The sequence below is a fragment of the Puma concolor genome, chromosome B1 (genome assembly GCF_028749965.1).
Source record: "Puma concolor isolate L17-30 chromosome B1, mPumCon1.1.hap2, whole genome shotgun sequence".
Lineage (NCBI taxonomy): Eukaryota > Metazoa > Chordata > Mammalia > Carnivora > Felidae > Puma > Puma concolor.
This window is the reverse complement of record NC_141670.1, coordinates 63,767,105-63,911,283: the sequence shown is the minus strand read 5'-3', so window position 1 is coordinate 63,911,283 and position 144,179 is coordinate 63,767,105. Positions and strand designations below refer to the sequence as shown.

Here is a 144,179-nt window from a genome sequence, read left to right as displayed (position 1 = left end):
TACATATGAGTGAAATCATATATTTATCTTTCTCTGACTGACTTATTTCACTTAGTATAATACACTCTAGTTCCATCCACATTAATTTGTATTTATTTTAGAGAGAAAGAGAGCATGCAAGTGGGGGAGAGGGGCAGAAGGAGAGAGAGAGAATCCCAGTGGAGCCTGATGTGGGGCGTGATCCCACAAACCCAGGATCATGACCTAAGCCAAAAATGAAGAGTCAGACGCTCAACAGACTGAGCCACCCAGGAGCCCCATAACATTGTTTCTTTAAATGGAAATTCTATTTTTGTTGAAAAAGTAATATATATATTGGTTATAAAACAAACAACAGAACATATGGAAAGGACAAAAAGACAAGTCTACCAATACCCCCTAATAATCATTGTTAATGATTTAATTGAAAACTCTTTGTACTATATCTACCATCTACCCACAATATAATTACTAATTATTATTAATAATTATTAGTGTTCATTATTAATTAATTATTAATAATTAACATTGATTAATAATATGTATTTCCATATAAAGCACATGAGAATTGTATAGCAACTAAGTGTCAGGCATTAGTCCCAGTGTTGGGGAAACTACAGGGAATGACAAGAAGTCCCTGCTCCCCTGGAACGGCAAGACAGAAAATAAACATAAAACTCCTACCTATGGGTATTTTAACAAAACGTTTTATTTAGTTTTCATTTTTTAATTAAAAACATTTGTCTAATGTTTTTTATTTTTGAGAGACAGAGTGCTAGCAGGGGAGGGGCACAGAGAGAGGGAGATACAGAATCAGAAGCAGGCTCCGGGCCTTGAGGTGTCAGCACAGACCTCGACACAGGCCTCAGACCCACGAACTGTGAGATCATGACCTGAGCTGAAGTCACTTAACGAACTGAGCCACCCAGGCGCCCCTATTTTAACATTTTTTAAAGCACCTTTTATTTATTAGTTATTTATCTATCTCTCTATTTATTTATTTATTTATTTATTTATTTTTAAGTGTATTTATTTATTTTGAGAGAGACAACGACAGTGCAAGCGTGGGAGGGACAGAGAGGGGGGAGAGAGAGAATCTCAAGCAGGCTTTGCACTGTCAACACAGAGCCTGATATGGGGCTTAAACACACAAAATGTGAGATTATGACCTGAGCCAAAACCAAGAGTGGGACGTTCAACCGGCTGAGCCACCCGTGTACCCCTTTAACAAACCATTTTAACAAGGCTTCTAACATCTGACATTACAACCATAAAGTGTCAGATAGGGTAGCGGAGATAAAGAAGAATAAGAATGGAAATTGGTGCAACTACCTTCAAAACCTGCAGGCCTCGTTCTGCTTGAGGTAAGTGTGCACATTACCTATGACTCAGCAATTCCATTCCTGTTAGTTGCTTTTCAGAATCATGTACATACGTACAAGAATGCTCATAGCAGCACTATTCCTAATAGCTATTGTTTTCCAACAATAGAATTGATTAATACAACCATACTACATTCATAAAAAGAAATAGTATCCACCAGTAAAAAGGTTCTGAAAAATAGGAAAAAGTGGATTTATTTCTCACACATCACATTGAGCTAAAGAGCCTAGAAAGAAAATGAAAGACAATATATGATTTTCTTTTTATGAAGATAAACCATGCACAGTCTGTGGTTTTAGTGGTGGGTAGGGGTTATTTTTGGAGAGTCGAGGTAATGATGGAGAATGGCCAGCAGGGGGCAAAAGGGAGCAAGTAATGTTTTTATTTTGGGATCTGGGTATTGGTTACAAGGCTTTGTTCTCTTTGTAATCTTTCGTCAAACCACGCAAAATGAAGCATGTTTGTGTTTTTATGTATGTGTGGTCTATGTAAATAAAAACTTATTTAGGGGCACCTGGGTGGCTCAGTCGGTTAAGCGTCCGACATCAGCTCAGGTCATCATCTCACGGTTCATGGGTTCAAGACCCGCGTCGGGCTCTGTGCTGACAGCTCAGAGCCTGGAGCCTGTTTCAGATTCTGTGTCTCCCTCTCTCTCTGCCCCTCCCCTGTTCATGCTCTGTCTCTCTCTGTCTCAAAAATAAACGTTAAGAAAAAAAAAAAATTTTTTTAAAGCTTATTTAAAAAAAAAAAACAACAACTGCTTCTTTTTTGTCTCCCTAGATCTGCTAGGGAATCCGTATTTGCAACAAGATTTTGGTGATCGTGATAAAGCCCCTTGGTAAAAAAGGACGGGCCTCAGTGCACAGTAAGACAAAACTGAGTTCAGATGCCTGGTCACTCATCAACTAGCTGCATGACTATTGACCTGCCACAAGGTAGCGCCCTACTAAGCTTTCCTTCCCGCCAAACCATGTGGCAAAACCTCCCTTGCCCTTTCTCTACCTCAGATGACCATAGAGTGTGGTCATCATGAGAGTGGATTCTGGAACAAGACTCTGGGTTTGAATCCTGGCCCTGCCAGATTGGCTGTAAGCTTGGCAGCATGGGTTAGCTAGGTGCCCTGTGCCTCAGTTTCCTCCACTGTGAAATGAGATGATGGTGTAGCCTACTCTCTCAGATCTAAATTGTGTGGTTACCGTGACGGTGGATTCTGAAACTGGCTCCACCATTTGCCAGCTGTGCCCCTACTGTGTGCCAGGCCCACATCCACGCAACTGTGATTAAGCCACGTAAGTGAATAGGCCAGGAATCTGAACTCCAGTTTGCCTTATTGGGGACTATAGTGGTTTCCAGCTGCTGGTGAGAGGTAGGGCTTTCTCATGATCTAATGACACAAAAATATACATTCCTTGTCTTTATCTAAGCAGACAATATGGAGGGGTAACAGGAATCCGATACTGGTGCATGTCTTGTCTCCTGGAGTTCAATATATCTACAGAAAGATGCCAAACTTATCCGTGTACAGATTTTTTCATTTTCAAAGTTTTTTGTTTCTTTCTGGCCCTGAAATCCTATTGACTTGTTGAAGACATTAGGTCACTGTCTTGTAGATTCACATTGATATGTTGTTTTTTCCTAGAGCCGTTAACGTGTTCCTCCTCTACTCCTGATATTTACTGTAAACTGAAAGGTAGCTACAAAGGCTTGTTGAATTCAGAGTCAACTTTTTTGCAGCAGGATACTTTATGGTTGATGCAGGATAGTTCATAAGGCATTAGAATAAAAAAAAGCCTGCACATAATGTCTAGTTGCTCTAGTGACACTAGAATTGCTCAGTGCATTAGGATGGTGCCGAGAGCTCAATCATAAAGTCCTCAGTGGAGGTGCAAGCCAGCTCAGAAAGGTGACACTTTAGACACTATTAGGTGTCCTGGGGCACCTGGGTGTCTCAGTCAATTAAGCATCTGACTCTTGGTTTCAGCTCAGGTCATGATCTCGGTGTTGTGGGATGGAGCCCCGTGTTGGGTCCTGTGCTGACAACAAGGAGCCTGCATGGCATTCTTTCTCTCCCCCTCTGTCTGCCCCTCCCTCACTCACGCTTTCTCACTCTCTCTCAAAATAAATAAATACACATTTTTAAAAAGTGCTAAAAGTTTGAAGTACTGAAAAGAAGAAAGGAAATTGTCATTATTTGCAAATACTATGACTGTCTTTTAGGAAACTTGGAATCTAAAGAGAAATTATAAAGACTTAAGGGGATTTTAATAAAATTACTTTATTAAAAAAAAATCAACCCATTACATATATTTTAAGTAAACCCATATGTGAGCAACAGACAGAAAAATATAATGTTTACATTTTTTTTAACGTTTACTCGTTTTTTGAGAGAGAGACAGAGTGTGAGCGGGGGAGGGGCAGAGAGAGAAGGAGACACAGAATCCGAAGCAGGCTCCAGGCTCTGAACCGACAGCACAGAGCAGCACAGAGCCCAATGCGGGGCTCGAACTCACAAACTGTGAGATCATGACCTAAGCCGAAGTCAGATGTTTAACCGACTGAGACACCCAGGTGCCCCGAAAAATATAATATTTAAAGCAAACCTTTTATGGGGCGCCTGGGTGCTCAGTCGGTTGAGCGTCTGACTTTGGCTCAGGTCATGATCTCGTGGTCTGTGAGTTCAAGCCCTGCCTCGGGCTCTGTGCTGGCAGCTCAGAGCCTGGAGCCTGTTTCTGATTCTCTCTCTCCCTCTCTCTCTCTCTCTGCCCCTCCCCACTCATGCTCTGTCTGTCTCTCTCTCTGTCAAAAATAAACATTTAACAGCAACAAAAAAAAGCAAACCTTTTATAATTGCACCAAAATGTAAAATAACTAGGAATGAATCTACCCACTAAGTGCAAAGGTTTCATGAACAAAATCATTAAGCCATTAAATGCAAAAGTTTTGTGAATAAAATCATAAAACATTTGGTGAAAGAGATTAAAGAAGACCATTATAAATGCAAAAGTATAAACATTCATGATTTGGACGACTTAACATAGTAAAGATGTCAATTCTTTCCAATTTGGATTATAGCCACGGTGAAATCCCCAATAAAACCCACAAGAACGTTATTAAAATAATAATATGATTTTATTTATTTTTTGTTGTTGTTGTTGAACTATGTTCAAGGGAGTAAGCTAGAGGGACAAATCATTGTGGGAAGCATTAATCTAGAGCAGTGGATAGTTCATAGGCTCTTCAGAAAATATCTATTATATTTAAACTATTTCCATACAGTCTTTCCCTTAATGTTGGCAACACATTTAAAAACACTGAGATAAAAAAAACAAAAAACAAACAAACAAACAAAAAAACAAAAAAACAAAAAACACTGAGGTATATGTGCTGATATAGAACAAAAGTAAATGAAAAATAAGCAGTTGTAGAACCCATAGATTGCTCTCATTTGAAGATATAAAAGGGGAATGTTCTATACACCTAATATATAAATTATATACACATTTGCTTTTATATATATAGGCTATTTGGGAAGGTTTATCAAAAAGCCATTAAGTAGGGGTGCCTGGGTGGCGCAGTCAGTTAAGCGTCCGACTTCAGCCAGGTCACGATCTCGCGGTCTGTGAGTTCGAGCCCCGCGTCAGGCTCTGGGCTGATGGCTCAGAGCCTGGAGCCTGTTTCCGATTCTGTGTCTCCCTCTCTCTCTGCCCCTCCCCCGTTCATGCTCTGTCTCTCTCTGTCCCAAAAATAAATAAACATTGAAAAAATAAATAAATAAAATAAAAAAAAAAAAAAGCCACTAAGTAGGATTCCTGTAGAAAGGCGAATAGAGGAGAGGAGTCACTGTGTAACATTTCTACCAGGAGAGACTTTTCTATAAAATACAATGTTATCATTTTACCTTTAAAAACTTTTATGGAAGATAGTTCTGGAGTGCAGGCATTTGTGCTTTTGATTCAAGAAAATCTTTATGTTCTCAGAGTAGATGACTACCTTTTTTTTTTTTAACCTTTTTTGTTTTGTTTATTTAAGAAAATTTGGAAAATAGGGAAATATATAAAGGAAATCTAAATTATTCATAGAACTTCTAAGAATACTACTGCAATTAACTTTGTATATACTTCAGGTAATTCTACACTCATGTGAACATATATATTTTAAGTGGATCAGATACTTCCGGATCATTTTCCCCCAAATTCATCCTTAGAACTTCTCTGTTTTGGGGCTCACTTGTGATTTATATTCTCATCATCACGCAACTCCCTACTCAAGTCTTCCTCATCCCATGTACTGAACATGAAATAAAAGAAGCAAGGCTAAGGAGGACCCTTGTCTCAGATCATTCTTCTATTCGCAAGAATCATGGCAAATGTATCAGATGGAAGGATTAACGCTGGAAATCGATAATTCAGTTTGTTCCATGGTTCCATGTAAAAAGTATCCTCTCCAGGCTGTACTATGTCTTGTGTCTCAAAACAGAACTAGCAAGCAGGTGGTTTGCTTGAGAAATCAGAATGTGTGGGGTCCCAAACTATTCATTTGCATCTAAATCTTCACTAGAAACTTGAGGATTATCAGTGTTGTCTGGTCCCTTTTTGTTCGCTCCATGCTTGCATATGATCTGACTGAATGTGGGCTATAATCCATACGTGTTAGGGGTCCTTAAAGGGGCCCTATCCTCACGTAAGGGCCCAAACCTTCATTCTGTGGCTCATCTTTCTCCAGTCTGCATTGCAGCTGCCGTAGGTGGGAAAAGGGCTATTATCCTTATGTTCCAGGCTGCTAGTCAGAGTCCACGGACAGTGAGCACCCTACAGGTTTGATGGATGAATATATGAATGATGGAGTTGTAAGTGAAGGGGATGTCATGCAGGTGTTATACATATTAACATAAGGATCCTGCAAAAGATCACATCTGGAGGTGGAGATTCGGGGTTACTGCACTCCTAAGAGGTCAGGAGCACCAGGAAGATTTATTTAAGTAGCTTTCAAGGGGCACCTGGGTGGCTCAGTCCATTAAGCACGGACTCTTTCATTTATTTATTGATTTTTTTAAGTTTATTTACTTTTGAAAGAGTGAAGAGAGAGAGACAGAGTGGAAGCAAGGGAGGGGCAGAGAGAAAGGGAGACACAGAATCTGAAGCAGGTTCCGGGGTCTGAGCTGTGAGTGCAGAGCCCGACATGGGGCTTGAACACATGAGGCACGAGATCATGACCTGAGCCGAAGTCAGAGGCTTAACCGACTGAGCCACTCAGGCACCCCAGGCACGGGCTCTTGATTTGGGCTCTGGTCATAACCATTGTGAGAGAGTCCCAGGTAGCTCCGCGCTGCTTGGGATTCTCTCTCTCCCTCTCTCTCTGCCCACCCACCCCCGCCACCACTTGATCTCTCTAAATAAATACATAAACTTTAATTTTTTAAAAATGTTTATTTAGGGGCACCTGGGTGGCGCAGTCGGTTAAGCGTCCAACTTCAGCCAGGTCACGATCTCGAGGTCCGTGAGTTCGAGCCCCGCGTCAGGCTCTGGGCTGATGGCTCGGAGCCTGGAGCCTGTTTCCGATTCTGTGTCTCCCTCTCTCTCTGCCCCTCCCCCGTTCATGCTCTGTCTCTCTCTCTGTCCCAAAAATAAATAAAAAACGTTGAAAAAAAAATTTAAAAATGTTTATTTATTTTTGAAGGAGAGAGAGACAGAGCACGAGCAGGGGAAAGGCAGAGAGAGAGGGAGACACAGAATCCAAAGCAGGCTCCAGGCTCCGAATTGTCAGCACAGAGCTGCACTCGGGGCTGGAACTCATCAACACCAGTTCATGACCTGAGCAGAAGTCAGAGGCTTAACCGACTGAGTCACCCACGTGCCCCAAATACATAAACTTTAAAAATAAATAAATAAATTGCATTCAAAGCCTCCCAAAGCTATAAACAAACCCCAAAGTCCGATTTGTATGCCCCATGACCTGTAAGCCAATCTCTGGGTCACTGGGTTTGAGGCTGAGAAAGCCTTATGACTGGAAGGGCAGCTCAACTAGAAGGCTGGGTAACTGTCCCAAGTCTGCCTTGTTTTATTGCCCCTGGGAACGGTTTATATAAGACCACCAAAGTATGTGGAAGTTAGGGCAGGAACAGAATGCACCTCAAAGCTTCTCGAGGGTGTCTTCAAACTTCTCCGCGTGGTCTTGAAACTTCTCAAGGTTATGTGCTGTCCTCAGTATCCTGGTGCCATGTCGGGGGATGGGGGTAATGTCCTGGTTCCTTATATGTTAACCTCATGTCTGATATCAGTTCTGCAAGATAGACTTTTTCAGCCGGCATCCCACCCTTGGTCTCTGTAATTAACATCAGGATAAAGAATGAAAAGACAAGGTTAAGAATTCTGGGCAGGTGGTGAAGGAATGTGCCTCCTTGCAGCGTGTGAAGTTACCATGCAGGGAGAGCTTAGTTCAGTTGAAATGAATAGAGAACCATACACCCGGACTCAAAGGCAAAATTCTGGGCATTCCCTCCGGGGAAGCTGCCTCCTATACGTGTCCTGGCACTGCCCGGTCACGGCCTTCTCCAACATCCCTTCGAGACCCCACCTCCACAAGGAGCAGGGAAAGGAGAGAAGTTGCATTGTAAAACCAAATCACGTCAGATTCTGAGCGTAACAGTGAAAGAAGAACGTGGACCATGTTGTGTCCCGGTCGGTCGTGCGTCAGGCAAGACTAAGTGCTCTTTGAAGGGAGGAAGGAGCCTGAAGTCCCGGGTGGGTGGAACCGACAGCACCCCCACCCTCCACCCCCCACCTCCCCGAGGCAGCTCCCGACCTAGCACAGAGCCAAGGCCTGAGCGCTTCGCGGGCCACAGGTGAGTGGGCACTCAGGGAAGGGACCAGAAGGAGAGGTGAAGCAGAGCAGGAGCAAGGGCCGGGGCGAGCAAGCTGCAGACCAGGGACTGGGGTGGCCCGCGCGGGAGCCTCACCGAGGTGGATGAGGGCAGTAATGCGGAAACTGACCTAGTTGCAGTGATCTGGGAGGCTTCAGACAGGTCCGGAATGGCTCGGTTGGGGTTATTTGTCAAATATTGTCTAGCCTGGAGAGTGGATAAGTTAGTGGGTTCAGAGAAGGAGTCAGTAGGGGAAGGGGGCAGCTGTGGGTGTGCATGTGACCCAACATCTGCTGCTCACCTGGACCCCACCTGAGCGAGGTGTGGGAAAGGCCCAGGAGCTTCTGCTGAGCACCTGCTGTGTGCCAGGCGCCGTGTTCATGGCTGTTCCATTTTCTTTCTTAAAATAATCCCTATTTAAGGTTTAATATATGTGTATGTGTGATTACTTAATTGAAGATAAATATTTGCTGATATTTTCATATGTGCACACGTTCCCTTTTTACCCTGGAGCAAACTATGGAGTTTATTTTGCTGAAAATCATGAAGTGTTCCAAGAATTGAAAGTGAATTTGTCCAATATGAACCACATTTGACAGTGTTAAGAATGATCAGCAAGTCTACAACTAAACGGTCCAAATAAGGATGATGAAGAATTTTCCAATGCCACCAAGCAATTTTCCAATTCTCAGTGGACACTGTCTGGGTATCCTACATATCTGACTCAGTTCTGACCCTCTCCACCTGGAGATCATATCCAATTCCGTAGGTTAAGCGCTCAATCCACAAGACTGGCCTCACATCAGATGCCATGCACAAGTCTAGTCCTTCTAGGCACGTTGGCTATAAATTTGAGGTTCCTATGACTCCCTCTTCTGGTTCCATTAAGTTGCTAGAGCAGCCTAGAGAACTCAGAAACATGTACTTATTATAAAGGATACAGATGAACGTCCGGATGAAAGGGTATCTAGGGGGAGGTCCCTGAGTGGGTCATTAGTGCCTGTGGAACTGGGGTGTACCACGCTCCCAGCGTGTGGATGTATTCACCAAACCAGAAACTCATCAAGTCTTGTTGAAGATTTTATAATTATAGCCAGCCCCCACCCTTCCTAGAGGTCAAGAGAAAGTTCCAACACTCTAAAATCACTTGATCTTTTTGGTGACTAGACCCACCCTAAGTCGCCTCATTGGCATAAACTCAAGTGTGCCCAATAGGGTGTTGTTGGTTTTTTTTTTCAACTACCCACAGACACACCTATCGCTCAGGACATTCCGAAGATTTAGGAGCTCTGTTCCAGTAATAAGAGACTAAGACCAAATATGTTTCTTATTCCACAGAAGAGAAATGCAAATACTCTAGAAAATCTTAAAATCCCTACCACCAAATTCCTGTTTACAACCAAATTTTCCAAGAGGTGTATCTCTATTTGTGTTTATACTCACATCAAACTAAAAGGGAAGGTGAGTGTAATTGTCCTTGTTCCCTGTGTCCCCGAAAGAGTTGGGGATCAAGGAACCAGTCCCAAATGGTTCAGATTTTCTGAGATCAGAGCTGAAATCCAAGCCACATAGCATACAAGCAGATAGGACCCAAATGCCTGCTTGGTCTTCCCTCAATTTCAGCTTATCTCAGTGTGGGAGATGGAGGAGTTGAGTAGAGAGTGGGGCCAGGGAAGAAGACAAAGGGTTTGAGATGGGGGAGAATGGGGACAGGTTTGGAATAATTGTGAGGAAGAGAGAAGGGACTGAGAGGATGGGAGAGCTTTGAAATGAAAGGAAAAGAAAGGAATGTTAAGGAAGAGAGTAAGAAACTGGCTTGGTTAGCATGCAGCAGAGACGCTGAAACAGAATTTAAAAAGTCTCTTCCCAAATATATGACTTCACTCATGAGAACTTTAAGATACAAACCAGATGAACATAAGGGAAGGGAGGCAAAAATAGTATAAAAACAGGGAGGGGACAAAACATAAAAGATTCTTAAATATAGAGAACAAACAGAGGGTTACTGGACGGGTTGTGGGAGGGGGGATGGGCTAAATGGGTCAGGGGCACTAAGGAATCTACTCCTGAAATCATTGTTGCACTATATGCTAACTAACTTGGATGTAAATTAAACAACAATAAATTTATTAAAAATAAATAAATAAAAGGCTTAGAAGGAAAAAAAGTCTCTTCCAAAAAAATTTAAATTATAAAATATTTTAGCCATAATTATAGAGAGAATATTATAATGACCTGATCTACCAAGCACCCAACCACTGTAATTGCAAACTTTTTGCCGGTCTTTATCTGTGGTGCTGTCATTCTTTTGCCATTATTTTGAAGGAAGTCTTCAGACATGATATGGTTTCCCTTGTAAGCATTTCATTATGCATTTTTTTAAAAAAAGACTCTTGGGGCGCCTGGGTGGCTCAGTCCATTGAGCGACTTCGGCTCAGGTCATGATCTCACCCCACTTAGGGCTCTGTGCTGACAGCTCAGAGCCTGGAGCCTGCTTGGGATTCTGTGTCTCCCTCTCTCTCTGCCCCTCCCCCACTCATGCTCTGTCTCTCTCTGTCTCAGAAATAAACATTAAAAAAAATTAAAAACTAAAAATTAAAAAAAAATACTTCATTTTTATACCTTTAATATCGTTAATTATCTCTAATTAAAATAATTATCACTAATTTTAATAATGTCTATTTTTATTATTTTTCAAATGTATGTTTTATTTCTAGTATAATTTATCATTAATGCTTTTTAAAATTTTTCTTAACATGTATTCATTTTTGAGAGTGAGAGAGACAGAGCATGAGCAGAAGAGGGGCAGAGAGAGAGGGAGACACAGAATTAGAAGCAGGCTCTAGGCTCCAAGCTGTCTGCACAAAGCCCGACTCGGGGCTTGAAATCACAGACGGCAAGATAATGACTTGAGCCGCTCAACCGACTGAACCACCCAGGCGCCCCTATCATTAATGTTTTTTAATCATTAGACATCCAACATCTGAAATTGAATTACAATGTATTTTGAAATAGTACCGAATTAGGTCAATACACAACAATGGTTTAGGATGTCTTTCAAATCTACTTTACATGTTTGTTTATTTTGAGGGGAGGGAAGAGGGGCAGAGAGATCAAGAATCTCAAGCAGCCTCCCTGCTGTGAGCACAGAGCCTAATGCAGGGCTCCACCTCTTGAACCAAACCACAAGGTCATGATCTGAGCGGAAATCAAGAGTCTAATGTTTAACCGATGAACCACCCAGTTGCCTCAAATCTACTTTAATTCCTAAATTCCTCTATGTTTTTTTTTTTCTTTTACTTTTGTGTTAAAGAAACATGGTTGATTTTCTAGTAGAGTTTATGATAATCTGAAAACCCCACTAGTCTTTTCCATGTGAGTTAAAGACAGCTACAGTCTCCCTCTGCAGTATTTATGCCAACCAAAAAAGGTTAACACATTTCAGGCATTTTGACCCTAGATCCTAAAACTGCTCACCACAAACTTACTATGCCAGAAGTAGAAAAAGTGTCATATTTGATATGAGGAAACCAAACTGTCCTCCTTAATTTCAGTCCATTTAATTTTCTTTCTTTTTTTTTTTTTAAGCTTTCTTATTTATTGAGAGAGAGAGAGAGAGAGAGAGAGAGAGAGAGAGAGAGAACCAGCAGGGGAGGGGCAGAGAGAGCCGGGGACAGAGGAACCAAAGCGGGCTCTGTGCTGACAACAGAAAGCCCAATGTGGGGCTTAAAGTCACAAACCTGGAGATCATGACCTGAGCCAAAAAAGTTGGATGCTTAACCCACTGAGCCACCCAGGCACCCCCTTCATTTTATTCTCTGTAAAGTCCTAGGTTCTGAGGGATATGATGCTGGCAGGCATTTTTGGTAGATAGATGTGAGAGGCACAGATGTGTGGACCGTTGGTATATGCAAAGAATCTGCCTGGAAATGCTACTATAGCACTATTTGCAAGGAATGGATGTTGCCAGTTGCATCATCAACTAATTCAGGCGGTATATAGGTATAGGCCAATAGGTATATTGGCCTTTTTCTGGATTATGAGTAGGGAGGGGTTTCATTTTATAACTTGAATGATAGATTATATTTGTTTACACTTACGGATATGTTTACAAGGAAACTTATGCCTTATTTCTGTATTGGAGCTCCTTGAAAGGTCTCTTGCAATCCATGTAGTCAGAGATGAGTCCTATGTTCTTGGAAGATACTTCTAATAAAAAGTATTGCGACTCCAGGGGTGCCTGTGGAGGACAGTCGGTTGAGCATCTGACTCTGATTTTGGCTCAGGTCATGATCTCAAGGTTCATTGGTTCAAGTCCCATGTTGGGCTCTGTGCTGGCAGTGAGGAGCCTGCTTGGGATTCTCTCTCTCTCTCTCTCTCTCTCTCTCTCTCTCTCTCTGCTCCTCCCCTGCTCATGCTCTCTCTCTCTCTCTCAAAATCACTAAGCAAACTTAAAAAAAAAAGTGCAACTCCATTTTTGATATTTCAGTGCTGCTAATTTTAAGCCTCACCCCATTCTCTTCCTCTTCTGACTGACATCTGGGTGAACTGTTTAAGTAACGCCTGGTTCTCCCTCCTTCGGCACAGGTGAGATGTTCAAACCAAACATAATATGTCCTTCTAGAACTGGCACTGCAGCCCCACCCTCTCAACACACAGACCCCAAACTTGTCTTCTTTCCCTGTTTTCTAAAACCATTTTTGAACCTTCAATGGGTAGCCATCTTGCTCCATAAAGTCTTGTGAATAATGAGCCTTTTCAAATCTCCTGGTCTGTGTAACATCATTGGTTTTGACATTTGGACCAAATTTTGAGAGGGATGGTCATATCAATACTTAGGATACTGTACAATCTCTTTTTAAAAACTAAGGAATTTTTGTTATTTGTGTCCTACTACCAGAAGACAGTCTTGTCACTCTGTTTCCAGAAAATTACCTGTAATATGGCATTTACCATGCCTGTTCATGAGGAATATGTGGAAATCAATATAAATTATTTTGCAGTTCTAAACTAATTAATCAGACCTCAAGAAACACCTACCACAAAAAAATCTCATTCAGGCTTTTGATGGAAGAGGCAGTAAAAGCTTAAAAAATGGATGAGATCGATCTACACAGATGGATATTTAAAAACTTCAGATATTGGGGCACCTGCATGGCTCAGTTGGTTGGGCATCAGACTTTGGCTAAGGTCATGATCTTGCGGTTCATGAGTTTGAGCCCCACATCGGGCTCACTGCTGCCAGCCTGTCAGTGCATAGCCTACTTCAAATCCTCTGTCCTCCTCTGTCTGCCCCTTCCCTTGCCTGCACTCTCCCCCACCAAAAAAAAAAAAAAAAAAAAAAAGCCCACAAAATTCCAGATATGGGTGCCTGGGTGGCTCAGTCAGTTAAGCATCTGACTTCAGGTCAGGTCATGATCTTGTGGTTTGTGGGTTGGAGTCCCTCATCCGGCTCTGTGCTGACAATTCAGAGCCTGGAGTCTTCTTCTGATTCTGTGTTTCCCTCTCTCTCTGCCCCTCCCCTACTCACGCTCTGTCTCTCTCTCTCTCTCAAAAATAGACATAAAAAAACATTTTTAAACTCCAGATATATTTCAGTGAAAAAAGCAACATGCAGAAAACTGCACAAACTTGCTCCCATTGATGTAAATACAAACTAAAGAGTGTTTCTTTGTTTGCATATTGGTGTATGCATAAGACATTGGTGGAGGAATACTGAAGAAGCTTTTTAAAATTTATTTACTTATTGTTTAATTTACAACCAAGTTAGTTAGCATATAGTGTAACAATGATTTCAGGAGTAGATTCCTTAGTGCCCCTTACCCATTTAGCCCATCCCCCCTCCCACAACCCGTCCAGTAACCCTCTGTTTGTTCTCTATATTTAAGAATCTTTTATGTTTTGTCCCCTCCCTGTTTTTATACTATTTTTGCTTCCCTTCCCTTATGTTCATCTGGTTTGTATCTTAAAGTCCTCATATGAGTGAAGTCATATGATATTTGTCTTTCTCTGACTGACTAATTTTGCTTAGCATAATACCCTCTGGTTCCATCCACATAGTTGCAGATGGCAAGATTTCATTCTTTTGGATTGCCAAGTAATACTCCACTGTATGTGTGCATATATATATATATATATATATATATATATATACCACTTCTTCTTTATCCATTCATCCCATTCATCTATCAGTGGACATTTGGGCTTTTCCCATACTTTGGCTATTGTTAATAGTACTTCTATAAACATGCATAAACATGCTGCTATAAACATGCATGTGCCCCTTCGAAATAGCATACCTATATCTCTTAGATAAATATCTAGTAGTGCAATTGCTGGGTCGTAGGGTAATTTTATTTTTAATTTTTTGAGGAAACTCCATACTGTTTTCCAGAGTGCCTACACCAGTTTGCATTCCCACCAGCAGTGCAAAAGAGATCCTCTCTCCCCGCATCCTTGCCAACATCTGTTGTTGCCTGAGTTGTTAATGTGAGCCATTCTGACAGGTGTGAGGTCGTATCTCATTGTGGTTTTCATTTGTATTTTCCTGATGATGAGTGATATTGAGCATTTTTTCATGACCATCTGGATGTCTTCTTTGGAGAAGTGTGTATTCATGTCTTTTGCCCATTTCTTCACTGGATTATTTGTTTTTTGAGTGTTGAGTTTGATAAGTTCTTTATGGATTTTGGATATTAACCCTTTGAAGGAATTTCTTAAAAAAATGTAAAAATGTAAAAAAAAAAAAAAAAAATATATATATATATATATATATATATATATATATATATATATATATATAAAGTAAGCTCTACACCCAACATGGGGCTTGAACTCATGACCCTGAAGTCAAGAGTTGCATGTTCCACCAACTGAGCCGGCCAGCTGCCCCTAAAAGACCTGAATTGTAATGCTAGAGAGAAGCCAGAGGGAATAATGTATTTCATGTCTTCTTAGTCTCCTTTGATCTAGAAGAGTTTTGAGTCTTTCTACTTCATTTAAAATCTTTTTTAAATTTTTATTTATTTTTGAGAGAGAGAAAGAGCATGGTGGGGGGGGGGGCAGAAAAGAGGGAGATACAGAATCAGAAGAAGGCTCCAGACTGTGAGCTCTCAGCACAGAGCCCAACGCAGGGCTCAAACCCATGAACCACAAGATCATGACCTAAACCAAAGTCAGACGATTAACCGACTGAGACACCTAGGCACCCCTGTCTGTCTATTTCATGATACTGATATCTTTGAGAAGTGCAGGGTAGTCATTTTGTGAATTGTCCTTCAGATGGGTTTGTCTAATGTTCCCTCCCAATTTGGTTCAGGCGTGCCTCTGAGCAGAACCAGCAGAGAACTGATACTAAACACTCGGTGCATCATATCAGAAGGCACAGGCTGCTGTCACCATCATCACTGGAAATAAAAGCTGAGGTCACTGTGGCTGAGCTGGTGCCTGCCAGAGGATTCTCCACTGAAAAATTACTGTTATTCTTCCAAATTAATCTTGACAAAGTTTTCATTAAACATGGGGATGGACTAAAGCCTCTCATCCATGCAAAAACTCCAAACATTTCTCTCCTGGGCCTTCTTCCTCAGAAAGCTGCAGAAGAATATAATCTTGCAGGACAACGGACTAACCTCCAAAGGAGAAGCACCTGGGAAGCTGGGAAAGGGAAATCGCCTCCAGGGAGCCGCCAAAGGAATCCTCCGGGTGACGGGTGACGTCTGGGAGGCAGCCTGTGACAGTTTCTCTGGATCTGAGCAGGTCAGAGGCTCCCCAAGGGGCTTCCGCAAGATCGACATGCTGGAAAGCCAGGTGCATTGGAATGAATGGAGGGCATATTTAGACAATTTTGAATATAGTTTGGAAATAAAATAAGCACAAGGAAGTGGAGGAAAAAACAAATAAATGAGACAATGGAAAATATGCGAGATTATGGGAAAATACTGTGTGCGTAGAACAGAAAAATAATCAGTACATCTTACATGGCTCACATTTGAATGGTATTGAAATATATTATGGACTGAATTATATGCTCCTCCCCAATTCATATTTTGAAGCCTTGACCCCCTAGTACCTTAGAATGCAACTGTATTTTGGAAAGAGGGCCTTGAAAGAAGTAATTCAGGTAAAATAGGGTCATAACGATGGAAACTTAATCAAGTATGACTTGTGTCCTCAGAAGAAGAGAAGGAGACACTAGGGTGAGAGTACACATACAAGAAAAGGCCAAATGTGGGCACAGTAAGAAGGCAGCCATCTGTAACCTAAGAAGAGAGTTCTTAGGAGAAACCAAACCTGTCATATACCTTGATCTTGGAATTTTAGCCTTGAGAAAAGTAAGAGAAAAAATTTGTTTTTAAGCCACCGTGAGGTGGTTTTTGTTATGTCAGCCCTAGCAACTAATACAAAATATAAAAGTAGTAGAAAGGTAGAAAAATAATTTTTTAAAGAAAAAACTAATTTAGGACTGTCCAAAATCCTCATTTTTCCAAGTAGGATGTTAACAGATAATGCATCAAACTCAATATGCATAGGTAACACTATTAGCATGATATTTGGATTCTAAACTGGAAGGAACAAAGGAAGGAAGGAAGGAAGGAAGGAAGGAAGGAAGGAAGGAAGGAAGGAGGAAAGGGAGGAGCAGAAAAAGGAAGAAAGGATAAGGAAGAAAGGAGAATGAAAAAGAAAGAAAGAAAAAAAGAAAAAGAGAAAGAAAGAAAGAAAGAAAGAAAGAAAGAAAGAAAGAAAGAAAAAGAAGGAAGGGAGGAAGGAAGACAGCTGTGCTGTCAGATCAGAGACATTGACTTTTTCTTATCAGCCAAGTTGCTTTCCTGCCTTCTATATACCTGTATACCTCAGCTTCTTTATCTGTAAAATGTTTTCAATGCTTTTGTTAAAAAACCTTTTTTTAATGTTTATTTTTGAGAGGGAGAGAGACAGAGCATGACCGGGAGAGGGGCAGAGAGATGGAGACACAGAATCCAAGGCAGGCTTCAGGCTCCGCATTGTCAGCACAGAGCGGACACAGGGCTCAAACTCACAAACCGTGAGATCATGACCTAAGGTGAAGTTGGACGCTTAACCGACTGAACCACCCAAGTGCCCCAATCTGTAAAATGCTTTGAAAGCCTACATCACAGAAAAGGGTTTACTGAATGTGTTAACAGATAAGTAGAGCATTCTGAATAAAAATAGTTAATAATTGCCCAAGTATTCTCTTGTAGCTGCTTCTTATATTCTCGTCCTTAAAGTATAAATGTGATACTCATATAATTATTAAGTCCTCTGTGTCCTACTTAAAGCCTGCATAAGGTAGCACCCTAGGGACAAATGACTGTACACTTTAGGGAGGAGGTCAATTCAGGAAAAACTAAAGTGATGTAGATGAAAATGTCTCAAAGAAAACTGAAGGGGTAAATTCCACTGAGGTGTGCCCTCTGGTGATAATTTATTTTATTGCATATATTCTCAAAGTACCTGTAAAATTACACTTTCTCTACTTAATTCCTGTCTCAACCCTTGTAGATGTGCAGAGACTACAACTGAGATTACAATATGCACTTGACTCATAAGACATATTCTCTGGACAGGCAAAATTAACCTTCATCAATCAGTTTGGAGAGCTGGCTGCCCAATTCCCAATATACCTACCTAAATTTGACACTGATAAATATATAAAAATTCATCTTTGGAAATGAGAAAAATGGTTGGTAAGAAAGAAATAATTGTGTTGCCTAAGAATTTTTTCAATTTCTACTTAATTATCATAACACTTTTGTACATTAAGCATTATTAACATTCTTTTTTTTTTTTTTTCAACGTTTATTTATTTTTGGGACAGAGAGAGACAGAGCATGAAGGGGGGAGGGGCAGAGAGAGAGGGAGACACAGAATCGGAAACAGGCTCCAGGCTCTGAGCCATCAGCCCAGAGCCTGACGCGGGGCTCGAACTCACGGACAGTGAGATCGTGACCTGGCTGAAGTCGGACGCTTAACCGACTGCGCCACCCAGGCGCCCCTTAACATTCTTTTATATAAGACAGAGATCAGTTTCTGATTTTTAAGTGATAACATTACAATATCCACCAGAATTCCTGGGCCAGTTTCAATGACTGGATTTTATTTGTTTATTTATTTGTTTATTTGCAATTTGTGTACTTCTTTTTATTTTAGGGAAAAAGAGTGAGGGGGAAAGGGAGGCAGAGAGAGAGAGAAACAGTGAATCCCAGGCAGGCTCCGTGCTCAGTGCAGAGCCTGATGTGGCCTCCATCCCACCACCCTGGGATCATGACCTGAGTCGAAATCAAGGGGTCCGATTCCAAACCCGAGAGACTGGCCTTCTTAGCATTTCTGTTGACATTTTTCCTAGGGGGTTGGTGAAATGAGGATGTGGGGAGGCCAGATGGAGTCTACTGTTGTATTGCAGGTGAAGAATGCTGTAGACCTGATCCAGACTGACACCAGTGGATTACAAAGTGGAGATATATACCCTGGCGACTGATTGCCTGTGGAGAATGAGGGAGTGCAAGGAGGCTCCAGGTTCATGATTTGGACATTTGGGTGATTTGAGTTGCCATCTGGAGGTAGGAAAACACTACAGAAGAGTAGGTTTGGGGAGAAATTGAAGTTAAATATTGGTCACATTGGGCTATTATACTGGATTTCATTGAGAAACCCCAGCAGAGAAGTTCAGTATGCAGTTGGAAATCCTGACATTTATGGGATAGGTCTTAGCTAGAGGTAGTGAGTAGCCATCGCGATACAAAGTAAAGCGATTGGACTAGATGAAATCCCAATAGGATTTTGACAAAGGAACAGAGAAAGGCACATGGCCCTTTTAAATATTCTGACGCTGCACAATTGCCAAAGGGTCTTCCTTTGCTTATCCTTCAACCGGAAAAATAAACCAATGCATTATACGTGAATCTATTCCTGTTGCTTTCCAAAACAGTATAAATACACCCACATGTGGACACCCTCACACAGGCACAGACGCTATTTCTGGTTCACTCTTAAGGGAGTAACAATCAAGAAGCTACATAAGTTGGTGGGAAAAGACCTAAGCTCTTTAACCAGATTGTTGGGGTTAGATCCACCACTTACAAGATTGGGTTCAGGGCTGGCTGTAGAATGGCTATAATATTAATGTGGTGAAAACTAAGTAACTTAATACAAACCAGGTGCTTAAAATACCGCCTGGCACTTGGAATGCACAAATGACATATCAGCTCTTACTATTTTGAGTGGTAAATTCCTTCATCTGTGATACGGTAGAGAAACTAGATGCAATGGTTCTATCTTGATATGCAGAAGGCTGAACATATTACTCATGACACTGTCTTAAAAAATATTATTATTTCCATATCAAATATATTTTCTGGACCAAAAGACTTAAAGAATCATGTTTTTTGGTCTCTTCCTTTCTTTTTAAAAAAATTTTTTTAACGTTTATTTTTGAGAAAGAGAGAGAGACAGAGCATGAGTGGGGGAGAGGCAGAGAGAGAAGGAGACACAGAATCTGAAGCAGGTTCCAGGCTCTGAGCTGTCAGCACAGAGCCTGATGCAAGGCTTGAATTCATGAACCATGAGATCATGACCTGAGCCAAAGTTGGATGCTTAACCAACTAAAGCACCCTGGCGCCCTGTCTCTTCCTTCCTTAACAAGAAGCCATTTGTCATTACCTCTTTCACTGCTCCAAAACTATTTCCAAATGTTATCAGTAATCTGGTGTTCAACAGTGAAGTAGTTTCTATACAAAACTTTAGGGTTTTTTTGATCTTTTGCGAAGTTGATCTTGCCGACTGTTCTCAGAAATCACCTTTCAGTCTGACAGGTTAACTTTTCCCCTCTGAGAAGTGGGTGATTCCCAGATTTCTTTCCCCAGCTCTTTTCTCTGTTGACACTTTTGTTTCCTTATCCCAAGTCTCCTTATCCCAGAACAGGCTCCAACAGACAGTTACAGCCTGTCGCACCGCATGGATATTCTTGGGAGCAACGTGTGAAAGCTTACCCAGACTTCCCAATATGCTTAACAGCAAAACCTCTTGGTTAGGATAGACAGGAAGCTCTGATATGTTCTACCCAGTCACTCTTGGTGACTTTATTCACACAGAAGCTGAAAACGATCAGAGGTGTATTGCTAACCCTGGCTGGTCTTTTTCCTGATCTCATAAACACCAGCTAGGCGTCTCATTTTTAACAACTCATGCATGAGACTTTTTATGGCTCTCACTACATGTAAGGCCCTAAGCCAGAAGCCTGGAGTACAGAGATCGCATTTGGAGCCCCCATCATCAGAGAACTGACAGTCCAGAGAATGGAGAAACATAAGCTATATAATTTAAGGACTTCCTCAATGTGGATGGCTGTCCATTCAAGGAATAAGATAAAGCAAATTGCTTCCTCAACCTAGGTCATCAGGCTCCTAAGCATTATGATTCTTAAGTTTTTTCTTTATCTTCCCAGGAACATACTATTAATATACAAATATGTAAGCCTAGGAATTTTTTGGTTTTTTCATTTATGTTACAATACAAACACGCTATGTCCTTTGCTTTAACACTTAAGTATATCTAGAAATAGTTTTGATATTTGCATATGTAGATCTATTTCTCCTATCATTTCATTAATTTATTTAACTTTTTTAATGTTTATTTTTGAAAGACAGTGGGGGGGGAGGGGCAGAGAGAGAGAGGGAGACACAGAATGTGAAGCAGGCTCCAGGCTCTGAGCTGTCAGCACAGAGCCTGACACTGGACTCGAACTCATGAACAGAGAGATCATGACCTGACTTGAAGTCAGACGCTCAACCAACTGAGCCACCCAGGCACCCCATATTTCTTCTATAATTTTAAAACATTCACTGCCTCCTTGATATAAAGACAAATGGGATGTACTTGTGGTAGCGGTGTTTTGTTTTTTGTTTTTGTTTTTTCGAAGAACCAGTCATGTAATATTGTTATTTATAAATATTAGAAATGCAAAAACAATTACAATACCTTCTGCAACTTTTCCAGGAGAAATGGGGAACGACAAATACAATATTATAATTTTAGAAAACAAGGGTAAATGTCTTATGGTAGTTGGAAAACAAAAATAAATATACCATGGTTCTTGGGATCAGAGTATCCCAAGAACTAACCCAGGATTATATAATATTCTAAATGAAGTTACAGTCACTGCACATAGGCAGAACCCCACTCCATCCGTCAAAACTTAGCTTTGGCTTCAAGACTGCTAATGCCACTAAAGGGAAGCAAGAAATTCTTCTCTACCCTCAAGGTCCTTCAGCTGGACTAAGAATTAAACTTAACATGAGACAGATTAACAGGAGGAAAAAAAAGCGTGCACACAGAGACCCAATATTAAAAATGAAACCTAAAGAAATGGCAAAAGCAGGCACTTTTTATACATTTTAGACAAAGAGGCAGTAAATTTGTGAGGAGTTGGGGGCACCTGGGTGGCTCAGTTGGTTAAGCATCCAACTCCTGATTTCGGCTCAGGTCATGATCTCATAGTTTGTGAGTTTGAGCCCCTCATCGGACTCTATACTGACAGTGAAGCTTGGGATTCTCTCCCTCTCTCTCTCTTCCCTTCCCCTGCTCACTGTCTTTAATTTAAAAAAAAAATTAAGGGAGCGCCTGGGTGGCGCAGTCGGTTAAGCGTCCGACTTCAGCCAGGTCACGATCTCGCGGTCCGTGAGTTCGAGCCCCGCGTCGGGCTCTGGGCTGATGGCTCAGAGCCTGGAGCCTGTTTCCGATTCTGTGTCTCCCTCTCTCTCTGCCCCTCCCCCGTTCATGCTCTGTCTCTCTCTGTCCCAAAAATAAATAAACGTTGAAAAAAAATTAAAAAAAAAAAAATTAAAATTAAAAAAATAAAGGGGCACCTTGGTGGCTCAGTCGGTTGGGCATCCGACTTCTGCTCGTCATGATCTCATGGTTTGCCAGTTCCAGCCCCAAATCAGGCTCTCTGTGGTCAGCACAGAGCCCACTCCCTCTCTCTCTGTCCCTCCCCTGCTTGTGCTCTCTCTCTCTGTCTCAAAAATAAATAAACATTTAAGATAAATAAATAACTTTTTGAGGAGTTGACAGGACAAAGAAAACTTATATTTGAGAATTTCAATTAGTAAGAAATTCTAAACAGAATTTGGGCTAAGGTAGTAAATTAGTGAAAAGTAACAAGGGTACTTTATACAGCCTTTTTGGTTCTAAATTTCCCATCTCTGTGATAAGTATGGCTCTGTATCTCCTGGTACAGTGATGGGAGGGAATCTTTTACATGGGAGATTAATTTCCTGCTTTCAGGGGCACAGGAAGGTGTGAGTGTCCTTCTTGCATGGCTGTGTTTTAATTGGCTATTTCTTTATTTTTGAGAAAGAGAGAGAGAGAGTGTGTGCGTGTGAGCAAGCGAGTGAGGTGCAGAGCCTGGAGTAGGACTTGTGCTCACCCAGAGCAGGGCCTGAGTTTACAAGATGTGAGATCATGACCTGAGCCAAGTCAGATGCTTACTGACTGAGTCACCCAGGTGCCCCCTCTTTTTTTTTTTTTTTTTAATTTTAAAGACAGAATGCGAGTGGGGTTGGGCGGGGAGAGGGGAAAGGGGCAGGGAGAGAGAGAGGGAGGGAGAGGGAGAGAGAGAGACAGAGACAGAGACAGAGAGAGAGAGTGAGATTCTTAAGCAGGCTCCACAATCAGCTCGGAGCCCAACATGGGGCTCAATCCCATGATGGCCCTGGGATCATGACCTGAACCAAAATTGACAGTCCAACTGAGCCACCCAGGCGCCCCTAAGTAGCTTTAATGTGAAATAACTAATATGCCATTTGATATATTTTGGGGTGGCTTGCCCTGGCTCCTATACCACAAACACACCAAGTGAGTATCAAATGGTTTATTACTCACATAGTGAGACTCTTTGTGGAGAGCATTGTGGCTACCAATCCAAAATGGCTTGAGAGAAGGGACAAAGATGACCCACTGGGGGTTCTTTTGGTGGTTGAGGAGAGGCACTGGGGGTAAGAGCCTCTGCAGCAGGGACTTTCTTAATTAGAACCACCTCACCAAGTCCAGTGAAGGAACATCCAGTCTGTCCTAACAGCTTATCCAGGTGCGGGGCAGGGGGTGGAGCCAGAGGGGTAAGGGTTAAAAGACATCAGCTTCAAACATCAAAAATGAACTCAGACTCTTTAATGCAAGCATTTTCCACTAACATGGGGAGAAGATGGAACAGACAGAATGATTTACAAGGTGGTTCAGGATTCATCTTTGACTAGACTTATCGTAAGCGATTTTGAAGAAGGCCCAATGGAAAAATAAGGCATAAGTTTTTCTGAAAAAAATTCACTGAACGTATATAAATGTGAATTATTACTCAAATTGTAAAACGAAATTTCTCCTAACTCATAGTCCAGAAAAATGCCAATGTGCTTGAGGTTTACTGAATCCTCTGTGCCATCTGTACTGGTCCAGAACTGGATTTGCCAGCAGCCATTGTTTGGCACTGGTGCTATAAGAGCCCTTCTGGGGAAAGACTCCTTACACACACCCAAGGACCATTCGCCTAGGCCTCTTATTTCTACCTGCCAAAAATGCCTGCCAGCATCAAATCCCTCACAACTCAGGACAGCTGGGTAAGAAGTGAATGTTTGGGGATTACGAGCACCACTCAGTTTCATCTTTTGAAACGTTGCCGTCTTCCTATCTTGCGAGATAAGAAGGTTGTGATGGGCAGTTTCGGGATCGAGGGTCACATCGACCTGAAATGTGCTGATCATTTTCTGCAGCCCAAAATACTGTGGGGGGAGACTGCAAATCTCCTTCCTTAATTTATATGAAAAGGCTGCTGGGATCTCTAGGTGTTCGTACATGTTGTGGATACTTTCAATGCCGGTCAGTAAATCTAGGTCTGTCTGCAAACACTTCTCGGTTATTGCACTAAGCAGACTCCTGAGTGTGGAATGGTAGTCTGACATCTGGTTTTTGCCTTCAATTACTTTTTCTTGAACATGGTTCTCTTCAATTAATAACCTAATATGAATTGCACCCTGCTCCTTTCCCAAGAAATGCCTAAATTGTTCAAATTCAGAGTGCAGTTTGTATCTTCGGTTTTCGACCTTCCGTCTCAACTGAAATAACTTTGAGACTTGCATTTTTAACCCCTTTTCGGCATCTTCAACCTGCTTCTTCAGGGGCTCAATGTAGCTTTTGAGCTTCTTCCTGTGGCGGGCCGCAGCTTGCTCAATGGGCGTCAGGGGGTGGTCCTGGTGGTCGGAGGAGGCTTTGCACTGGGGACACAGCAGCTCCAGGTCCTTCTCACAGAACAGGGCCAGGACCTGATTGTGCTTCTCACACAGGGGTCTCTCGTCCTGCAGTTTCCTCTTGCCCCTGGCGCCAGGAAGCTGCCGGACAAAACCAGTCACGTGACATAACTGCGTGTTCCTCCTGAAGTTCCTGTCGGGGCAGTGGTGGAGGCAGACAGGACAGGGGAGGATGTGCTGGAGATTTCCCAGCACTGCTGGATGCACTGGAGACAGAAGTTGTGCCTGAAGGCAATGGTCACTGGGTCTCTCAGGTAATCCAGGCAGAGGGGGCAGCTGGCCTCTGCGTGGAGCTCAGCCAGGGAGGCTGCAAAGGCCATTGCGTGGTCAGGGTGTGTGTCTGAGGAAACTCCCTTCAGAAAGGCCTGGATCTCTGGGAGCTAGAAAAGTCAGCAGCCGATGACTCTTCGGCCTTCTCTCTGTTCCTTCAAAAGCTGCCAGGAGGTGCAGGTTTCCCGGATGTGCAACACACTGTAGCCACTGGAGCCTGTTTCCGCTCCTTTCCCTTCAGCTCTGCAGCAGCTGCCAGGAGTTACAGCCCCCAATCAGTCTCTGCTTCTGGCATTTTTGTAACCTTTACTCAATGGCTGGGAATCGAAGCTTGCTACGTAATCCTCTTCTAAGGAAAGAGCCACAACTCCAGGTGGCGATGGAAATCAATGACGTGGGGACACAGTTAGCAAAATCCAGATGTGAGCAAGTCTGTGGGACAATTCACCAGGTTCCTTCAAGAGAATAATGAGGAAAAAAAAGAATATATATTAAAGAGATAAGGAGCACATATATCATTGGCAATGTTTTATGAGGTTTATTTCCAGTACTCGAATATATAAAAATTAAAAAAAGATAATTGTAGTTATTTGCATAACTAATAGTGGATATTCGATGATTTTAAAAAAGGGGAATAATGTGGTTTTGTTAATGAAGAGACTCTACATATACTTGAAAGAGACATAGTTTAATATTTACTTATAAACCCTATGATATCTAGGATTTGTTTGACAATAATGAGGGGTAGGGAAGAGTGGGGGGCATAATTACTGGGTGCATACATGAGATGTTGGCTGAACTGTGCCCTCCCCAATTCATGGTTAAGCCCTAACTCCCAGTACCTCAGACTGTGACCCTATTTTTTAAAATAATGTCTTCTTTTTTTTAAGCTTATTTATTTATAAGTAATCTCTACACCCAACGTGGGGCTTGAACTCATGACCCTGAGATTAAGAATCACACGCTCTTCTTACTAAGCCAGGCAGGCACCCCCGTAACCCTATTTTGTGGTAAGGTCTATAAAGCAACGATTAAGTTAACCATGAGGCTGGTCAGGTGAAGCCTAATACAATATGACTGGTGTCCTTACACAAGGAAGAGATACAGGTATGGGCAGGCGTACAGGAAAAGCCAGGTGAGTAGGAGGCCATCTGTAAGCCAGTGAGGCCTCAGGAGAAACCGAACCCATGCCACTTTGACCTTCAACCTCCAGCCTCTGAATTGTGACAGAACACATTTTTGTTGTTTACGTCAACTGGCGTGTGGTATTTGGCTATGGAGCCCCAGGAAACTGACACATTGGGTTCACTATACTATTTTTCGATTCTATAAGTTTAGCATGTTCTATATAAAAACATTTTTTAAAAGGCTAACCATTGGGGCGCCTGGGTGGCGCAGTCGGTTAAGCGTCCGACTTCAGCCAGGTCACGATCTCGCGGTCCGTGAGTTCGAGCCCCGCGTCAGGCTCTGGGCTGATGGCTCGGAGCCTGGAGCCTGTTTCCGATTCTGTGTCTCCCTCTCTCTCTGCCCCTCCCCCGTTCATGCTCTGTCTCTGTCTGTCCCATAAATAAATAAAAACGTTGAAAAAAAAAATTTAAAAAAAAAAAATAATAAAAAAAATAAAAGGCTAACCATTGTTTTCAGTGTGCACTGCCCCCTCCTAGCCAAGCCAGTCTTTCTCTTCCTTCTTTCAGCTGTAACCCTTATAACTCTCCCCTCCATCCCAAAGTGTCAGATCCCTTCAGCCTGTCTCCCAGGGAAACTTAAGAGATTCAGGCAGACTTAGGGGCGCCCGGGTGGCTCAGTCGGTTAAGCGGCCGACTTCCACTTGGGTCATGATCTCGCGGTCCGTGAGTTCAAGCCCCGCGTCGGGCTCTGTGCTGACAGCTCAGAGCCTGGAGCCTGCTTCAGATTCTGTGTCTCCCTCTCTCTGACCCTCCCCCGTTCATGCTCTGTCTCTCTCTGTCTCAAAAATAAATAAACGTTAAAAAAAATTTTTTTTTTTTTTTTTTTTAAATAAAACACAGGATAAAGGGGCGCCTGGGTGGCTCGGTCGGTTAAGTGTCTGACTTTGACTCAGGTCATGATCTCTCGATTCTTGAATTCAAGCTCAGAGCCTGTAGCCTGCTTCAGATTCTGTGTCTCCCTCTCTTTCTATCCCTCCCCTCTCCCCCCCCCCCGCTTGCTCTCTCTCTGTCTCTCAAAAATAAATATTAAAAAACACAGGATAAAAATAGAATTCAATTTGGCAAGGTGAATATCTCATAAAAACCTGCTAATTATTTTAAGTGGCAATAATGGTATTAGACATCACTTAAAAAAAGATCTTCTAGGTGATATACAAGGAACTGTCTGCAGATGAAATCTGAAGATGCCTAGGGATTTGCCTCAAACTGATAGCACACGAGAATTGCTGGGACTATACATAGATTGGAAATTAATTTATAATTGTACACGGAGGTGTCCTGGTACATGGGAGTTCATTATAATTTTTCCTACTATTATAGGTAAGTGAACTGTTCTGTAATTAAAGCTTTTTTTCCTAAAGGCTAATCTTCCCTTTCTAACCTAGGCAACTTCTACTACCTCCTTTGAGCTTTCTCTCCATCTCAAAGCCCCCTGGTCCCTGCAGTCCTCTCCTCTGTGATCCTAATCCGCCCACGTGCTCTTTCCATCCAACCACCTCAGCCCCACCCCCACCTTCCCTGGCCACACTCCTCTAACCCCACAGAAATCTCCGGATTGAGGCTGAGGGTCTCACTGCCTGGATGTTGTGAGGGTCTGATTTCACCTGTGTCATCTGGGGCTAGTTGCTTGATCCCCAACCCTTTCAGGGACACCTGAAACAAGGGTAACTATCCTCATCTTCCCTTTTTATTTACGTGTAAGTATAAATACAAACCGAGAACAACCTTTCAGATGTGTTGGTTTTAAATAATAGGAACTTGGCGTGACACAGAATTCCACTGTTTGTAACGCTCTTCCCTTAATTGGCTTGCTTCATTATAGATTTCCTGATTATTCTTAACATGGTCCTCAAAATTAGATTAATATTGGATAAAATCATGTTAAAATCCCTGGAACACCTAATAAATCTTGTGATTATCACCCAAAGAAATTCCGTATAGTTGATCACAACATAAAAAAGAAATTGGGTGTATATGTGTCCATATGAAAATATCAGCAAATACTTAATTGATCTTCAGTTAAGTAATCACACACATATATAAACACTTCACCAAAGTTCACCGGTTAAGAAAATGGAACCGCAGGGGCACCTGGGTGGCTCAGACGGTTAGGTGTCTGACTTCAGCTCAGGTCGTGATCTCATGGTCCGTGGGTTCGAGCCCAGCATCAGGCTCTGTGCTGATAGCTCAGAGCCTGGAGACTGCCTCAGATTCTGTGTCTCCCTCTTTCTGCTCCTTTCCTGCTCCCACTCTGTCTGTCTCTTCCTCTCAAAAATAAATAAACATTAAAAAAATTTCAAAAAAAAAAAGAAGAAAATACAACCACAACGAGCACAGCATCTGGCACACAGCAGGTGCTCAGCAGAAGCCCCTGGGACTTTCCCACACCTCCCTCAGGTGGGGTCCAGGTGAGCAGCCAATGTCGAGTCACATGCACACCCACAGCTGCCCCCTTCTGCTACTGACTCCTTCTCTGAACCCACTAAATTATCCACTCTGCCGGTTACAAAATCTCTTGTAAATGAACCCAACCGAGCCCTTCCGGACCTGTCTGAAGCCTTCCAGATCACTGCAACTCGGTCAGTTCCTGCATTCCCACCCTCAACCACTGCGGTGAGGCTCCCGCGAGGGCCACCCTAGTCCCTGGTCTGCAGCTTGCTCATCCCGGCCCTTGCTCCTGCTCTGCTTCTCCTCTCCTTCTGGTCCCTTCCCTGAGTGCCTGCTCACCTGTGGCCCAAGACACGCTTGCGTGCCCACTGCAGGATCAGGTCTTTGCTCTGTGCTGGGTCGGGAGCTGTGCTGAGTTCTTAAGGCCTCAGGGGCCGCTGTAGGCTCCACCCACCCGGGACTGCAGGCTCCTCCCTTCCTGGACTAGCACTTAGTCTTGCCTGCTCTGAGTGGGAGGATGCAACATAGTCCATGTTCTCTGTTAACTGTTGTGTTAAGAATCTGACTCAGCTTAGCTTTATAATCTTGTAGGGAGTTTCCCATCCTTTGTCGGTTTGGAAAGACCCCAGGTGCAATCAACCTCGGGGAAATGACAGGCTCCTGACACTTCCCATCTTCCTCTCCGATTGCATCTTCTGGGCAAAAGCTAGATTTGATTGTCCTTTGTTCCCACCTCCTTCTACTCCTGTACTTAAACTCCCCTCTAATTCCATCAGTGATCAGGTTTCTGAATCCACTGAATGCTTTGAAAAATCCTCGTGTCGTTTCTCTCAATTAGATGCATGATTTGCTGAGCAGATGTGGCTTTTTCTTTGTCAGCCTATTCTAATATCTTCAGCCCTTTAAAGGAGGTGTTTCCAGAAACTGTCCTTTCTCTGTTTTCTAATTCACAAACTCATTCTGTAATTCTCAACCTCCACAGGCTCATAAGCAACAGACAAGCTTTCAGTAGCAACTTCTTTCTTTGTGCTCATTCAGGAGGTAGAGGCTTTTTAAGGAGTTTGATGAATCTTTCCAAATAGTCTATACATAATAAAAGCAAATATTTATATGCTTTATATGTGTTTTTGTATAGAACATTCTTCTTTGTGTATCTCCAAATGAGAGGAACCTATCTATTCAATGGCTATGTTTCATCTGTTTTTGTCCTGTATGAGCACATATATTTCATTTTTAAAAAATATTTATTTAAGTAATCTCTACACCAAACATGGGGCTTGAACTCATGACCCCAAGATCAAGAGTTGCATGCTTTTCTGAGCCATCCAGGCACCCTACTTATACTTCATTTTAAAATGTGTTGGCATTAAAAAAATTTTTTTTTAATTTTTATTATTTTTGAGAGATAGAGAAACAGAGAGCAAGCAGGGGAGGGGCAGTGAGAGAGAGGGAGACACAGAATCAGAAACAGGCTCCAGGCTCTGAGCTCTCAGCACAGAACCTGACATGGGGCTCCAACCCACAGACTGCAAGATCATGACCTGAGCTGAAGTCAGTAACTTAACGGACTGAGCCACCCAGGTACCCTAAAATGTGTTGGCATTTTTAAATAAAAATAAAATAAACTTTTGGGGTCACCTGGGTGGCTCAGTCAGTTGAACGTCTGGCTCTTGATTTCAGATCAGGTCATGATCCCAATGTCATAGGATCAAACCCCAAGTCAGGTTCTGCACTGAGTGTGGAGACTGCTTAAGATTCTCTCCCCCCCCCAAAAAAAAAACCAAACCAGAAAACAAAACAAAAATAATAAATACAAAGAAAATACAAAGAAAATGTGTTGGCATTTTATTATTTTTTTTATTTTTTTATTTATTTTTGACAGAGAGAGAGAGACAGAGCATGAGTGGGGGAGGGGCAGAGAGGGAGACACAGAATCTGAAACAGGCTCCAGGCTCCGAGCTGTCAGCACAGAGCCCGATGCGGGGCTCGAACTCACGAACTGTGAGATCATGACCTGAGCCGAAGTCGGATGCTCAGCCGACTGAGCCACCCAGGCTCCCCAAATGTGTTGGCATTTTAAAGGAAAAGCCTCAATGGGAAATATTATAAATATGATGAATGTTTTCTGAAGAACCCCTTCCCCCCAAAAAAAGAACCCCTTCCTTCCCCATTTTCCTAACATGAAAGAAGCTTGAATTTCATGCTGGGGGTTTGGGGAAGATGGTTCTTTGGAACAGTAGTCTGCATCTCCTTGGTTTGCTTTGCTTTCCTTGCTTCTCGACTTATTGGCCTGTCCCGAGGTGAGCAGGACTAGCTTGGACCCTTTTGCAGACTTAGCAAGCCAGCCAGGTCACAGCCAACTGGCCTGCATCAGGGATTCCCTAGCAACTGTCAGGACAATTTGTTCCAGGAGCTTCCTCTTGGACTTGACTTCTTTGACTTGCCCCTGCACTAGGCTGCTGGGGCTAGTGAATTCAACAAACTGTGAGCTGATGGACCCTAAAGTAGGGTAAGTCATTCCTGCATGTACAACCAGGAACTGCTTTCCCTTCTGTACTGGCTTTTCCTTGGGGAACAAAAGATGTTTGTTTGCATTTGTCCTGGGCACCCTGCTGGAGAGGGGAATCATCGTTGGAGTTTTACCCATGTTAGATTTGTTTCATAAAAGGGAGATATTTGGAAACTGGACTTTAATGATCTCTACAATATTAGTGACTCTTAGCTTTCTTCCTCCCCTTCTGTTTTCTCCAAATAGAGGGGTTTGGTTTGGGTCTCTTAGCTGGTTTAGAGAGCCATTTAGTTCAGTTGGTGAAAATCCGACTTTTGGCGAAGAATGAATACTCACAGAGGTACTCTGGGCTTCATTTTGTTTGTTGATGCAGCTTGTGGTACTTTGGACAAAACCAACCATGTTCTTTTTTTTTTTTTAATATTTATTTATTTATGGGGAGAGAACAATGGGGGAGAGGAAGAGAGAGGGGAACAGAATCTGAAGGGGCTCTGTGCTGATCGGCTGACAGCAGTGAGCCCGGTGTGGGGCTCAAACTCACGAAGAGAGAGATCATGACCCGAGCTGAAGTCAAACCAACTAAGCCACCCAGGTGCCCCTAAAACCAGCTATGTTCTAATTGGAAAATGGGAAATGACTAATTAATGGATCCATAAATTGTAATGCTATCTTGCAATTAGGTTTGTTTTGTAAAAAAGAGATATTTGGAAATTGGGTCTTTAATGTCCTCTCCAAAAATATTAATGAAATAAAGGCTAGATTTGGTTTATATCTTGTTTGTGTATATGTGTCTGTAAGAGTTTTAAATATGAGATATTTTCTCTATTGCTCAAAATTAATTTTGAAAGGAGCTCTATTTAATTGTTTTAAAAGCAAGTGCTTATAAAAATTGGGCATTTTAAAACTCAGAAAGACAGAAACTAACCCAAATGTTTTTCAAGTTCACATAATCTGGGATGATGTTTGGAGAACTAAAATTCAAAGGTGTTGATTTAATTAAAATAGACATGTCTTTAGAGTTATCAGCATTAAATATAAAACTTTCATTTTACCAAAGTTGACTAAATGTCAAATAAACTCATGTTATCTTTGTTGTAATTTGTCAGCAAAAATGACTTCAAATGGTGGTTAATTTTTTCTGCCTCACAAAGTTTTCATGCGTAATTATGTTTTTTCACTGTTTATTTATTTATTTTGAGAGAGAGAGCCCAAGCAGGAGCACAAATGGGAGGAGGGGGGCGGGTTGCAGAGACAGAGAGGGAACAGAGAACCCCAAGTAGGTTCTGCACTGTCAGTGCACAACCTGACTCAAGGCTCCATCTCAGGAACCGTGAGATCATGACCTGAGCTGAAATCAAGAGTCACCTGGGTGGCTCAGTTGGTTAAGCGGCTCAGCTCATGATGTCACAGTTTGTGAGTTAGAGCCCTGAGTCTGTCTCTTTGCAGACAGCTTGGAGGCTGCTAAGGAATCTGTGTCTCCCTCGTTCTTTGCCCCGCCCCCACTTGTGTGTGTGCGCGTGTGCTCTCTCTCTCTCTCAAAAATAAACACTAAAAAAAAAAAAAAAGAGTTGGATGCTTAACCCACTGAGCCACCAAGGTTCCCCTTCATGGATAATTGTTAAGAGCAAATATGTTAAATAAATAAAAAGGTTTATAGGTAGACTTTTTAATAAGGCGAAAGATTTATGCGATCTGAAGAGAAACCAGAGTATAGGTAGACTTTTTAATAGCTTCCAAAATCTTTGGTGACCGGAAACTTTGAAGTTTTGCTAGGTTAAATGGTAAATTCAGTTGAATTCATTGGATATATAAGTCTTTTCCAAATAAAATAAAATACTGAAACATTCATTCCTGAACATAGGTTTATCTGCTTTTTGGCTTCTTATTACAGAGAAACTAAAGATAAATTTAGGTCTGCTGGTGAACATGTTTTGTGCTTTATTGAAAGTTGTACCATGAAAAAACACATTTCTAGAAATCAAGAAATATCTCCATAAATTTTCCAGAGTTCTAAAGAATTCTGGCGTAATGGTTCAAAATTGGTTACTATTTAGTTTTCACTGGAGATTAAGGTTTTAAAAGTTAAAATTCTGTTAAATGTAATTGAGACTGTGAGAAATGATAAGGAAAGCAACTTTGTATGCAGGGAAAATAGGAAGTTTGTAAGAAAGCTATAAGAATGTGAGAATACATTTTTATTGAAGGGGGGAAAAAGTGATTTTGTCCTAAATTGAGACTGATTGTTTAGAGAGGGAAGCCTTATGACAAAATCTAATGAAAAAGAAAGCTGTAGAAAGTTTGTGAAGGAGAATCTTTGGAAAAGAATGGTATGTGTGCATGGTCAGGACTGAATAAAATTGGAGTAAATGAGTATTAACAGTACACTAGTAAGAGATTGGAATTTGGTTTTTCTCTCTGTTAAGATGACAACGTTTTCTTGGACTGTTGGTTTACTCTTAATAAGAAATTATGAACAAAGGGTGATTTTGTTTTTGTTTTTGTTTTTTTATCTACCCCAGAACAAAATGTCTATGTTTTGTCTTCATCAGGTCTTTGATTACTTAAGAAAACTAAATCTTCTCAATATTAAAGGACCTAAGTTTTGCTAACAACTAGATATCCTTCTGTAGAATCTCTTATTGCCACCTGGGCTAAATAGATAATTAAACATTAAGTTTCATAATGAGCTATAATCCTACTTAGGTATGTGTTTTAATCTGATTTTTTAAAAACTTTCTCATAGTTTTTTTTTTTTTTTTTAATGTTTATTTATTTTTGAGGGAGAGAGAAAGAGACCGAGTGCAATGGGGGAGAGGCAGAGAGAGAGGGAGACAGAATCCGAAGCAGGCTCCAGGCTCTGAGCTGTCAGCACAGAGCCTGATGCAGGGCTCGAACCCACAAACTGTGAGATCATGTCCTGAACCAAAGTAGGACATTTAACCGACCCAGGTGCCCCACTTTCTCATAGTTTTTTAATTAAATGTTTATTTATTTATTTTTCGAGAGAGAGAGCACACACACATGCACAAACAGGAGAGGGGGACAGAGAGAGAGAGAAACAGAGAGAGAATCCCAAGCAGGCTCTATGCTGTCAGCATAGAGCCCAACACAGGGCTCGATCTTGTGAACCTTGAGATCATGACTTCAGCCAAAATCTAGAGTCGGACAGTCCCTTAACCAACTGAGCCACCCAAGTGCCCCTAAACTTTCTGATATTTTTAACAAACTTATGAAAAAATTCAAATTCTAAATAAAGTCTTTTTAAGCAATTAGGCTTGTTTATTTTGTATGTTAAGTTACATGGGAAGCATTGTCAAAGAAATGATGATAAATCCTCTTAGCTTATATTGTGTGGGTAAATGCCGTAACTATTCCAAAAATTATATAAAATTCCTCAAGTTTTAATGTGCCCTGATATAAGGTAATCACATGTACTCCTAATTGTTAAAATGCTGTGTGTCACAAAAATAACCAAATTTCCTTATCAACTACAATGTAATGAAATCCCATCAGATTTTTAACCATGGCCATTTTGAAGCTTTTGTCATTTACAATTATTATTTCACGCTGATACACTTACAAATGTGTTTCAGTTTTAAGGAGATTCATGAAAAAGGACTTTTGACAAACACAAGATTCTCATATCTTTAAGATCATAAAACTAAACTAAGAATTTCCAGAACTAATGGAAAAACTGCATTCAAACAGAACAAGAGGGGCACCTGGGTGGCTCAGTCAGTTGAGCATCCGACTTCGGCTCAGGTCATGATCTCACAGTTTGTGGGTTCAAGCCCCGCGTCGGGCTCTGTGCTGACAGCTTGGAGCCTGGAGCCTGCTTTGGATTCTGTGTCTGCCTCTCGCCTGTTCACACCCTCTCTCTCTCAAAAATAAATAAACATAAAAAAAAGTTTTTTTAAAGAAGAACACAAAAGAGTAACATTAGAACAAGAATTAGTAACAAGAATTAGTAACAGGAACAAGAATTGAGAAAGATGATTATGGTTTTTATTACTCTTGTCTGAAACACTGACAGCTCTCTAATGTTTGCTTTTCCAGTTTAGGGAAACTGGAAAGTAAACACATTGACGTGTTGATGATTTCTCCCTACCTGAACCATCCAGAATTCAGAAACACTCAGTGAGTATTCTTTCATGGCAATTATAGTTTTTTGCTTAAGTTCAATGAAAATCTTCTCCTTGTAAAAGAACACCATTGAAAACATTGGTTAGATTACCAAAGCTTTGACTGGAATGTCATATTTGAGAGGCATGCAGAGACTCAGATATGACAAGACACCTTTAAAGAAATAAAGTTGAGTTTGGGAGCCAATAGAACCCCTCGGAAATTTTGGCTTGATACATTGCTTACAGAGCTCCCAGCAGCCTTACCAAGTGAGTAAAGAAGGTAACTCCTTGGCAAATGTAGGAATCTCAGGATATTTTGGAGACCTCTAGAAGGGAGGAGTTCACCCAAAGCTATAGGTATGGCAAGTATTTGGCTTGGCTTCTGGCCTTGGGAGGCTATTAAAAAGTTCAATCTGAAATTCCTTATTCAAATGTTCCGGCAGGGGTGTCTGGGTGGCTCAGTTGATTAAGCATCAGGCTCTTGATTTCAGCTCTGGTCTTGATCTCACAGTCGTGGGATAGGAGCCCTGTGTCTGGCTCCACAATGAATGTGGAGCCTGCTCAGAATTCTCTCTCCCTCTTCCTCTGCCCTTCCCCCAGTGGCACATGTGTGCCCACTTTTTCTCTCAAAAACAAAAAACAAAGCAAAACAAAAAAACAAAAAACATTCCAGCAAAGCAGAATGAAAAGACCTATGTGGTATTCTTGCCGCACTTATGTAAATAATTAGGCCAGGTGTGTTAAAATTAAATTTATTTTACAAATAAATTAGTCTTAATCTGGCTATCTGATAAATATGAGGGTGATTTCAGAGAGAAAAATTATGTTTCGAAAACACACCTTTGTGGATGTTAGAGGATGTTAGATTCTAGTTCTGGTTGTCTTTGAGTGTTGGTTGTTTGCCTATTAAACTGGGTTAGAACCTGAATTCTTCTTCCTACTTATCTAGCTATGACTCTCCAAATTAAGGTTTCCAATTTTCTCCCTTCTCTTGACTTGAAATCACTGAGAACTAAAACTGCTGTCTTTCCTACATCCCTGCAAACTGAAGCTGGACAATGTGAGAGAAATATCAGAGAAATTGTTGCAATAGCTCCCATCACTCTGTGGGCCACTCAGAAGGATCACCAGAGTCATTGGCACTATGAACCAGAAAAATCCATCAGATTATGTCTGCCCTGCACTCACTCCATCTGAGGATGCTTTGAGTGCAGCACCTAAAAATCCTCTTATTGGCAGCATTTAGACTCAGACACTAGATCTATAATTTGCTCCACGCTGTGTTTTTCTATTGTTTCCTTAGAAATGCCTCTTATTAATTACCCAGGTGCTTGCTGAACAAGGCAGAGTCTATACGATAGTTAAACACCACCTGCTCCACTTACATTTTTTCCTCAGAAGAACCCATATTGACAAAATTAGACAACAGACTACTTGCATCCAACAAACCTTGGAACGTGAATCAGAATAGGAAACTGGTTCTCAAGTCCCTTTCCCTGGATTCCTAAAAGAATTTATTTGATTTTAGGGGTGCCTGAGTGGCCCAGTTGGTTAAGCATCTGATTCTTGATTTTGACTCAGGTCATGATCTCATGGTTTGGGAGTTCAAACCATCAGCACAGAGCCTGCTTGGGATTCTCTCTCTCCCTCTCTCTCTGCCCCTCTTCCTTGTGCTCTCTCTCTCTCTCTCTCTCAAAATAAATCAATAAACTTATAAAATTAATAAATGAACTTAAAAAAAGAGAATTCACTCAATTTTAGGGGGACAAATGCCTAGGGTTGCTTCTAAGACCCCAATGGCAAAAAGAGAGTTCCGGAATATTTCATAAGTCTGGTCAAATTGTTCTATTCCACAATTGCCTCTCTTTGACCCTGTCCAACAAGAAGCAGTCAGATGAGAGATGATGTCCCCTTGTCCTGATCCTACAAGATTATGGAACGGAACGTTGATGTTGGGGAATTATAACTTAGCATGACTAACTCCACGTTGCTTCTGTTTCCCTGCTACTGTGCCCTGGAGCTTAGAAACTTCTACTTGGCCCTGCACATAGACATGTTGCAGCTAAGATTTGCAAACTTCTGCTTTTCACCTGAAATATATCTCGCCCAAGGAGATAAGGGAGTACATGTAGAAATGACTATGCTATATTTAAGATTCACAGAAATGATATGACTAAATTCCTCTACAATAAGGTCAATTGACTAGAGACAAAGAACTTACACACCTTCCTCAGATATAATCAGAGGTCAGTCATCTTTTGGCTCCCTCCCCTTCCCACTTTTCCTAACATAAAAGAAGCTCAAATTTCATGCAGGAGGGAGATGGTTCTTTGGGACAATAGTCTGCCATCTCACAGGTTTGCTGGCTTTCCAGATAAAGTCACTTTCTTTGCCCCCAGCATCTTGCCTCTCGACTTATTGGCTTGTCATGTAGTGTGAGCAGAGGAAGCTTGGACTTGCGTGACATAGCTACATTTTACTGACTAACCACGTTGTATGCGCTGTTTCAAGCGTTTGTCTAAAAATCTAATTGAAAAATAAATAAATAAATAAATAAATAAATAAATAAATAAATAACTATCTAATTGAATCTCTGTAGCTAACTTCTGAAGCAGCGACTATTATTATCTTCAATATACAGAACTGAGAAATGAGCTTACAATGGGTAACTTAGGCAAAGTCCAGTATGATTGTGTTCTTATAAGAACAGGAAGAGGCATTGTGGATGCATGGGTAAATAGAAGAAGCCATGTGAAGACACAGGCATAAGCAGGCCATTGGCAAGCCAAAGAGAGAGGCCTCTGAAGCAAACGAACCCACGACACCTTGATTTGGACTCCTGGCCTCCAGAACTGGGAGAAAGTAAAGGTCTGTGGTATTTTGTTTGGCCGCCTTGATGATTAATACAGGTATCACCACTCTTTTGAATACTGCTTAGCTGAATGGTGTGAATGCTATCACACTGTAATTTTATCTTATTTTTATTTATTATTTTTTAAGTAAAATAGCTATTTATTCAGCCCCTTGTCATGCCAAAATGTTTTGTGCATACACCACTATAATTAGCATGTCCTCTGTAATAGGTAAAATTGTACATCAAATTATATTTCATGTTACCTGATTATATAAAAAATGTAAAGCGAAAATGATTTATCAATTCCTTTTAACGTTACTAGTAAACAATTCAGGAGTGGAAATGAAGCACAAAATCTTAGTAAAAGATGACACAGGGAGAGGGGTGCCTGGGTGGCTCAGTCGGTTAAGTGTCTGACTTCAGCTCAGGTCATGATCTCATGGTCCGTGAGTTCCAGCCCTGTGTCGGGCTCTGTGCCGACAGCTCAGAGCCTGGAACCTGTTTCAGATTCTGTGTCTCCCTCTCTCTGACCCTACCCCATTCATGATCTGTCTCTCTCTGTCTCAAAAATAAATAAACGTTAAAAATTTGTTTTTAAAAATAAAGAAAATATGACACAGGAAGAGCAATAATGTAATTCTCATTTAAATTGTCATTATTTGTTATGAATATACAAAGACAAATTTCTCAAATGTTATATTCACTAAGATTCTGGCAATAGCTTCATGTAACAAGACACAGCATCCCAGGCCTGCCACTCATCTTGTTTATGGTAAGTCTCAGCTTCAATACGAAGCTGTCTAAAGAAAAAAAAAAAGTCAAAAGCCTGCTTTTTTTACATGCTAAGTATCTCGGGAAGCATGCCATTAAACACAGTATGGATTTTAGGTAGCAAGAATACGGAGTTAATAAAAGCTAAACCCGGCAGCCTAAACAAAAGGCATACAGAAATAAAATAACGATCACTGGGTGCGTAAAATTTTCCTGACTGGTTAAAACTAACAGCATAAAACATGCATTTTAGAACCTTTCGCTGTCAAGTGCAAAAAGTACCAGTGTCTGTTTGCAATGATTCCTCTCCAAAGCCAGAGCGTAGTCAAAATTAATTCAAATGCTGTAACACATTCTAATGCTAAAAAAAATACAGTATCGGGGCGCCTGGGTGGCTCGGTCGGTTAAGCGGCCGACTTTGGCTCAGGTCATGATCTCGCGGTCCCTGAGTTTGAGCCCCGTCGGGCTCTGTGCTGACAGTTCAGAGCCTGGAGCCTGTTTCAGATTCTGTGTCTCCCTCTCTCTGACCCTCCCCTGTTCATGCTCTGTCTCTCTCTGTCTCAAAAATAAATAAACGTTAAAAAAAAAAAAATACAGTATCATTGAAGCGGAGATAAATCCCAGAGCTTTTGGGGCTTTGCCGTGCTGCAAAGGGCTGTCACTCTGGTTCATTGAAAGCAGCAAATGACAAGAGTCCAAGGATGTCTAAGGGCAAGACTGCTGTACCCACAGCTCTGACCTCCCCATGAAGCATGGCTACTGTGTCCACAAACATAGGATGTATGAAGAGAAAAGGCACGCTATTCTGCTAGCTAAAGAGAGAGATTGCGAACCACCCCTCCCCACCCTAAAAGCTCCTTCCCAGGTAAAAAAGTATTTAAGAGGAGAAAACTAAAATATGCTTATCTACAGAGTAAGGATTTTGAAACATCAATGTAATCCCTATTTCAAAATGTTAACTAGAGTCATCTGATCATTTCTGATTATATCTTAATGATATATCCAGATTCGATTTCTGTTGATTTATCATTAGATACTTCTAGTCAAAAATATTAACTTTATCCCCAAATATCTTAGCCAGTAGTGCAACTGCAATGTATTATCTCCCAGAGTCGTTAAGCACTGGAAAAGAAAAAAAAAAAACAGATGTTCAAACAGAGGCAACAGTTACGGCCCTTTCACACAACGGCATCTGAAGCATGCCATTAAACACAGTATGGATTTTAGGTAGCAACAGTCCAGGAATAATTGTAAAAACAAGAAAATTCATGCATTTTAGTAATTATGTCATAATTTTCACAGTTGAAATTTTCTTAGACATTGCACTTTGTAAGGGAATCCTGATTTTTCTTAATGTTATGGTGAGTCAGGACTTGAACTAGGAGCCTTCTTTTTCTTCTCACTGTGTTTCTTTAATGTTTATTTATTTTTGAGAGAGAGAGACAGAGAGCGAGAGGCAGAGGGGCAGAGAGAGAAGGAGTTACAGAATCCGAAGAAGGTTCCAGGCTCTGAGCTGTCAGCACGGAGCCCGACGCGGGGCTCGAACTCACGGAGTGTGAGATCATGACCTGAGCTGAAGCTGGATGCTAAACCGACTGAGCCACCCAGACGCCCCTTCTCACTGTGTGTCTTATGGTTCTTTTTCTTTTTTGTTTTTTCTTTTTCTCATTCTTCACTGCGTTTCTTCTTTTTTGCTCATACTTCTTCTTATTTATTTATTTAGCCAAGATATTTTATTTATTTATTTATTGCTGGCATATTTTATTTTATTTATTTATTTTTAAATATAATTTATCGTCAAATTGGCTAACATATAGTGTGTACAGTGTGCTCTTGGTTTTTGGTGTAGATTCTCATGGTTCATCACTTACATACAACACCCAGTGTTCGTCCCAACAAGTGCCCTCCTCGATGTCCAGCCCCCATTTTACCTTCTCCCCCACCCTCCCATGCTAGTACTTCTTCAGTATGATCTGATTCTGATAAGGACTCAGATGATAAAGGTGTATCTTCAGGATACATCTTTCTTTTTCTGCTGACTCCTTTAATGTCCTTTCCTTTCTCAGTTGGATCCTTTGACTTCTTTTTCTTTGTTTAAACTATCCTTGGGGCGCCTGGGTGGCGCAGTGGGTTAAGCGTCCAACTTCAGCCAGGTCACGATCTCGCGGTCCAGGAGTTCGAGCCCCGCGTCGGGCTCTGGGCTGATGGCTCGGAGCCTGGAGCCTGTTTCCGATTCTGTGTCTCCCTCTCTCTCTGCCCCTCCCCCGTTCATGCTCTGTCTCTCTCTGTCCCAAAAATAAATAAACGTTGAAAAAAAAAATTTAAAAAAATAAAAAATAAGCTATCCTTACTGTCCGATTCCATTTCTGACATGGAGCTTTCAGAAGATTTACGGGAATGGTTCTTCTTTTTCTCTTTTTTCTTTCTCCTTGTTTTTCATCCTCATCTTCAGCATCTGAAGAACTGCTGGAAGAATCAGAGCTTGGTGAAGAAGACGACGAGTACCTGCCAGATTTCTTCTTTTCTCTTTTCTTTTTCTGTCTGTTTTTGGATGAGCTCTCACTGCCACTTAATTTTTCCCTGTGTTTTTCTAGTTCTTTCTTCAAGTTCTCATTCATTTTTTTCTTCAAATTCAGCCAATGCCTTAGGGCCTTTCTTTTTCTTCTCTAGCTGTTCTTTTCTTTTCATTTTTTTAATATTTATTTTTGAGGAAGAGAGAGACAGAGAGAGCACACGCGCACACGCACAAATCGGGGAGAGGCAGAGAGAGAGGAAGACACAGAGTCTGAAGCAGGCTCCAGGCTCTGAGCTGTCAGCACAGAACTGGATGCGGAACTTGAACTCACGAACTGTGAGATCATGACCCGAGCCGAAGTCAGATGCTTAACTGACTGAGCCACCCAGGTATCCCTCCAGCTGTTCTTTTACTTCTTCCCAGGTAGGCCTTGATCGATTCAGATAATCTTGGATTGTTGGCCCTGAAGACTGGATTGGATCCCTGATCTGGCCACTGCTATCGGGTTCATACAGGCCACCCAATTGTCCCGCTTCCCCAGGGTGCAGGACTAAACACACGGTCAGACACCGAGGGAGCCAGAGAGGCGGCCAAAGTGGGTGCCCCGCAAGTCCTCTGTCACACTGCAGTTTTAAATTATAATCTCCTGATTACTAATAAACTTCATTGTCTTTTTTTTGTGTGAAGTATTAATGATTTCTCTACTCTGATATACCTTCTATAATATGCCCATTTTTATATCAGGTTTTGTCTTAGCTCCAGCTGCTATAACAAAATATCATATGCCAGATGGCTTACGCATTTACTTCTCATAGTTCTGGAAGCTAGAAATCTGAGATCAGGGTGCTAACATGCTCTGGTTTTAGGGAGGGCCCTCTTCCTGGCTTGGTGATGACCACCTTCTCACTCTCTGTGCAAATGGCCTTTCCAGGTGCAACAGGTTTCCCTCCTCTTATTGGAGGACTAATCCCATTGTGAGGGCTTCACCATCATGACCTTATCTAAACCTAATTAACTTCCAAAAGCCCCACCTCCAAGTACCATTATATTCCAAGTAAGGGCTCAACATTTGAATTTTGGGGAGAAACACATGTTCAATCTATAATAGGTTTTCTTTTTCTTATAGACCAATAAAAAATTTTGAAATGTTCTAGAAATTGGGGCGCCTGGGTGGCTCAGTCAGTTGAGCGTCCGACTTCGGCTCAAGTCATGATCTCACGGTTCATGGGTTCAAGCCCCGCGTCGGGCTCTGTGCTGACAGCTCAGAGCCTGGAGCCTGCTTCGGATTCTGTGTCTCCCTCTCTCTCTGCCCTTCCCCCGCTCATGCTCTGTCTCTCTCTGTCTCAAAAATAAATAAAACATTAAAAAAAAATGTTCTAGAAATGAATCTTTAATCATATACACTGCTGATATCATCTTTGATTTATAGCTTCCCTGTTTAGTCTTCATACATATATTTTTTATGAAAAAAAATTAATTTGGTAGATTGTGTCCATTCTTTCCCTTAGAGATTACTTCTTCTCTTCTATTGAATATATTATTCCCAGTCAGAGTTAAAGAGATATTCGCATTCATCAGTGAAATGACTGCCCCCACCCTACCCCAGTATATTCTGGGTACATCTGACTCTGGCCAGGGCTGTTACATTGAGAAAAATGGAAAGCTTTGACTTTACTCACGTATGGCCAACACATGAAGCCAACTGTTGTTTCCATCAGGAAACAGCTACCATTGAAAAGATAGTTTATTATTTACATTTGTCAAGAGGAGAGGGCATACCACATCATGCAGAGTCATGCAGGAATTACCAGGGTTAGTCAGGAGGCAATAGAAAAAGCCTAGGCTTGAGCCTTTATTGGAGTTTTCAAGGGAATGAATGGGTGAGGCAGCTGAACAGGTTTAGGATTGGTGCCTTCGGATAGGGGTGGTTTCTCTTTGTCCAGTACCTGGGGTGATTTCAGGGGCAGTGTTCAGAGCTTCAAGAGCCCTAATAAAAGCAGGCTTGATGCTGGACTGGTCTCAGAAGTGGTTGGTTTACATATCAAAGCCAGAGTCTCAGGCAAATTGTTTGTTCTCTCTAGGGATTAAGTAACCAAAGGAGAGGCAGTCCCTTCCTGGATACACACACACACACACACAACGGAATATTATCCAGTCACTAAAAAAAGATTTAGTGACATTTGTATCACATATGACACATTTGTGACAACATGGATGAAACTTGAGAACATTACGCTGTGTCTGAAATAAATCAGATGGAGAAAGGCAAATACTATAGGATCTCATTTACAAGTGAAATCTTAACCAAAAAAAAAAAAAAAAAAAAAAAAAAAAAATCCAAACACATAGAAAACAAGATCAGACTTGTAGTTACCAGAGAGGGGGTGGCAGGGAGGGAGGAAGGTGGAGGAAGGTGGTCAAAGGTACAAACTTATAAGATACATAAGTGCTGGAGATGAAATGTGCATCCTGATGACTATAGCTGACACGGCTGTACGATATATTTGAGAGTTAAGAGAGAGTTGATGCTAAGAGCTCTCATCACAAGAAAAAAAATGTTGGGTTTTTTTTTTTTTTGGTGTCTATGAGATGATAGATATTAACTAAACTTACCATGGTAATCAGTTCATAATATATGTAATATATTTACATAATATATGTAAATTATGTTGAATACCTTAAACTTATATAGACTATAAATCAATTATATCTTAAAAACTGGGGGGAAAATATGATTAAAATGCTGACTACTAGAGAAATTAATTATATTTTTATAAAATGAGTTCTCAAAACCTTTATCCTTTGCTTTCCTAAAATAACAGAGTTAAGAGTAGTAAAACAGCACACACATCTATTCCATAATTTAAGATATAATTATTATGAGTTAATCACTGGTCATGTAGTATGAAATATGAGACAAGTAGACTGAACACTAAAATATATGCCATTTTGGGGTATCTGGGTGGCTCAGTAGGTTGAGCATCCAACTCTTGATTTTGGCTCAGGTCATGATCCCAGGATTGTGGGATCAAACCTTGCATTGGGCTCCATGCTGGGTATGGGAACTGCTTAAGATTCTCTCTCTCTCTCTCTCTCTCTCTCTCTCTCTCTCTCTCTCTCTCCCTCTGCCCCTCTTCCTTGCTTCCTTGCTCTCACTCTCATAATAAATATAATATAATATAATATAATATAATATAATATAATATAATAAATATAATATGATATAAAAATGTATGGAATTTAAATGAGTAAATTTCAGGAGAAAAACAGCATTATAATTTTTCTTTTACTCAAATTTTATAAATTTTGCTAGAGTGTAAATTTGACACCTATGAATTAGTTACGAAGATTAGTCACCCAACTCTGCAAATGTCTTAGTTATTAAACTTAGCTACTCAGTTCTGTCTTGGTTTATTGTGTGAAAAGAGAATTTTGTCAGCCCTTTTTGGAGGATCCCATACGACTGATTCAATTTCCATTTCGTGAAATACACCCTCCTCATCTCTTTCTGGAATTCTTCTATACGAAGTGAGTTTTTAAATAATGGTCTAAACACTTCCAAGTTCCTCCTGATTTCCACTTCTCCAACAAAGCAGAAGGCTGAAGACTTCTGCCTAAATCTGTGTCTTCCAACCATTGTCAACATGGACTTCTAAGACACTTAACAAACTGTTGAATTTACAGGACACGTGTATATATAACATGAGGTGAAGTCATAAAGTACATTTACTGGCATTGATAAAACGTGAATGGTAAATAAAACATGCTCAGTTTGAAGTCTTTGCTTTTAGAACTGCAAAATTGCAATTTCTAGTTGATTCCCTTGTCATTTCCATGAAACAACACAAATTCTATATTCTCATTAGTTATTGATATAGAAGAATAAAAAGTGACTCTCTTGATGTTGAAAACATAAAACACTAACTCTTGAAATCATGTTATCCAAAACATAACAGAGATTATACATTATCTTAAGGACATTCCATAGTACAGAAAGAAAATATAACAACATACAGGGTTCCAACGAGTTCACAACTCATCTGTGATTTGACAGATAGTAAGAGAGTTTGAAGTAGGTCCAATAGAGATGTCAGGCCAAAGTTTTTGTGTGAAAGTATCGGTGAAGGTATAAATATAAGACCTATATTACTCATATTAAAAAATGAGACCTCTCCAACTCATGATCCAGAAAAAGCCAGTCCATGTGTTTTGGACCCCATCACCCACTTGAATCCTGAGTTTGCCAGCAGTATCTCTTTGGTGATAAGGATGTAAAAGCATTTTTTTTAAATGTTCATTTATTTTTGAGAGAGAGAGAGAGAGAGAGACAGAGCATGAGTGGGGGAGGGGCAGAGAGAGAGGGAGACACAGAATCTGAAGTGGGCTCCAGGCTCTGAGCTGTCAGAACAGAGACTGATGCAGGGCTCCAACTCACAAACCGTGAGATCATGAGCTGAATCAAAGTCAGATGCTTAACTCACTTAAGCACCCAGGCACTTCTGCAAAAGCATTTCCGAAGAAGAGTCTGAACAAACCTACGGAAAATCCATAGGGCCTCTTTCTATCTGCCCGTCAGCATCAAACCCTCCAAAATTCAGGACAATAGGGTAAAAAGTAGATGTGTTGGGATTATATGGAAAGTTTGTGTCTTTCCATATTTAGTACTTGTTTTGTCTTCTGACATAAGTCTGGATGGGCAGTTTTAGGATCTAGTGTTAAAACCACCTTAATGTGTTGATAATTTTTTTGCAGGACAAAAATGTGAAAGAGATAATAACTCTCTTTAATTAATATAAAAAAACTTCTGGAGTTTTTAGGTTTTTATGTCTGTTATGTATGTATATGTCCAATACCTATCAGTAAATATAAGTCTGCCTGGACACACTTCTTTGCTATTTCACATAGCATTGTTGTTTGCCAGGAGCCGATCCATCCAGACTTCCTGATGGCACAGCCTGAGTGGTTGGCGGAAGGGCAACGCAGAGCAACCCTCCGAATGGGAAGCTACTGGTATCCCTTCTCTTACTCATCATGGCCATCCCCGTGGTCCAATTGGCATTGATGATTCAAAATAAACCCATGGGGGCAAACTCGGGGATATTTTCTGGGGATGACCCCCAGGACAAAAAAGAAACCTTATATCCAACTGGTGCCACCCCTGCCTGCCCGTCCCCTACCTAAAGGAAGGATAGCCCCATATATTTCCCAGCCAAGGAGGGGGTCTAATGGGTTCAAAATCCCCATTCTGGCAACAAAGGAATGTATCTATGGATAAAAGTTACTCCAACCCCTAGGCCCACTTGGCCCCCAGGAGGCTTTCAAGATGGTAACTGGACCTGGTGGGTTAGGGTACAGAATGGTTCATTAGTTCCTAGGTATACATTGTCTCTCTGGGAGCGCATAAGGCTGGGTTCCCAGGGCCCTCTTGGCTCCCTCCCAGCACCCCGGACCAAAGGGAATACTTTTGGTCCTTGTACGCAAATGGCTCAAAGGAACAATTAAGAAGTCATGTCTCTGTAAATGTTCCACTTGAGGTGTTAAGAGTTAGATGACCTTTCATGAAAATAGTGAAGCAAATGCTTTATAAACTATAAATAAATGTAGACACATAATGAAAGTAATATGAAGAAATTAATCAATAAGCAAAGCGCAGGAGAGAATGTTACAAGAAAATAACCATGATGTTCCTTAATGGGTGATTGCACAAAGGAACATTTTTAGAATTAGGTAAAGCCGAGAAACATAGATGACGCACGCTACAAGGAAATTGCTAACAAATATAATGCCACGTTTGCCACAATAAAGCGGCCAGTCTAACAAGCTGTTATTTTGTTATTTTTGTTATTTTGTTATTTGTTATTTTCGCCGACACCATTCATCCTTCGGGAACCCCTGGACCTGCTGGAGCTGGACTCTGGCAGTTGTTGTTTTGTTTTGTTTTCTTTTTCTTTTAGGATTGGAACTATGATCTGAATAATGGCCTTTGTTTTCAATTAGTTATTCTTCAAGATCCTTCTTTTCCATCAAAAATAATTTTTAAAAAAGGGCATCCTATTCCTCTTCCAGTAAAATGCTGTAGTTCTTCATATTCAGAGTGTAATTCCCCCCTCTACTTTTTCACCTTCCACCTTAAGGCAAGTACTTTTGAGACTTGGATTTCTAACTGCCTTTCAACATTTTCAACCTGCTTCTTCAAGGGCTCACTGTAGCCTTTGAACTGCTTCCTTGTAACCAGCTGCAGCTTGCTCAGTGGGTGTCAGGGTGTGGTCCTGGAGGTCAGAGGAGACCCTGCACTGGGGACACAATAGCTCCAGATCCTTCTCACAGAACAGAGCCAGAATGTGCACTTCTCACACAAGGGTTTTGTTAGTGGAAACTGGGTTTGCCTCTTGGTGGGTATTGAGCCAAAAGACACAAACAAGCCAAAGGATAAGGAAAAGAAAGGGTTTTACTTGCAACAAGGGAACACCAGGGATGTTTCCCAAAGCCGTGTTTCCCCAAACAACAAAATTAGGGAAGTTTTAAATTAGGGATGCATGCATATTCATGAAGGGGCTGGGCAAAGGAGAGTTCCGTATAGAAGTTGGGCAAAAGTCTTCCCCCTGTTGCTCTCTATCTCTCTCTCAAAATAAATAAAAATAAACTTAAAAAAAAAAAAAAAGAAAGAAAGGATTGGGGCAAAAGACATCCTAAATTGACAGAGTCCAGGTCCTAGCTGATTGAAGTTACAAGGGCCAGCAAGGGTCAGCGTCATCAATTCTCTGCTCCAGTTAGTCTGGTATTTGAGTGTTCAAAGGGGGTTAAATCCTGCAAAAAACGACCCAAGAACATGTGTTAGATAAGTCTTTGCTTTTGAAACTGCACTGGGAGTTTTTACCATTGATTTATCATCTCTGTTACGGTTAGGTTATTTCCCAGCTAGGTAGAGACTGTTTTTGCATTTTCTTTGTTCCCTTAAAATCCTTAACTACTGAGGTTTTTGCATTTCTTTGTAATTCCGACACCTCCTAGGAAGTTCTGCAAGAAGTGTGCTAGAGCAAGTCAGGCAAAGATCATACAATGGCCGGGGGCCTAAAATGTCCTTTCTTAGGTCTCAAAGCCAAGTCTCCTCTTTCTTTTTCCAGGGACCCCTAACTCTTTCCGCTTAGTCTCTCTTCCCTTTTGTTCCTTGTGGTGGGAAGCTGCTTAACAATATCATACATGGGACAAAAGTGGGTGTTCCTCTTTAAGTCCCTGTCAGGGCAGTGGTGGAGACAGATGAAACAGGGGACATGTCTTATAGGTCTTCCCAGCACTAGTGGATGCAGGAGCCACAGAAGTCGTGCCTGTGGTCAAGGGTCATTGGGTCTCTCAGATAATCCAGGCAGATGGGGCAGCTGGCCTCTGCTTGGAGCTGCGCGGGTTGGCTTTATAGGTCATTGTGCAGAGTGGGTTTCTTTCTGAGGTTTCCATCTTAAAAAAGGACTGATTTCACAATATATGTGAATCAAACCTCATGCTGTATACCTTAAACTTACACAGTGATGTATGTCAATTATTTCACAACAAACTGGAAAACATTTTCAAAAACGTCAGGGGCTGGTGGGGTGGGGCTGGTTCTCCAGGAGCTAAGGAAAAACAAGAAGCTGGTGAATCCTCAACTTCTCCTTTTGAAATCAGTACATAGTAAGCTACAGTCCCTGAAGTTTGGTTCTGCTCTTTTCCTTTATTTCCAGAGGAATCTTCCCAAGAAGAGCCACAGATCTCCAGATAACTAATCGTCCTGTATTCACTGGTCCACATGAATTGAAGGTCACTATGGAGTCCTGTTGGTCAGAAAAGAACCCAAATTGCAAGTACTATATTGTTCCTAGGGACAAGATATTCCCTTTTTATTTTTATTTATTTATTTTTATTTTATTTTTTAAATTTACATCCAAGTTAGTTAGCATATAGTGCAACAATGATTTCAAGGGTAGATTCTTTAATGTCCCTTACCCATTTAGCCCATCCCCCTTCCCACAGTCCCTCTAGTAACCCTCTGTTTGTTCTCCATATGTAAGAGTCTCTTATGTTTTTGTCCCCCTCCCTGTTTTTATATTACTTTTGCTTCCCTTCCCTTGTGTTTATCTATTCTGTGTCTTGAAGTCCTCATATGAGTGAAGTCATATATTTGTCTTTCTCTAATTTCGCTTAGCATAATACCCTCTAGTTCCATCCACGTAGCTGCAAATGGCAAGATTTCATTCTTTTTGATTGCCGAGTAATACTCCATGGTATGTATATACTACCTCTTTATCCATTCATTCATTGATGGACATTTGGGCCCTTTCCATACTTTGGCTATTGTGGATAGTGCTACTATAAACATTGGGTGCATGTGCCCCTTTGAAACAGCATGGCTGTATCCCTTGGATAAATACCTAGCATGTGCCCCTTCAAAAGAGGATACCTGTATCCCTTGGATAAATACCTAATAGTGCAATTGCTGGGTCCTAAGGTAGTTCTGTTTTTAATTTTTTGAGGAACCTGCATACTGTTTTCCAGAGTGGCTACACCAGCTTGCATTCCCACCAGCAGTGTAAGAGAGCCTCTTTCTCCACATCCCTGCTGTTGTCCACATCCACATCTGTTGTTGTCTGAGTTGTTAATGTGAGCCATTCTGAGAGGTGTAAGGTGGTATCTCATTGTGGTTTTGATTTGTATTTCCCTGATGATGAGTGATGTTGAGCATTTTTTCATGTGTCGGTTGGCCACCTGGATGTCTTCAAGATATTCCCTTTTTAAAAGGATGCTCATGGGCACCTGGGTGGCTCAGTCAGTTGAGCGTCTGACTTCAGCTCAGATCAGGATCTCACTGTCTGTGAGTTCGAGCCCCATGTCAGGCTCTGTGCTGACAGCTCAGAGCCTGGAGCCTGTTTTGGATTCTGTGTCTCTGACTCTCTCTGCCCAACCCCCCCCCCCCCCCCCATGGTCTGTCTCTCACTCTCTCTCTCTGTCAAAAATAAATAAACATTAAAAAAAATTTTTAAAGGATGTCCAGTGAAACATTTATTCTTCCTTCGTGACATGAACAGCACTTCATGTTGGTCAAATAATAAGGAAAGTTACTACCAAAGATATATTCCACTAGTTTTTAAAATAAGGTAGGGGCAGGGCACCTGGGTAACTCAGTCGATTAAGTCTCCAACTCTTGATTTTGGCTCAGGTCATGATCTCAGAGTGTGTGAGTTTGAGCCCCGGGCTGGGCTCTGTGCTGACAGCGTGGAGCCTGCTTGGGATTTTCTGTCTCCCTCTCTCTGCCCATCCCCTGCTCATGTGCTCTCTCTCTCTCTCTCTCTCAAAATACATAAATAAACATTTAGTAAAATAAAATAAGGCAGGGGCACCTGGCTGGCTCAGTTGGTAGAACATCTGACTCTTGATCTCAGGGTTGTGATCAATTCAAGCCCCATATTGGGCATGGAGCCAACCTAAAAATAATAAAATAAAATAAAATAAAATAAAATAAAATAAAATAAAATAAAATAAAATAAAATAAAATAAAGTAAAGTAAAGTAAAGTAAAGTAAAGTAAAATAAAATAAAATAAAATAAAATAAAATAAAATAAAAATAAATAAAAAAGCAGAAACCATTATTATTTTACAATCCCAAATTTATTAAAAAGTTTAGGCAATGACCAGTATGCCTACTAACATCACAAAAAGTGAGGAAAAAACTAAGAACAAAACAAGCATTATTGACCTCATGAAGAGAGCACATAACAGAGTGAAAAGATTTTCCTTTAATCAGGAACACAAATACCTGCACCCAAAAATATTGCTGTGAAACTTCTTTAAAATTAAAATTGTCTACTAAATGTCATGAAAATAATTCATGTGTGAAAATGGCTACACAGTGACTTCATGTGTTCTAGTCCATTCCCTAGAATCTGGACATTACCTGGAACAGCTTCTTGTGCAAACCTTCCAAATAACCTATTCATATGAGAATATATATTGCATGAGTTTGGGTATATGTATTTAAGAAATGGGAGCATCCTGTGTATTCTGTAAATATTTCTTTGAGGGGCGCCTGGGTGGCGCAGTCGGTTAAGCGTCCGACTTCAACCAGGTCACGGTCTCACGGTCCGTGAGTTCGAGCCCGCGTCGGGCTCTGGGCTGATGGCTCAGAGCCTGGAGCCTGTTTCCGATTCTGTGTCTCCCTCTCTCTCTGCCCCTCGCCCGTTCATGCTCTGTCTCTCTCTGTCCCAAAAATAAAATAAAACGTTGAAAAGAAAAAAAAAAATTAAAAAAAAAATATTTCTTTGAATATTTTATCTAGGAGGTAGTCCATGTCCTCACATATAGTTCATTCTGTTTTAAAATGTGTTGCACACTTGGGTAAATGTCTAAATGGGAAATATTAAAAATGTAATAAATGTTCTTTGGAGAGCTTTAGGGTGTGCTTTCCCCTCCATTGCTATGCCCCCAATATGTTTTCTTCAACTTGTTAGCTAAAAATACTCACTGGTTTATATGTATTTACTCACTGGTTTATATCTAAAGGCTACTGAAAGATACAAATCAACAGCCAATGAAGGGATGAATAGGGCAAGATTCCAAAAGAGCTTCTGTCCTTTCAGAGTTTGGGGCCCAGCATGGTGGCCGGTGAACCTCTGGCTTACCAACCTGCAAGCTTTCCAAACTCCCCTCCCTTTTTGGGTTTTTGTGGAAGCTTCACTGCTTTGCGATTATTGGTCATTGGTGACTGATTCACCCTCCAGCCTCTCCCCCCATCGCCAGAAATCAGGGGTGGGACTGTATATGCCAACCCTCCATTCTTGGTCAGTTCCTCTGGCAACCAGCCCTCCCACCCCAAGATCTTTAGGGAATTTCTAAAAGTCACCTCGCTGCCATAAAATCAGTTATGGTTGAGCTTGTTATGAATAACAAAACACCCATTTCACCTTTACACACTGAAGGAACTGAAGACAAGAGACTAAGCATTACAACAGAAGATACTTCCATTACTCTTATCACCCGCAAAGGTACAAGTGTTTTAGGGGCTGTGAGACAGAACCATACACAAAGACCAAAAATATATATGAGAAGTATATGTGGGACATCTGGATGATGACCACATGACAGTAGGCTATTCGTCTGAAAATCCAGCCGTCTGATTTCAATTGAAAGTAATACCTTAACTTTATTATTTCTTCTGCAAATACCTCTTTCGGTCCCACTTGGGTGCTAATTTATGAGTTCAGAAGTACTTAGTTACTGATCCTTCAGCCTTGAAGACTTTATCAAGTTGTCCAACTAATTCACCTTAAGAAGAACTTCAAGGAGAGACCTGGGTGAGCCTGAGTTGGTGGGGCATAATCCTCCTACAGGGTGGGACAGACCCACCCAAGCACTCACTGAGATGCAAATTGATCCAAAGAGGATTGTTTTTTCAACGCTAACTACACCCTCACCTACGACAAGTAATCTCAGTAATCCCACACTAGATGAAGTGGTTACAGCAGAACTCCTCACTCCTTCACAGTCTGGGAGGAGGGTGGGGTATCGAAGATTTTAAAAACCGCCTGCTGTATGGTTTGGCCTTATTTTGGCTCTCAAGTTTGTCACAGGAATATAAATATTAGCAACTCGAGTTAAATTGGGACTAATGCCTTTAATCACTTAGCCTTACAACCCCCAGCCACCCTCAGGATCTCTTCCCATTCTCCCCCTCCAGCAGGGTCATTGAGCATGCACATGCGCAGGCCCATAGCTGCCACCACTCCCGGGAGAACAGGCCAATCACAGCACGGAACAAATGTGAGTCTCTGACGCAGGAAACCGCGCTCTGCTGGGGGGGATGTTGGGGTCGTTAATCTGTGGCCAGCCTGTCTTTGAACCGAGTGCGAGAGCGCAGCGCCTTGCTTGAGCCGCTGAACCGCTTGCTGCAGGTAAGCAGGAAGGGCCTTTCATCCTGAGGCTTAGCTGAGCAAGGGCTTCCTGGGCCTCTTCTAGGCTCCATATGTGGGGGTGCTTGTGCACGACTGGGTCTCTCAGATTCTTGCAAGACTCTTTGAGAACTACAGGAATCTCCTTACAAGTGCCCCCTGTCCCCCCCCCCCAATTTTTTTTTTTTTTTTTTTAAAGAAATACAGGATCCTGGGCCTGCCTCAGCTTAAATCCATGTAGTCCTAACGGAGGTGGTATGACTGCGTTACATGAGATTTTTATCGGGACGACAGTTTTCAAGTTGCAAAGTGGCCACGTGATCTCCAAAGAAGGATTGTTGGGGTGTGAAGGTAAGAACCTCCAACCTACAGTGCCAGCACCTCCCTGACGTAGTCAGTGTCATCCTTTGCTCCTCATTTGTAGGCCTTGTAGGTACGGAATTTTCCTTTTTTTAACTCTGGTATGTTAAACATCATTTCAAGTCGCAGGGATCGAATCTTGAGAGCTGAGGATCTACTACAAATTTAGTTTATTAGCCTAACATGTTTTTTTTTTTTTTTTTATTGAGTTCATACTAGCCAATATTTTTTCAGCAGCCACAAGAATTAGAGAAGGTAATACAGCTTTGAGAAAAAATAGAGAAGAATTCAGACCATGAACCATAGGCTCCCATGTCATTAACAAAAAAAGAGTGTAAAACCACAAGTATGATCTGTGCTATGACCGAAAGATGTGTGGAGCCAGGAAATGAGAGTATGCCCCAGATGTTGGTGCCCTCTAAGTCTTATTATTCATACAAGTAATGAAAGAGGCTTGCTGTAGAGTTATGGAACTGATTGAAGGGATAGCGTAGAAGGCAGCAGTCACAATAGCAGGCTGTTTGTAGCTTGCACTGGGAAAATGGCCCCAAAGGTGTTTATTTCATCTCATGGCTTGAGTCTGGAAGGGGAGTTAGAGTACATAAGTATGTGCAAAGGGGAGGACCCACTGGGAATCTAGATCTGTGCAGGAACACCACCCACCTCCTTTTTATTTTAAATGAAATCCGCTTACCGACTTAAGCTCAGGTCATGATCTCACGGATCATGAGTTTGAGCCCTGTGCCGGGCTCTGGGCTGACTGACAGCTCAGAGCCTGGAGGCTGCTTCCGATTCAGTATTTTCCTCTCTCTCTGCCCCTCCTCCACTCACCTTCTGTCTCTCTCCCCTTCAAAAATAAATGTTAAATGAAATACTCTTAAATTTTTTTTTTCAGGGGCGCCTGGGTGGCTCCGTGGGTTAGGGGTTCGACTTCAGCTCAGGTCATGACCTCACGGTACGTGGGTTCCAGCCCCGAGTCAGGCTCTGTGCTGACAGTTCGGAGCCTGGAGCCTGCTTCAGATTCTGTGTCTCCCTCTGTCTGCTTCTCCCCGCTTGTGCTCACAGGGGAAAAAAAAAACCTTTTTTTCATGTTTATTTTTGAGAGAGCGAAAGCATGAGTGGGGAAGGGGCAGAGAAAGAGGGAGAGAGAATCCCAAGTAGGCTCGCATATCAGTGTAAAGCCTTACTCGCGGCTCAGTCCCATGAACTGTGAGATCATGACCTGAGCCAAGATCAAGAGTCGGCCTCTCAACTGAGTGAGCCACCCGGGTGCCCCTGAAATACTCTTTTTATTTATTTACTTATTTATTTTTAATGTTTGTTTATTTTGAGAGAGAGGACGCATGAGTGTAAGTGGGGTAGGGGCAGAGAGAGAGAGGGAGATAGAGAATCCCAAGCTGTCTTAATGATGCTCAGTGCAGAGCCTGACACAGGGCTCTGGGATCCCACGACCCTGGGATTATGACCTGAGCCAAAATCAAGAGTTTGAACACTTAATTAACTGAGCCACCCAGGCACCCCTGAAATACTCTTATTTATTTTATTTATTTTTTAATATTTATTATTTTTGAGAGGGAGAGAGAGAGAAAGCGAGGAAGGGGCAGAGAGCTCGTAGGGGCAGAGGATCCGAAGCAAGCTCTGTACTGACAGTAGAGAACCCAATGTGGGGCTCAAACTCACGAACCATGAGGTCATTACCTGGGCCAAACTTGGGCCGAAGTCTGACACTTAACTGACTGAGCCAGCCAGGTGCCCCAAAATACGGAATTTTAAACAAAGATTAGGGATTCTCGTCGTGACAGTGTTATTCATGAAAAGTTAGACTGGAATATCAGAAAAACTTGAAGACACATTATCACTACTTTATGTTTCTTTTTATTGTGTGGGAGAGGAAAAGTAATTATCCCTCTACCCCTCTAGGTTCTTAGTTGAAACCCCATCTGTAATAAAAGGCAAATTAACAGGAGAAAATAATTTAATTATGTACTCCATCTGTACATAAGGGAGATTCACAAAGATATGAGACTCAAAAAAGGTAGCGTGAGTGTAAGTGGGCAGCTCATCCTGAACTAAGGAAAGAGATATAGGTCTAAGGCTTCAAAGGGGAGGAAGGCAATTCATAGGACACTGAAAAGAGAAAGTATCTGGTAAATGAAGTTTGCCCCGCCCAGGTGAAAAAGTTGTCTAGTAATAGTTCTCTTCTTGGCACAGGCCCCCATTCTATTGTAAATTGCCCTTTCAAAAGGGTAGCTTCTGGTCTGTTTTCAGAGCTTCTGTGTCTGCTATTTCTCCAAATAATCAGCTCAAAATCATCCTTGTGATTTGGCATCCTTATGCCAAAGAGGCATATTTTTGAATGGCATATCATGCTATCCTCCAATCGCAATATAATAAAAAAAATTTTTTTTAATGTAATAATACCTTGCTGCTTCAAAATTAAAATCTGGGGCGCCTGGGCGGATCACCTGGTTAAGCATCTCACTCTTGATTTCAGCTCAAGTCAAGATTTCTTGGTCATGAGATCAAGCCCTGCATCGGGTTCTTTTCTGACAGCATGGAGCCTGCTTGGGATTCTCTCTCTCCCTCTCTGTCTACCTCTCCCCCACTCACACATGCGCTTGCTCTCTCTCTCAAAATAAATAAATAAACATTTAAAACAATTAGAATCTATTCAAACTTTCTCTGCCAAACCACCATGAGCAGTTAGCATCTTTTTTACTCATTAAAGGGGAAACAATAATAAGATATATTAACAATAACAATAAGATATATAGTGGCTTTTAGACTAAGACAGTGTTATAGTATATACTTTAATAGATTATATGATATAATAAATATCTAGGCAGTTGGGTCAGATTTCTAAGAGCTTTCTTCACTTTGAAGTTTTATAAGATTTTCTAATAATACTTATGTCTATGGGTTCCCAAGACTACCTTACATTCAGACATTGCTACAAGGACTCCAGGCTTAGAGTAAAATGTACTCACAGCTATGACTGATTATAGTGAATGGATACAAAGCAAAATCAGCGAAAGGAAAAGGTGCATGAGTTGAAGTCTGGAGGAGACCATGGCAAACAGCCAACAGTTCTTACCCAGTTAAGTCACATAGGACTCATTTAATTCCTTCAGCAACAAGTTATGATAACGTGTGAATTGTCTATCAGGGAAGCTCTTAGATGCTTATTTTTTCTTTGGGAACAGGTCATGAGGTCAGCCTCTGCTTAGGATGTATCAAATTTCCAGATTATCAGAAGGAATGCTGGTAGCTAGCATAAACCACATTAGTTACACTGATACTTTAGGCTCGGTGAGCCATTGTTATCAGAGAAGGATGGGAACCCTTCCAAAATCCAAGTTCTCAGATAGAAGCCAAGGGCCAACCTTGCAAGCAGGCCCTTCTAAGGACAGCAAGCAGTCTTAGGCCTATTATGATCACTCTTTTCTGCACAATAGCACTTACTGAGCATCTGTTCTGGTCAGGCAGTGCCTGCCACCCCCATGAGCTTAGATGTATTCTCCAACCCGGTTTTTATCTAGGTCTCATTACATTTACATGGTTGATTAAATCACTGGCCTTGGGTGATTACCTCGATCTCATCTGTGCCTCTCCTCAGGAGGATACAGGATAGGGCTGATGGTCCCGACCCTCTAATCATCCCTGGATCTTTTTGGTGGCATGCCCGCTTCTGCAGCTATCTAGGGGTCCTTAGCCATCACTCAGCTCATTAGCATACAGAGTGCATCCTTATCACTATGGGGTGAGTCCAAGGGTATTAAGAGCCCTATGTCAGGAACCTGGGACAAAGGCCAAATATATATTTCTTATGTCACCCAGAAAAGTGTAGTGTGCTTAATGGCTTAGTATGCTAGTAGTTGATAGCATTTAATATTATGACTTTGGATAAGCCTGTTCAAGTCTCATAAAGTTAAGTTTCACAGCTGTAATTGAAGATTTTAACTCTCAAGTGTCAAGGCTCAGCATTTTACCCTACTTGAAACTAATAAGTTAGCCTGTTGATGTTTCATGGTTGCTGCCAGATGACACAACTCCTGGGTCAGAGACAGGACTCAGTTACTACTGGCACAGCCAATAGCATGAGCATCAGGTTGGTGTCAGTTTCCCATCTCTCCCAAGTCTCACCAGCTGGATGCTGTGCACACTGTGGGTTTGTGACACAGCCAAAGAACCCTGAGTTTGGGGGATGCACTTTTATAGCAAGCATGTTCTTGGGGCACCTGGATGGCTCAGTCGGTTAACCGTATGATTTCGGCTCAGGTCATGATCTCGCGGTTCGTGGGTTCGAGCCCCACATCAGGCTCTGTGCTGACAGAGCCTGAAGCCTGCTTCAAATTGTCTCCTCCTCTCTCTGCCCCTCTCATGCTCATGCTCTATCTTTCTCTGTCTCTCAAAAATAAATAAACATAAAAAAAAAAGCCATGTTCTTGGTCTCCTACAGCGCTCTGCATACCATGTTGAGGATTTTTTTTAGAGTTTTTTTTAAGTTTATTTTTTTTTGAGAGAGAGAGAGAGCAAGCAAGGAAGGGGCAGAAAGAGAGGGAGACAGAGGATCTGAAGCAGGCTCTATGCTGAACGTAGAGATCTTGATTCAGGGCTCAAACTCACAAACTGTGAAATCATGACCTGAGCCAAAGTCAGATGCTTAACCAACTGAACTACCCAGGCGCTCCCACCATGTTGAGGATTTAAAGTGCATTCAGAAGCTGGAAGATTTTAAGCACTAGAAAGAGATGTTAGGAGTTGTATATTCAAAGAAAGTTCTTATTACTTGAATTGGGAATGGATGCAGAATGCAAGAATGGAAGCAGGCTGACCAGGTAGAAGGGTAGTACCATAATCCTCTTGAGCTGAACACAGCTTGGGCTAGGTTAAGCTTCTGTACTAGGTCCATATATCTTAAAAGGTGGCAGATGATGCACAAATAATACACAGGAAAATCAATGACTATAAAAAGCAAGGGATATAAGTGATTTATTATATGTCCCAGTGCTTTACAAAATGAACTACACAACTTCCCTTTGATTTAAACATCCAGATGAGCCTGAAGGTGATTTTTCTAAAACTTTAACACTTTAGAATAATAATAGATTCACAGGAATTTTGAGAAACAGTACAGAGAGGTTTCATGTATCTATCATCCACATTCCCATGTTTCCAAATACTATATCAAAACCAGGAATTTGATCTTGGTCAAATGACTGTCTAGTTTTATGCCACTTATCACATGTAGACTCACATAGTGGCCACCACAATCAAGTTATAGAACCCATTCCATCACTAATGAGTGTCTTTCATGCTGCCTTATTATAGACACACCCATCACCCACATGATACCAAAACCGTGACACCCACATTTTTTTTTTTTTTCTTTTTTAGAAAGTGCAAGGGGGGAAGGCAGAAGGAGAGAGAATCTTAAGCAGGCTCCACACTCAGAGTGGAGCCCGACACGGGGCTCGATCCCACAACCCTGGGATCATAACCTGACCCGAAATGAAGAGTTGGATGCTCAACTGATTGAGCCACCCAGGCCCACCACTTTTTTTTTTAAGTCATATTTAAGAGTAACATTCAAAGATCACAACTCCTTCAGTACTAAAGTACATATTTGCTAAGAGTAGGATATCTTCTTATGTAGCTATGAGGCAATTGTTGAATTCAGGAAGTTTGATTTTTGCTACTGTTGTCTAATGAATAGTCCATATTCATATTTTTGCCATGCTCTGTCCACTTTAGAGCAATGTATATGTCTAGCTAGACTCTAGAAAGCTAAAATCACAAATTTAACTTGTTACTTTAGTTTCTTAACGTAGAAGAAACTTCAGTGCCATTGTATATAGTTTAAGACCATGGACTTGTGGAACGTTCTGTGGTTTCGATTTTAGTGATTGTATTTTTGTGATTAAATTTAGGAATTGCTTTTTCTTTTTTTGCAGGGGGAGCATAAATACTCTGTAAGTGATGTTTTTCTCATTGCAGGCCATCAGTTTATCCCTTCATTGGTCAGGAGGTATTCTTTAGGATTCTGCATTATAAAGGCACTTATTTTTCATATAATTGTTAACAGTGATATTTTGAGATTTTTGTGAATATATCATTACCCAGGAAATTTTGCATAATAGTTTTTGCAGTTATTGATGATTCTTGCCTAAATTAATTATTATATTGTGATAGCACGTCTAGGAGATTTTATAATTGAAAACTTTTCTCACTCATAGGAATGAATGGTTGCTTGCTTGGACCCGTGGCTACTTTGTTGAAGAAGAAAGTCATTAATCTTAAATTTAGGTGAGTTAATCCGTGAGAGAGCTGCAATCAGTGAATCTTTCTTGCCCTCAAGCTACAGGACAGGACACTACGCAAGACTTCAGTGGCTGCCATCAGAAGCTGGGCCAGTGGAACCTAAAGCTTCGAGGTCTGGGGGAGATCTACTCGCTGGGTCTTGAGCTTACGGCAGGCCTTGCCAAGGGGAACATTCTTACCCACCACCTTCATTCTCTGCTCAATGGAGTTTGTAACAGCCCTGGTACACCTCCAGGAAGAGTCTAACTGCCCCATCTGTCTGGACTACTTGAAAGACCCAGTGACTATAAACTGTGGGCACAACTTCTGTCGCTCCTGCATCAACATGATGTGGAAGGATCTAGAAGATACCTTCCCCTGTCCTGTCTGCCGTTTTTGCTTTCGTAACAAAAACTTACGGAGCAACCGCCAGCTCAGTAATTTGACTGAAATTGCTAAACTACTGCAGGTCAGAAGGAGCAAGAGAAAAAGGCAGGAAGAATATTCCGTGTGTGAGAAACACAATCAGTTTCTGACCCTTTTTTGCGGGAAGGACCTAGAGGTTTTATGTACACAGTGCAGCCTCTCTGTTCAACACCAGAAACACTACATTTGCCCCATTAAGAAAGCTGCCTCTTATCACCGGAAAATTCTAGAATATAGCATTGAGCCCTTGCAGAACAATGTGGAACGAGTTGAAAAAGTGATTTCTCTGCAAGCCAGCAAAATTGTGGAACTGAAAAAGAAGGTAGAGTATAGGAGAGAAGAAATCATTTCTGAATTTGAGCAACTTCGACTGTTTCTGCAAAATCAGCAAGAGGCTCTTCTTAGGCAGATGAAAGATGAAGAGATGGACATTTTAACGAAACTAAATGCCAACCGTATAACATTTTCAGATCATGTTTCCACATTAAAACATCTGCTGAAGGAGGTAGAGTGCAAGTGTGGGCAATCGGAACTGGAATTACTGACACATGTTAAAGGTATCTACCACAGGTATCAAAACCTAAAACGTCCTGAGCTCTTTTTATTCCGATTAAAGAAATACGGACTTAGCCTTCCTCCACAATACTCTGGCTTGGGCAAAATTATCAAGCCATTTCAAGTAGATGTGATTCTAGATCTTGAAACAGCACACCCTCGGCTTATTGTCTCTGAGGATAGAAAAACTGTGCATTATGGAAAGAGAAGAAAATACCTTTGTTATAACCCAAGGAGATTTTACCTCTGCCCTGCTGTCCTGGGTTCTAAGAGATTTAGTTCTGGCCGGCATTACTGGGAGGTCATAGTGGGAAACAAGCCTAAGTGGACCTTGGGAGTGTGTCAAGACTGTTTTCCTAGGAATTGGAGGAATCAGCCAGTAGCTGAGGGTGGGTTCTGGGCAATTGGGAGATATATTGAAAGCATTTATGTTATGTTGGGTCCTAAGAGAAGCCAGCTTCTGCCCACAGTAAGACCCACTAAGATTGGCATTTTTTTGGACTATGAGTTGGGTGAGGTTTCCTTTTACAATATGAATGATAGATCTCTTCTCTATACTTTTAATGATTCTTTTACAGAAGCTGTTTGTCCCTATTTCTATGTTGGAATAGATTCTGAACCTCTTAAAATCTCTTCAGTAACAGATGATGAAAGATGAAGTACCTGGGAAAGAAACAATGCTGTTTCAGTATCTAGGGATAACTAGTAAATTTAGTCTCAGCAATTCTGGATTCTTGTGGTTTACCGCTGAAAACCAGAAGAGATTTTTCTCCTTCATTTTAAGCAACTATAAAACATGAGAGTAACACCAATTTTATAGATGTTTATAGATGCTTTTAGTATCTAAGATAAAGTATTTGAGGATTATGCTACTTAACAAATTTAATAAAATATTTCTGTTGAAATTACCTATAATAAGATGTCTTTATTTTTTACTTTTTAATGTTTGTTTATTTTTGAGAGAGAGAGAGACAGAGTGCGAGAGGGGAGGGGCAGAGAGAGAGGGAGACACAGAATCTGAAGCAGGCTCCAGGCTCCGAGCTGTCAGCACAGAGCCTGATGTGGGGCTTGAACCCATAAACTGTGAGATCATGACCTGAGCAGAAGTCAGATGCCTAACAGACAGAGCCACTCAGGTGCCCCAACATGTCTTTTAATTATAGTCATTCCTTTACAGTTAAATAAGTTACTTTCTTTTTTTTTTTTTTTTTTACATTTATTATTTTCGTTAGAGACAGAGCACAAGTGGGGGGAGGGGCAGAGAGAAGGAGACACGGAGTCCGGAGCAGGCTCCAGGCTCTGAGCTGTCAGCACAGAGCCCCAGGTAGGGCTTGAGCTCACAAACTGAGATCATGACCTGAGCCTAAGTTGGATGCTTAACCAACTGAGCCACCCAAGCGTCCCTACTTCCATAATTCTTAATAATCATATTCTCCTCTCTCTGTTCCTTTTTTCTTTCTTTCTTTCTTTCTTTCTTTCTTTCTTTCTTTCTTTCTTTCTTTTTCTTTCTTCTTTTAAATTTACTTATTTATTTTTGTGTAAGAGAGTAAGTGCCAGCAGAGGAGGGGCAGAGAGAGAGAAGGAGAGCGAGAATCCCAAGCAGACTTCATGCCCAGCACGGAGCTTAGAGCCCTGATCCCAGAAGCCCTAATCCCAAGACCATGAGATGATGACCTGAGCCAATATCAAAAGTCAGATGCCTAACTGACTAGGACACCCAGGCTCCCTTCTTGTCTTTACTGTGTTTGTTACCAGTTGACACAAATGACTGATTACTATAGATACTGAGATTTTGCTCTTTAAAAACCCTTTCCCTACACATATTTATATAGATCATAGGTAATCTATGTCCCAGTGAACATGATTCTGCATCTCATGTTGCAATCTGAACAAAGTAGCCTATGTGTATAGCTGTCTCTTTCCCCACTATCCTGGGAATTGCCCTCTGTTCTAGAATTCCTTGGTTTAATCCCATGTCTCCCTGCTTGTTTTATCTTTAAATTTGGGGTGTCATCCTCTCTATGTTTTAAAATTTGGGTGATTTGGCACATTTCAAAACGATTTTATTCTACGTATGTTGAGGTGACAGTTAAGCCAAATATACATGGCTACATTTGAAGTCATATAACCTAATTTTCAAAACATACTATTGTTTTTGAGAAGTCTCATACCATCTGATTCTTGATACTTTGGCTACCATTGTTTTATGATTTTTAAAGACCTTTTTTATTCCTAGTTGGTGTTTTTTTTTTTTTTTTTTTTTGAGTTCATTTATTTATTTTAAGGGGGGCATAGAGCAAAGGAGAGAGAGGATCTCAGGCAGGCTCCGCACCTCCAGCTCAGTGCCCGATGTGGGACTCAAACTCAACGAACCGTGAGATCATGACCTGAGCTGAAATCAAGAGTTGGATACTCGACTGACTGAGCCACCTGGGTATCCCTATTCCTAGTGTTTTGAGCTTTGTCCATTTATTTTGCTGAGTGGTGAGATACTTGGTCAGGATTCTCCAGGGAAATAACCAAACAGATGTGTATTTTTAGAGAAAGATTTATCTTAAGGACTTGGCTTAAATGATTATGGAGACTGGCAAATCTATGACCACCGGCATGGCAGATTTTAAAACCAGCAACCTGGAGATCAGGGAAGATTCTATGCTGCAGTTCAAGTACAAAGGTCATCCCATGATAGAATTCTTTCTTGGCTCACGGTAGGTCAGACTTTTGCTCTATTCACCCTTCAATAGACTGAATGAGACTCTCTCACATTAAAAAATCCACCAATTTAAATGTCAATCTCATCCAAAAACACCCTCAGAAAAACATCCAGAATAATGTTTGACCACATATTCGGCACCGAGGCCCAGCAAAGTGACACATAAAATTAACCATCATGGATATCTTCAATTTGAAATTGTACGAGGTGAGAAAAACTAAGATTCCTATCCTTGAGCAGTGTACTTCCTAGAGTAGAAGAAACAGATAATCAAATAATAAATATAAAGCATTGATAAAGCAAGGTAGACGCTAATAAAGCTCGATGGGTAGGTACAGAGCATGGGAGTACTGTGGGTGGGGGAGGGTTAGCTACCTGAAGTTGGGTGGTCGGCGCAGGTATTTAAAATTTTTTCTTTAATATTTATTTCTGAAGGAAAGAGAAAGAGCAGGAGCAGGGGAGGAGAGAGAGGGAGACACAGAATCCGAAACAGCCTTCAGGCTATGAGCTGTCAGCACGGCCTGATGCTGCACTCGAACTCACAAACCACAAGATCATGACCTGAGCTGAAGTTGGTCGCCTAACAGACTGAGCCACCCAGGCACCCCTGTGTAATCGTTTTAGAGAACATGGAATCCGAGCAGAACTCTGGATGAGGGAAGAGCAGTGGTGGAGCATTGCAGAGAGACCGGCTGGAGCAAACGTTACGGAGAAGGGGTTGGCAGAAGGGACCTGGGCCAACACTGAAGCCTGTTAGTGGAGTAGAATGAGTGCAAGGAGAGTCTAAGTGAGGTCAGAGAGGTGAGTTGTGGGGAAAAGGCAGAAAAACCAGCCTTGGTAGGGTCACATAGGCCATTTGAGGTATTTTAGTCTGCGAAATAAATGGGAGTCCTTAGAGGCTTTGGTGGTGGGAGAGAGTAACGTTACCAGACTTTCCTGTTCAACAATCTCTCCTCTCTATCTACATTGGCCTACATGCTCTTCCTGGAGCATAGCAGGTTCTTTCTTAATATTTCTTTTCTTTTTTTTTTTCTTTCTTAATATTTCTTAATGTTACTTGTTGAAGAATTAGGGACGCCTGGCTGGCTTAGTTGGTTGAGCGCCAGCTTCAGCTCAGGTCATGATCTCATGGTTTGTTGAGTTCAAACCCTATGTCAGGCTCTGTGCTGACAGCTCACAGCCTGGAGCCTGCTTCGGATCCTGTGTCTCCCTCTCTCTCTGCCCCTCCCCACTGACACTCTGTCTCTGTCTCTCTCAAAAATAAATAAACATTCAAATTAGACTATGTAATTAACATTGTCCTTGCTGGCTTGATTTAATCACAAGTAATAATCTCCCTACCTCTATCCAGGGTGGCACCTGGGCCAGACCTTGCCCTCCCTCTTGGAGGGAGGACCCACCACGCTTTGGTGGGTGGGGTCTCCATGACTCCACCTTGCTAGTAGGATATATACATATATGCAATGGTCACATCACTGACCCAGCAATCTCCTGCAAAACTGTCTTCTGAGAACTCTTTTAGAGACCGGCCTTGGGGCGCCTGGGTGGCGCAGTCGGTTAAGCATCCGACTTCAGCCAGGTCACGATCTCGCGGTCTGTGAGTTCGAGCCCCGCGTCGGGCTCTGGGCTGATGGCTCAGAGCCTGGAGCCTGTTTCCGATTCTGTGTCTCCCTCTCTCTCTGCCCCTCCCCCGTTCATGCTCTGTCTCTCTCTGTCCCCCCCAAAAAAAATAAATAAACGTTAAAAAAAAAAAAAAAATTAGAGACCGGCCTCACAGACCTCCCATAGTCACCTGCTCCAGGTAAGCCCAGAGATGGTATAACGTAGGTACAGGAGGCTGGAGCATGGTAAGACTGGTGGCGTCCTGATGCCTCTTCTGTATAGTGCCTAAGATCAAACCTTAAGGAAAAGCAAACTTGGATTCAGGTTATTCTTTTTTAAAGTTTATTTATTTATTTTGAGAGAGAGAGACAAGTGGGGGGGTGGGGGAGGGGCAGAGACAGAGAGAGGGAGAGAGAGAAAATCCTAAGCAGGCTCTGAACAGACAGTGCAGAGCCCGAGGCCAGGCTTGAACTCATGAACTGGGAGATAATGACCTGAGCCAAAACCAAGACTCAATGCTTAACTGACTGAGCCACCCAGGTGCCCCAGGATTCAGGTTAAGAACCATTCTTGTATTATGGTTTATTTTATTCAATGACCCTTGTCCTAGGTCATATAAATACTGCTAAAAATACAGACACCATGATCCCAGCCAGTCCTAGAGGTTCCCAATATCTGTGTGACAAAGCCTCCAGAGGTGCTGATCTGAAGCCCAGTGTGGAATCCTTTCCAGCATCTTAGTGAGGGGTGGTTTGTGAATAGGTGGGGAATGGAGGGATGAGAGCTATGGGGCCAGGATCCCTAGTACTCAGGTCCTGTATAAACTTGATCTTCCTTAATCTCACCATCTGCTTACAGATGCACAGAGAGTATAAGCAGGTTTGGCCAAAGTCACTAAGTTCTTAAGGGAGGCCCAGAAACTTGGCCAAGCTTAGTCATTCAACAGCTTTAGCCTAGGACTTAGGAGATACTTGCAGATACAGTCATCGTGGGGATAACGTGGAGATTATAGATCTGTGGGGAATGCAGATCTCCAAAATGCACATTAATCTGCAACATCAGAGTTGAAAGAAAAATCATGGTACAGACTCTGGTGTTGTGGCAGTAGTGAGTGAGGTGATCCAGCAGGGAGGTCACTTCTCAGCCTTTTGGCCTCCTTGAGAAATCAGTAACAGCTTCAAAGAAAAAGCTCCATGCCCTCTTCTCAGGATCCTGTCCTAACAAGTACTACTTGGTAGCTCACTATTCACTTCAGAGAGTATTGTGTGTATGTGTGTGTTTCTCAGCTTTTTCTCACACTGAATTCCTGATCTCCAATTTCATTCTGTGCATTATGTGAAAAATTAGTTTTCCAAGTTGGCAGGGACCTCAGAGTAAATTTAATCTAGTCCAAATCCCATCTACTATGTACAGAGTTGGATATAGCTTCCAGTTGAGAAACTCAAGTGAAAAGAAAATTTTGATATATTATGAATCCAGTGCTGTCAGAAATGTCTGTGGTTTAAGCCAAAAAATACCAAGTTCTTTCAATAGATTTTTGACTACTGAAATGATTGAAGTGGAGATTTATACTTTGTTTACCTGAGTAGAGGCGAGGATATTAGAGATGAGGATATTTTATAACATTCCCCAGGTCCCCCAGATAGTAGGTGACTACAGAGAAATCTCACCCAGGGTCAAGAGATCTAGTCCACACGTTCTCCACAGTCCCATTTAGCCCCTCTTTGGTTGACGTGGGTGTAGGTGGAATCCTGGGGGTAGAGAGAAGAATTGATGGCTGCCTCAACTGTGGCAGTGGGCAAGGCCACCAAACAAATGGTAATTTTTGTTACATGAAACAATGTTTTCTCATCTCTAGGGACGAATCGGCACTTTAAAGTTATGTCTGCCTTCTGCCCGAGAGAATTGCTGACCTTGGCTTCACATCCCCTGGGCTGCCGAGGACAGCTGGCTGCCCAGCTCATCTGTGATCACCTGCAGGTGGTGAACAGAGCTCCTCTGGGCATCTACGACTGCACCTGAGGCCAGTGGCCTCCTGGGACAGCAAGGCTGCCCTCGTTTGACAAAAGGACATCCAGGACAGGAAAGGACAGTAAAATCTGAGGGTGTGCCTGCCTCTCACGGGAGGACTCCTGCAGGGCACCACCTCCAGAAGAGCCACGTCGGTCCAGAAAGACGTTTATCTGGGCCCAATGGCAGCGTCGTCAGCCCCGGCAGGACTCCAGGCACAAGCCAACTGCCCCATCTGTCTGGACTACCTGAGAGACCCCGTCACCACCGAATGTGGCCACAACTTCTGTCGCTGCTGCATCCGGCAATCCTGGGCTGATCTCAGCGACAGCTTCCCTTGCCCCGTCTGCCGCCACCCAGGCCGAGAGAGGCACTTGAAGAGCAACGCCCAGCTGGGAAGGGTGATCGACGTCGCCAAGCTCCTCCACATCAGCAGGAGCAAGAGGGAGAGGCGGGACGAGAGGCATCTGTGCGAGAAGCACAACCGGGTCCTGACCCTCTTCTGTGAGGAGGACCTACAGGTGTTGTGTCCCGCGTGCGTGTGGCCCCCTGACCACCGGGGCCACCGGGTGAGGCCCGCGGAGGAGGCCGCCTCCCAGCACAGGCAAAGGCTCGGCAGTTACGTGGAGCCCCTGAAGAGGCAGCTGGCAGTCGTGCGGCAGCTGGTAGCCACCCAAGACAGGAGACTCTTAGAGCTGGGAGAGCAGGTGCAATGCCAGAGACAGAAGTTAGCCTCTGAGTTTGAGCACCTGAACCGGTCTGTAGCCCGGCAGCAAGAGGCAGTTCTGTCGAGGCTGGCCGAAGAGGAGAAGGACATTCAGCAGAAACTCTGTGCAAACATAACGGCGTTTTCAGACCACGTTTCCACCCTCCGAGGTCTCCTGAAGGAGGTGGCCGAGAGGAGTGTGATGTCCCAGGTGAAACTGCTGACGGACCTCGGGGGTGTCCATGGCCGGTGTGAGCGCCAGGAGCCCCCAGCTCTCTACTCTTTCCAGTTAAGGAGAGAAGGCTGCAGTCTCCCCCCGCAGTACTTGGCTCTGCAGAAGATCATACAGAGGTTCCGACGAGAAGTTACCCTGGATCCTGAAACAGCACACCCTCATCTGCTTGTGTCTGAGGATAGGACGTCTGTGACACTCGTGAGGGAAAGGCCAAGCGTCCCTCAGCATCCAAAGAGACTTCTGACGGATCCCGTCGTCCTGGGTTCCGAGGGCTTCGACGGGGGCCGACACTACTGGGAGGTGCAGCTGGGTGACAAGAGCGAGTGGGCCGTGGGGGTCTGTGAGGACCCCCTCTCCTGGAAGGGACGGCGGCCCCTGTCAGGACAGAACAGACGCTGGACAGTTCAGCTGCAGGATGGTGCCTATGTGGCACAAGGGGCTGTTCCTGTCACTCTTGTGTTGAAGGAAAAGCCCAGAGGGGTGGGCGTTTATCTGGACTGTGAGTTGGGGGAGATTTCCTGTCACAGTTTGAACGACAGGTCTCGCATCCATTCGTTCACCGATGCGTTTTCTGAAGTACTAAAGCCTTACTTCTGTGTGGGGCGGGACCCTAAACCTCTTACCATCTGTGCGGTAAGGGATCTTGAAGGATGAATTGAGAGTGGGCTTCATTCTCTTTCTGTAATTTATGGACACTGGGTGGAATATTGGACAACTATCAGTGAATATAACACCCCCCAATTTTTTCTTTCTTGATCATTGACTCTTTTTATTAATACAACTTGTATTTCTTTTCCCCATGGACATTCTGGAGAGCAAAGAGGAGCCCAGAGCTGAGTCAAAAGAGCACCTTTGGGAGGGTTTTAGTGACCTGCTGGCCCCTCCTTGTGTTCCTTCCCCTCTAAATGGGGGCCACCTTTTCTCCTCTGCCTCCACTTGCTTGTTGGCTCAATTATGATTGTTCTCTGCCACCTTCCAGATTGCATTTAAGATAGCTGGAAATAAAAAGCACTTACAATAGGACAAAGTCAAATGAAGATAAAAAATGATATCAAACTATTAGTTGGAAGATGAGGGAAACACACACTGGAAACTTGGATAGAAAATGGTAATGGGCGATAAGCAAATCTCTATTTTGGTCCTGTTTTCACTGATGATAAGTACTGATTTGGTATGAGTAAGGGTAGTGCAGTGACTCTTAGCTCAGTGGGTGATTGGTTTTTCCATGATTATTGAGCATTTACTAGTGCCAATCCCTGTTCAGGATATAGAGATGCCTAACACTTTTTAATCCCCATCCTCAAGGTGCTCACAATCTAATCTGGTCCCGTTATAAGTGTATGTACTAAGCATAGTCATAAGTTTCTCTGTCTGATCCACCCACAGGCTCTTCTATGTTATGTGTCATGCTTCATGTAGTTGATGATATCTACCCAAAATTCTTGGACTAGAGATATATGTTTAAGCCAAAGATAGCCATCAGGCACTGGACTCAAGGGAAATCAAATATTCCTAGGGACATTTGATGTGAGATTGCCTGTTATATTTCTTCTGTATTACATCAAAAATAATTTTTTTTTTTTAATGCTTATTTGATTTAGGGGCACCTGGGTGGCTCAGTCGGTTAAGTATCCAACTCTTGATTTTGACTCAGGTCATGATCTCACGATTGGTGAGATTGAGCTCCATTTCGGGTTTTGTCCTGACATCTCAGAGCCTGCTTGGGATTTCTCTCTCTCCCTCTCTCTCTGCCCCTCTGTTACAGAACCAGTTTGGAACGCTGGTGGAAAAACCAAGCGGCACTCAGTGATCTTGGTGGATCAGAGATTTATTTAACAGCAGCGGGCTCAGAGGAGACCGTTTCTCCAAAGATCTGAGCTCTGAATGAAGGAGGGAGGGTAATTTATATTCAGCTTCCATATCTGTGGGGGGTTTTGCGGGTGGCAAACAGGGCAAGAAGAACCCAGAAGAGGGGTCTCTAAGCTAGAGACCAGAGTTTGTTTTAGTCCCATCGGCCATCTTATGGTGTAAAACTTTATTCATTTTCCCAACATTCCCCCCTTTGATGCCATTTTATTTTATTTTTGAGACAGAGAGAGACAGAGCACGAGCAGGGGAGGGGCAGAGAGACAGGGAGACACAGAATCTGAAGCAGGCTCCAGGCTCTGAGCTGTCAGCACAGAGCCCGACGCTCAGCTCGAACTCACAGACTGTGAGATCATGACTTGAGCTGAAGTCGGACACTCAACCGACTGAGCCACCCAGGTGCCCCAATGCCATTTTTAAAATCTTTTATTAGGCATCACTTTTTAGCTCTAGGGGTTAGTATCCTCGGAGGGCTAAATTTGGCGAGCAACAGTGTTTTCAATAAAACGTACCAGGGTATTTAGTATACGGGGGCCGATGGTCACAAGTAAAATTATGGAAAGGAGGGGCCCTTCCAGGGCAGGGAGCCAGGATGCCCAGTGTGTGAGATCCCATCCTCTCCATTGACCGATATTTTCCTGTTGTCTACGTTGAATTCTTTCCTTGAGTTCTTTAACCTTAGTCCTGACTATTCCTGATTTGTTTATAAAATAGCAACATTCCTCCCCCAGAAAGATACAAGTCCCTCCTTTTTCTGAAGTGAGGAGGTTGAGGGCTTGCCTGTTTTGGAGGGTCACTGCCACCAGGGAGTTTGGTTGGCTTTGTCAGGTTACCAGGGAGTCTGCCATTGGTTCCATGTCCTAGTTTGTTGGTGCAGTCTCTATTAGCCCAACAGTAAGAATCAAGATCAGGGCTATGACACCAGTAAGGGGCAAGAGCTGGCAGAGTTGCATCCGAACCTCTGGGCTCAGTCCACACGTTGATTTCTCAAGCTTCTGCTGAACGCAGGCCAGCCAGCTTCGGGGGTGTGGCTGGAGCAGGGCTGGAGATCCCAAGGGCCAGTGTCTTTTTGAGGGTCAGTTTAAGTGGGTTGACTGGATCTGGATCACTTTGTCAGGCTGAGGGCTCCTCTGAGTTGGCCTTCTTAACTCTGGAGTGATGGACCCTTGGGGTGATACCTGAAACTGAATCCTCTGTTTGGTTATATGTCTGTAAAGTCCACCTCCAAGTCTTTGAAAGGGGCGGATTTCTGGTAACTGTCAGATCAGGTTTAGGGAAGATACGGTTTGCATATTTAGAGATCCATCCTGTTTCCCAGTTGTTTAAATAATCATATGCCCATGGGGTCTTATTATTATCCCCACAGAATAACAAGCACAGAAGATAGCTTACACATGAAATACGGTGACAATTTTCTGAAGTTTACCTCAAGTTGTCTAGTTTAGGTAAACGACAAACATTTAAAGACAATCATAACTAGAATTTAACATCCATAATGGTGCATTGTTGAAATACAGTTTTTCTCTCGAAAAAAAACCCTTTCCAGAGATAGCCAAATTGAGGCCAATGCATTTGTAGAACAAGTCCAGTCTTTTATTATTATTATTATATGAAATTTATTGTCAAATTAGTTTCCATACAACACCCAGTGCTCATCCCAAAAGGTGCCCTCCTCAATACCCATCACCCACTCTCCCCTCCCTCCCACCCCCCCCCCCCCATCAACCCTCAGTTGAACAAGTCCAGTCTTAACAAACCTGGTCTCATCATTTACATAAGCTCAGCAAGAATAGCGATCGATCATGAGGATCTTTTAAAGTTTCCTTTCCTGGAACCTTTTATAAGGAATCTCCGGGTTGAACTTTTAGTAGCCTCTTGAGGCCAGAAGCCAAGCCAAATACTTGCCATCAGACAGGCCTGCAATACCTGTAGAATTGGGTGAATTCCTGTTCATGAGGTCCCCAAGATATCCTGAGGTTCCTGCAACTGCCAGGAAGTGACCTTCTTTACTCACCTGGTAAGGCTGCTGGGAACTCTGTAAGCAAGGTATCAGGCCAGCATTTCCAAGGCGCTTTATGGCTCCATGTTTCATAAAGCCAACCTTACTTCCTTAAAGCTGTCTGCTCATATCTGAGTCTATGAATGTCACTCTCAAATAGACATTCCTGTCAAAGCCTTGGTAAAATAACCAGTATTTCCAATGGTGACCTGGTACAAGATGAACAGATTCTTAATGAACTTATGCAAACAATTGTAATTGCCATGAAAGAAAGAATACTCACAGAGAGTTTTTGAATTTCAGGGAAGTTATGTAGAGCGAAAAGATAAATGCTTCAGTTTACAAATGAATACTTTATGACATTTCTGTATATCATAGATATCTTAAGAGAAAGCTTCCTTAATCTAAAAGAGCAAACATTAGAGAACCAGCAATATTTTCAACAAGAATCACAAAACTATAATCTTCCTCAGTTCATTTAACCCCATGTTCCTAATTCTTGTTCAATTTGAATGCAGATTTTTAGTTCTGGAAATTCTTACCCATTTTAGTATTAATCTTAAAGATGTCAAATACCTGGATTTGTCCACAAAGTCCTTTTTATAAATTTCCTTGAATAAGAAACACATTTTTTGAGAGAATAAGAGCAATTACAAATGACAAAATCTCAGAAATAGACATTGTTAAAGATCTGATGAGAGTTCATTATGATGCAATTGACAAAAAAATTCGGTTATTTCTGTGACACATAACACTTCAAGTAATCAGAATATTAAGTGATGACCTTATACCAAAACATTAAAACTTTAGGAGTTGCATATATATTTGGGCAGTTACAGCATTCACCTGTGCAATACAACCTAAGGTTTACCATTGTACGACAGTGAGTTTCCAAGTAACTTAGCATCCCAAATAACAGGGCCTAACTGGTCAAAAAGACTTCCTTTACCATTTAAATCCTGGGAAGATTGTTAAAACTTTAGGAAGTTATAATTACATCCTAAATAGGATTACAGATTATTACAAATCTTAAAACTTTATTTATTCTACCAAGGTGGCAATAAAAGATCCTAAAGGTGAATGTATAGCATTATATAGTTGTTACCAAAACCTAGCTCCTTTAACATTGAGAAGTTTTAACTAAGTAATCAAACACCTGATAAAGATGAAACCTGAAACTTTGGTTTTCTTGGAAGACAAACCTTTGTTTGCATTGTCTTATCAAGAGCAGATCAATAATCCAAGAAAACTTTGTCATTTGAGCAGAGAGAAAAGCAGAATTTCAACCTTATACCAGTGTACTTTTAAAATCCTATTCATCTCAACCTTAGTCCATCATGACCACACATAAAATTCCTTTCCAAAGATTTCCCCTTCATGAACCTTCTACAACTTTCCTTTGCCTTCAAACTTTGTCCCAAAGCCATTTCTCTCCAAATAACCAGTCTCATTGAAGACAGAATTACTTTCTTCTACCCTCAACAAAAATGTATTTCCATTCCTTATATCTTTCTTACATACTTCCTACTGTGGGACCCAAGGAATTTAACAAAAATCCCCTACCCTTGGACAAGCAGAGCAAGACTAACTCCATTTTGTGCTACACCCACTGTCTCATGCATAACCCCCACATGACCTACTTATTGCTTAAGACACTCCCCCACCCTAGTCAAGCCTCTGAGCACACCCTTACTGGAAACCGGCTCAAATAGGAATGTGGAACCCCTAACCGCCAATTCTTAAACCCTGCCTTTTGCCCGCCAAACTTGCACGCCAATTCTGACCAGAGTGACAGGCCAGTTCAAACAGTTACTCTGGAGTAAATTGTAATTCAATTGGCCACCTGCGTGTGGACTGACATGACTACGCGACTTTCTGTGTGTGTTACAATCTCATTGGCCACTGGCCCCTATAAAACTGCTACCCCTCTTAACCTAGGGGTCCAAGTCCCTGCTCCGCTGTGTCGGGTATACTTGGGCCCAAGCTCGAGCCTGCAAATAAACCCTCATGCGTTTGCATCGGTATCAGCTCCTTGGTGGTCTCTCGGATTCAAAATCGGGGGCATTACATTACTTTCCTACATACAGGGTTGCTTTCCTTATTTCCATCCGTCTTAAGTACACTTAGCAGAACTTTAATTCTTACAAAACCTTAGTCTCCAATTGAGGACTTAGTAACCAACTCAGAGGTGTTTACACCAGAACTTTTTTAGATGGTAAATTCATGAACCAATTAAGTACAAAGCGTGTTTTCCAATAGGTCCAAATAGCCTTAATTTCTCTGCAATAAGAAGTTAAAAGCACAAACCTATGTTCAGTAATCAAAGTTTTAGCGATTTATTCTATTTGGAAAAGACCTAGATGTCTAAGGGGGTGCACTTTACTCCTTAACCTTGAGGATGGGAGGAGGAGCCAATGGGGCCTGAGGCACTGAGGAGGGTATAGGAATCAGTTATGTAGACCACACCCAAGTTGGTGCAGAAACAGCAGGAGGGGGAGGGGAAGGCAGAAGAGGTAAGGTGCCAGTAGAAGGCAGAAATGGAAAACCTAATTCAAAACCTTAACTCAGAGGAGCAGATGCCATGTTTTTTTTCCCCCCCCCACCAAAGTGGAAATATGAAGTCCACACACATGAGTGAGGGGTGGGGCAGAGAGAAAAAGAAGAAAGGATCTGAAGCAGGCTCCATGATAACAGCAGAAAGCCCAATGTGGGGCTCGGTCCCAGAAACCATGAGATCACGACCTGAGCCAAAGTCTGACACTCAACCAATTGAACCACCAGGCACCCCTCAATTGAATTTCTAAAGCATGCAACTCTGAGAACAGGCATTTAAGAAAAATTGTTTAAAAGGCACTACTGTCAATAAAAAGCAAATGTGCATATCTTGATAAAAATGATTTTGCTGAAATAAAGGCAAGAAAAAAATGTATACAAATAAAATAAATTACATATGACTTTATTTGTTACTCATTCAAACAGAGACAGAATACCAAGAAATGAAATCATATACGCTCTTCTTTCTGGCTTCTCCATTTGGAATTGTGCGAGTCAATCATTTATTCCTTTTTATTGCTGACAGCATTCCATTGCATAGATACACCTCTAATCGTTTATTCATTCATACATTGATACACAATTGGCCACAATGTGTCTCTCCATGGTTGGTGAGAGTTGTTTTTTTTATAATCTATCTCTTGCCCTTGCATTTATTGACAATGACTTCAAGATCAGTAGGGGAGTGTAAACTCACCTATAACTAACTCAGGCTCTGGGGCACCTGGGTGGCTCAGTCAGTTAAGCGTCCGACTTCGGCTCAGGTCATGATTTCGCGATCTGTGAGTTCAAGCCCCGTGTCGGGCTCTGTGCTGACAGCTCAGAGCCTGGAGCCTGTTTCAGATTCTGTGTCTCCCTCTCTCTCTGCCCCTCCCCTATTCACGCTCTGTCTCTCTCTGTCTCAAAAATAAATAAACGTTAAAAAAAAATTAAAAAAAAGAAAACTAACTCAGGTTAGTATTGGAATATAGACTGGCCTTAGACTGAGAAGCAAATGATCAAAACCCCAATAGAAAAGTGTGCAAAGGTAGTACATTCACACACACATACAGAAGGTACACGGAACTTTAACAAGATCGCAGTGTAATCTGCGCTATATTGTTTCCAAATATGCTTAACCTGAATTAAGCCTCTAGAGCTAATTTTCAATTTACAGGAAATACAGGGTATAGAGGGACTGAAGAATGCCATGAGGAAATCATCAGTCAATCAAGAATGTGGTCCACTTTGCTGACTTACAGAAAGAGGTAAACCGGAGCAAATTCAAAATTGTCAAAAAGATGAGTTTATTTGGGAATAGCAAGGAATTGCATGCAGTTTGGTACATACAAACTATAGCAAGCTAAGGCAAACCTGTTGAGGGTTTGGGTGGGCTGTATTTACAGGCAGGGAATGTGAAGAGGAGTGAGTTTTGTTAGAGTCTGTGAAAATGAAAGACACAGGAAGGCTTTGAAAATTGCCCAAGCAGAGGAAACCAGTCCAGTCATAAAACAAAGCTCAATTCAGTTTATTTTGTGAGATCAACCCAACCTGGGTCATTTCTTGTTCATGTCTCTGAAAACCCTAAACAAGACTTCCCAAGGTTGATATGAGGCAACCCCTGAGCAACTGCCTATAATGTAAGAAAATGCCAATATTATCAGTTTTCTGTAAATCAGGCATTTATGGGAAAATAGCCTCTCAGTCCTGAAGTTTGGTTTTCCTGAGGACGGTTTTCCATTTTCCGGTTTGTATCATCCAGTTCCATTTTATTTTATTTTTTAATTTTCAAAAAGTTTTGTTAAATGTTTATTCTTGAGAGTGTTGCATCCACACGACTCCTGAAACACAATGCTACGGGCACCAGTGACAGTCACAACAAAGTTTATTACAATGAGAGGCAAGGCCAACCAATCGGGACCCACACTCTTGACCAGAGTGCGGTCCCGAACAGCCAGGGTACAGAGTTTTTACAGCCGACCACATTGTCTTATCAACACCTGGGAACAAAACAAAGAAATAGTTCCCAGATGGGGGTGGAAACAGTTCAGGCGTGCCCTTGCCCCAATCCAGTCAAACACTAATCCAGTTGACTTTCCTTGAACTTTTGTTCCCTTGATTGAGAGGACAAGGCTGTTATCTCTTAATCTACACTGTTAAAACAAAGCTGTTATTTGTTAAGGCTACAGGTTAGCCCAACACTACAATTTAACCCTTACAGAGAGAGAGAGAGAGAGAGAGAGAGAGAGAGAGAGGGAACGAGAATGAGCGGAGAAGGGGCAGAGCAAGAGAGGGACACAGAATCGGAAGCAGGCTCCAGGCTCTGAGATGTCAGCACAGAGACCAGTGCAGGGCTTGAACTCCAGAACCGTGAGATCATTACGGTTAAACAGTTAACCGACGACTAAGCCACTCAGGCGACCTTCCAGTTCCATTTTAGATTGAAATTCTTTTACACCCTAAAAGGCGATTAGGCTGGACTTTTCAAAAAGTGAAGTTCTCTTGAAAAGATAAAAGGGGCAGGAAAATTGTTCCAGATTCAAAGAGACCGCAGAAACATACCGACCCAGTGCAATGCACTAACCTTAATGGATCCAGGGTTGGGGGGGGAAGGTACAATGACGTTTGGGAGACTACTGGAGAGGCTTTAAAACCGAACACTTCTAATAATAGTGGAACTTTTATTAATTTTCATGTTTATGATAATGGTACTCCATTTAGTAGAATATCCTCATTCTTAGGAGGTTTATGCTTAAGCATTGTGGTGAAATATACTTACAAATGTCACAAATTATTCTTAATTGTTAAAAGGTGTTTGTCATACTATTCTTTCAGCATTTGGCTATGGTTTAATTTTTTTTTTTAATGTTTATTTTTGAGAGAAACAGAGAGGAAATAGTGTGTGCGCCTGAGCTGGGAAGGGGCAGAGACGAGGAGGGGGGGCGGGCAGAAGATCCAAAGTGGGTTCCTCACTGACAACAGAAAGCCGGACGTGGGTCTTGAACCCACTAACCCTGAGATCATGACCTGAGCCAAAGTTGGAGGCTTAACCAATTGAGCCACCCAGGCACCCCTGTGGCTTAAATTTTTTAAAGAAAGAAGTTAGGAGGGGGCGCCTGGGAGGCTCAGCCTGTTAAGCTTCAACTTGGGCTCAGGTCATGACCACCGTTTGTGGGGCTGTTTGAGTCTGTGCTGAGAGCTCAGAGCCTGGACCCTGCTTCAGATTCTCCCTCATTCTTTGCCCCTCCCGCTCCTGCTCTGTCTCTCTCTCTCAAAAATAAATAAAACATTAAAGAAATTTAATCATTGTATTCACAGGCCCTTGGCTTGGTTTCTGATTCATAACGGGCCTTCATAAATCTTTGCCAGTACATAAATCCTGGCTCCCCTTTATCATCTGCCGCCTTGGGAAGGCTCCATCACCTCCGTGAGCCTCAGCCGACTCCTCAGTAAACACCCAGCAGCAGGTGAGGAGGAGGAAGTTTGGAAGGTTCTCCACCCCACTGCATACCGCAAGCACTACTCGGCATCATCAGAATAAGTCTCCCCGCCCTTCCCAGATCTGCCCTCCTCGGGACCTGCTCCTCCCCCAGTCTTCTCCCTCGGTCCAGGGAACCCCTTTCTCTCAACAGCTCCAGCAAAAACCTCACGGCTTCTCTGCTTTCTCTGCTTGACTCCCCACAGCCGGTCTGTCAGATATCCAGCCGTCCCTCCGCTGCGCTCTGTGCTGGCATTCTGGCACACTCTCCTGGGGACGCCTGGAAACCCCCTCTGACTGCCTGCTCTGGCCTGCAAGACTTCCAGCGTCTGACCTTCAGCAGGCCGCCTGCCCCACCTGCGCCACCTGCCCTTGCCGGGCCCTCTTGTCAGTGTCCCACACAAACTGGCCTTCTTGCCTTTGCGTCCCCCCACCCCCACCCCCACCCCGGGCCCTTTTCTGCCCCGATCTCCCTTCATTTGTTCACCGCGCCTGGAGTGGATGTCCTGTTCCCTTGGCCCGAATAATCGCTGCTGAGACTGGACTTCACTTGACCTTAGTCCCCTCCCCAAGGAGGACTTCAGGGGTCCTTCATGCTAGTAACGGGAGCCTGTCACCTGCTGCCCAGTCTACTGTTCTGTGGCACCTAGCACACAGCACACACAGTGCAGTGGCTCAGGTAGTGCCTATCCTGAGACTAGATTACAAACCCCCTCATGGACGATAAAACTCCGTGGAAGCAGAGACTGACTTCATCCAACTCCGTCTGACCAGAGCCAACCTATGCTAAGGTGCCATAATTGTTGGGAAAAGGAACCCATGAAATGTTGCCACAAGAAACAACCCAGGGCACTTAGGAAAACAATGACCTTTTAGAGGGAAGATCTTTGACCCCTGGAGGGAAAGGAGACTTAATCGTCAGAGGGAATCTGAAGATGTCCGCAGGCAAGTAAAGTGTAAATTTACCTTGACAAGCTGCCTGGCCCACCCTGATTTATTTCCGTGGGTGAGAAGACGTTCTACCCTGGCTCCTGCCTCACTCTCTTGATCAAATCAGCTGCAGTCTTTTCCTTCCTGCACACTTTGGCCACATATCCCTCCCGTCTTGTCTCCACTCCCTCTTTCCTTCCTCCCCACACCCAGGGCACCTACAATCACTGCCTTAGGCTGACTGGGATTATAGAAAAAGCAAGCTGTTTGAATGGGAGTCCATTGTTACTTCTTACTCCCCCCCACCATGTACGCTGATTGTGGTAAATGGTTTAACCTTCCTGATTGACAAGGATTCAGGGACAGGGGTGAAACTCATCTCCTTTCTGCCTTGTCTGGAAGCTAAAGGAAGAATGTAGAAAGATGTATTTTTTAACAGCATTTATATGTATGTACAAGAAAATACAACAAAATATTCTAAAACAATCCTTGGATTGGGGAAGATTTTACAACCTTCGGCTTTTCTGAACATTCACTCAAAGAGGGGCATCCCCCTGTACAGGGCCAGAAGCTGCTAGAAGTCAAGTTAAAATCTGGTCAAGTCTTTTTTTTTTTTTTTAATATTTTATTTATTTTTGAGACAGAGAGAGACAGACCATGAGCGGGGTATGGGCAGAGAGACAGGGAGACACAATGTGAAGCAGGCTCCAGGGTCTGAGCTGTCAGCACAGAGCCCCACGTGGGGCTCAAACTCATCAATTGTGAGATCATGACCTGAGACAAAGTCAGACACTTAAATGACTGAGCCACCCAGGTGCCCCAAAGTTTGGTCAAGTCTTGAATGAAGTTATTGGAATGGAGTGTCCATGCCAATAGTTTCTCCAGTTCTTGCCATACAGAAAAACATGTCTGTATATTCAGAATAAGATTATTTCTGGATAATGGAATTATTTAATTTTTGTGTGTCTGTGTTTAGGTATTTTGAAACTATGATATTATTGTAACAACAGTATTAATATTCCAGATAATATGTGTACATGTTTTCATAACACAGATGAGAAAAACAAGATTCGAGGAAGTTATAAGAAACTTGTCCATGGTTGATAAGCTAATATTTGGCAGGACATGATCGGAATCATATAGAATGAGAAAAAAATATTGGTTACCTATAGCGAAACATGGACATTCAACAGACAGATTGCAGTGTAAGTCTCTGCAGAGAGTAAGACCACACCGGGAGTAGGTGTGGCCTGATGAGATGACCAGGATATACTCCTCTACATTCTTGGATGGAGAATATTATGAGCAATTATATGCCAATAAAATGGGTAATCTAGAAGCAATGGACAAATTCCTAGAAACATATACACTACCAAAACTGTAACAGGAAGAAATAGAAAATTTGAACAGACCCATAACCAGTAAGGAAATCAAATTAGTCATCAAAAATCTACCAAAAAGCAAGAGTCCAGGGCCAGATGGCTTTACAGGGGAATTCTACCATTTAACGGAGAGTTAACACCTATTCTCTTGAAACTGTTCCAAAAAAAAGAAATGGAAAGAAAACTTCCAAACTCTTTCTATGAAGCCAGCATTACCTTGATTTCCAAAACCAGACAGAGACCCCACTAAGAAGAACTATAGACCAATTTTCTTGGATGAACATGGATGCAAAAATCCTCAACAAGATATTAGCCAACCGGATCCAACAATACATTAAAAATTTTATTCACCACGACAAAGCGGGATTTACACCTGTGATGCAGGGCTGGCTCAATATCCACAAAACAATTAATGTGATTCATCACATCAATAAAAGAAAGGACAAGAACCATATGATCCTCTCAATAGATTCAGAGAAAGCATTTGACAAACTACAGCATGCTTTTTTGATAAAAACCCTCAAGAAAGTCGGGATAGAAGGAGCATACCTCGAGATCATAAAAGCCATATATGAAAGACCCAATGCTAATACCACCCTCAATGGGGAAAAACTGAGAGCTTTCCCCCTGTCAGGAACAAGACAGGGATGTCCACTCTCACCACTGTTCTTCAACATAGCATTGGAAGTCTTAGCCTCTGCAATCAGACAACACAAAGAAAGAAAAGGCATCCAAATCAGCCAGGAGGCAGTCAAACTTTCACTCTTCACAGATGACATGATAATCTATATGGAAAACCCAAAAGATTCCACCAAAAACTGCTAGAACTGATCCATGAATTCAGCAAGGTCCCAGGATATAAAATCAATGCATAGAAATCAGTTGCATTCCTATACACCAACGATGAAGTGACAGAAAGAGAAATCAAGGAATCAATCCCATTTACAGTTGCACCAAAAACCATAAAATACCTAGGAATAAATCTAACCAAAGAGATGAAAAATCTATACACTGAAAACTATAGAAAGCTTATGAAAGAAATTGAAGAAGACACAACAAAATGGAAAAATATTCCCTGCTCCTGCATAGGAAGAACAAATATTGTTAAAAATGTCGATACTACCCAAAGCAATCTACATATTCAATGTATCTATCAAAGTAACACCAGCATTCTTCACAGAGCTACAACAAATAATCCTAAAATTTGTATGGAGTCAGAAAAGACCCTGAATAGCCAAAGCGATCTTGAAAAAGAAAACCAAAGCAGGAGGCATCACAATCCCAGACTTCAAGCTATACTACAAAGCTATAATCATCAAGACAGTATGGTACTGGCACAAGAGCAGACACTCAGATCAATGGAACAGAATAGAGAACCTGGAAATGGATCCACAAACATATGGCCAACTAATCTTTGACAAAGCAGGAAAGAATATCCAATGGAAGAAGACAGTCAGTCTCTTCAGCAAGTGGTGCTGGGAAAACTGGACAGTGACATTCAGAAGAATGAACCTGGACCACTTTCTTACAACATACACAAAAATAAAGTCAAAATGGATGAAAGACCTAAATGTGAGACAGGAAGCCATCAAAATCCTCAAGGAGGAAGCAGGCAAAACCTCTTTAATCTTGGCCACAGCAACTTCTTACTCAACAAGTCTCCAGAGGCAAGGGAAACAAAAACAAAAATGAACTACTGGGACCTCATCAAAATAAAAAGCTTCTGCACAGCGAAGGAAACAATCAGCAAAACTAAAAGGCAACTGACAGAATGGGAGAAGATATTTGCAAATGACATATCAGATAAAGGGTTAGTATCCAAAACCTACAAAGAACTTCTCAAACTCAACACCCAAAAACCAAATAATCCAGTGGAGAAATGGGCAAAAGACATGAATAGACACTTCTCCAAGGAAGACATCCAGATGGCCAACTGACACACAAAAAAATGCTCCACATCACTCATCATCAGGGAAATACAAATCAAAACCACAATGAGATACCACCTTACACCTGTCAGAATGGCTCACATTAACAACTCAGGCAACAACAGATGTTGGCGAGGATGCAGACAAAGAGGATCTCTTTTGCATTGTTGGTGGGAATGCAAGCTGGTGCAGCCACTCTGGAAAACAGTATGGAGGTTCCTCAAAAAACTAAAAATAGAACTACCCTATGACCCAGCAATTGCACTACTAGGCATTTATCCACGGGATACAGGTGTGCTGTTTCGAAGGGACACATGCACCCCCATGTTTATAGCAGCACTATCAACAATAGTTGAACTGGAGGGTATTATGCTAAGTGAAATTAGTCAGTCAGAGAAAGACAAAAACCATATGACTTCACGCATATGAGGACTTTAAGAGACAAACAGATGAATATAAGGGAAGAGAAAGAAAAAATAATATAAAAACAGGGAAGGGGACAAAACGGAAGAGACTCATAAATATGGAAAACAAACTGAGGGTTACTGGAGGGGTTGTGGGAGGGGGGATGGGCCAAATGGGTAAGGGGCACTAAGGAATCTACTCCTGAAATTGTCACAGCACTATATGCTAACTAATTTGGATGTAAATTTAAAAAAATAAAAAATTAAATTAAAAACAAATAAAGAAAGAAATACAGTGAAACATGATTTTGGGGACATTCAACAGACAGATTGCAGTGTAAGTCTGTGGAGAGGGTAAGACCATACAGGGAGTAGGTGTGGCCTGAAGAGATGACCAGGATATACTCCTCTACATTCTTTGATGGTCACTGCTTGCCCTTTCTCTCCATTTATTATTTTTTTCCCCAGAAAACATTAAACATTGAATATGTTATACTTTATTAGAATCCCCACATTTATTGTATTGTAATTTTAAGAGTGCATAGAATTGAAAACATTCAAGTTCATCCATAAAACAGGAAACCTCACCTTGCCTAGTATGAAAAACTCCTGAGGGCAAAAACTGTAGATCTGATCATTTTTCTGAATCTATAGGTTGGGCCATAGAACTAAATGCAATTAGCCAACAGGTTGGGAAGGGGCAGAATAGAGATGCAATTACCTACCCTCAGAGAGGCAAATTAATCCCCCAAATCTACCTCTACATTTTGTTTCTGTGCTCAGGACTAATTACCTTTAAGAATTATAATCCACCTTTCCTTTTCATATCTCCCTTGGCTCCTCCTACCCCCCCCCCCCCCCCCCCCCCCCACTGAAATTGCTTGCACTAATTCATCAGTGACCTGGTGTCCCAGTCCTGGATACTTTTTCAGTCCCTTTAATGTTGTCTTGAGCCCTGGCCCATGACAGTGCTGACTTCCTCTGACTGCTTCTCAGTCTCTTGGCAAACAGCTCTTCCTCTACCTGCCCTTTAGGACTCCCTGCTCCCTAAGGTTCTGCTCTTGGCCAGTGCCCTCCACTTTTCTGCCTCCACAGGACCTACATACAGCCAAACACAAGTTCCCAAAGTCACATACCCTGTTGACAACACTGTGATTCGGGAGAGTATGGGGCTTTAAGGTAACAGGCAACCCAGGGCAGGGGTACTCTGGGGTTCCCCAGGAGCATGGACAGAATTTAGGGATGTATCTGAAGGGAGGACAACAGGAACTGCTGATGGAGTGGGTGTGAGTAAAGGAACAAGAGAAATCAGAGATGCCTAGTAGGTTTTTGCCTCAGCTATTAGGAGAACAGTGGTTCCCTGGATTAAGATGGAGAGGCCTGGGGGAAGGTCAGGTTCTGGGCAGACAGAAATTAAGAAAATTAAGATTTAACAGAAATTCTTTAAATTAAGAAATTAACAGAAATTAAGATTTCTGTTTTGGGGCTCCTGGGTGGCTCAGTGGGTTAAGCATCTGACTTCAGCTCAGGTCATGATCTCACAGTTCGTGAATTCAAGCCCAGTATTGGGTGAGTTCTAGTCCCTCATTGGGTGAGCTTGAGCCCTGCTTCAGGTAAAAACATGAGCCCCGCTTTGGGTGAGCCCCGCTTCTCTCTCTCTCTCTGCCCTTTGTGGGATTCTTTCTTTCTCTGCCCTTTACTCAATTGCACTCTCCCCCTCCCCCAAAAAGATTTCTGTTTGTATCCATGAATGTGGAGATGCCAGTTTGAAACCCAAGTGAAACCCTCCATTGGGCGGTTGCATACGGGAGACTGATGGTCCAGAAAGAGGCCAAACTGAGAAAAATTTTGAGCTCTTAGCACAAAGGTAGCTTAATTAAAGAGCGATAATACCACCTAAGGAGAAAAATTAAAGAGAAAAAAATGAGGACCCTACAGAAAACTAAAAGTAATACAAACTAACAAAGTCTTTTTTTTTTTTTTTAATTTTTTTTCAACGTTTTTTTATTTATTTTTGGGACAGAGAGAGACAGAGCATGAACGGGGGAGGGGCAGAGAGAGAGGGAGACACAGAATCAGAAACAGGCTCCAGGCTCTGAGCCATCAGCCCAGAGCCCGACGCGGGGCTCGAACTCACGGACCGCGAGATCGTGACCTGGCTGAAGTCGGACGCTTAACCGACTGCGCCACCCAGGCGCCCCTAAACTAACAAATTCTTAAACTCACTAGTAATCAGGGAAAAGAGAGTTAAACCAACATCGATTTCTCCTATTAGATTAACAAAACTGAAAATGACCCTTAATAACCAGTTGGCAAGGATTGTGAGGGAAATGATACACTATCAGTGGAAATGTTAATAGATGCAGGCTTCCTTTTTACCCTTTAAAAACAATTAAGACATAGGAGGAGGATGAAATAAACTTGATTTTTTTTTAAACAGCATATTTCGATTTTGTAAGTAAGTTGTTCAAGTATATCATTTTGTATGCATATAGTATTGCTACCAGAGAGAATTCCCTTTTTTCCCCTCTCTTTTTGAGAAACTGGATTTCATCTTGTTCTTCAGTCAGACCACCTTATCATCATTTTATGCAAGACCACACTTTTATTGTTTTTAAATATCTCCCTTCATTCTTGTTCTCCACTCCTGTTCTCTCTTCCTCCATTCAGTACCTCCTTGAATGCATTTCATTTTCTTTAAAGACTGGATGCATTTTTGTAAGATTATAAAGTACTGCTTTGTGGGTCTAAGTCTGTTTAATTTGGGGCGCCTGGGTGGCTCAGTTGATTAAACGTCTGAGTTCGGCTCAGGTCATGACCTTGTGGCTCATGGGTTTGAGCCCCACATCTGGCTCTGTGCTGACTGCTCAGAGCCTGGAGCCTGCTTTGGATTCTGTGTCTCCCTCTCTCTCTGCCCCTTCCCTGATCGAGTGCTCTCACTCTCTCTCTCTCAAAAATAAATAAAAAACATTAAAAAAGTTAAGTCTGCTTAATTTACCGATATGTTCATTTGATCCATATGTACTGTATAGGAATTCATTTAATTTATGTTGGACTTTGCTTTTTAGTTCCTGCTCTTCACTTAAAAACAGTATTCGTTATGTGCTTTTACAGTGCTACATGAATGGTATTAATACTTTATTTTTTGTCTACAATCTTCCACTATTCACCAATAATAATAGATTTTTTTTAGTGATTTATCTCTTATCAGGTTAGCTGAAGAATATTATGTATGTACAGTATTATTTACTATGGGACTCTGCTATACATTATACTGGATTCACATGAATACAAAAAATATTTTCAGGTGTAAAACCTTTTTATCCTCAGTTAAATCTTTTAAAAATCTTGTTATAAGCTTTAAAATTTAAAGCTTATACAAAGTAGAGAGAATGGGAAATGAACCTCCATGCGACAATCACCCAAAGTCTTACAACTTAAGAATCACTTCAGAATTATGTTATCTCTCTGTCTATATCTCAAAAAAAGAGGACAGATTATTTCTCAATAATTTTCTAATAAAACTAGTTTGTACATTGAACCAATGCTTGCTTTATATTGACACCTTCAGTGTTAACCTTCTGTAAGGAAGAAGATCTTTCAACAGGTAACCCAGCCGGGCAGGTTCTGGGTTGAAATCTCTTTTTGACACTTTGAAAGTCATAAAAATGCAAACAACAAAAGAAACTGCCTGGGCGCCTGGCTGGCTCAGTCCATGGAGCAAGGAGCAGGAGACTCTTGATCTTGGGGTTGTGACTTCAGGCCCTACATTGGGCATAGAGCTTACTTTAAAAAATGAATGAATGAATGAATGAATGAAACTGCCCTACATTGTTATTATGAATAAGACTCTAAAAGTTCTTAGGCCAAAGACACTTAAGGGCTTATTATAATTATAGGACGACCCCCCTTCTCTCTTTCACGCCCCTCCCACTTAGAGGAGGAGCCAGGTTTGCTGGGTGGAGTCATCTCAGCTGGTCCCTCCCATTTATAATGTGGATTTCCCTGCAGATTGTGCCTCCCTGCGCAAATAAAGGGACCTTAGCAGAGGCTCCAGGTAAGCTGGGAGAGGGAGGATGTGGGTGCGGGAGACTGGAGCGGTAGGATCCGTGGCCTCTGGAGTTAAGCGCTCAGTGCCCCGTGAGAGACCATGCTTGGAGAGACCATGCTTGGAGAGACCATACCTCGTCAGGAATTGTAAACTCTGGGTTTGGCTTATTTCAAAACACATCCCTTGTAACATGGTTCCAGGTCTCAGAATCTCCTGAAATGTTTACTAAACTCACCGATAGGCAGATCCCACCCTGCCCTAAAGGGGAAGTAATATCTGTTTCAAAGCCCTGGGAGGGGCTGGTCTGAGGTTGAAGTGGAATTTCCTTATAGGATGTCTCAGAAATGGTTTGCGGTGGGGCGAGTGGAGCGATAAGAGCTATGGGCCCCTGTACCCCTGATTCCAGGCCCTGCATGGCCTTCTTCTTACTTAGTTTAACCATTCTGCCTTCTTACAGAGGGCAGATTAAGTTTCAGTAAGGTTAAATAGTTTACCCAAAGCCACCGAGCTTGTAAGGGAGCAACAGGAATCTAATTCGACAAGTGTTTAATGGGTTCCTGAGCTGAGTGCTTAAGGATCAATTATAAGAAATCAAAGTAGGGGCGCCTGGGTGGCGCAGTCGGTTAAGCGTCCGACTTCAGCCAGGTCACGATCTCGCGGTCCGTGAGTTCGAGCCCCGCGTCAGGCTCTGGGCTGATGGCTCAGAGCCTGGAGCCTGTTTCCGATTCTGTGTCTCCCTCTCTCTCTGCCCCTCCCCCGTTCGTGCTCTGTCTCTCTCTGTCCCAAAAATAAAACAAACGTTGGAAAAAAAAAAAAAAAGAAAAAGAAATCGAAGTATACTCCTGGTGGTTAGTGTGGAAGACAGAGCTTGACCTCAAAACACAACAGTAATTAAGGTTTACGGAGGGAAGGTGTCTAATACTGAACCTTGAACTAGGATATTGAGATCAGGGGGGATATTTGAGATCTGAAGGGAGAGGAGGAACTAAGAAAGGACACTGACCGATGGACCAGAGCTCTGCTGGACTTCAGGTCAGCAGTGTTCCAATGTCCTCTGGCCACAGGGAGGTCAGCCTGGAGAAAGTGAAGGAAGAACTGGGGCTGAAGCCAGCTTGGGGGCTGGGTGCCAGACAAAGGCCCCGACCATGAGGGGTCTTGGGAGCGCAGTGAAGGATTTGGGGGAGACTGGGCACTTTCTAAATCCTGTACCTGTGTAAGCAGAGGCAGGAATGGCGGGGGCCTGGTAGCCGCTGGTCCCGGGTCATCCTGGAGAGTCCACAAGTCTGAAACTCAAACCACTGTAAAACAAGTTTTTGATAAATTTGGTGCAAAATGTATTTGGTAAAAAAACTTCACCTGACACAAAGCTTTTTGTATCCTATAAAGGATAGCTTTAATTATCTCACTTGCTTTTTTTTTTTTTTTTAATTTTTTTTTTCAACGTTTATTTATTTTTTTGGGGGGGGACAGAGAGAGACAGAGCATGAACGGGGGAGGGGCAGAGAGAGAGGGAGACACAGAATCGGAAACAGGCTCCAGGCTCTGAGCCATCAGCCCAGAGCCCGACGTGGGGCTCGAACTCACGGACCGCGAGATCGTGACCTGGCTGAAGTCGGACGCTTAACCGACTGCGCCACCCAGGCGCCCCTTTTTTTTCTTTTTTTTTTTTTTTTTTTTAATTTTGTTTTTCGACGTTTATTTATTTTTTTGGGGGGGGGACAGAGAGAGACAGAGCATGAACGGGGGAGGGGCAGAGAGAGAGGTAGACACATCACTTGCTTTAAATACACATGAATTTTGCATAAATATTAGTGTTTAATTAGGAAGTGTTTCCCCAGACTCTTGGGGATGTTCACATTATACTTGATGTATGTACTATATTCTTTTTCTAAAATATAACATTCCAAATATAGTAGTAGTCCAGTGGTCTCAGGGGAAGAGAATGCCGGGACTGGAGTGAGGGATTAGTTGAGAAAGTGGGAAGTCCCCTGCTTCTTTCGGTCTATAATGAATTGTTTGCATCTTTCTACATCAATACATTTAGTACTACCACCTTTCTTTTAAAAAAAAATTTTTTTTTTTAATGTTTATTTATTTTTGAGACAGGGAGAGACAGAGCATGAACGGAAGAGGGTCAGAGAGAGGGAGACACAGAATCTGAAACAGGCTCCAGGCTCTGAGCTGTCAGCACAGAGCCTGAAGCGGGGCTTGAACTCATGGACCGCGAGATCATGACCTGAGCCGAAGTCGGACGCTTAACCGACTGAGCCACCCAGGAGCCCCACCACCTTTCTTTAAAATCTGCTTGCTGGGCGCCTGGGTGGCTCAGTCGTTAAACGTCTGACTTCGGCTCAGGTCATGATCTCATGGTTTCGAAGTTCAAGTCCCATATCGGGTGAGCTCTTCGCCGCACTTCTGGTGAGCCTCGCTTCTCTCTCTCTCTCTCTTTCTCTCTGCACCTCCTGAGATTCTCCGCCCCTCAATTGCTTGCCCCCCTCTCAAAAAATAAAATAAAATCTGCACGTAAGTCTCTTCAAAAGAATGTATGTGACATGCACGTGATGTAGTTTATTCAGCCAATACCGACAGTAGAGATTTCTAATGTTTCCACTAGTTTGAAGTTCAAATCAGTGCTCAAGAGAACATCTTTGTATGTATTTGCATATTTGTTCACATTATATGTGTGTTAAAAAAAAAACACTCAACTGAGTAAATTTTAAAGATCTCAAATCTAACAGAGAAGAACTCTGAGGTGCTGTACAAAATGAAAAAATTATAGGCAGAAGGGAGCCGGAACAAGGAAATTATACAGGCAAAAAAAGCAAAGTGAGTTTCCTTTAGAGGATAGCAAGGGTCTATCAGGCAGATCAACTAGGCCTGATCAGGTGACTCCTGATGGAAAGACTCCATTTCTGGGAGAGTTAAGTCTTGGTGACATGGGGCTTACCCCATTTTGGACCCATTTTTTTGTTTTTAACATGTGATTTTTGGAATTAGTATCAGTGGAATTGGTAGGGCAAAGCAGAGTTTTTAAATCTTTAATGGATATTTCAGCATTGGTTTCTAAAAATAAAAGGTTTCTACTTCACCAGTCTACAGTGTTGGAAACTCTACCTCCCAAAGCCAAAACAGGGTATTATTCTTTTCAATTTTACCAATACAATAAGCATAGTTAAAGGGGAAAGTTCTTGGGGCGCCTGGGTGGCGCAGTCGGTTAAGCGTCCGACTTCAGCCAGGTCACGATCTCGCGGTCTGTGAGTTCGAGCCCCGCGTCGGGCTCTGGGCTGATGGCTCAGAGCCTGGAGCCTGTTTCCGATTCTGTGTCTCCCTCTCTCTCTGCCCCTCTCCCGTTCATGCTCTGTCTCTCTCTGTCCCAAAAATAAATAAACGTTGGAAAAAAAAAAAAATTTAAAGGGGAAAGTTCTTTTTCAGTTTGTAATTCTTAAGTTATTAATAAGTTTCTGTGTTTTCCATAACTTGTTTTTATGCTTCTTTTTCTGCACTGGGAGTTCAGGTTTTTAAAATTTGTTTTACTTATTTTGTAGGTACTCTTTGTTCAGAGATAGGATTTAATTAGTAAATACCAAAAATATTTTTCCTTTTTTTCTTCTTTTTATAAATTTGTATGTCTAGATGTTATTTCCTGGCTCTCACTACGCAACAGCCTGTCCAGAAGCACATTGAGCTGTTGAAGGGGAGCAGAATTTGCCACCCCAAAATAAGCTCTTCTGCATAAGGATTATTTCAAGCTGATTATTTTTGAAAGAGTGCAAATGCTGGATAATGTTTGAAAATAGAAGTTGCCCTTTTGTGAGGGTAATTTACATTCATAAAAGAAATATCCATTTGTAAGGGTTTCTTTGCACTCTGTATCCGCAAGAGGGGGATGACTAAATCTCTAGAAACCCTTATCTTTAAAGAAGGCAGGGACTCAAATCTGCATAACAACCTTACTCTTGTTTACTCTGCTTTGCCAAATTAATCTCCCCAAACTGCTCCCCTCCCTTTGTCTTTAGCTGGAGATGGTATTTAAAATGGTGGCTTGGGGCGCCTGGGTGGCGCAGTCGGTTAAGCGTCCGACTTCAGCCAGGTCACAATCTCGCGGTCCGTGAGTTCGAGCCCCACGTCGGGCTCTGGGCTGATGGCTCAGAGCCTGGAGCCTGTTTCCGATTCTGTGTCTCCCTCTCTCTCTGCCCCTCACCCGTTCATGCTCAGTCTCTCTCTGTCCCAAAAATAAATAAATGTTGAAAAAAAAAATTTTTTTAAATGGTGGCTTGGGCCATTTTGGGGAGTTACTCCACTTTTCATGGGTATCTCCATTGTATACGGAGGTATACATATTATAAAACATATATTTTTTCTTGTTAATATATCTTTTTATAACCGGGGAGGCTCAGTCAAGAGCCTAGGAAGATAGAGGGAAAATTATATTTCCTCCCCTGTACCTTAGAGGAGCAAGGATGAGAAAAGCAAACCAAATATGGTAAACGTGAATTCTGAGCCATCAGAAAAACTGTGTTTTAAGCTTCAAAATTGAGGAGGTTTCCTTAAGTTCTGTACTCTCATAAGACAAAAGTTTATAGTGATATTATAATTATTCTTAATTCTAAGAGTTTGGGATTGTAGGGGAGGAAAAATTTTCCCTTCTGTCCTTTTAGGTTCTATAGCTAGTTTAAGAATTAAGTTGAGATAGAAGAGATGAATAAGAAAAAACTTTAATAACCTATTTATGCAAAGGAATCTCACAAAGATATGAGACTCAAACGACGACCCAGACAGACCAGATGATTGAGACTTCCATGCCATCCAGAGCTCAGGAAAGAGCCAGAAGTCTGGAACCTTTGCAGTTGAGGGAGGCAATTCCCAGAAAGGTGAGTAGAAAAAAGTCTGGTAAACAAAGGTTCTTATGTTCTGCAGGTAAGTCTCTTAGGTGAAAAAGTTCTTTCAGGTAATAGCTCTTTTTGCACTAGTCCCCCTTTATAATGTAAATTTCCTTTATAATTGCAAATCCCGCCCTCTCCACAAAGGGGGAAATTACTTTTTTAAGGCAGTTAAGATGGAGGTAAAGGGCTTTTCCTGCTAGGGCTCGAATGCCTTCCTCAAAATAATTCACATTACTAATGGCCTATTTTCGGGTTGCACGTGCTGAACCCCTTCAAGATGGAAAATGAATTCCTCCAAGTTACATGGATAGGTGTCTTAATTTCGCTGTGCTACATCTATCTGTCCCAGAGCCCATGCCCTTTCCACAGCCCACATTGGGGTGAATGGGAGGTAGATGAGATGTAGGGATTGTGGTACCAAGTAGGTAGGAATAGATGGAGCATCATAATAAAGGCATGGAAATAAAAGATTGGGGTTAGAAGAGGGTAATCTGACTAGAATTTGGTAATGGGTAGGACCACCTGAAACAAACCCAGAGTTGTTTTTATTTTGTTTGTTTTTTAAGGAAGTTATACCTCATCTGCAAGTAATTCATGATTCGAGGAAACAATTGTTCTCCTTGCTAAGAAAGCTGCTTCGCTTGGCTTTCTTTTCTGTTTCCAAAGGCTGGAGAGGAGTTGTCTAGTTGAGTTGTGACTGGTTGCAGGCTGTGGGAAGGGCTCTCCTTGGCAGCTGGAATCAAAGGCCTGAAGATTCACAGGACTTTAGCAGCGGCCAGCAAAGTGAGGACTGAGATTTTACAGTGTATCCACTCTCACTGGAGCCCAAGCTCCTGAAGAAAACCCACCTCAGTCCAGTCTCTCATTCACAGCCCAATGGCAGTGTCGTCAGCCCTGGCAGGACTCCAGGCCGAAGCCAACTGCCCCATCTGTCTGGACTACCTGAGAGACCCTGTCACCACCGAATGTGGGCACAACTTCTGTCGCTGCTGCATCCAGCAATCCTGGGCTGATCTCAGCGACAGGTTCCCTTGCCCCGTCTGCCGTCACTCATGTCGAGAGACGCACTTGAGGAGCAACACCCAGCTGGGAAGGGTGATTGACATTGCCAAGCTCCTCCACATCAGCAGGAGCAAGAGGAAGAGGCGGGACGAGAGGCATCTGTGCGAGAAGCACAACGGGGTCCTGACCCTCTTCTGTGAGGAGGACCTACAGGTGTTGTGTCCCGCGTGCATGCGACCCCCTGACCACCAGGGCCACTGGGTGAGGCCCGTGGAGGAGGCCACCTCTCACCACAGGCAAAGGCTCGGCAGTTACATCGAGCCCCTGAAGAAGCAGGTGGCTGATATTCAGAAATTAATAAGCATTCAAAGCAAAAAACCCTTAGAGCTGAAAGAGAAGGTGGAAAACCAAAAGCTGGAACTACTCTCTGAATTTGAGTGCCTGAAGCAATTTCTAGATCGTGATCAAGCAGCAGTTCTTTCCAGGTTAGCTGATGAAGAGAAGGACATTCAGCAGAAACTGAGTGCAAACATAACTGCATTTTCAAACTACATTTCCACCCTCAAAGGTCTGCTGAGTAAAGTAGTAGAGAATAGTGTGCTGTCTGAGGTAGAATTGCTATCACAGATTAAACATTTCTACAAGAAGTCTGAGGATGAGATTAGCCCATCAATTTTTTCAATCCAATTAAGAAGAGAAGGTTGCAGTTTTCCTCCCCAGTATTCTGCTTTGCAGAAAATTATTAAAAAATTTGGAGTGGACGTGATCCTAGACCCTGAGACGGCACACCCTAACTTGATTGTCTCCGAGGATAAAAAAGATGTGAGATTTGCAAAGAGAAAACAAAACGTTCCTTACTTTCCAAAAAGATTTACAACCAACACAGTCGTCCTGGGTTTTCCATATTTTTATTCCGGCAGGCATTTCTGGGAGGTTGAAGTGGGAGACAAGTCTGAATGGGCTGTTGGGATTTGCAGAGACTCGCTTCCCACAAAGGCCAGGAGATCTCTGTCAGCCTGGCAGGGATGCTGGAGGCTTCAGCTGCAGGGGGATCGATATAATGCGGTGGGAGCTGTTCCAACACTGCTACTGTTAGACGTGAAACCCAGAGGCATTGGCATTTTCTTGGACTATGAGCTGGGTGAGATCTCATTTTATAACATAACTGAGAAATCTCACATCTATACTTTCACTGACACTTTTACTAGACCGCTTAGGCCTTATTTCTATGTAGGACCCGATTCAAAGCCTCTCAGAATCTGTACAGGAACAGATTGTGAATGAAAACTCCCTGGACCATTGTAATAGTTGTTTTGTTTTAAAGAATGGAAGGTGGGGGCGCTCGGGTAGCTCAGTTGGTTAAGCGTCTGACTTCTGCTCAGGACATGATTTCACGGTTTGTGGGTTTGAGCCCTGTGTTGGGCCCTGTGCTGACAGCTCGGAGCCTGGAGCTGGTTTTAATTTTTTTTTTTAACGTTTATTTATTTTTGAGACAGAGCATGAACGGGGGAGGGTCAGAGAGAGGGAGACACAGAATCCGAAACAGGCTCCAGGCTCTGAGCTGTCAGCACAGAGCCCGACGTGGGGCTCGAACTCACGGACCATAAGATCATGACCTGAGCTGAAGTCGGACGCTCAACCAACTGAGCCACCCAGGTGCCCCTGGAGCTGGTTTTAGATTGTGTCTCCCTCTTGCTCTCTGCCCCTCTCCTGCTTGTGCTCTGTCTCTCAAAAATAAATACACATTAAAAAAGAATTGGAAGGTGGGCAGGCTCTTGTATTAATTAACATGCCAGTAAAGTGAAACCCTCCTCCACACACCCCCGCTCCCCGTCATCTCCCAGTTTTTTCTTTCTGTTTCGTCCAAGAAGAAAGCTTTGTTTCCACAATTCTCTAGAAAACAGTGCTAGTAATGCCTCTCTCCAGGAATGTTGAAGGGGTTTTCTGGGTGTGAGGGTGGATTAAGTTGGTCAGAAAGTGCAGATGGAGTGTGCAAGGGATTGACCAAAACAGAACTGGTCAGCTTTGCCTCAGCTCTATCAAAGTTGTGTCATTAAAACATTGTGCTATTCTTGCCACGTACAAGTTGTGTACTAGGCAGAGCAAACTGTAACCTTGGTTTTCCTAAAGGGCACAATTGAAAGGGATGGGGCAGACATCAGAGGGAGTGGCAGGCCGTTTTTTCCTTTACCCGAAGGGGGCCAGCTACTGGCAGCACTCACCACATCTGCCTTTTTAGAAACCCTCTACATAGTTTTCATTTCATCCTAAATTCTTTGTTATTATGCATTGTATTTTATAGCATGGTGACTCACAGCATTGTAGAAAATTGGAAAGTCTTATTAGTAACAGACATTGCAGTTTAGAAACCATGTCAGAGGATATAAGATGAATCACCAAGTAGTAAAAACTATTCGGGCGTGATGGCAGATCTATTTTTATTTAGCATTTTCTTACTAGTATAGCTAACATTTAGCAAGTCCTATGTCCCAGGAGTTAGAGTATTTTCAAAGCAAATACTAAGTGGAAGGCACTAGGCTGTTAAAGAAAACAAGTGTACATGTTTAACCCTGGACACTGCACTGACTTCACCAGAAGGACCTAGGTTCTGTTCATTTTCTATGATGTACTTTAATTTGCAAAATGTAGTACTTATTTTGCATGAAGGTGAGACTATATATTTATGTGCATATGCTCCAAAGTTAACTTTCATATCTTTCCCTATTTTGAATAGAACTTTATATCTTAGCCTCTTATTTCCATCTTCATATTGATGTCATTTCCCTTTGTTTTTCTCTTCCACCAAAAATCTTTATATTTTTGAAGAAAATAGATACAGTCAATGTGTGGGTCATTTTTTTGGAGTCTGATTTGTTGAACAACTGAGAAAGATATACTAACTCAGTGAAGGAAGTGTGAATATAGTGTGTTAGGTGACATCAGGGACCTATTTATTTTGTTAGATGTGATACAATTATGATTCAGGAAATGTCTTTATTCTTAGAAATTGCTAGTGAAATATATAAGGGTGCAATTTTGTTTTTATGATTTCTACTAAAGAACTCCAGCCAAAAAAAGGTGGGGGGGGGGGGCAGGCAGGACACAGAGCAATAAATGAAGCTAAGTGACAAAATGCTGATAATTCTGGAATCTTGGTGATAGTATATGGACATTCGGTTTATATACTCATCAAGATAGAAAGCTTCTGAACAGAAACAACAAAACTAAAAGGCAACTGACTGAATGGAAGAAGATAATGGCAAAAGATATTGGATAAGTTAGTATCCAAAATCTATGAAGAACTTATCAAACTCAACACCCAAAAAACAAAGAATTCAGTGAAGAAGTTATTCAAAGGATACAGAAATGCTGATTCGAAGGGACACATGCACCCCAATGTTTATATCAGTGTTACCAACAATAGACAATGGAAAGATCCCAAATGTCCATCAATATAGACCATGGAATACTACTCGGTGATCAAAAAGAATGAAATATGGCCATCTGCAACAACATGGATGGAACTATGCTAAGCAAAATAAGTCAAGCAGAGAAAGATAAATATAATTTCACACCTATGTGGAATTTAAGAAACAACAGATGAACAGGGGAAAGGAAAGAAGATAAAAATGAAGAGGGAGGCAAACCATAAGAGACTTTAAAAAAATTTTTTAATGTTTATTTTTGACAGAGAGAGAGAGAGAGAGAGAGAGAGAGACAGAGAGACATTATGAGTGGGGCAGGGGCAGAGAGAGGGAGACACAGAATCTGAAGCAGGCTCCAGGCTCTGAGCTATCAGCACAGAGCCGGACATAAGAGACTCTTAAATACAGAGAACAAACAGGGTTGCCGGAGGGTGGTGGCTAGGGGGATGGGCTAAATGGGTGATGGGTATTAAGGAGGGCACTTGTTGGGATGAGCACTGGGTGTTGAATCACTGGGTTCTACTCCTAAAACCAATACTATACTGTACATTAGTTCACTTGAATTTAAATAAATTTTTTAAAATAAATAAAAATTAGCAAGGGTGTTTCCTTTTGTCTTTGTGCTCCAAAGTACGGTTTCTGCATGGACTCACTCTGCCATCTCTACCTGAAGTTTGAATGGGTGCGTTTACAGTTGAATGAACACATTTATCTCTCCTATCTTATCTAAAATAGGTTTATATTGATTTTGGCTAGTTCCACATTTCTTGAGTTTTGAGAAGCTAGCTGTTATTGAACTACAAATATTAACTACATTTCCTTACAATTGAGTGCAGATTGGATGTCCTTTGAGCAGTTACTAGGTGGGCTCTCTATTGGCTTTACGTATTTTTTTTTTTTTTACTGTAATAGTATAACAAGATGCTTTGCCTCTTCTATTGTCTGTTGCCTAGTTACATTATATGAATTATGATAAACTTCAGGATTACACTTCACTTTCCTTTAGTGTCAAATGGACTTTTTTTGACAACTGTTTTTGATAAATTCCCTGTTAATACAACATGGTTGCTCTAATAAAAAAAAGAAAAATAGCCATATACAGATTATTGGTGTGACCCTTTCCCCTATTCCCTTAACAATACAGGCACACACACATACCCACACACCCTTCCTATTAACAACGTTAACATTTTGTGTATACCTGTACTGATTTCTTGGCATGCATAAATCAGTATATATTAAGGACTTTTTATGTGCACTAATTTTTTTAAATATATTTTTTAAAGTTTATTTTGAGAGCGAGAGAGCGCAAGCAGGGGAGGGGCAGAGAGAGGGATAGAGAATCCCAAGCAGATTTCGCACTATTAGCACAGAGCTCAATGCGGGGCTGGATCTCAGCAACTGAGATCATGACCTGAGTCCATATCTGGAGGTGGATGCTTAAGTGACTGAGCCACCAAGGCACCCCGCCCCCCCCCCTTTTTGTTTCTGGTGCAAAAAGGTGATTTTATTCAAGCACAGAGACAGGACACAGGACCTGTGGGCAGAAAGAACTGCTGTGAACTAACTTTTTAAATCAATTATTCCATATTTATGTATTTTATTTTTTTAAAGTTTATTTATTTAAATAGTGTCTACAGTCAACATGGGGCTCAAACTCACAACCCCGAGATCAAGAGTCACATACATGCTCTTCCAACTGAACCAGCCAGGCCACCCCTATGTGAACTAATTTGTAATAAGGCCAATATATTAGGGACAGCAAGAATGGAAGAAAGGAGCTTTGTAGGTAACTTAAGGATTTAAGAACAATGGGAGGCCATGGAGAGGTTTGAAGCGGGAAACTGAATATGATCAGATTTCTATCTCACTGGCTATGTCACTCTGACATTCAGATTTTTGGTTTGAGCTGGGGATCTAAATTTAGGAGTCCTCAGTAAATGCTTAGAAACTGAAGCACTGAAAGCAGATAAAACTTAGAGAAAGAATGCAGGGTGAAAGTCACAAAATTCATAGGACTAGCTGAGAAGGGGACTATCTAGAAAGATTATTTTCCCTCCACTACAAGGGTAGAGGGGTCCTGAGATTAAAAAGTGAGACAACTACCTCCAAGTTTAGAAGGAAGGAGAATGGAATACAGACCACAAGAGGAATATTTGGTCTTTGACCTAGAGAGGTTAACTCCTTGGCTTAAAAAAAAGGTAAAGAGGATGGATGGGATGAGATTTTGGGTCTACTAAATTCATTATAGAGGTTCAGGGATTTCCCATCTGACAGGCTCTACTTTTTAATCTATATATTTACATTTTTATCTACATATTCATTAGATTTGTTTTCTTGGTATAAATTACTACAAAAAATATTAAAAATTTTGTGGGTTCTGGTTTCAAGTCATGTTTAGAAAGTCATGCCTATATCAAGTTTGTAAAAATGGTCTCCAATGTTCTTTTATATCTTTATATTAAGGTTAATTTTATATGTCAGGTTGACTGGACAGGGGGTACCCAGTTTAAACCTTTCCGGGTGTGTCTTTGAGGGTGTTTCCAGATGAGATTAGCATTTGAATCAGTGGATACAAGTAGACTGCCCTTCGCTTTGTGGGTGGGCATCACCCAGTCTGTTGAGGGCTTCAATAGAATAAAGGAGGAGGAAGGAGGACTTCACTCCTATTTTTCTGTGCTTGAGCTGCCACATCTCATCTACCTAGGATTCAGGCTAAATCACACCACTGGCTTTCTTAGGTTTCTGTTTATAAATGGCAAATCACTAGACTTCTTGGCCACCATGATCACAAGCTAGTTCCTCATAATATATATGGCTTCTATATATCTATATTTCCTCTCTATATATAATACCTTCTATATGTATATATATCTTCTGTTCCTCTGAAGATCCCTAATATTGCTTATGCTTTTATTAAAACTTTCTCCTTTATTACCTTTTGTTTATTTTAATTTTTAATTTTATTTTTTTAAATTTACATCCAAATTAGTTAGCATATAGTGCAACAATGATTTCAGGAGTAGATTCCTTATTGCCCCTTACCAATTTAGCCCATCCCCCCTCCCACACCCCCTCCAGTAACCCTGTTTGTTTTCCATATTTATGAGGCTCTTCTGTTTTGTCCCCCTCCCTGTTTTTATATTATTTTTGTTTCCCTTCCCTTATGTTCATCTGTTTTGTCTCTTAAAGTCCTCATATGAGTGAAATCATATATTTGTCTTTCTGTGACTAATTTCTCTTAGCATAATACCCTCTAGTTCCATCCATGTAGTTGCAAATGGCCAGATTTCATTCTTTTTGATTGCTGACTCCAGTGTGTGTGTGTGTGTGTGTGTGTGTGTGTGTGTGTGTGTGTGTGTATACCACATCTTTATCCATTCATCCATAGATGGACATTTGGGCTCTTTCCATACTTTGGCTATTGTCGATAGTGCTGCTATAAACATCGGGGTGCATGTGCCCCTTTGAAACAGCATAACTGTATCCCTTGGATAAATGCCTAGTAGTGCAATTTCTGGGTTGTAGGATAGTTCTATTTTTAGTTTTTTGAGGAACCTCCATACTGTTTTCCAGAGTGGCTTCACCAGCTTGCATTCCCACCAATAATGCAAAAGAGATCCTCTTTCTCCACATCCTCGCCAGCATCTGTTGTTGCCTGAGGTGTTAATGTTAGCCATTCTGACAGGTGTGAGGTGATATCTCATTGTGGCTTTCATTTGTATTTCCCTGATGATGAGTGATGTTGAACATTTTTTCATGTGTCGGTTGGCCATCTGGATTTCTTTGGAGAAGTGTCTATTCGTGTCTTTTGCCCATTTCTTCACTGGATTATTTGGTTTTTGGGTGTTGAGTTTGAGAAGTTCTTTACAGATTTTGGATACTAACCCTTTATCTGATATGTCGTTTGCAAATATCTTCTCCCATTCTGTCAACTGCCTTTTAGTTTTGCTGATTGTTTCCTTCACTGTGCAGAAGCTTTTTATTTTGATGAGGTCCCAGTAGTTCATTATTTATTCATAATCTCTATACCCAATATGGGACTTGAACTTACAACCCTGAGATCAGGAGTCACATGCTTTACCCACTGAGCTGGCCAGGCACCTCTATACTTTATGCTTTTAAAAATAGAACAATATAATGAATATGTGATTCTTAAGAAAATTCAAGTTTTATAGGAATATATAATTTAGAAAATTAGAGACTAAGTCCACAAAAGCAACCACTGTTATCATCTAACAGTTTGGTGTGCATCAACCACCAGTTTTATTTTATAAAAGTTCTACATGCATATACTTTAAAGTCAAAAAGTTCTACACAATTATAAGAAACTACATTCTCTAACCTCCCCAACTCCTCTCTTCTCAGAGATAACTACTTTCAGCTCTTCAGAATATCTTTCAGTGTTTACCTCCATATTTCTTAAAAAAATTTTTTTTAACGTTTATTTATTTTTGAGACAGAGAGAGACAGCATGAACGGGAGAGGGTCAGAGAGAGGGAGACACAGAATCTGAAACAGGCTCCAGGCTCTGAGCTGTCAGCACAGAGCCCGACGCGGGGCTCGAACTCACGGACTGCAAGATCATGACTTGAGCCGAAGTCGGCCGCTTAACCAACTGAGCCACCCAGGCGCCCCTCCATATTTCTTAACTCCTCTTTTGCTACTTGTCTTTTCAGGTTTAGGCATTGTTCTACCAACCTTCCACCGCTCCAGCCCAACCACACATGTGCAATATTTTTTTCCTCCAAATCTCCCATTTAACTTTATTATCATTTTTGTTAACATTCAGTATTTAAGTTATGACAGTGAATGCTCTAGTCACTTTTTTCTCTGATCACTTTTCCTTTTTCACTCGTTAGTCTTCCTCCCTTTGAGTTTAGTGTTCTACATACTATTTATCACTAACTTGTTTATGCACATTCACACTGCTGATTCTCCAGGTCTCTCAAACATTGAGGATGACATGAATTTTTTTTGCCCTGAACAAAGGCAAGACCATCTGGTCTTGCCATTTACTGAAATGGGGGAAGATAGGTGAGCAGGTTTGGGGTAGGGAAGATCAGGAGTTCAGCTTCAAAAATATTAATTTTAAAATGTTAATTAGATATCCAAGTGACAATCATGCAACTGGACTAGGAATTCTGGAGTTCAGGAGAAAGCTAGACCAGCAATTTAAATTTGGGGAATTATTCAGGCAATGACATTGGGTGAAATCAGAAAGGGAATGTGTGCAGACTGATGAGAAGAGGGCCTGGGACTGAACGATTGAGCTCTCCAACCTTGAATATCCAGGGAAAGAAATTGGACGCCAACCAGAATGCCTGCTGTAGCGTATCTCTCCCCTGATTTCAACTAAAATCCTCAACAAAATAGAAAAGCAATTATCTGAGGACTCCAAAAGGTAAATAATGACAGACAGACTGGGGAGGGAAGGCACAACTTGAAAAGAAACCTGTAGAGTTTCCTTTTTATATCTCCCAGCTTTGTGCTGAGTGAGATAATGAATCAAAGACAGCAAAAACTCAGAGAACAATCCATCTTAGGAGAGGACCAGAAAAAAGGCCCCTGGGGATGTGATTTCTTTTTCTTTTTTTTTTCTCCCAGAGACCAGACCTGACCCCAATTGGAGATCTGTACTCCCAGGCAATGGGAACCAGGAAAAGGGGTCCCAGTTGCAAGGGATGGTGGAGGATCCGTCTGTTTTTTCTCTCTTGCTCCTCTGTCCGCAGTCCAGGCCCGTTTGTTCAGAATGGCACAATTGCACAGGAAGCTAAATTTGCAAGAAAACTCCATCTGTTTGGCCACAGGTCATTGGGAAAGAGAGTCAGGACGTGGGGAGGGAAGGAGGAGAGAACTGGAGAAGGGAATTCTGTCTCAGAATATTTCCAGGCCCACCCAACAGCTGAGCCTGAGGGAACAACCCAGTGAGGTAAAGCAAATGCTTTGAGAAATGCAACGACGATGTAAACCCCTTCCAAGTCCCAGACAATTCCTAAGTGGCTCACACGAGAGGCAGATACAAATATAGAAAGGACTCTTGAAAATCAATACTAAGCAGGGCACCTGGGTGGCTCAGTTGGTTGAGTTTCCAACTTCTCAGGTCATGATCTTGCAGTTTGTGAAAGTTTGGGTCGAGCCCTGAGACAACTGAGATCTGTGCTGACAGTGAGCAGTCTGCTTAGGATGCTCTCTCTCTGCCCCTCCCCTCCGTGCATGCTCTCTCTCTCAAAATAAAGAAATAAAAATTAACACTAAGAAAGCAAGCACCCCAGTAAAAAATGGATAAATGATCAGAACAGACTTTTTACTGAAGAACACGAACATGATAAATAAGCACATGAAAAGATGCTCAGCATCCTAGCCATCGGTGAAACGAAAATAACACAGTAAGATACTACTGCCCACTTACTAGAATAGCTGAAATTTTTAAAAAGTGACAATGTCAAGCACTGGTAAGTATGCAGAGAAACTGGAACTTTCTATGTTGCTGGCAGAAATGCAAAATGGTAGTTATTTGGGAAAATCGTTTGGCAATTTCTCATAAAGGTAAAGGTTTATAAAACCATATTACTCAGCAATCCTACTCAGGTGTTTACCCTGATGAAATGAAAACATCACTTAAATGAAATTCACACAAACGCTTTAAAGCAAATGTTTATAACAGGTTTATTCATAGGAGCTCAAAACCGGGGGCAACCCAAATGTCTGCACTGAGAAATAGACAAACGATGGTATGTTCATGGGATACTTAATTCAGCACTAAAAAGGAGTGAACTATTGATATTTGTAACATGGATCGATCTCAAGTGTATTATGCTGAGGGAAAGAAGACAGACCTAACAGGTTACATACCATATGATGGCATTTATATGACCCAGAAAAAACAAAACTATAGAGCTAGAAAACAGGTCAATCCTTGTCAGTGGTTAATAGTCAGGGGAGGGTTTGATTATAAAGGGAATGTAGAAGTAGATTTTTGGGGGGAAAGGGCTGTTAGAACTATTTCTCTTGTAATAGTTTCCAGTTGTTGCTGTAACAAATTAATCACACGTATGTGGCTTACCACAAATTTATGATCTTCCAGTTCAGAGGCCAATAGTCCTAAAGCCAAGGTGTTGGGAGGGCTGCATTCCTTCTGGAGGCTCTCGGAAAGAAATGGAGTATTTCCTTTTTGCCTTTTCCAACTTCTTGAGGCCACAGGCCACCTGCTGTCCCTCCTCCATCTTCAGGACCAGCAGTGTAGCAGCTCTGAGTTCTACTTCCCTTACAACATCTTCAGTGACTCTTGCTCTCCGGCCTTCTTTCTTCCCTTATAAGGACCCTTGTGATTAAGTTACACTGGGCCAACCCAAGCACTTTGAGATAATCTCTCCATCTTTCATGATACTTAATTCATGAAATTTAATTATACCTGCAAAGTCCCTTTTGCCATTACATTAACCTCTAGTTTCTTGGAATCAAGACATGAACATCTTTGGAGGGGGGGCCATTATCTTGTCTGCCACAGCCCACTCTCTGGCACCCAAAGATTTACATCTGTCCCACATGCAAAATAGCTCCATGTAGGGGCCCCTGACTGGCTCAGTCCGTAGAGGAAGTGACTCTTGACTGGGGTCCTGAGTTCAAGCCTCACTTTGGGCATAGAGCTTACTTAAAAATTTTTTAAAAAACCCAAAAAAGCCAAAAAAGCCAAAAAGCAAAAATCCCTCACATCCACCTCATCTCGCCCTGCACAGAGTTTCAACCTATTACTATGGCGGTATTGGTCAGACAATGTTATCTATACATTTTTCAAAAGTCATAGAACTTCATAGCAACAGTGAATTTTCCTGTATGTAAATGTTAAAACTGGGTGTAGAAAACAGGGACAGAGCAAAGGAGACAGCAGAAATTGCCAGTCGGGTGACAAGAAACCCAAAGATTGTGGTGACCTGGAAGCTGAGTAAAGCAAGTATATCAAGGAGGGTATGATGAACTCAGATGCTCTTGAGATCCAGGACGGTGAGAGGTGAGCACTGACGGAGCATCACGGAAGTCTCTAGTGACCTTGCCTACAGTAGCTTCTGTGGAGCAGTAGAGGCAAAAGCCTGACAAAAATGTGGGTTCAGGAGAGAATCGGAGAAGTAAAGACAATTAACAAAGATCAGTGCCACAAGCTCAGGTGCCAGTCCGTGAGCTATTAACAAATAGTAACTGGTCCTCTAGGAGAAAGGAGCATACACTAGAATTTAAACCAACACACGGATTCTGTTATTCAGAAATCTTGCTATGAAAAAAAGCCATCTAATCTTAATCCTTAGTGACAGTTGATTTACATACTGGCTCAAGAGCCTTCTCTTCTCATGGATTGGTTACAGTTGCCAGCACCAGACCAGAGACCAGCCACACTTTGAGCAGAACTGGCAACACTCTAGAAGGGTTTGCTGCTTTACATTTTAAGAAGTTGTCAGGGCACCCAGCCGGTGAAGCATCTGACTTTGGCTCAGGTCATGATCTCACGGTTTGCGAGTTTGAGCCCCACATCTGGCTCTCTGCTGTCATGCAGAGACCGCTTGGATCCTCTATGTTCTCCTTCTGCTCCTACCCCGGTCATGTGTGTGTGTGCTCGCATGCTCTCTCTCTCAAAAATAAACATTAAAAACATTTTTTTACATTAAAAATAAATAAGGCCTTTTGTTTCCTATTCTTCTGTCATTGTGAGTTTATGCTTTAACAAATTCTTTATTTTTTATTAAAAATTGTTTTTGTTCTAATGTTTATTTTTGAGAGAAAGAGAGAGAGAGTCAGAGCAAGAGCGGGGGAGGGGCAGAGAGAGGGAGAGAATCTGAAGCAGGCTCCAGGCTCTGAGCTGTCAGCACAGAGCTGGATGCGGGGCTTGAACCCACAAACCACAAGATCATGACCTGAAGTCAGATGCTTAACCGATTAAGCCACCCAGGTGCCCCACAAATTCTTTAAAAAAAAAAAATGTTTATTTATTTTGAGAGAGAGAGAGAATGAGCAGGTGAGAGGCAGAAAGAGAATCCCAAGCTCAGAGTCTGATGGGCTTGATCTCATGAAGTGTGAGAACATGACCTGAGCCGAGATCAAGAGTCATGCTTAACTGACTGAGCCATCCAGATGCCCAGCTTAACACATTCTTTACTATCATTTTAGCAGAGGAATCAGTAGTAACTTTGTATATTCAATCCACGCCATCTTTACTTTCAAGTACCAGGTTTTCTTTGTATGTATGCTATGCACTATTACTTACAAAGCAGTTATATTAAATATACTGAGTTGTAACTTACATTTTTTATTTACTATATGTTGAACATTATTCATTAGAAAATAAGTCACTGTACAAATTTTAAATAATACAGAAGCAGAATAAAAAGCCAAAAATCTTTACTTTTATTCTTCTTCTTCAACTCTTCTACCTTTCATTCTCCCACTCCCATTCACTCTTTACAGTGTGAACTACTAAGTTTGTTTTATATCCTTCTGGACCTACTTCTGTCTTGATTCACATGCATGCACACATGCACACACAAATTCTTAACCTAAGGGGAATATCAAAACATTATACAAATATATTGGACAATATGCTTTTTTTCACTTAGCAGTGTATTAGAGGCATGATTTCATGTTGGGGTGTGTGTGTGTGTGTGTGTGTGTGTGTGTGTGTGTGTGTGTGTGTATTTGCTCATATAATTTTCATATATGAATACTTTTGTAGGAAAGATTGTTGGGAGTCAAAATTACTGGGTCAAATTACCACTAAGAATGCTTTTCCACTTATTTGCCCATTATTGACAAATCCATTGTGCACACTCCCACCAAACTTGGATATAACCAATCTCTTCACTCTTGCTACTGTGACTTGCAAATGTACCTTAACTTCTATTTCCCTGATAGGTAATGAGGTGGATTTTCGCCACTGTGTTTCATCTGTGAGGTGCGTGTATTTATCCTTTATTTTTCTTTGCTGTGCTTTTGTAAATCTTAAATTTAACATTTGAATAGGGCACTTGGGTGGCTCAGTTGATTAAGTGTCTGACTCTTGATGTTGGCTCAGGTCACGATCTCATGGTTTTTGAGACTGAGCCCCAAGTTGGTCCCCCATGCTAAGCATGCATGGAGTCTGCTTGGGATTCTCCGTCTCCCTCTCTGCCCCTCCCCCACTCATGCTCATCTCTCTCTCTCTCTCTCAAAATAAATAAATTTAAAAAATAAAAATAAAAAATACCAAGTTTTAAAATTCAAAACATAGGAAGGGATATACAATGAAGTCTGGCTCCCACCTGTCTTCTAGCCACCCAGTTCTCCCCACAGGTTGGTAGAGAGTCCCAGCTCTCTAAATCATGTGGCTGGTCTTACAGGCAACTAGTCCCTATCCTTAGGGGGGTTTCCAAAAGGCACTTCAATAACATGTAAACCCAGGTGTGGTTGAAAGGGGCTTGTTATGAATAACAAGACACTCCTTTCACTTTTATGGTCCTAGAGCTATTTGGGAATCTGCTGGAAGACCAACTATTTTAACAAAAGGTACTCCCAGTGCTCTTAGGAGATTCCAAGGTTTAGGAGCTCTATGCCAAATGTATTTTTCTTAGAAATCACAAATCACACTCTGTGACATGAATTGTAAATATTTTTTTTACCCATTTTTGTATTTGTCTTCTAACTTTTGGCTCGTTCCTCTCATAACACTTTTTGCCAAGGGGAAATTTGAATTTTTATGTAGTTAAATATATCAGGGTTTTCACTGATGGCTTTTATACCAATCTTAGAAAAAGTTCCCCTACTCTGAAGTGATTTTAAAAACCTCTCCCATTGTTTATAGTACTTTCGTAGTTTTACTTGAAACCATGAAATCTTTGATTCAGCAGTAATTTATTAGATATGAATTCCAAGGCAGGGATATAATCTGTTAACCCAAATAAGGAGGTAAACTGCAACAAGCTCAAATGACCAGAAATTGAGTTTATTTGGCAACAGCACAAGAATTGCATTTCAGGGAATGTATGCTCTAGCAATCTACAGGCAAGTTTGCTGAGGACTTGGGATGGTTTGTATTTATGGGCAAGAAGTACAGAGCAGGCAGGGGTGGAGGGGGTGGGGGCGTCTAGTCCAGCCAGAGTTCAAACAAGAAGCTCATTGGCTTGAGGATGGGGAGAGCTTCTTGGTGGATGTTCACTGGACAGGAGATAAGTCTCAGTCTTCTATACATCTGGCATTTATGAGAAATCAGTCTCTGTTCTTAAATTCCATGCTTCTGAAGGTGCATGTGTGAGGTTCTCCATTTCATATCCTCCAGTTCCATGTCAGATGGAAATCCTTTCACAAACCTGTGTTTTTCCTTGATGGTTGACCTAGTTGTCTCAATACCATTTACTGAATGAGCTAACCTTTTGGTGATTTGAATTGTCACCTTTTATATCCTAAATTCCCATATACACTTCGGTCTGTTTGTCCCTTTCCTTTTTTGTTATATTGATCTGATTGTGGGCAGTATCTCACTATTTTAATCATTACTGTTATAGTATGGCTGATATTATATTATGATATGATATTATATTATGGCTGAGCATTAGTCCTCATAGATAGATTAACCAAGGGAGAATGGCCGTGTTTACGATGTCAAGCCTCTATCTGAGGACACGCCATGCCTTTTCATGTCTTATTTTTCAGTAGTGTTTTTAACTTTTCTTCAAAAAGATCTAGGTATTTAGTCTTTTTTGTTGTTATTATAAATGGGGTCTTTTTTGAATTGTATCTTCTAGCTGGTAGTTGCTTCTATAAAGCAATAGATTTTTACATATTAACTTTGCACCCGGTCATCTTACTGAATTTGAATTCTCTCATTTCTGTTTGTTTGTTTGTTTGTTTTTAATAGTTTTCCCAGTAGGTTCTTTGGAGTTTTCTGCATCTTCAATCATGTTATCTGCAAACAGTGTTAATTTTATCACTTCCTTTTCAAATTATATAGCTCCATATTGTTTTTCTTATACACATGTTTTGTTAAAACCTCTAGAATAGTAAGTGTAGACATTCTCATTTCTGATGTTACTGGAAACATGTCTGATATTTTCTACTGATTTTCTTTTCTGTAGCATTCTTTTCAAATGAAAATCTTATGCAGGATAATGTTGTTTTTTTTTTTTTACCATTTAAATTTGAATTGATATGATTATATTCTAATCAGGAGAGAGAAACCAAGCAAATGAGTAAATTATATCATACTGTAGGAGATAAGTACAGTGGGGGATGAATCAAACAGGGTATAAAGGAAGAAAAATTTTCCCTTCTTCTCTTCTAGATTCTTTGGCTGGTCTGGTAACAGAATGGGCATAAGACAGATTAACAAGAAAAAAAACAAATTTAATTTCATACATACAGGAGCCCCATAAAAAAGATGAGACTCATAGCAGGAAGCCTTTAAACCTTTTAGACAAAGAAACAATACATTTGTGAAAAACTGACAAGACAAAGGGGCTTGGGCTTAGGGATAGTAAACTGGGGTGAAGAATTATCAAGGCTTGTTTATACAGTCTCTTTAGCCTTAAACCCCATGTCTGGTCATAAGGATGCCTTCTACCCTCCTCGTACAAGGCAGACAGCTTTCACATGGGACATTTATAATCTTTCAGGGGGGAAAGGGGAGGGTCAGAGTTTCTGAGAGGGTCACTGTTTCTCAAGTATCTTTAATTCAAAATAATCAATAAGCCAAAGTGGCATGTTTTGGGGTAACAGTGTAAACCCCTACGAGGGTAAGGAAGATAGAAAATGGTGAGTATGGGGAAAGCTGTGGTTTTAAATAGTGGTCCAGAGCAGGCTTCACTGAGAAAGTAACATTTAACAAAGACTGGGAGGAAGGATATATGTAAATGGCTAATTCTAAGTAGAGGGAACAGCAACTGCAAAGGTCTGAGGTGGAAATGGGTCTCACAGTCCAACAATCACAATGTAACTGAAACAGAGTAAGTAAAAGAAGAGTAGGAAGAGAGGAGGGAAGGGTGGGAGGTGGGCAGATTCTCTAGAGTCCTAGAGGTCAATGCCATGCTTTGGTTTTTACTGATAGGGAACCATTAGAGTAACGTGATGGGTGTTTTAGAAGAATCTCTTTGCTACTATATTAAACACTGATGTTTTGGGAGCAGGGCGTGTGTGGCAGTTAGAAGCCAAAAGACCACTTAAGAGATTATTAAAATAATCCATGTGAGGATGATGGATTCTAGATCTATTTTAAAGGAAAAGCCAGCAGGATTTGCCCGAAGACTGTATATAGGTGTGAGGGGTGGAAGAGCTGTCACTATGGAGATAGAAGGCTGTGGAGGACAGCCTGGCTTTTGATGTGTTATGTTGGAGATGTCTTAGATGTTACCGTAGAGGGCTAGATGAGGGAGCTAGGTATAGGAGTCTTAAAAAGACCAGAGGTACACATTTGGGAGTTGCCACCTTGCGGATTGTATTAAAGACACAAGTTTACCAAGAAAGTGAGTCCTGACGGAGAAGAAAGAGGCCCAGGGGCTGAGCTCTGGAGTACACTAACAATGAGAAGAAAAGGAACCTGCAAAGGAGAGAGAACAAGAAGCCAGTGAGGTCGGAAGACAACCAGGAGTTTGCAGTGTCTTGAAAGCCAAATGAAGATGAATCATGGAGGGAGTGCTCGGCTGAGTCTCCTGCCGCTCACAGGCTAAGGAAGAGGAGAGACCTATGCATTCATCCCCAGCTCAAGCAATACAGAAAGGCCTTCTTGGTAACCTTGGCAAGAACAGTTTCAGTGGAGTAGTAGGGCAAAAAGTAAGACTAGATTAGAGAAAACGTGAAGAGAAGAATTAGAGACAGGCTTCCTTGGTTTAGAAATAAAGCAATTAAAAATAAATGAATTAATTAATTTTAAAAAAGGAGCAGGGAGGCGCTTGGGTGGCTCAGTTGGTTAAGCAGCCGGCTTCAGCTTAGGTCACTATCTCATGGTCTGTGACTTCAAGCCCCGCGTCAGGCTCCATGCTGACAGCTCAGAGCCTGCAGCCTGCTTCAGATTCTTTGTCTCCCTCTCTCTCTGCCTCTCCCCAGCTCGCACTCTGCCTCTCTCTGTCTCAAAAATGAATAAACATTAAAAAAAAGAAAGAAACAATTTTCCTTAAGAAACCTAGGTAATGTTTTGAGATTTTTGTGATTTGTGATTGACATATTTTCAAAGTTTGTTTCCTTAAGAATTTAAGACTTCTAAAAGCATCTCTGATCAAGTTGTGAGATCATTAAAGTAAGTCTTTTCCGTAAAGAGGATGGAGGAAGAAGAACATAAAGTTCATTTCATTTGCCATTTGATTTTCTGAAAGGCTATAGTACACAGAAGTTCAATTTTCTCTGTAAGTCATAGCAACATAAGAGTACTCCACAAGGTCTAATTTACAGAATAATCGAATTTATCAAACCCAATGGTTGATTTACTTGTCTACTGTGTTTAAGTCCATCTTTCCTCTACTCCCCCCGCCCCCCACCACCATCATGAGCATGCAGATTCCATGAGAACAGGAACCCTCTCTGTCTTACTGACCCCTGAATTCCCAGCACCTAGGATACACTCGGGCACATGGTCGGTTCTGAATTAAATGCTAAGTGTTACATGAAATGAAATGCATGTTATGGAGACATTTTGGGCTGTAACAACTGGGGGTACGTAGTGGCATCCTAGAGACAGAAATACTAATAAACATCCTACAGTTCATAGCATAGCCTCTCAAAACAAAGGCAATCCAACTTGAAATGTCAATAGTGACAAGGTTGGGCGCGCCTGGGTGGCTCAGTCTGTTAAGCGTCCCACTTCGGCTCAGATCATAATCTCGCAGTTCGTGAGTTCGAGCCCTGCGACGGGCTCCGTGCTGACAGCTCAGAGCCTGGAGCTAGCTTTGGATTCTGTGTCCGCGCCCCCCGCCCGCCCCCCCCCCCCCCCGCTCCCCCTGCCCCGACCCTCTCTGCCCCTCCCCTACTCATGCCCCGTCTCACTCTGTCTCTCAAAAATAAATAAATGTTAAAAAAAAAAAAAATAGTGGCAAGGTTCGAGAATGCTGCCTTAAAGGAAAAAGGAGAATTAGCTTGATTCATGTAAGACTTGGGTCTGAATCCCTGGAAGAAGGAAAAGGACCTTCAGAAGCTGGGTATATTAAAATTCACTCAAGACACTGCTGGCTCTCACACAAGGAAACATCTGATGTGGCTTTTAGGGATGTATTTGTGTGAACTTTTTCACCAGGGCTGCAGCAGATAAAATCTAGGCTGCAGTGTTTGAAGAGATCATAGCAGAAGAACACAGAACAATGAAATATTTCCAACAGATAGAAACTGAGGACTACCCTTATATATAAAGTGAGATTATGTTTGTTAAGGAAAAGAGTATTCCAGGAGAATAATAAGCAAAAGACCTGATGATATATACAGGTCACGAAAGATTGATAAAAGGTCAAAGAATATGGGGGAAAACACTCAACTTCATTAGCATTCGAGGAAATGCAATATGAAACAATGACATATATATATATATATATATATGTATACGTATATACATATATATATATATATATATATATATATATTTTAACCCATTGGAAGGGCTAGAATTTAATATAGACGGAAAATACCCACAGGTGGTGAAAGTATGGGACAACAAGCAGTATAAACTGGTACAATTCCTTAGCAGTGGGATTTCAGATAGTTTTTTTCCTTATAGTTTTCGATAGTGCTCTTTTAAAAAATGAGCTTTTAACATATAAGTCATGATGCTATTGTCCTCTGAAATAAAATCCCCAAATTACAGACATCTATGTTACACATATATACATATGTACTTTCAATAGAATGCTACTATACTTGCCCTAGTTCAGGGCCAAATCTTTCTGCCATCTACTTTTTCTCCACCTTGTACTACAATCTGATGCTCCTGAAAATAAAACTGACTCCGTCACTTCCTTGCTTGAGACTCTTCAGTGGACCCCATTCCAGGGCGGGCCGCTCAGCACAGAGAACAAGAAGGTACTCTCCCAGATCTGATGCTGTCCGGCTCTCCTCCCATGTCGTGCTTCACACTCAACTGCACAGCGCTTGCGATCTCTGCAGCTGTTTGCCCTGCTCCTTTACTCATTCATTTGCCTGGAATTCCCACAGCCCCTTCCCTGCCAGGGTGCCCTGGCCTGAAGTTCCAATAGTTCCTCGGGCTTATAGCCATTATTTCACTTAGCACAGAGCCTAGAAATCCTAGTCCTCTTCCTCCTTACAAACCAGGGTCTCCTTAAGTTTTGTGTCTGCTGTACCACCACACCACCTGCCTGGTGAATAGAATGCTTAACATTTAAAGTGCTTTGTTCATTATCCTGTTTTCCTAGTTGATACTTCATCTCATTTTTGCTCATTGTTTGGTACTTTCATGATTGAGTTTAGAGAAGTCTTTGCGGTTATACAGACATCACATCAGAATCTGAGCATCCTAACTTTTTAACTGTATCTTTCTCTGTAAACCAAAGTTCATCCTATACACCCTTAGAAACTGACTATAGATCTAAATGAATTTAAATAAGAATCGTCTATCACTGGTGTTTTCCTTTTGAAAAGGAAAATAGCTGAAGGCTGTTGGACATGACTGCCAACTGACCCATTAGCTAAACTTGGACAATCGGAGGCTGCTCACCCCTCCCCTGTCCTTGGGATAGACGTTCTGCCCACCGTCTCACGGTGGGAGCTGTTCCGAGGACACAGCTTTGGGAGAATAACGTGCTGTTGAGACCTCCGGATGGTATATGAGGCCAATTAAGGCCTCTTTATAAACTTAAGATTCTGGTGGGTGGATGCAGAGATCTGTTTACCTGACAGCCTGCCTCTCAAAACAAGCCTTGTACACAAGTTCCCTTGTTCATTAAACCTCCTACTTGCCAATCTGGAGTGCTCTGCCTCTCTCTCTGGTTGCTCTCTGTCCTCTATGTGGGGCCAGTTTCAGATTATACCCAGGAAGCTCCCAAGGAGGCTGCAAACCAACAGAGGCAGTTTATGGCTTCTGCCAGAACACAGAGACAGATTTCCAGAGAAGGCAATGACTTTGAGATAGACTTATTAAAAAGGAAGGAAAGAAAAAGAAGGAGGAGGAGGAGGAGGGGGAGGGGGAGGGGGAGGAGGGAGAGAGAAGTCGGGAAACTTGGATACAATCTAAATCTTAAAAATATAATTTCGGCTTTAGTTTGCAGATGTTGTCATTTGGGGATTCAAGGGTATTGCCTACAGGGGATATACCATCACCTTTACCTTGGTAAAAAAAAAAACAAAAAAACTTTTAGAATGGTCCAGTAACCGCTATATCTAAGGGAAGCTTGGTGTTTGGCCTCCATAAGTACCTGGATGGGTTTTCAAATGAAATATTTAATATTTAAGGGTTTTCAAATGAAATATTATTCAGCTAGTGACCAACATACATAATCACAAATATCCCCTCTCCTCATATTAAGCTTTCTAGGGCAGTATATAAAGGTGCTAATAGCAAATGGATAAATTAAAAGGGCAAACTAGGAAAACTGGGGAAATAATGCCCTTTACTCATAAAGTGCTTCATTTTCCCTGGAGAATGAGATATGTTTAATATCTATATAAGTTTATATGACATTTTATTCCTATAATTTAAAAGCATAATCCAAGGGGCACCTTGCTGGCTCAGTCGGAAGATTGTGAGCCTTTTGATCTCGGGGTCGTGAGTTCAAGCCCCACACTGGGTACAGAGATTAATTAAATAAATAAAACCTAAAAAAAAAAAAAGTATAATCCAAGACTAAAAAAGGTCCTCTTTCCCTTTTTAGACCAAATTAAAGTCACAGAACATATCTTTCTTGATCTAGTCAAGGCACAGTCAATACTGAAATCTATGGCAACTTCTTGAAGAAGGGTAAAAATAAAGGTAGGGGGGCATCTGAGTGGCTCAGTCGGTTGAGTGTCTGACTCCTCTAATTTTGGCTCACGTCATAATCTCAGTTCATGAGTTTGAGCCCCATGTTGGGCTCTGTGCTGACAGTGTGGAGCCTACTTAGGATTCTCTCTCTCTCTCTCTCTCTCTCTCTCTCTCTCTCTCTGCCTGTCCTGTGCATGTCCCCCACCTCTCTCAATAAATAAATAAAATTAAAAAAAATAAAGGGAAAGTTCTCAAGTTTTCTCTTAAGTATTTCAGTCGTTGCTAATGAAAAGTACTGCCGATGTAACAAGCAACACTGGTCAGTCTAACACTGGTCCATGTAAACTCAGTATCTTATTTCTGGAGAATGGAAAACTGTAGGAGTTTGCATAGGAAATCACCTAGTGAGATCTTGGTCCTACAGTGAGGAAATGCTTCATAAAAGCTGCAGCACAGGTCATGCTGTAATCCCAAACCACATGAGCATGTCAAGTACATGACAAAGCTCTGAAGGGGGAAAAAACATAAATCACCAGAAACAATGACTTCTCTCATCAGTTTAAGAATGGAAAGAACTTATTTGATCAAAACCCTGTTTAAAATAGATTATCGAGTCAGACTTCCTCTATATAAATAACCAAATTATTACAGGGTTCTAATGTCATGTGGTACAAGCATTGAGCGAGGAGGTGTTTAAATTATACTTTTGATCCTATGGTAAACCAGACAGTTAAACAACTATAAAATGTGCAAAAACAGACCTCCTTGAGTTACCTATGAAGTACCTTTCAAGTGACCCGCAGGTCCCACATACTGAACAGCCACACAGGTGAAAATGAAATTCAGGTTTCCAACAAAAATTGTCAAATGTTATCTGGCAAAAGCTGCAATTCCCCAGGACAGCTTGTCAGTCAGTCTTACGTTACTCTGGAGTTCTCTGCACCTGCTGTCTTGGCCTTGAGTCTCTCACATTCTACTAGGTGGAGAGTCTAGCTCGGAGGAAGTGAAAGTCAACAACCGTTTACTCAACAGGGCATTGTGTCGCTTCAGGTACGCTATTATGTCTCCTTGCTTTTCAACGATGTCTTCTAGGCTTGAAATAGTCCTGCAAACAATCAGGATATTAATGGGTTGCACAAATTCACCAATACTCATTGGTCTCTTTGCAAATGGGTCGCTAATAGTTTTCAGTACAGCATATTGTATTTGTGACTCTTTCTTAAGATATTTTAAGCCAAGGCAATATCCCAAAATAAGATTCTTTCATTAGACTTGGTTTCATTACAGTTGAATGGAATTAAGCAAATGGAACTTAATTCTAAAGGCACATATGCATGGGGGTGCCTGTGTGGCTCAGTTGGTTAAGCACCCAGCTCTTGGTTTCAGCTCAGGTCATGATCTCACGCTTCATGAGTTCCAGTCTGCTATTGGGCTCCATGCTGACAGTGCAGAGCCTGCTTGGGATTCTCTCTCCCTCCCTCTCTCTCTGTCCCTCCCCCCTCCTCTCAAAATAAATAAATAAACTTCTACCAAAAACAAACAAACAAAAAAGGCACATATGCATAATAATAAACTCCAAGCATTAGAATGTTTTCTAAATTTCCAGGGGAGAAAAATTTTTATAATTCTCTCTCTAGTCTTTTACACCCCACCCAAAGCCTACCTGAATCCAGTCTCCGAGGTTATATTGCTGGGGTAAGCATAGATTTTTTCTTCTTCAAGTACATCAGGCTGTGGCTTGGCTTTATTAAAGTTCCGAATTTTCACTAAAATAATAAAGTCATTGTCAGGTTAGATAATTATGAAAAAAAATGTATTTCCACTTATTCAAATTCCATTAATTGGCTATGCTTTTCAAGTAAGTTAATATGGGTAAAAATGCTTCATAAAATGAATAAACAGGTTTGTTTATTGATGTACTCAAACCTTTGAAAGTCTATGTGCCAGGCCTGTCCTAAACACTGGGTATACAGACAGTATTGTTACCATTGATAATATAACAGCTATGATTTCTTTGTGAATTTAAAACACAGGTGAACTATTTTACATGGAATGCCTCATTCAGTTCTCAGAACCATCCCCTGAAGTAGAGGTTCTTATTATGCCTACTTTCCACAATAAAGTGAAGTCCAGGGAAGTTAAATTAAGTAGCCAGGTCTCCCAGCCAAGTACTAACCGGGCCTGACTCTACTTAGCTTCCAAGATCAGACAAGAACAGGCATGTCAGGGTATGGCTGTAGACAAGTAGCCAGGTTTCTAATCCAGGAACCAAAACTTTGAAGCCTTCACTGTTGATACTACCCTATAAAAAAGCTACTAGTCCAGAGAAAAATACAGATGATAAGTCTACATTCCAAGGCAGTATGAAAGAACCAAGGGGCTCCTGGGTAGTTCAGTAGGTTAAATGTCTGAGTTTTGATTTTGGCTCATGTCATAATCTCATGGTTTGTTAGTTCAAGCCCTGAGTCGGGCTCTGTGCTGACAGCTCAGAGCATGCTTGGGGTTTTCTCTTTCTGCCCCTACCCTGCTCATACATGCTTTCTTTCTCTCTTACAAAATAAATATATGAACGAACGAATGAAAGAGAAAGAAAGAAAAGAAAAAAAAAAGAAAAGAAAAGAACAAAAATCAAAGCTTACACAAGGAGCTGTGACAGCCCTGGAAAGCTGCCCCTTAACTCAGCAGCAGTGGGATGGGAGGGAGGATCATGGAGAGGGAGGATGGTAGGGCTTGCGTCCACACTTGAAGAAAACACAAGAACTAATCACACAGACTAGAGGAGTAGAGAAGAAGGGTGTTTTAGGTGCAGGAAGAGCCTGAACAAATACTTAAGACCTTGACAAGGTGTATGTGTGTATGAGGGGGTGGAAACTTAGGTAGGGAAGATATGAGTGACTGGTGTTGCCGTGCCAAGGCATTAAATTTTGCCCTGAGAGTAAATGCAAGTTATTGAAAGCATCTCGTCATCGTCCCTGAAGAGCGGGGATGAGTAGGGCCAGCTCATGGAGAGCCTTTTATGCCACAACAAATTGGCAGATTTTCTTCCTCAGGCCATTAGAAAACACTAAACAGGGGTGCGCCCAGGTGGCTCGGTCCTTTAAACATCTGACGCTGGATTTCAACTCCAGTCATGATCTCACGACTTGTGAGTTCAAGCCCTGAACCAGGCTCTGCGCTGTCAGCTCTCTCTCCCTCTCTCTGCTTCTCCCCTGCTGGTGCTTATACATTCTCTCTCTCTCTGAAAAAAAAAAAAAGAAAAAAAAAAAAAAAGGAACTTAAAAAAAAAAGGAAACTCTGAACAGGGATGTTGTTAATGATTTGAATTTACTTATGAATACAATTATATTGGCAGGAGTAAGGAATACAAATGAAGAGGACAGAGGAAGGGAATTGTCCACACAGGATGTGATGAGTGTTTACTTAAGGCAGTGGCAGTGACAGAGGAAAGGAAGAGACAAGTTTGAGAGGCAGGCAGACTGAACAGGACTGATGATTGATCCCTGGGAGAGTAAGGTGGAAGGAAGAATCCAAAAGGATGTCTAGGTTTCTGATTAAAAGGTGCAGGCTGATCCTGCTAGCTGAGATGGGGAGGAGGGATGGGATGGGGAAGGTTTGGGAGAAGAGAAAGATGTTCCACCTCTGCCTTGTTGGTACACTGGAACACTTGGATGGAAATTATCACTAAGCAGATGGATGTAAAGGTTTGGGTGGCTCTGTTCATCTGAGGGCTGCCCATGAGTGTACAGATGGTAACTCTGAGTATGTAGGATGAAAAAAGACGAGGGAACACCAAAACCTACCAATATTAAAGAAGTAAAGAAAACGAATCTGCAAAGGCAGGAGGAGCATGAGGAAAGCGCAGTCACTGTTCACTGCCACAAAGATGAAGACATGAAGAGGACCCAGTGGATGTGGCAGTTTGGAGGCCACCCATGAACCTGGTTGTCAGCATGGAGCCTGACACGGGGCTCGAACTCCCAAACCGTGAGATCATGACCAGAGCCGAAATCAAGAGTCAGTCACTTAACCGACTGAGCCACCCAGGCACCCCAAAACTCACTATCGTTTAAAATCATTTCAGTATGGAGAAGCAAGAAAAATCCATATATCAGGGAACCTATCTTAAATTTTCTATGACACCGAACAAAAGCAACATTTGTCTCTAGAAGCTATTCCCTAAATCTCTCCTATCAGAACCTACAGTACATTTAAGGGAACATTATAATTTAAAAAGTTAAGCCTACTATTGACGACGTGGAGGTAAAACAGTCATACTTGAATCTTCCAAAGCAATTCAATATTTGCAGAAACCCGAAGTTTATAATTATTATCATTATAAACACTTCCCTGTGTAAACCATCTATTTACTTTACAGGTCTGAAATACCAATTATCAGGTTTTCTAACATTAGGAAGCATATTATTTGAGATTTAAACAATTTTAATGGCATTTTTATTCAGATAAAAATTTAAAATTTAATGTGAATGAAGATAAAATATGCCATTAAGTCTTAGAGTATAGAATAAAGCAATTCTTTTTAATTAGGAGGACAATGGATTAAAATAAATGGAAAAGAATAAAATAAAATTATTTTAAGCTTAGGTTCCATGTAACTGATATATTTGTGTCCAACTGTGAAAATGAATTCCAGTCAGGATTTTTGGAACATCTGTTTCCTTTACCTCTTAAACACTCTCAGGTTTTTGTCTTTTTGTTTTTAACATTGCCTATTTTGCTTATAATTAATTAAAAATGCTACAGCAAATTCTTTCAAAATGGTACAATAGGGGCGCCTGGGTGGCTCAGTAGGTTGAGCGTCTGACTTCGGCTCAGGTCATGATCTTGCGGGTTTGTGAGTTTGAGCCCTGTGTCGAGCTCTGTGCTGACAGCTCAGAGCCTGGAGCCTGCTTCGGATTCTGTGTCTCCCTCTCTCTCTGCCCCTCCCCCGCTTATGCTCTGTCTCTGTCTCTCAAAAATGAATAAATATTAAAAAAAAAATTTTGTTTTAAAAAGGTACAATATAGAGAAATAAATCTTGGACTACATTTTAAACAGTATTAATTTCCTCTTATTTACATGATGACATTCAAATGGTATCTGGAATATGACTGTTACCTCCTTGTATGTCATAGACCATTCCACAGGTATTACAGAAAACACTTTAATACAAGAAGTCTTGCACCCTCACAGTAAAGAAAAGTTGTAGAGATAATGGCACATAACATGCTAGTTCCATATTCAGATCTAAACTATCACCTCATTTACAGCATTTGACAGATGTGTTTAGAATGGACCTGATCTTAATCAATAAAGTAATTCAATATTCATTTGTCACATGGATCACTTTACCGACACAGCAAGCTGTTTCTTATATATTGGAAAATAAACCTTACTTTAAAACTAAAGTCTCATTCTTTTCTGGGAGGTTAAGTGGGTATGATACTTACTTACTCACTTACTTATTTAAAATATAATTTATTGTCAAATTGGTTTCCATACAACATCCAGTGCTCAACCCAAAAAGTGTCCTCCTCAGTGCCCATCACCCATTTTCCCCTCTCCCACACCCCCAACAAATTTATGTTTTTAGAGTGAGGGACAAATGTAATCCTCTACATAATTTGTCTCATCGTTAGCTGATAACTACAGAAAAATTTACAAAGATCAGTCAATAATGTGACATCCTTCACATTTACAAACTAGTCACTCCATTCACATTCTAAGTACTCTTCTATAGGCCTAAGGGTATGCAAAAAAAAAAAAAAAAAGAAACCAGTAAAATGAAACATAAACTGAGACCTATGTGATTTTGTCCTTCATAATTAGAGAAATGATCTCTTTCAAAATGGACAAGATATTTTATTGTCACAAAATAACTGTTGAGCAGTGCCAGAAAATTAGGTACTTTTTTTTTTACCTTTAAATTTCATATTTTTATTTATTTATTTATTTTTTATTTTTATTTATTTTTATTTTTTTTTCCAACGTTTTTATTTATTTTTGGGACAGAGAGAGACAGAGCATGAACGGGGGAGGGGCAGAGAGAGAGGGAGACACAGAATGGGAAACAGGCTCCAGGCTCTGAGCCATCAGCCCAGAGCCCGACGCGGGGCTCGAACTCACGGACCGCGAGATCGTGACCTGGCTGAAGTCGGACGCTTAACCGACTGCGCCACCCAGGCGCCCCAAATTTCATATTTTTAATTTACATCCAAATTAGTTAGCATATAGTGCAATGATTTCAGGAGTAGATTCCCTAATGCCCCCTTTATCCACTTACCCATCTCCCCTCCCACAACCCCTCCAGTAACCCTCTGTTTGTTCTCCATATTTAAGAGTCTCATGTTTTGTCCCCCTCCCTGTTTTTATATTATTTTTGCTTCCCTTCCCTTGTGTTCATCTGTTCTGTGCCTTAAAGTCCTCATGTGAGTGAAGTCATATGATATTCGTCTTTCTCTGATTGACTAATTTTGCTTAGCATAATACCCTCTAGTTCTATCCACCTTGTTGCAAATGGCAAGATTTCATTCTTTTTGATTGCTGAGTAATACTCCATTGTATATATATATCACATCTTCTTTATTCATTCATCCATCAATGGACATTTGGGTGCTTTCCATACTTTGCCTATTGTTGATAGTGTTGCTATAAACATGGAGGTACATGTGTCCCTTTGAAACAGCACATCTGTATCCCTGGGATAAGTACCTAGTAGTGCAGTTGCTGGGTCATAGGCTAGTTCTATTTTTAATTTTTTGAGGAACCTCCATACTGTTTTCCAGAGTGGCTGCACCATCTTGCATTTCCACCAATAATGCAAAGGAGATTGAAACAATGTTACAATGTAACAATGCACCAATGTTAATGTGAGCCATTCTGACAGGTGTGAGGTGGTATCTCATTGTGGCTTTGATTTATTTCCCTGATGATGAGTGATATTGAGCATTTTTTCATGTGTCCATTGGCCATCTGGATGCCTTCTTTTTTTTTTTTTTTAAATTTTTTTTTCAACGTTTTTATTTATTTTTGGGACAGAGAGAGACAGAGCATGAACGGGGGAGGGGCAGAGAGAGAGGGAGACACAGAATTGGAAACAGGCTCCAGGCTCCGAGCCATTAGCCCAGAGCCTGATGCGGGGCTCGAACTCACGGACCGCGAGATCGTGACCTGGCTGAAGTCGGACGCTTAACCGACTGCTCCACCCAGGCACCCCTAGATGACTTCTTTAGAGAAGTGTCTATTCATGTCTTTTGCCCATTTCTTCACTGGATTATTTATTTTTTGGGTGTTGAGTTTGATAAATTCTTTATAGATTTTGGATACTAACCCTTTATCTGATAGGTCAGTTGCAAATAGCTTCCCCCATTCTGTCGGTTGCCTTTTAGTTTTGTTGATTGTTTCCCTCACTGTGCAGAAGCTTTTTATTTTGATGAGGTCCCAATAGTTCATTTTTGCTTTTGTTTCCCTTGCCTCTGGAGACGTGTTGAGTAAGAAGTTGCTGTGGCCAAGATCAAAGAGGTTTTTGCCTGCTTTCTCCTGGAGGATTTTGATGGCTTCCTGTCTCACACGTAGGTCTTTCATCTATTTCGAGTTTATTTTTTTTGTATGGTGTAAGAAAGTGGTCCAGGTTCATTTTTCTGCATGTTGCTGTCCAGTTTACCCAGCACCACTTGCTGAAGAGACTGTCTTTATTCCATTGGATATTCTTTCCTGCTTTGTCAAAGATTAGTTGGCCATATGTTTGTGGGTAAAAATTAGCTACTGTTATGGACAGATTGTACTGCATGCCAATATTGCAGCAGGAATGAAATCTAGATTTTTCCAGGGCTTGAATTTTTTTCTGTTAAAAGTATCCTTCCATCTATTTTTCATGTTAACGTATCTAAGGCTTACTTTAATTTTACCACTGAGAGTTCTGAGAGAGGCAAAGAGACAGAGAGAGACAGACAAACGGACCAACCCTCAGACAGCTCTAAATTTAGAATATGGGTTCATAAATAGTTTATCCTAAAGGAAGTTTAGGCTAAATGCAGTTTTGTATGCATTATTTATTTACTTACTTACTTTGTATTTTGTTATTATTATTATTATTATTATTATTATTATTTTATTATTATTATGTTTTAGCAGGCTCCACACCCAGCAAGGAGCCAAACACAGGCTTGAACTTACCACCTCGAGTTCAAGACTTAAGCTGAGACCAAGAGCTGGATGCTTAACCAACTGAGCCACCCACGTATCCCTGTATTTCTTTTCTTTTTTTTTTTTTTAAGTTTATTTATTTATTTTGAGAGAGAGAGACAGAACACAGAAATGGCAGAGAGGCAAAGAGAGTGGGAGGGAGAATCTCAAGCAGGCTCTGCACTGCCAATGCAGAGCCCAATATGGGGCTCGAACCCACGAACCATGAGCCGAGGTCAAGGGCTGGGTGCTTAACCGACTGAGCCACCCAGGTGCCCCTGTATTTCATTATTTTAAATTTAATGCCAGAATTACATTTCAGTTGCCTTTGAGGAAGCAAATGTTTGTGGGTTTTTAAAATTCTTTTGTTTTTGTATTTTGTATTTTTTATTTATTTATTTATTTATTTTTCAACGTTTATTTATTTTTGGGACAGAGAGAGACAGAGCATGAACGGGGGAGGGGCAGAGAGAGAGGGAGACACAGAATGGGAAACAGGCTCCAGGCTCCGAGCCATTAGCCCAGAGCCTGACGCGGGGCTCGAACTCACGGACCACGAGATCGTGACCTGGCTGAAGTCGGACGCTTAACCGACTGCGCCACCCAGGCGCCCCATGTTTTTGTATTTTTTAATGATCAGGCATTACTTGAGTTGACCAAGATTTGTTGATGACACATATTTAGAAACGTGACTCGTTGGTATCTTCCTGTTGGTTTGAAATTGAGGAAGTCTGGATGTGGTCAGCAACGAGAGGTAGAGGTGCTCAAGAGGCTCTCAGCTACTAGAAACGCCCTGCTGCAAAGATAACAGCAAACTTCCCACTATCAGGGATGGAACAAGCAGTTAAAGGGGTCTGTCCCAACTGTGTAGTTGTAATTCTCACCTGTGTAAGTAAGCAGACATGTCAGGGAGCAGATGAGTTCCAGGGCCAGGATGGCCAGGATGAGGTCAGGATACAACCTGCTGGGCTCCGGGAAGGAGTGCTGCACGCACAGCACGAGGAGAAGAGCCGTGTTGCCTGAGGAGGAGAAAGAAACTCAGAGTCAGCAGAGCGCAGAGCCGGCCCCGGGGCAGGCTTGCAACGGGGCCACTTACACTGAGCAGTCAAGGGAGCAAAAGGACAAAAGCCCCAAATTGCTGCTCTCTTGAGGAAAAAAACCCCAACCCGTCTGAGTTAATGATGCCCCATAATACTTAAAAGCTAAAAAATGATTTTTTGCTTTATAAAATTATTCGCAATGGCATATGTGTTGAGTCTTGTGTGCATTTGAGAAAGGATGCAGTTCGTAGAACTTTGCATTAGCCCAGTTCTTCAGAATCCAGAGGCATGAGGACCCTGGTCGCCCATGCTGGTGACAAACTGCAACAACACAGACTGCTGCGAGACTAAGAATGTTGCAGTTATCCGCACCATCTGGGTGGAACTCCGGGACACGTTGCTAACTGTGGACAAGTGACCTGATACCTCTGCTCCTCAACTTCCTCGTCTGAAAAATGGGGATGACCGGACCTTGCTCACAGTCCTGTTGTGAGGCATAGATGAGCTAATATGTGAAAAATACTTATAATGGCAAGTATTTGATAAATATGAGCTATTCCCCCTCCCCACTCCTGGCTCAGCATACCTATTACTTGGTTTTGAAGACCATCAAAATATAACACAGAAGAAAAATACAATTCTGGAGCAAAGAGCCCAGGTCTTGCCATAGCGTAGTGTATGACGGAGTTTGCCACGGGGACCTGCTTGGAGCAAGGGTTGTATGGCAATGTGCTTGCAACTGTGAAGGATTACACGAAATCAGAATTATTCTGATAATTCTGGGGATACCTACCCTTTCTTGAATGCTTACTAGGCACTGTTCACTTCCTCCTACAATAGAGTTTGTGTGATAAATATTATATCTCCAATTTTATAGAGAAAAAGTATCAGGATGAAGCTAATCACTATCTGACAATAGTATCACCAGCGATAAAAACAATAGTTACACTCATCTGATTAGCTGGAAATTCTACAGCTTCATAGATTTACCTTTTTATTCTTCATATAAGGAAAAAATACTTAAAGAAAATAGAAACAAGGTAAATACCCGCCCCAATCTCTTTGATTTTCTGGGTCCTTCCTTATATGAGCAACATAAAAGTGTTGCCATTTGTGATTAAAGTAAGGGTCCGATTGCTTAGAAACAGATTAAGGGTCATATTAGCAAGAATTTGAAAGTGAGAGGAAAGGTAAAGATTAGACAATCCTTTGGTGGGCTTCAAAAATACTATTTCCAGACCGGTCACTTGAACATTATTTTTGTCATAATTCATTTAAGTTAAAAATGGGTTTTGCTTTTATCTTTGTGGGTGGCAGGAAAGGTCATAGTGACATCTTCTGGCCCAAAACAAGTACTACATATCAGCAGTTCAACATATAAGCCAAACTCTACCCCAGGGAACAGTAAAAATGTCACCCCTTTCATGATGAGTCAAATCAGCCATCTCTATAATATGCTTCTTTCTCTGTTATAGCATGGCCCTGCGGCTTCCACTGAGAACATCACTGAGTGGATGAACTCGCAGCTTGCCCCTTAAGAAAATGTACTAACAATCTCCCAACCAACAAGAGTCCAGGGACAGATGGCTTTCCAGGGGAAATCTACCAAACATTTAGAGTTAACACCTATCCCTTTGAAGCTATCCCAAAAAATAGAAATGTAACGAAAACTTCCAAACTCTATGATGCCAGCATTACCTTGATTCCAAAAGCAGACAGAGACCCCACTAAAAAGGAGAACTACAGACCAATCTCCCTGATGAACATGGATGCAAAAATCCTCAACAAGATACTAGCCAACCGGCTCCAGAAATACACTAGAAAAATTATTCACCACGATCGAGCGCGATTTATTCCTGGGACACAGGGCTGGTTCAATATTGACAAATCAGTTAATGTGATACATCACATTAATAAAAGAAAGGATAAGAACGACAGGATCCTTTCAATAGACACAGAAAAAGCACTTGACAGGGGCCCCTGGGTGGCTTAGTCAGTTAAGCGTCTGCCTTTGGCTCAGGTCGTGACCTCATGGTTCATGGGTTCAAGCCCCATGTTGGGAGTTGGGATCTCTGATGACAGCTCAGAGCCTGGATCCTGCTTCAGATTCTGTGTCTCCCACTCTCTCTCTGCCCTTCCCCAGCTTGCACTAGGTCTGTCTCTCTAAAAAAACATAAATAAATAAATAAATAAATAAATAAATAAATAAATAAATAAAAAAAATTAAATTTAAAAAGGATTTGATAAAATACAGTATCCTTTCTTAATAAAATCCTCAAGAAAGTAGGGATAGAAGGATCATACCTCAAGATCAGAAAAGCCATATATGAAAGACCCACTGCTAATGTCATCCTCAATGGGGAAAAACTGAGAGCTTTCCCCCCAAGGTCAGGAACATGACAAGGATGTCCACTCTCACCACTGTTATTCAACATAGCGTTAGAAGTCCTAGCCTCACCAATCAGACAACACAAAGAAATACAAGGTATCCAAACTAGCAAGGAGGAAGTCAAACTTTCACTCTTCGCAGATGACAGGATACTCTATGTGGAAAATCTAAAAGACTCCATCAAAAAACTGCCAGAACTGATACATGAATTCAGCAAAGTTGCAAGATATAAAACCAATGTACAGAAATCAGTTGCATTTCTATACACCAATAATGAAGCAGCAGAAAAAGAAATCAAGGAATCGATCCCATTTATAATTGCACCAGAAACCATCAAATACCTAGGAATAAATCTAACCAGGGAGGTGGAAAATCTATACACTGAAAACTATAGAAAGCTTACGAAAGAAATTGAAGAAGACACACACAAAAAAATGGAAAAATATTCCATGCTCATGGATTGGAAGAACAAATATTGTTAAAATGTCCATACTACCCAAAGCAATCTACTTACTCAATGCAATCCCTAACCAAATAACACCAGCATTGTTCACAGAGCTAGAACAAACAATCCTAAATTTGTATGGAACCAGAAAAGACTCTGAATAGTCAAAGCAATCCTGAAAAAGAAAACCAAAGCTGGAGGCATCACAATTCCAGACTTCAAGCTGTATTACAAAATTGTAATCATCAAGACAGTACGGTACTGGCACAAAAACACACTCAGGTCAATGGAACAGAATAGAGAACCCAGAAATGGACACACAAACGTATGGCCAACTAATCTTTGACAAAGCAGGAAAGAATATCCAATGGAAGAAAGACAGTCTCGTTAGCAAGTGGTGCTGGGAAAACTGGACAGCGACATGCAGAAGAATGAACCTGGACCACTTTCTTACACCATACACAAAAATAAACTCAAAATGGATGAAAGACCTAAACGTAAGACAGGAAACCATCAAAATCCTGGAGGAGAAAACAGGCAACAACCTCTTTGACCTTGGCTGCAGCAATTTCTTACTTGACATGTCTCTGGAGGCAAAAGAAACAAAAGCAAAAATGAACTATTGGGACCTCATCAAGATAAAAAGCTTCTGCACAGCAAAGGAAACAATCAGCAAAACTAACAGGGAAATGACAGAATGGGAGAAGATATTTGCAAATGACATACCAGAGAAAGGATTAGTATCCAAAATCCTTAAAGAACTTATCAAACTCAACACCCAAAAAACAAATAATTCAATGAAGAAAGAGGCAAAAGACATGAATAGACACTTCTCCAAAGAAGACATCCAGATGGCCAACTGACACATGAAAAAATGCTCAACATCACTCATCATCAGGGAAATACAAATCAAAACCACAATGGAAACACACACACACACACACACACACACACACACAATGAGATACCACCTCACACCTGTCAGAATGGCTAAAATTAATAATTCAGACAATAACAGATGTTGGTGAGGGTGTGGAGAAAGAGGAACCCTTTTGCACTGCTGGTGGCAATGCAAACTGGTGCAGCCACTCTGGAAAACAGTATGGAGGTTCCTCAAAAAGTTAAAAATAGAACTACTCTACGACTCAGCAATTACACTACTAGGAATTTATCCAAAGGATACAGGAGTGCTGTTTTGAAGGGGCACATGCACCCCAATGTTTACAGCAACACTATCAACTATAGCCAAAGAATGGAACGAGCCCAATGTCCATCAGCTGATGAATGGATAAAGAAGATGTGGTATATACATACACTGGAATATTACTCAGCAATCAAAAAGAATGAAATCTTGCCATTTGCAGCTATGTGGAACTAGAGTGTATTATGCTAAGTGAAATAAGTCAGTCAGAGAAAGACAAATATCATTTGATTTCACTCACGTGTGGATTTTAAGAAACAAAATAGATGAACATAAGGGAAGAGGAGCAAAAATAATATAAAAACAGAGAAGGAGACAAACCATAAAAGACTCTTAAATACGGAGAACAAACTGAGGATTCCTGCTGGGGTGTTGGGTGGGGGCATGGGCTAAATGGGTGATGGGCATTAAGGAGGGCACTTGTTGGGAGGAGCACTGGGTGTTATATGGAAGTGATGAATCGCTGGGTTCTACTCCTGAAATCATTATTATACTATGTGTTAACTAATTTGGATTTAAATAAAATAATAAATAAATAAATAAATAGAAAATATACTAATAGAGCATAGAAAAAAATAAAAATTAAATTCTGTACAGCTGTTTTTCTAGGAAAAAAAATAATTTCGAATCTGGTTTCAAAATGTGTAAGCATTTATTCTGGACTCAAACTGAAAAAGAAGGTCTTTTGAGAGAGGCAAACCAAGAAACAGACTCTTAACCATAGGGAACACACTGATGGTTACCAGAGGGGAACAGAGTTAGGGAGATGGGGGAAATAGGTGATGAGAGTTAGGGAGGGCACTTGTCATGATGAGCGCCAGGTGATGTAAGGAAGTGTTGAATCACTATATTGTACACCTGAAACTACTATAACATTGTATGCTAACTATATGGGAATTAAAGTTAAATTAAAATGTCAGGGGCATCTGGCTGGCTCAGGGAAAAAAAAAAAAAAGAAAAGAAAAGAATCTACCTAAAAGGGTAGAGGGAAAAATTTTTTCCCTCCCCTAGAATAGTAAACACAGATGTCAAAGAAAAGTTAAAGCTGTAATATATTATTTAAAAAGCTTCAAGACATTAAGGTGATCCCAATTTTAGTGGCCACCACACACATCTCACAAAAATGAGAGAATATATTGGATTATAAATTCAAATTTCACGTTTTCTTTCTGCTATCATTTCTGCCACTGACGCAAGCCACAGACCAGCTGAGCCAGACTTACCAGTGGAGTGGATCATCAGGGCAAGTCCTTTAAGATGTCTTGTCGACAGGTAGATCATGTTATAGCCTCGGTTTCTTACTTTGTTGTGGTGATACTGGATGTAGCGCTCAAGAAGGAAGTGCAGAATCCACAAAATAACTTTCCCAAGGATTATGACTGTCTGAACTTTCAATGGGTTGGTATAGTTTCCTGGGCACTTGTCCTCAATTGGATTAGGGTAAGAACAAAGTACACCTGTTAAAAACGCCAAAATGACAAACACAACCTGGTGGAAAGGAGAGCAGTAGGATTAATATTCAATATTTGGAATTAAGAAATAATAATCACCATCCCAGCACATACTCATACCTATGATTTTGTTATCCTCCTGTTTTTATAAATGAATTTAAAACTTTTTTTTTTTTTTTTTTTTTTTTGCCTTTTTAAGCAGAAAATTTGGAGGAAACTTTACAGGAAGTTTGGAAACAAATCACAAATAAGACAAATCACTCCCAATCCATCTAACAGAGATGAGTAAATGGTAAACAGCTTTCTGCTCACTTCTCTTTTTTTTTTTTTTTAATTTTTTTTTAACATTTATTTATTTTTGAGACAGAGAGAGACACAGCATGAACGGGGGAGGGTCAGAGAGAGAGGGAGACACAGAATCTGAAACAGGCTCCGGGCTCTGAGCCATCAGCCCAGAGCCCAACACGGGGCTCGAACTCATGGACTGCGAGATCATGACCTGAGCCGAAGTCGGACGCTTAACCTACTGAGCCACCCAGGCGCCCCATCTGCTCACTTCTATTTTATTGAAAAGAGTGAAAATCATTAACTCAGTGCCTCAAAGGTTAACTAATAAAAAGCATCATTTAAAAAACTTTATTTCTAGGTGGCTCAGTTGGTTACGCATTTGACTCTTGGCGCTGGCAGCGCGGAGTCTGCTTGGGACTCTCCCTCTCTCTTTGCCCTTCTCCTGCTCATGCTCTCTCTCTCAAAGTAAATAAATAAACTTAAAAAGAATTCCATAAAGTAAAATATATGTGATTTGTCAAAGTGATTTGTCAAGAATAGTAATATTTGCTATGGCAACTCAAGGTGCTTATTAATATAAAGCAAATAGCTGAATGGTCACCATATTCTCTATACTATAAAACATTGTACATTGGACCAAATTGATCCATTATACATAAAGTAGCATATAGACATTTTTCTTAGTTTTTTTTTAAGTTTTAATTTAAATTCCAATTAGTTAACATACAGTGTAATATTAGTTTCATGTGTACAATATAGTGATTCAGTAATTCTATACATCACCTGATGCTCATCACAAGTGCCCTCCTTAATCTCCATCACCTATTTAACTCATCCCCCTACCAACCTTCCCTCTGATAACCATCAGTTTGTTCTCTGTAATTAAGAGTCTCTTGGGGCGCCTGGGTGGCACAGTCGGTTAAGCGTCCGACTTCGGCTCAGGTCACGATCTCACTGTCCGTGAGTTCGAGCCCCACCTCGGGCTCTGTGCTGAATGCTCGGAGCCTGGAGCCTGTTTCGGATTCTGTGTCTCCCTCTCTCTCTGACCCTCCCCCATTCATTCTCTGTCTCAAAAATAAATAAACGTTAAAAAAATAAAAAAAAAAGAGTTTCTTGGTTTGCCTCTATGTTTTCCCTTTGCTCATTTGTTTCGTTTCTCAAATTCCACTTGAGTAAAATCATAGGGTATTTGTCCTTCTCTATTTCACTTAACATAATACTTTCTAGTTGCATCCATGTCATTGCAAGTGACAATATTTCATTCTTTTTATTTTTTAAATTTTTTCTTTCGATTTCATTCTTTTTTATGGCTGAGTAATATTCCATCACATATATATGCGTATATATATATATATATATATACACACACACACGTATATATATATACACACACACCATCTCTTCTTTATCCATTCACTGGTTGATGGATACTTGGGCTGTTTCCATAATTTGCCTATTGTAAATAATACTGGTGCATGTATCCCTTTGAATTGGTATTTTTGTATTATTTGGGTTAAATACCCAGTAGTGCAATTGCTGGATTGTAGGGTAGTTCTATTTTTAACTTTTTGAGAAACCTCCATACTGTTTTCCAGAGTGGCTGCACCAGTTTACATTCCCACTAACAGGACAAGAGACTTTCCCTTACTCCACATCCTCACCAACACCTGTTGTTTCTTGTGTTGTTGATCTTAATCATTCTGACAAATACAAGGTGATATCTCATTACCATTTTGATTTTCATTTCCCTGATGGTAATATTAGGCATATTTTCATGGGTCTGTTAGCCATCTGGATAACTTCTTTGGGAAAATGTCTATTTATATCTTCTGCCCATTTTTTAATTGAATTATTTTTGGGGTATTGAGTTTTATAAGTTCTTTATAGATTTTGGATACTAACCCTTTATCGGATATGTCATTTGCAAATATATCTTCTCCCATTCTGTAGGTTGCCTTTTAGTTTTGTTGTTTCCTTCACTGTGCAGAAGCTTTTTATTCTGATGTAGTCCCAATAGTTTATTTTAGCTTTTGTTTCCCTTGCTTCAGGAGATGTATCTAGAAAAAAGTTGCTATGGCCAATGTCAGAGAAATTACTGCCTGTGCTTTAAGGGGTTTTATGGTTTCAGGTCTCACATTTAGGTCTTTAATCCATTTTGAGGTTTTTTTTTTTCCTTTTATTTGTTTATTTATTTATTTTGAGAGAGAGAGAGAGAGAGAGAGAGAGAGAGAGAGAGAGAGAGAAAGCACAAATAGAGAAAGCACGAGAGAGAGGGAGAAACAGAGAATCCCAAACAGGCTCCACAGCAGCAGTTTGGAGCTCAACTCGGGGCTCCAACCCATGAACTGTGAGATCATGATTGGAGCCAAAGTCAACGCTTAAACAACTGAGACACCCAGGCACCCCATTTTGAACTTATTTTTGTGTACAGTGAAAGAGAATGGTCCAGTTTCATTCCTCTGCATGTTGCTGTCCAGTTTTCTCAGTACCATTTGTTGAAGAGACAGTCTTTTTCCCATTGGATATTCTTTCCCGCTTTGTTGAAGTTAATTGACCATATAATTGTGGGTTCATTTCTGGGTTTTCTATTCTGTTCTATTGACCTATGTGCTATTTTTATGCCAGTTCCATATGGTTTTGATTACTACAGCTTTGTACTATAACCTGAAGTTCAGAATTTTGATGCCTCCAGCTTTGTTTTTTTTCAAGGTTGCTTTGGTAACTCATTTGTGGCTACATACAAATTTTAGGTTTGTTCTAGCTCTATGAAAAATGCTGTTGGTATTTCAATAGGGATTCCATTAAATGTGCCACTTGCTTTTGGTAGTATAGACATTTTAACAGTATTTGTTCTTCTAATCCATGAGCATTGAATGTCTTTCCATTTCTTTGTATCACCTTTGATTTCTTTCATCAGTGCTTTATCATTTTCAGAGTACAGCCCTTTCACCTCTTTGGTTAGCTTTACTCTTAGGTATCTTACGATTTTTGGTGCAATTGTAAATGGGATTGATTCCTTAATGTCTCTGCTGCTTCATTATTGGTGTATAGAAATGCAACAGATTCCGGTATGTTGATTTTATATCCCATGACACTACTGAATTCGTGTATTGTTTCTAGCAGTTTTTTGGTGGAGTCTTTCGGGTTTTCTGGGTTTTCTATATATAGGGTCATGTTCTGCAAATAGTGAGTTTGACTTCTTCCTGGCTGATTTGGATGCCTTTTATTTCTTTTTGTTATCTGACTACTGTGGCTAGGACTTCCAGTACTATGTTGAATAAAAGTGGTAAGAATAGACATCCCTGTGAATGTATCACAGGCAACATTGTTCTTTGACTGTACAGGAAAAGCTCAGTGTTTTCCCATTTAGGATGATGTTCGCTGTGGGTTTTTCATATATGGCATTTATTATGTTGAGGTATATTCCCTCTAAACCTATTTGTTGAGGGTTTTTATCATGAATGGATGTTGTACTTTGTCAAATGCTTTTTCTGCATTATTGAAATGATCATATAGTTCTTTTTTTAAATTAATGTAATCTATTACATTGATTGATTTGGGAATACTGAACCACCCTGGCAACCCAGGAATAATTACCACTTGATTGTGGTGAATGATTTTTTTAGTGTATTGTTGGATTCGGTTTGCTAGTATTTTGTTGAGAAGTTTTGCATCTATGTTCATCAGAGATATTGGCCTGTAGTTCTCTTTTTTGGTGGTGTCTGGTTTTGGTATCAGGGTAATGCTGGTATTTGTTTGTTTGTTTTTTAACACGATATTTTCTTAGTCCTAAAACTAGGGCAATCGACCCCATAATATCTTAGGCAGGCAACTTAATATAAAAAGGTTTTTTTTAAGTGATATGTGTGTATGTTTGTGTGTATGTGGGGGGTATATATACATAAAGAGTATGTTACATGAATTAAGGAGTATATTATTAAAAAAAAGAAGAAGGAGAAGAAAAACCGGCCACGATGCAGGGACCAGGAGGCCACCTCTGCACGTGGTGGCATCAGGAAAGAAGTGCTTCAGTTGATAATCTGGGGATCAGAAGCCATGGCAGAACCACACTGCACTTACTAGATCTACACAAGGAGAAAGGACACATCTGTCTCCTCAGGGTATTCAGTTCTTTTTTCTAAATTTTTTTTTTTATGTGTATTTATTTTTGAGACAGAGAGAAACAGAGCATGAACGGGGGAGAGTCAGAGAGAGGGAGACACAGAATCCGAAACAGGCTCCGGGCTCCGAGCTGTCAGCACAGGGCCCGACGCGGGGCTTGAACTCACAGACTGTGAGATCATGACCTGAGCCGAAGTCGGATGCTTAACCGACTGAGCCACCCAAGCACCCCGTCAGGGTATTCAGTTCTTAATTCAAGGCTACACAGTGCGTGTCACTGGAGCAGCAGCTGAGCAAGTCAATGAACCACATTCATCCCCATAAACACTTGGGCTGCTAAGAATTTGCCCTCTGGATTTCTCACATTGTAGCAAAGAATAACTATGTCCCCTCGCACTTCAGATCTCAACAACTGAAATGGAGATTTTTAACAGAGTAGATGCAGAGACATCAGTAAGCCCACAACAAGACCATTCACACATGGAGATTTTTTCCCTGTTTGTTTGTCCATTTAGGGGTTCCTTTTGGTACGTGATGCTGATTGTGTAAGTTTAAGGAGTACCACTTTGTTTTGGGTTTTTTTTTTTAAGTTTTTATTTTATTTTTGGGTAATTTCTATACCAAATGTGGGGCTCGAACCCTGAGATCAAGAGTCACATGTTCCTCCGACTAAGCCAGCCAGGTGCACCTATAACGTGTGGATTTAATACATTAATATATATTGCTATATGATTACCTCCTTGGTGTTAGCTAACGCTTCTATCGCCTCACATCATTATCATTTCCTTTCTGTGGTGAGAACAATTAAGATATGTAATCTTTTGGCAACTCTCAAGTTTACAATACACACAGTATGGTTGGCTGTGGTCACTGTGCTATGCCTTAGATCTCCAGGACTTATGTATCTACTGGTAGCAACACGTGTGTTTTTAAAAATCCCCAGACATTTATAATTTTATCATAATATAAAATATGGAGCACCACTGTACTTATTGTTCTGCTGCAATTTGATTTCTCTGCTTAATGTTATTTCCTAAGTGTAGATAAATTGATAAGATTCTGTCAACGTATATAGATTTATCTACATCTCTTTTTTCTTTTGTAACTGAAAAATACATGCATATGGGGGAAAAAATTCAAATAGTACAAAAGGCAGATAGTAAAATATATCAGGTATTCCTTCTATGAGGCCCTCAGTCCTCCACCTCAGTGGCCACTAGTGTTAAAACAGTCATGTGAATGCATCTAGAAATAATCTGTGTTTAGCCAGGAATACACATGCACAGCAGCCCTCTGAATTCTCTTTTAAAATGTGTAAATAGGAACATTCTGTGCACACTGTTGTAAACCTATGTTTGCAAACACTCAATAATATAATTGTGAACGCTGGTCTAATATATGCACATCCACCCTGTTTCTTTTTCAGAGACTGCAGAGCATTCTTTCATATGGATGGGACATACAAAGTGTCCTCTGAGTGGTGGTAGGGGCAGTAAGTTGATATCATGGACAGGAGTACTATTATCAACAATCTCCTGACACATGAGCAAATACATCTACAGTAAACTCTTTGAAGAAGAGAGATGAGTCAAAAAGTATGCACATTTTAAATGTCAGTACATGTAGCCAAACTGCCCTCTAAAGAGCTTCTATATATATTTAAGAACATCACCTTTGTATGGATTACTTTGTCCCAGCCAACTTACATGTATTAACAAGAGCAGATTTGCTATGATGACCGTAGGAAGAGGATGGAATCTGGGTCTAAAATGAGCATGTAATGAATGATGTGGGAGATGCTGGGTGTCCAGAAGGGGGTCATCTTCAATACTTTGGGTGAGATCCAAGGAGCCCTGAGGGACAGAAAAACAGAAGCAAACTATAATCACCACTTTCTGGATTATGTTTCTAAGACAAATCTACTAAACTATAAAGCTTTGGGGCGCCTGGGTGGCTCAGTCGGTTAAGAATCTGACTTTGGCTCAGGTCATGATCCCATGGTTCATGAGTCCAAGCCCCACATTGGGTGCCATGCTGACAGCTCGGAGCCTGGAACCTGCTTCAGATTCTGTGAATCCCTCTTCTCTCTGCCCCAACCCTACTTGCGCTCTGTCTCTATCTCTCAAAAATGAATAAATGTTAAAAAAAAAATTAAAAAAATAAACCATAAAGCTTTAAAAAACCATTATACAAGTTAGAAGAAAGAAAAATAGACTCCCTACCTAGAGCCAATTTAAAAAGACCATAAACTTCTAGACAACTACTATACACAAATTGGTGAAGCAAGTATTAAAATGGGTACAGGAAATCTTAACTTCAGTTATCTTCAAATGAGATAATACAGAATGAGATTAAAGCAAACATTTTTTCTTTAAGCCCTCAAAACTTAGATATTGATTTATCTAACATCATTTGCATTATTGATGAAATAATTACATATGGTTGCAGTTCTTTTTTTTTTTTTTAGTTTTTTTTTTTTTTTTTTTTTTAAAGTTTATGTTGAGAGAGAGGGAGAACAAGCAGGGGAGGGGCAGAGAGCAAGGGAAAGAGAGAATCCCAAGCAGAGGCACTGACAGTGCAGAGCTCGATGTGGGGCTCGAACCCAGGAACCGTGAGCTCATGACCTGAGCCGAAATCAAAAGTCGGATGCTTAACCAACTGAACCACCCAGGTGCCCCCTGTGTGGTTACAATTCTTAAACTACATCCTGGTGTTCCACAAAAATTTGGAAAGCTAGTGGAGGCTTTATTGGACTTTTAGTTATGATTGAAACATTTTAGAGAAGGAAACATCATCCTGCTAGATCTTTGAGGAGACTTTAGTTTATAGATACCAGATTCTCAATGAAAACAACTAGTGGCAATGGCACTGAAGTAGCTGATGGGGTTGAGCTACAACCTACAACTTCAGTCGGTCTTATTGAAAGGAATTGGCGGTACAGGAACAGTACTACCAGGTCTCCGGTGCTTACGACAATCTTTTAATCTCAGGCCCTAACCGAAAACTATCGTACATAAGGCACTCTAAGATTAAAAAACATAAAACACAGTCCCTGTCCAAAAGATTGCATTTTCATTGGGGAGGTTAGGGATAAAGGCATACGGGATGAAATGATAATATAAGTGAGCTCATTGGACGAAATATAAAATAAGATGGAAATAAAGGTTTTAACAGAAAAAGGGAAGCCAGAGAACAGCATTTGGAAACAGAGGATAAGGACTCTTTGGAAGGCATAGAGTGAGACAAACGGTATAAGGGATGCCTTCTGGGCACTAGATTACAAAGATAAAAATAATAATCTGGGGCCTAACTCAGATCTGGGGTGGTCTTCTCAATTTCCAAGCTCAGGCGTTCAAGGCTGTTCTGCAATTTTTTTTTCATTCAATGTCTAGATAGCTTCCTGTTCAGTCTGCCGTAACTTATGGTATGATTCCGATTAGTTCTGTTCTTTTTGAGATTCCTTTGCCTCTGGCTCTTTCTCAGTCAGCAGATGTCCTAGCTCCACAGGGCTAACGTCTGTGCATCCGTCCAGGCCCCGCTGGGGCAATTCTCACAGGCAGCCTTCTCAGGCATCCAAGCATCTGGATCGTGCCACACCTTCATGTCTTCCCACGTTTGTGCTCACTTCCTCTATCATACTATTCTTTGATGGTCTTATTCCTTACCCGTGCCCAGTACATTTCATGAGACCCACGAACTCCCCATCCCTTGTCTCTGTAATCCTGGCACCCAGCAGTGACTTAGGGTTAGCACCCAGAGAACACCCGATGAATGAATGACTGGTCCAAACCTATCTCGCAGTGTTCCTAACTCAATTATGGTATCATCAAAGACCTGGGCTCACCAGGAGAGGTCACCAGGAGCTGTGGGAGAATCAGCTCTGATCAGATGCAGAGGCAGAACGTACTGTGGTCAAAGGCAAGCTCCTAAGTCAAACTGCCTGGCTTCAGCTACAAGTTCACTGCTTCCTAGCTGTGAGCAAGTTACTTCAGCTTTCTATGCCTCAGTTTCCTCAGCTCAAAAAAGAGAATAATAACAGCACCTGCTTCATAGCTTTCTTGGGAAGATGAAATGAGTTACTATACATAAAAGTGCCAGAACGTTGGCAGGCACAGACTAAGCAATGAGTAACTAGCAGGCACTATTGTCTCTAACTCGCTTTTCCCTTGCTTTTCCCCACATAGTATTCCTTTTACCATCCGAACTCCTAAGTCTGTTCTTTTCTCTCTGTGCTCACTATTCAGTGCAGGCCCCAGCGTTTCTCATGGCCTTTGCCTTCCAGTCTACGGACGTCAGCAAACTCTTGCTGCAGCTGGACATCCTCTAAAATAACATACACGTCTCTTTCCCCTAAACCTTGAGTCCCTCCCGATGATCCTCGGAACACAGGCCAAATTCTTAGACTGGTTCTCTCGCTTCCAACCCATTCCCAAGCTAGTTTTTGGGACTTGCCTCTCATTCTCTCTCTCCCCCCTGATGCCGACTGCTCCTTGCTCCCATCTCTCACAAAACTCTTTCAGTCCCTGGACCTTTACCTATTTTTGCCCACATGTCAAGGCTTGTCTCAGCAAAAGCACTGGCTTCTCTGATGCTTCAACACTGTTCCTACTGCCCTTTTCATCTGACATTCTACTTTTCATGTCCCCGAGTTTGGCTTGGGTCTATTTTCTATCTTCCATATGTCTTTTTAACCTTTTGAATGTAGAGAAAACGGGTATAATAATTTTTTAATGTCCCTGTTTGCTATTTCTAGCATGTCATTTCTGAATCAGTTTCAACCGCCTTATATGTCATATTTTCCTGCCTTTTTGCATGCTTGATAGTTTTTCCAACTGTATTGAGATATAATAGGCATATAGCATTGTGTCAGTTTAAGGTGTTCCATGAGTTAATTTGATACACTTTTTTTTTTTTTTTTTTAAGTAAGTAGGCTCCACACCCAATGTGGGGCTTGAACTCATGACCCTGAGATCAAGAGTCACATGCTCTACTGACTGAGCCAGCCAGGCGCCCCTTGATGCAGTTATGGATTGCAAAATGATTACCACGGAAGCATTAGTTAACACCTTCATTATGTCACATAATTACCAATGCCTAGTAATTTTGGATCAGATGCCAGACTTCCCAATTTATCTCTTCGGATGCAGGACAGTTTTGTATTTCTAAAAATATCCTTGAGCTTTGTTCTGGAATGCAGTTAAGTTACTCGGAAACAGTTTGATCTTTTTGGCCTTGCTTTTAAGACTTATTATTAGGTTGGACCATAGCTGTGTTTAGTCTAAGGCTAATTTTTCCCCACTATGAAGGCAAGACCTTTCTAAGCACCTAATACCCTGTGAATTATGGGGTTTCCAGTCTGACTGGCGGAACAGGCACTATTCCGGGCCCTGTGTGAGCACTAAACACTGTTTCTTCTAATCATTTCAGGTGGTTCTTTTCCAGGCTGTGGGAAATGTCCTCACAGGCATGTATTGAGCAAGACCCTGCTGACTACCTAAGGGGGACTCTGCACATCTTCAGTTCTCCCTCTGTGCAGCTCTCTCCTCTCCAGGGACCGCCGTGTGAACCCTTGTTGCCTCTGCCTCCCCAGGCTCTCAGCTCTATCTCCTCAATTCAGGGAGCCTGCTGACCGCTGCTGGGGCGCCCTTTCCTATCACAGCCTGCAGACTCTCAAGGTGGTCGGCTGGGGCAATCCTATGACTCACTTTGGTTTTTTTAAATTAAAAAAAAAAAATTTTTTTTAAGCTTATTTATCTTGAGAGAGAGAGGGAGAGAGAATCTCAAGCAGGCTCTGCACGGCCAGCACAGAGCCTGATGCGGGGTTCGAATTCACGAACCGTGAGATCATGACCTGAGCTGAAATCAAGAATCAGATGCTTAACCGACTGAGCCACCCAGGCACCCCCGACTCACTTTGTTTCCTGTCTCTTGGAAAACGCTTTCCTTCACTGCCTGATGTTCAATATCTTAAAAAGTGTTGTTTCATATATTGTATACAGTTTTTTGGTTGTTTGAGGCAGAAGGATAAATCTAGGCCCTGTTACTCCATGCTGGCTAGGAATAGTGGTTCCTACTGCTAACTTATAATACTAACCACAAGGTATCAAAGCTGTGGGAATAGTGTGCTTGACTAGGGCAGAGATTCTGTAGTATATATTGTTTATACTTAGCACCTAACGCAGAGCAGGTGCTCAGTATGTGTGTGGAGTGAATGAAAGATTGCCCAACTTGAACACTTGGGACCTGGGAATTTATACAAAGCTAGCCTTGAAGATTTAACCATAAGTCTTTCCTTTACCTCCCTTTCTTCCACGCACCATCTCCTCTACCCTAAATGACCTTTCTGGAGTGCCCCACAAACATCCTCTCTTATTGTTTTCAGAATCCAACTCACCTTGCAAGGTGCAACCAAGACTTAAGGTCTCCATAAAACTTGTCCTGACAAGTGTTTTCTTTCTACTTTAAAATTGCTGGGGTGCCTGGGTGGCTCAGTCAGTTGAGCGTCCAACTTCGGCTCAGGTCATGATCTCACGGTTAGTGAGTTTGAGACCCGCATCCAGCTCTGTGCTGACAGCTCAGTGCCTGGAGCCTGCTTCAGATTCTGTGTCTCCCTCTCTCTCTCTGTCCCTCTCCCACTCGCTCTGTCTCTCAGAAAATAAATAAAAACATTAAAAAATTTTTTAAAATTGCTATAAAATGTACTGCTCACATTAATTGGATTATTTCTTATGCTGTCTTGTATTACTTCCTTTTTTATGTGTATACCTTTTGTTTCTCCTGACTACATTGAAGGGGTTGGAAACTAGAATACGGTTTCTTCTCTATGTCACTTAATAGATGTTCGGTAAATACAATGTATTTGGTGGCTATATCAAATAAACTGTCCAGTGGATTCTATAGGAAATGTAATATAACCACACACACAATACCTTATCACCCTCAGATGGCACCTCCCCATCTGCATGTGAAGGGTGAAGGGAAGACAACTCCTGAATCCAAATAATTTCTTTACTTACACTATTAGTAACTTATGACCTGTACAAGAAATCTGTTGTTTTTGCCCATACGGATCTCCTTCCTCTTCTTTTGTGACCATAACTCAATTTCCTCTGGGGACCCACTGGGCACATCCTTCAATACTCTTCACCCTCCTCTGGCCTAGGTGGAACCTAAGAGGGCTGGGCAATCCAACTCTATGAGCAACAAAGCAAAGGGGGACCATGGTGGGGCAGATTCAGTCCAGGGCTGACCCTGAAAGGACCCCCGTCACTTAGATCCTTTGAGCTGCCCTTGTTTCAAGTCCTTTCAGAGGCCTAAGGGTCCATCCACCCTGTATCATTTCAAATAAATTCCTAACTTCTTTAAATTAACCAGAGTTGGTTTCACAGCTTGCAAACAATGAACCCTAACTAAAAAGCCTCTGCCTCTGCTAACTCACTTAAATGTCTAGTCCTACAGCATAGACCATAGTTTTAGCTTCTTACTGAATGGTAGAAATCATATCCACAAAATACCAAAAACAGGCAACTTGCTCAGATCTAAAGGGATTTAGGTATGTAACTGTTGGTGAAACATCAATCTCCAATTGTTTGATGAAACAGATTTCTCGGATTGTACTCATCTCAAAGCTAAAAGCTACAGATTCAAGAACCTGGGGCAAGTTAAAATCAACCAAGAAGTGGGGCGCCTGGGTGGCGCAGTCGGTTAAGCGTCCGACTTCAACCAGGTCACGATCTCACGGTCCGTGGGTTCGAGCCCCGCGTCGGGCTCTGGGCTGATGGCTCGGAGCCTGGAGCCTGTTTCCGATTCTGTGTCTCCCTCTCTCTCTGCCCCTCGCCCGTTCATGCTCTGACTCTCTCTGTCCCAAAAATAAATAAACGTTGAAAAAAAAAAAATTAAAAAAAAAAAAATCAACCAAGAAGCATTTACTGCACACATTTGCCTAACAGTCTCTCATTTTCCTCAGATTTCATTCCCATACATTGTCAGGTCATGAATCTCACCCTTAAAAATTCAGAAACAATGATTTCTCTTTATATGTATATGAATGTCAAAACTACTTCTATGTCTTAGTTTTCCATTTTTTCAACTGAAAAAAAAAATAAAGTTTTAGTCTTATCATTAGAAACTGTTTGGTTTTGAAAGCAGGAGACATCACAATCCCGGACTTCAAGTTGTATTACAAAGCTGTAATTATCATGACAGTATGGTACTGGCACAAGAACAGACACTCCGATCAATGGAATAGAATAGAGAACCCAGAAACGGACCCACAAACGTATGGCCAACTAATCTTTGACAAAGCAGGAAAGAATATCCAATGGAATAAAGACAGTCTCTTCAGCAAATGGCCCTGGGAAAACTGGGCAGTGACCTGCAGAAAAATGAACCTGGACCACTTTCTTACAACATACACAAAAATAAACTCAAATGGATGAAAGACCTAAATGTAAGACAGGAAGCCATCAAAATCCTCAAGGAGAAAGCAGGTAAAAACCTCTTTGATCTTGGCCGCAGCAACTTCTTACTCAACACGTCTCCAGAGGCAAGGGAAACAAAAGCAAAAATGAACTATTGGGACCTCATCAAAATAAAAAGCTTCTGCACAGCGAAGGAAACAATCAGCAAAACTAAAAGGCAACCAACGAAATGGGAGAAGATATTTGCAAATGACATATCAGATAAAGGGTTAGTATCCAAAATCTATAAAGAACTTCTCAAACTCAACACCCAAAAAACAAATAATCCAGTGAAGAAATGAGCAAAAGACATGAATAGACACTTCTCCAAAGAAGACATCCAGGTGGCCAACCGACACATGAACAAATGCTCAACATCACTCATCATCAGGGAAATATAAATCAAAACCACAATGAGATACCACCTCACACCTGTCAGAATGGCTAACATTAACAACTCAGTCAACAACAGATGTTGGCGAGGATGCGGAGAAAGAGGATCATTTTTACACTGCTGGTGGGAATGCAAACGGGTGCAGCCACTCTGGAAAATGGTATGGAGGTTCCTCAAAAAATTAAAAATGGAGCTACCCTACGACCCAGCAATTGCACTACTAGGTATTTATCCAAGGGATACAGGTGTGCTGTTTCAAAGGGACACATGCACCCCCATGTTTATAGCAGCACTATCAACAATAGGCAAAGTATGGAAAGAGCCCAAATGTCCATCGATGGATGAATGGATAAAGAAGCTGTGGTGTGTATACACACACACACACACACACACACACACACACACACACACACAATGGAGCATTACTCAGCAATCAAAAAGAATGAAATCTTGCCATTTGCAACTACCATGGATGGAACTGGAGGGTATTATGCTAAGCGAAATTAGTCAGTCAGAGAAAGACAAATATCATATGACTTAACTCATATGAGGACTTTAAGACACAGACCAGATGAACACAAGGGAAGGGAAGCAAAAATAATATAAAAACAGGGAGGGGGACAAAACATGAGACTCTTAAATATGGAGAACAAACAGAGGGTTACTGGAGGGATTGTATGTGGTGGGAAGGGCTAAACGGGTAAGAGGCATTAAGGAATCTACCCCTGAAATCATTATTGCACGATATGCTAACTTGGATGTAAATTTTAAAAAATAATAAAAAATGAAATGAAATAAAATAAAAAGAAATTGGTTTTTAGTTAAGATACCTTAACTGTTGTTGCTATTTACACAAGAATCTAAGCTCATGTAGGGCTGGAACTGTTATGAGTCTTGCCTGATGCCCCTAATGAACTGACAGGATCACAGTAATAATTCCTATTAATGTCTTAATCCAAATTAGTGCTTTGCATTTCTTTCAACTTCGCATTTCTCAAGGATACAAATTTTATTACCTGACAATGGGGCAGCCAGTTATTCTGGGCACAATTACATGTTTCCCCTAAAAATGTTTCAATATACTTATGCAAATATTTTACTTCGTACTCTACAGACTGTAGTCTAGGCGACTAGTTTTTTAGTAACCTGGTTTGGATCCATTAAGCAAGGAGATTTAAAAATCCTTTTCTGCCTATCACGATTACATTCAAAACATCACGACACTGCTTTTCTCCAATGCGGGTTGCTGGATGATGCCAGTGACAGGTCGACCCCTGAGACACTGGCAGCCGGCCTGCATATCGCAGCCGCTCCACGTTCACAGCCCTCTAAAGCCAGGGCAGGGAACCCACGAGGAGGGAGATTCGTCCCCGCGACTCAATACGTCTGAGCGGAGCCAAGCGGCCCAGCTCAGAGGAGCGCCCCAGAGACTGCTGTCAGGCCAGACGCGCATCACGTGAGGCTCCCAGTTCCGGGATCAAAGACGCGCGCCGCACGTGGGCTGGGCGCCTGCCTGGGACCCCCAGCATCCGCGCATCCCCTGCCCAGCAGCCCACCCGGCCTCCACTCGGAAAAGTAAGCCTGGAGCCAGCGCGTCGCGGACCCCACTGCCCCCTGGGTGTCTTGTCCCAGAACCCCGAGTCCCGGGCCAGCCCTGCGCAGGAAGCGCCTCCTCCGGCCGCGGTCGCACCGGGTAAGGGTGGCTTCCCTCCGCAGTCTCCGCCCAGCGCGCCCAGCAAGGGAAGAAAGGGGTTCCGGGGCCAGCCTCCCGCCACTTCCGTGCACTCACGTCCTCCATTCTGCCCCCAGCCGCCATTTCCCGAAGCCCGAGGCCGAAGTCCGGGCCAGCCGGCCTCTCCACCTGCGCCGCGCGCCGCCGGCCCAGGAAAATTGCCACCTTCTAGGACTTAGCGGCCCCCGCTTCAGACACACCCCTTCGGCTCCCGCTCCGCCTCCGGCGGGTCCCGAGCCCCGCCTTCTCTCTCCCGATTGGCCAAGGCGGAGGGGCGTGTCCCGCTCTGAAACCAGCTCTGTGGGTCGCTTTGCCTAGTCCTACCTTACAGTTCCAGCGATCTCTGCTGAAGTCGGTTGTTGGCCGGAGACGTGGGCATTGAAGGTTGTGTTCCAAATCCAAGAATTTAACTATTTTCGGCTGCCACTTGCTTCTTTTAAAAATATTAATTTTTTATAGTCTTCCTTAGATTTTGTTTGCAGGCACAGCTCTATGAATAAGTAGAAACAGCTATAGAATCCTATCGCTCCCATTTATACCTGGAAACTCCACTAGCAGAATGACAGGAACAGAATAAAGATTCTAATTTACATGACATATTTACGGATTTCGCTTATGGGAAATGAAGCATTTAGAATTTTCAGGGCTTTTTTTTTTTAATGGAATAAAAAACAAAACTTTAATGAAATTTTCTAAAAATACATGATCGTTGTAAAAA

At 41.6% G+C, this 144,179-nt stretch overlaps 4 protein-coding genes and 2 pseudogenes across 7 annotated transcripts; 3 read left to right on the top strand and 3 right to left on the bottom strand.

Moving 5' to 3' along the window:
* Positions 1-23,462: 23,462 nt before the first annotated feature.
* LOC112858870 (tripartite motif-containing protein 75-like) lies at positions 23,463-24,869 on the bottom strand. Its single transcript, XM_025922226.2, is given in 2 exon segments — positions 23,463-24,719; positions 24,722-24,869. Coding segments are annotated over 2 exon segments (1,383 nt in total). The 5' UTR covers positions 24,855-24,869; the 3' UTR covers positions 23,463-23,469.
* An 11,890-nt stretch (positions 24,870-36,759) lies between these two features.
* LOC112858999 (protein FAM133B-like) lies at positions 36,760-41,687 on the bottom strand (annotated as a pseudogene).
* Positions 41,688-51,473: 9,786 nt separating this feature from the next.
* Positions 51,474-61,623, top strand: TRIM60 (tripartite motif containing 60). Of its 2 annotated transcripts, none has more exons than XM_086703932.1 (3): positions 51,474-52,936; positions 53,264-53,415; positions 59,661-61,623. In XM_086703932.1, the coding sequence occupies exon 3, from the start codon at positions 59,948-59,950 to the stop codon at positions 61,361-61,363; it is 1,416 nt and encodes a 471-aa protein (XP_086560058.1). In that variant the 5' UTR covers positions 51,474-52,936; positions 53,264-53,415; positions 59,661-59,947; the 3' UTR covers positions 61,364-61,623. The 2 variants fall into 2 exon arrangements, with proteins under 2 accessions (XP_086560058.1, XP_086560057.1); XM_086703931.1 differs by lacking the exon at positions 51,474-52,936 and adding an exon at positions 52,958-53,067.
* Positions 61,624-67,212: 5,589 nt separating this feature from the next.
* On the top strand, positions 67,213-68,625 carry LOC147581669 (tripartite motif-containing protein 75 pseudogene; annotated as a pseudogene).
* Positions 68,626-92,300: 23,675 nt separating this feature from the next.
* LOC112859043 (tripartite motif-containing protein 75-like) lies at positions 92,301-93,803 on the top strand. Its single transcript, XM_025922386.2, has one exon. It carries the CDS (start codon positions 92,301-92,303, stop codon positions 93,708-93,710), a length of 1,410 nt encoding a protein of 469 aa, XP_025778171.1. The 3' UTR covers positions 93,711-93,803.
* Positions 93,804-110,821: 17,018 nt separating this feature from the next.
* On the bottom strand, positions 110,822-143,677 carry TMEM192 (transmembrane protein 192). 3 transcript variants are annotated; one of them, XM_086703929.1, is made up of 7 exons: positions 143,519-143,677; positions 134,583-134,729; positions 128,239-128,503; positions 122,825-122,959; positions 115,423-115,525; positions 114,681-114,864; positions 110,822-112,850 (listed from the first exon to the last, which is right to left on the bottom strand). In XM_086703929.1, exons 1-6 carry the CDS (start codon positions 143,543-143,545, stop codon positions 114,726-114,728), a joined length of 816 nt encoding a protein of 271 aa, XP_086560055.1. In that variant the 5' UTR covers positions 143,546-143,677; the 3' UTR covers positions 110,822-112,850; positions 114,681-114,725. The 3 variants fall into 3 exon arrangements, with proteins under 3 accessions (XP_086560055.1, XP_086560056.1, XP_025778166.1); XM_086703930.1 differs by lacking the exon at positions 114,681-114,864; XM_025922381.2 differs by lacking the exon at positions 110,822-112,850 and having other exon boundaries at positions 113,246-114,864; positions 143,519-143,676.
* Positions 143,678-144,179: the final 502 nt, after the last annotated feature.

Bases quoted from the DNA above. Each gene is read 5' to 3' on its own strand.
- TRIM60 (XM_086703932.1), top strand. From the start codon at position 59,948: ATGGAGTTTGTAACAGCCCTGGTACACCTCCAGGAAGAGTCTAACTGC.
- LOC112859043 (XM_025922386.2), top strand. From the start codon at position 92,301: ATGGCAGTGTCGTCAGCCCTGGCAGGACTCCAGGCCGAAGCCAACTGC.
- TMEM192 (XM_086703929.1), bottom strand. From the start codon at position 143,545: ATGGCGGCTGGGGGCAGAATGGAGGAC. The intron at 134,730-143,518 runs GTGAGTGCACGG...TCTGTCCCTCAG, and splicing joins CTGGGGGCAGAATGGAGGAC to GGCTCCTTGGATCTCACCCA. The intron at 115,526-122,824 runs GTGAGAATTACA...TTATTATTTTAG, and splicing joins ATGTCTGCTTACTTACACAG to TGAAAATTCGGAACTTTAAT.